Genomic DNA, 144,179 nt, shown 5'->3' on the forward strand with positions numbered 1-144,179 from the left:
GGCTTAGGTTCTTACCAGAGATTTATCAAAACACATGTGCATTTCATTCGAGATTAGATATTACTTGCTCTGGGAGAGGATTATGCTAATCAGTGCATTTTCCAAACCTTCATCTCAGGCAAACGACCGATAAGATTATTAGGCACAGGATAAGATTCCAAACTGAATATTAGGCACAGGATCAGATTATCACAGAAAACCTCTAAGCAAGTTCTGTAAGCCGAACCCATGCAAGAGTTGTAAGGAATTTTGAAAACGCAGGACATGGAAATCATGCAATCGATCTAGTAAATGATAAATGTTCAGGAAAGACAGTGCTTATTTGTACTACGTGCGCTTCTTATTTTACTTTACCTATGAGATCTCCAGATATATTTTTGCCCTATGTAAGAAAAATTGCAGGATCGACAAGCATCTTCTCGAAACATCTGATATCTTCTGGAAAGATGTGGTTCTTTACTCTTCAAAACATCTGAATATCTTTCCCTGGGATTGTAGCCATGATCACTGTCGCTTGTGGCCACGGAGGTGAGTTATGATTCCATATTAATAAACTGTGAACGAATCCACGTTCCAAACTAGAGAAAGCGGAAAACAACCAATGGCAAACTGACACGTTTCATAGACAATCTTCAGGCCTGCCTCATAGTCAATGCTTACACAAGTTCATGGTTAGAAACGTATGAACGCCTGTTATTCGTACAGTTGTACATCAAACGAAGCACTCCCCGTGTCCTGCGTCCTACCGCGAGCAGAGAGACAGCGAACACGGGAGAAACCAAGATGGACTGTCGCGGTCTAAGGACAGCAGGAGCTGCAGTATCCTCGGGACCAGATGCAACATCTAGGACAGCAGAGAGACACAAAAAATGGAACCGGTTTCGACCATGTTGCGCAGCATTTGAGGCACCTTCCATTATCGATGGTACAGCACTGACCGCAGCATCGACCAGTTGGTATATAGAAAATGGTTAGTTTTCTGTATTCCTTCGTAGTAACTGCAACCATGACTGGAAACGTGCAACAAAAAAGGTTATTTCAATCACCGCAGAAGAATAGATCCACAAGAAAAAGGAAAGACGAAGAAACAGTCCTTCGCTAGAGAGCATAAGAAAGTTATCATCGTAATTATAACAGGCATTCACGTTTTGTAGTGTTCGTCACTTACGCGCCCGCAACGGACATGGATATCACCACCAAGGCGACAAGGAAAGCAGCACTGACAAGAGCCTTTCGAACCATGATTGCCGATAAGTTGTAACGGGTGGCGCTGAATTCATGGAACTCGTCCTTTATATAGGTGCCGCAAGACTGACTTTTCCAAAGCTCTATGTTCATCTATCAACGTCATATGTGGTCATTTCCCTGCCAAAACACCTAGAATAACGTACGCTCATCTGCCTAGAAAGAGACCCGAAGAAGTTAGCAAACGTATGTAATTTTTAAATGAAAAGAAAAAAAATAGGAACCTCTCATACTTTATTCTTGTGACAGACGACCGAAGTGGTTAAAATGTCATGGCATAAACCATAAAATCAAGTGGGCAAATTAAGAAAGAGAGAATATTAGCTTTGGTTCTGGTGGATAATATCACCGAAAACGACTTCCTACCTTCGAAATCGGTTGCCTGTCTCCATTTGTACGTCGTACTACATCGAATGATACCTTTATTTATTTATCGACTTCATTGTTCGTATCACAGAATCTGACAGAAAACCCGTGGCTAAAAAAATACCAAATGGGATTTAAAGAGTGAGGGAGCAACGATACAGAGCCCTTGAGAGAATCCGTAAATCCCAACCTCGAAGGAGAATCTTCGTAGATTAGATTCTGTTCTGTAGAACTGAAGATGATCTCTTTTATGATGGTGAAACATATTAAGCGCGACTTAGATGGTCAGTCCCAAATGAATATGCACGTTTAAATCATTCTACGTCTTAGTAAATGAAGGCAAAACTTAGTAAGAGTAAGGGGGTAGATCGCATGTAGCCCCCAGTCAGTTATCAACGCCATGATGGGCAGGGCTGACTCCTCGTCATCTTTGTTGGGCTCGGCTGACTTATCCCGGAATGGTTCAGGGCTGTTTACTAGCTCGCTCCTTTAACGGTCGGTTAGACCAATTTCCCATCACTTGTTAGAAAGTGAAAATATGGGACATGGATTTAGGGTTTCTCAACCGGATCAAGACGTTGATTATGCGAAATGAGGCACAACTGGTTTCGGCAGAAGCTCCGTGTGGCTCCGACTAGGTAGTTTTTCCAAAGCCGACATCCTAGACCTGATGATTAAGGTTCTCGTGCTCATATGATCACACATGGCTCAACAAATGAAAATCAATTTTATAACCCCGGACAAACCAAGTGTTAAAGGCCCAAATTTTAATCTATATATATCTCAGATAATATAAAAACGACATATATACATATATGTTTCAGATATTATGAAAACGACATATATACATATATATCTCAGATATAATAATATATATATATACACGTATATATGACTCATATATTATAAAAACGATATATATAAACTCTAAAATCTCATATACTATAAAAACAAGTGCAACGGCAATATTCAGTAGATACTTGGAAAATACGTTAAATATAAATAAATCCAAAGATTAACGTCTAATGTACTCCTAAAAACTTGTAAGCTTTAAACCGTCTTATATATTCCAAAAAAAAGATGTAAGTTCTAATATCTCATTATTATAAAGCAAAAGAAAACTTTCAATATACCATTTGTTTTAGGAGTACATGCTAAATCTGGATTTCAGTTATATTATAAGCTAAATTTCAACGTCTTATCTACTACAAAAATAAAGGTAAATGTGTATATTGTAAATTCGTATGCCGTATTATGCTATGAGACATCAATAATTGTATTCACTTGCGCAAAAACTAAATGTGCACCAAAATCATCTCTTTGAAAGGCAAAATCACATAAACTAAATGTGCACCACGCACAAGAGGTTGGTCCTATCTTCTTGTGTACAACCACTCCGATGTGATAGAGTTTACAAGAAGTTCTGAGATGGAGATCTCTGCTTCATTAGGCATAGCTCCAACATCACTTCATTTACAAGATTTGTTGACCCCTAGGACTTTCCAAGGATTAAATTAAGCTAGTGACCTTGTAAGCATGTGCTCTCCCTAAGGAACTAAACCTTTTGTGTTCCAAAAGGCTAGGATACTAGGCATCCAAACCATGAAAGGCATGCCTCAGATTTTGAAGTTTACTCATCTCTACAATATGACAGTAACTCATATCATTGGTTACTTGGAAAATTGACATACATATGAGAATTAAGAGAAGGAAGGCCCAATATGGGTGAGTGTGAGAATGGTGGCCCATGATGAGCCTGTTGAGATTTTTCATGACGAAGCAATCTTAATTTGGGCTTGAAGTGAAAGTGCTCAGATCTAGGATTCATATGAGAATCAGGGTTGAAAACTTTTCCAAACTTTTGGGCAAGTTTGGATTTCGACTTGGAATGATGAAATCCCTCAATTCAAACATTTTCAGTCATGAAAAACCTCGGTTCGTACCTTGGCCATTGAAGTGGTGAATTCCTAGAAGAGAGATGTGATCCTTGACCTTGAAGAATAAGAATGGACTTTTGAGCCTCCCCATAGTTTAGCCTCCAATTGTATCCATGCGGTCCTCTCCTTGAGGTGATTCCTGTCCATAGTAGAAGATGTCTACTCCATGAATTCTCCAAGAATTTCCCTTAAGATCTCTCCCACACCAAGGAGAAGAGAAGAGAGAGGAGACAAAAGTTCTAACTTCCTTGGAAGGACAAGGATTAGGATTGCTTGTGCTAATGCATCCATATCTTTATTTGGACATCTAGGGCATTTAGTATATGACAATTATACCCCCATATGTCAATTAGAACTCACCTCTAAAGAACCTTGTTCAGCAAGGAGGAGTAGGAGGGCGACAAGGAGAGAGAGAGAGGAGAGGGAAACTCGACGGCTAGGGCAAAAACACTACCTGATTTGATGTTTTCATGTTATACATATATATAGGGATAGAGGAGAGAGAGAGATAGATAGATAGATAGAGAGAGAGAGAGAGAGAGAGAGAGAGAGAATGGGCCAAGCCCAGTAAGGGAGAGGTGGAAAGAGACCGATACCTCCAACAAACCTTATGCATGTGACCCCCTAGAACCATTTATCCCACTAGTTAATGACTTTAAGAGTTGAATCTTATCTAATCAACCTTACCATTCAATTTAATTCACTCCCAAACTTGCAATTCAATTGATCTTGACCAATTTAACCTTATTGCTAAGTGAAGTATCCGTCATGCTTTTAGGACAAGATACACTTGCATTGATCCAGGGGATAAACGAGTTTCATCCATACTACCTTCTTCATGGAACCTTTCTGTCACCACTACCAAACTAATGATCTCTCGAGTTCAATGGATGAGAAGAAATCTTCTTTTTAGTCCCACATGGAAAGAAAAGTTCTTTCCTCCCAATCGACCACTATATAAAGCCCCCAAAGGGTTGGGGATAGGTATCCAAGCTAGAATCCTTCCATAGCTCTCAAGGTTCATCCTCCTCCTTCATGCCATGCCTCTTCTTGTGAAGAAGATCAAGGGCATTCCAAGGAGATCAAGGAGGATCAAAGAGAGGGTTTCCCTAATTGCATGGACACGACTAGAGACTGGCCGTTTGCTCGGTTAGTTCATCCTCAAGAAGGAGAAGAAGAAGAAGAAGAGAGAATTCTTGCTAAAGAACATCAAGTACTCCAAGAACAAGGAAAGAGATCAAGGAGAGAACAAAGAATATCCTACTTGAGATTCAAGGTATGGTTTATTTAGGCTTAGAAAAGTTTTAAACTATCCCCTTGATCATGTTCTTCATTTAGAATCAAAGATGGATCCGAATTGGACCTCAAATGACAATTTGGGTTTGATTTGAGTCTTCCATTTTTATTTCAATTTTCGAATGCTTAGATCAAAGATTTTTCTTACAGAAGGGTCCCCACACGGCAGCATCTGCATCAGCATCTCGGCCTCTCATTTGGAGACCAACCCGACCCGGCTGCCCACCCGCACGCGCGGCCCACCCAGGTTTGCAACCCACGCACCACGTGCGACCCGAATCCCGCCAGTCGACTGCCCACGCTAGCATCCAAGCAGTCACCGTCCGCGGCTACACCACCTTCACCCCAAGGACGTCAGCACTCCTGAAGCGTCTGGTGCTCTCCTGAGCACCCGCTGTCGCCCGCGCTCACCGCGCCCACTGCAGCTCACTGTTGGCCCCCGCCACAGTCCACCACCTTCGCCCGTGTTTCGGCACCCTTCAGCACCCGTGCTTCAGCACACATCTAGGGGCTCGGTCCTCAGCGACCGGTTCTCCTCCCTCATCAACTAGGGAGTGAAAAACCGGGTTGTTTGGTCAACGCCGTCCGAATTGTCGAGCAAGAGCTCCTACCGGGCGACGTGTAAGACAGCCCGACCACGAGTACTACCTCGAGGTCCGGATCCAGCCAAGGTTCATTTCTTTCAGGTTGATTGCCACCGGACTTCCCGCCACAAATCATCACAGCCAACTGGGCTCCGACCCATTTCATTTAGCTCCCTCAATGCTTCCCGAATGGGTATCCATTGTCGGGGCTAGGTTAGCTAGATTCATCTGGGCTGGGTGGGTATATAGGATTTCCATTCGGCATCATTTCTTGGTCGGAAAAGTCGAGGGTGGACTCACTGTACCAAGGAACCCGCAGTGTTACAGTGCCCGTTTCTCCGAGTCCCGGGTTATCGGGAGAATTCAGCTTATCCAAATCTCCCCTCACTGTGATATCGGGCGATCACGTCAGTTGTCGTAGTGCTTCTAGTCTCTCGTTGTTTTCCTAAACTCGCATTGCACGCATATCATACCCTTGATAGGGCCATTGCCTAAGTGGTGTGGAACGGTCTTCGATCCCAACCCGGTGGTTCCACATCTAAAGCCGAGTGTAGTTTGGCACAAAAGCATCGTCGCAACATAACCTACCAATTGGGCTAAATTGGTCTAGATCAATTAAATCACATATTGATATGGATTTCATTGATCAGTGGGATAGATGAATAAGTTCATCAATTATTTGGTTATCAACTTAGGGGACTATATGGGCCTAAAAGGTTCACACGCATAAGACTCCTGAGGGAGAAGGATATAATCATAATATGTTATTATAGTTTGCCAAAAGGCAAGAGGCGATTTCTAAGGAGAGAAGCCTAAATTTAAGGAGAGAGTTTCCTATGTGGAAAGGTTCCAATAAAGGGAAAGTCCTATGGGCCTCCACGCCCAATGGACTTTAAATGTGAGTAATGTACTCTCCTTATGGAAACCTTTGTGGGTCTACATGCCCAAAAGGCTCCTCGGATGTGGTGAGACCAAAGGTCTCCAAAATCAAGGCTCATGATTTAATGACTATTGATCTACCACACATCTAAGGGTCATGATGGAAAGTCTTTTGACTTTCCATATTCTACCAATGATGGAAAGTCCTCACATTTGTGGGATTGACCCTTGGCCTCCCTTCAACAATTATATAAACCCCATCAAGGGTTGGGGGTAGGTATCCAAGCTCACCTTCCTTCTAGATCTTCTCATAGGCTTTCTTCATCCTTCCCTAATGTTCTTGAGAGAGAGATATATATATTGAGGGCATGCCAAGGAGGTCGATAAGGCTTCAAAGAGACGGTCTTCTCCAAGGAGAAAGTTGTGTGGACACTACTAAAGACCGAGCACTTGACACTTTGGTTCATCCTCAAGAAGAAGAAGAATCTAGACGAGAATAACACATAAATAGGAGAATCCTTGTTCAAGGATTTAAGGTATGATCTAAATGGCTTAGAAATGTTTTAAAAACCACTCTTGATCTTGTTCTTTGATAAGAACCGTATTTGCGTGGGATTTGGACCTCAAATTACAATCTAGGTTTGATTGAGTCGTCCAATTTTATCTCAATTTTTTAATGCTTAGAACACTATAAATCCTTACATCGGGGACACCCAAAGTATTTCCTCAAAGTTGTGTTAGCATGTCATCCAAATGGGGTTCTACTTACCAAGAGGAAGTATGTTCTTGATATATTACAAGACATGGAGATTCTGGATTGCAAGCATCACTATTCTCCCATTGAGAGTAGACCTACTCCATGGGCTGAGAAGTTTTCTCAACTTAGTGATCCTCAACAATATCGGCAGATTCTTGGGAAGCTTCTCTACCTTATGGTGCCTCGTCCAGATATTAGTTTTGTTGTTAATCTTCTCCGTCAATTTATGCACTATTCCACAAGAGGTACACTCGGATGGAGTACTTTAGGTTCTCTCATACCTTATGCATAATCCTAGCAGAGGACATTGATAAGATCAAAATTTGGGTAGATTTATTTTCCTCACTACTATAGAGACATGTAAGGGTTGAGATCCTCAAGGAGACTAGGTAATGAGATCAGATAACTAATATAGAGAGAAGAGAGATACTTATATGTAAGAAAATGTAGAGATGAGAAGGGTGCCTTTGTGGATTTCGAGAACTGATCTAAGATAGATTAAACTACTATATGTATGTCTAGAAGATAGGATGTGGATTTTTATGGTTTTTAGAATTTTTATAGAGAGGTTTCATGTTGAGGCATTTCATCGAACATCTTATTCGGGAAAAGCCATCTCTTCCTCAACAATGTCTTTGTCATTTGATCCAATAGCCTTCCGTTAGATAGGAACAGATTTGATAAATACTGATAACTCTCGGCTAGAGTATTAGAACAGAAAGATCTATTAGATAATGATCTATTTGTTCTAAGCCATCTCTGGCGATGAATCAACAATTCGAGGTGCTTTTCTTGCGTAGTTTTGATGAACCAGCATTTATATATAGATGTAGGAGGATTTTTTTGGGAAGTATAAGCCCCTTTGACATCTCTTCATCTTGAAAGAATTCTTGACGTGAAAACACAGAGACAAAGGGCTGATCTTTGAATAGTAAAAAGAATGGATCCGCAGGGTCCCAAATGAATTGGCTTATTCGAAAAAAGCGTTGGGCGAGACGTATAGGAGATGGTTTTTTCTCGAGAAACGGAGTGATGAGAGGGTGGATATGAAGAGAAATTATAGGAAAATAGTTTTGTTTTTAGAAATTGTGATGAAATGGTGAAAACGGATGAGGGAATGGAGAGATGAGAAGAATGAAATGCGTGGATGTGAGAAATGATATAGATATGCCATTTTGGAGAATTTTGTTATAAAAACCAAATCAAACCTAATATAAAAGAAAGAAATCCTGATTACAATATTATTGGAGAGGATTAAATGCAAAAACCTAACCAAGATCTTCACACAGACCCAATTTCTGATGTCAATCCTTGACTCGGTGATCCTTGATCTCCAACAATAATGAGCTTCACTTGATCTCCTTCTCCAGAACAAGCTTGAGCATCCAAAAATTCCAAAGCTTGGGCCTAAGCTTTTCCCCTTTTTCTGTTGGTGACCTTGTGTCAAGAGAGAGCGAAAATACCAAAATCAAAATGTGAGAAAAGAGCTTTTATAGTTGGGGGTTAGAATTTAGATCACCATGAGGGTAAAAAATTAATTTTAATTTCTTAGGTGTCAAAAATATAGTTTAACCATATCTATTAAAAGATAATAATGAGAAGATCCTACCGTAAAATTTAAGCTCATTTGGATACCTTGATCAAGAGATATATGTATTTTAATTTTCTTAAATCTGGAGCGACGATCTCGTGTTCTTGATCATCAATCGCTAGACGGTCTCTTGTCTGATAATCCGCAAGATCGTGTCATGTCACTCTCAATTTGGCTGTCAGATTTCTGCCACATCACATGGACAGGGAAAATATATATAAAATGTAAGTTAGGGTAATCTGCGGCCATTTAATGTGCCGCAGATTCGTTTTTTAGAACAAATAAGAGCACCACGGCGCTATATTATTCCATCTTTAATTTAAATTCGGTGGCTCTTACCGGATCAAGATCCGGTGAGCCTTACCTAACAAACCTTTAATAAAATAATTTTCACAAATGTCACTTATCGTGTGAGCGAATAGGAACACGCCACAGGGCACACGTAACGATAAAACCAAAAGAAATATATTTATATTCATATCCAGCAACTTGTTGATATGAGAAATTATGTTTAGACCAGTGGCGACAATAACTCCCTAAGAAACCTTAGAAAAATAGGAAAATATGCCCAAAGTTTATGCAAATTATGTCAAATAATTATGTTTATGCCCTTAATGCAGAAAAATGCCCTGAAAGTCCTAGTAAAAATAGGAAATATACCTGAAATCCTCTAAAATTAATTTAAATCATTTATAGAATCCAGAAAAAATTATTTTGCCTCTAAATATTCATTTCCTTATGATTTTATTATCCAAAAAATATGCAAAAATTACGTAAAATTAGGAAATATCATAAAATCACACCAAATGCAAAGGTAATCAATTTAAATCCATAATAATATGAAAATGTAATCATTTTGAGCCAATATATATATACATATATATGTATGTGTGTGTGTAAAATGCACAATTTTGTATCATAAACTTGCATGTTATCAGACTTGTGTTTAGATGATGAAGACACCTTCTCATTATCAAATACTCTGATGCCAACCTTGTGGGAGATTGAGAGGACAAAAAATCTACACCATGCTATTATATCTTTCATGAGGGCAACCTAGTGACATGGACTAAGTATAGAAACTTAGTATGATCTAGTTTTGAGGCAGAATATCGAGCTATAAATGAAACTCTTCCTCTTGCATGGCGTGGGTCATTAATCATCTAGAGGAGCTGGCTTATCTAGTATGGGGGCTATGCCAATGTACTATGGTATGGGGCGACCATCTTCATTGGGAACCACAAGACATTCTCTCTTCGGACCATGCATATTGAGACCATATGCCACATTATTCGTTGAGGGATACTTGAAAGCCTTATCTCTATTCCACATTTATCATCAAGATATGGGTGATAGCGCAGAGGAGTGTGAGAAAGAGCATGATACTAGCCGTAGTATGGGTGAATTTGAGAATTTGTCTAATGGACCACATGGGGCACCATGCCTATGGATATGAAGGGTTTCCGCCTATTGGTATGAAGGGGCACCATCCGCTTCCTATTCTCCTCCTCATTAATTGTTTTTTTCAGCCGGATCTTATTATATGGGCTGATTAATGGCACATTATCCATGTATCTTCTCTCTAGAAGCTTCTCTATAGAACTTTCTCTCTGAGTGCTTGATTCCATCAGCAAGGAGTTCTCCAGCGTTGTTTGTGGAAAAAGCAAAGGAGTCCAACAGGCTCCGAGGAGGGTTCAACCGGCAATGATTTGAGACTTTCTCGCGGCGACTTTCTAGAGAGCCTCCCTCGGAAATGAATTGAGACTACCGACAGGCTCCAAGAAGGGTCAAACCGAGGCTTCCAATTGAGAGGATTTCTACAACCACTACCGGGTATGCTTGAAGAGAGGTCAAGCCGAGGCTTATAAGCAAGGGTGTTGTTTCCAGATTGAGCCAAGATTTCACAAGAAGAATCTAGGTTTTTTCGTTCTTTGACTCAATTTAGTTATGTTTAAGGAAATGAATTCTGCTATGAGGGAACATAGAGGTTCAGTATAGATGAATAGTGAGGAGTCTTATGGAAATTCCTCATTGATTTCTTGTATACGAGAACCTTTCCTCATGTTGGATAAAGAGAAGGGTTCTATCCTAGAGAAAGCATTCTCTATTATAGGCCATGAAGAATCCCTTAGGGGTTTGACTGTCAAAGGGAAAATCAACGAAGGAGTTATGATAACATCGCCAGAAAACCTTGAATTAGAGCCGATCAAAGAAGAACTAGTGGAAGCATAAGATGAAGAAGGAAATGTTTCTCATAGTAGAGAAGAAGGACAATAGGAGGTTCCAGACATCACTAATGTGAATGAGGAAGAAAGAGCCGAAGAGGAAGAAGAGTCAAGAGGGGAAGAGCAAAGAGTTGAGGAAGAAAGAAAAGAGGATTCTCAAAAAGAAGAACAAAATGCCACAAATGATGAGGATGGATGTCCAATTGCACTAAGAAAAGGGAGGACTTGTACACAAAAAGGAGCTTACTCTTTGGACAACTACATTAGTTTTGAGGGAGTTAGTAAGAAGTATAAGGCCTTTCTAACTGCAATCCAGTCGGTTGAGATTCCAAGATCATGGAGACAAGGCAGCTCAAGAGAGAAAATGGAAAGAAGCAATGTTGGATGCAAATGGTTATTCACAGTAAAATATAGAGCAGATGGATCAATTGAAAGATATAAAACTCGATTAGTGGTCAAAGTGTATACACAAGAATATAATATATTATGAGGAAACATTTGCACCAGTTGCAAAAATGAATATAGTTAAGAGTCCTAATTTCATTAGGTGCCAACTTCGGCTGGGATATTCAACAATATGATGTAAATAATGCCTTTCTTAAATAGAGATTTGAAAGAAGAAGTGTACATGGAGCTACTCTCGGGTTATTATGAGAATCAAGGTTCTAAAGTATACAAGCTAAAGAAGTCAATTTATGGATTGAAGCGATCTTTGAGGACCTAGTTTGTTAAATTCTCAAGGAGTATGGTGAAGATGGGGTGTTACCCGTGCTACAATGATCATACCGTATTCATCACAAAAGGATCTACAAGGAGGACTTGATTCTGTTGGTATATGTTGATGGCATAATTATAATAGGCAATGACACTGAGGCAAATATTCGACTAAGTAGAGAGTTGGAATGACTCTTTGAGGTGAAATCCTTGGGAAAATTGCAGTACTTCCTAGGGATCGAGTTGGCCTACTATAAGGATGGGATATTTACGTCCCAACATAAGTATATCTTGGATCTTCTAAAGGAAATGGGCACGACTGATTGTAAGCCATCAGCTATTCCAATTGACCCAAACACTAAGCTTAAGTTTGATAAGGCGAACCCACTGGTTAATAAGGGATGACTTGAATCACACAAGACCGAAAATTGAATATGTTTTTGGGCTCCTAAGCCAATTTATGCAGGATCCAAGAAAGACACACTCGCAGGAAACACAAAGGGTTTTAGCATACTTGAAGGGAACACCTAGACATGGGATATTCTTCAGGAGGCACGGAGGGTTGAAATTGAAGGTGTATACAGATGCAGATTATGGAGAATCTTTAATTGACACATGTTCAACATCGACCTACTTCCCATTCATTGGAGATAATTTGGTTACCTGGAAGAGTAAGAACCAGTCCGAAGTCTCTTTATCAAGTGCCGAAGCTGAGTTCAGGGCTCTTCTAAAGGAAATTTGGGAAGCTGTTTGGCTAAAAACTTGTTGATCGAGATAGGTTTTCCAGCTCCAGGACCAGCACAACTGAAATGTGATAGCAAAACGGCTATTGCCATCTGTCAGAACTCGGTCCATCATGACTGGATAAAGCATTTAGGGCATCAACATGCATTATAGTCGAAAGAAGATAGACTAGAAGATTATGACACTTGACCATGTTCCTTCTTTGGAGCAGAGAGCGGATATGCTGACAAAGGGAGTGTAAGTAGTAATACTACATCAACTAAGCAGCAAGTTGGCCATCCGGAGTCTCGAAGCACCAGCTTGAGGGGGGGTGTCAGCTATATCTTATTATATGGGTTGATTAATGGCCCATTATCCATGTATCTTCTCTCTAGAAGCTTCACTGTAGATCTTTCTCTCTCTCTAGATGTTTCTGATGTAACTCTATAAAAGGGAGACAGGTACCCATGTATTAAGATGAATGAATATAACATTCTTCCTTTGTTTAACAGTATTCTCTCTCTCTCTCTCTCTCTCTCTCTCTCTCTCTCTCTTTCCCCTCTCTATCTCTATCTCTCTCTCCCCCCCTCTCTCTCTATCTATCTTCATTATGGTGCAGCCCATTAGGGGCTGCAATGATCTTTCTTAAGGGCTACGACTCCTGTCCTACCAACCTTTCATCATCCTCTCTCCCCTATTTGAACCTCGTTCCCTCTTTGATTTATCAATGGCTTTGGGTTTCTTCTTCTATTCTTTCCACAAATATAATGTAAATAATAAATCTAATTCAAGAGGATATTAAATTTCTCAACACAAATTTATTATAAATCTTAGATTAAATTTATAGTTATGCCAATTGTTATAAGTAAATATGCAGATCAAGTGCCATTAATCAATTCCAACTACAATGCAATATTGAGAAGATGCTTTAAGGGAAAAGGTTCAATCTTTAGATCAAATCTATACTTAAAATAACTTTAAAAGTCAATTTGAGTACTAACACCTACTTTTGGAATTGATCAAATGTAGAAATTTGCATAACTAATATATAAGATCACAATTTCAATTTAATCGCTTCATGAAAATTTAAAATGTAATATCAGATATTTACTTTAGTACAATCAAAACGATGCATCAAATTGAATATGTGATTAATGATGAGTAAAACAGAAAGAAATCTCAAAGGTTAATCTTGTTCACCAAGTAAATTTCAAATAAGATCAATAATGAGATAAGAAGTTGGATAAAGAATGAATAAAGTTGAGAGTGACAATTGAGTTTGGAAATGAATAAGATTGGAACAAGAAAATAGATTCAGAACTATTAAAATTCAGGAATAAAAATTTCGTTTGAAGTGGAAAATGAAATTATATTAAAAATATGATTAAATAATTACTAAAAATTTGAAAATTAGTTACAAGTTTAAATTAGATAAAAAATTCACATTATGAATATTTGAAATCAACAGGCGAATAGCCATAAGAATTTGGATTAAAATAGATTAAAAATAAATCCGCCACTTTAGAAAGGGTGTCATGAATCATAATGCATGAGAATTCAAATCAAGTTTTTTCCTTAAAATTGCAACTCTTTGTTGGAAGTAAGGTTCGCAATTAAATTAGAAACTAGATCTGAAGTTAAAATAAAAATTTTGATTACAAATAAATTTAGAAATAACAAATTATATATCATATTTGAGATTTAAAATAAATTTTAAAGGAAATAATCTTCAATTTGATAATAAAATTTGAAAATCAGGAAAATAAGTTACAAATCAAAAAAGGATTGAAGTAGAAACTAAATAAGTTAGTTTATAATTAAATTAGGATTAAAAATGAAACTAAAAACAAACATGAACTCAGAAAAATTATTTTGAAATCATAGATCCAATTCCGATTAAAACAGATAATAAAATATCAACTTGAATTTCTAAAAGGAAATCGTAAATTGGAAACAGAGTTTAGAAATCTAAATTGAATTCTGAATCGAGACAAAAATAGAAGTCAATCGAGACAAAAATAAGTTAGAAATAAGGACCGAAATTTGAAACGCATGAAAATGGAAGACGGATTCGGAGTGGAAGTCAAATTTTGAACGCTAAATCGAATTCAACAATTTTAACTCCAGGAGCCTGATTATTTACACTAACGATTTCATCAAGTTGAAGCTCTTGAGAGAGGCTTCTTCTTCGATCGAAGCTTGGAGAGATTTGGACGAACGTTGGGGGGACACGTGTTCGTGTGGTGCCCGCCGACTGGGTTGGAAGAATACATGGCTCAGATTTAACCTCAAATATAGAAATACTGAAGGACCAGTTTCGAGGCCGGGACCAGGTGTTAACAGAGATGCATCGTAGATCAAGAATAGAGAATTGAAGAGGGGAGAGAGAGAGAGATTGCGCCGAAATATATTAAATAGCGATAGACGGGTGGAAGTAGATGTCGACGCAGTTATACCTTTGTCCGTGGCCGGGCAGGCGACTCGATCGCCAAATTAAATGGCTTCGACGATGGGGGATGCCCGTTAAATTTCACCCATTTCGAGTCGATCATTTTAATAGTGAAGTCAATAGATGGTAATTACGAAGAATTTGAGGGCAGACACTAGAGTTAGTGCAATGGTGCTGTGCGTTGCGAGGCCCAAGGTTCAGAGAGCCAAGATAAATAGTCAGGGAAAGCAGGGAGTAGATACTAAGGCGACAACTTCTTCCTCGTAACAGACAACGGAGCGGGCTGATCGATCAGCTTCGAGCATGGCGCCGGCAATGTCGGAGGCGGAGGTTCCTCACATCGCCTTCCTACCGTGCTCCGGCTTGGGACACCTCATGCCTTTCCTCCGCCTCGCTGAATATCTAGCTTCTCGCGGCTGCGCCATCACCTTCGTCTGCCCCACGCCGTTCGTCTCCGCTGCCGAGGCCCACATCGTCTCCACCTTCGTCTCCTCCTCCCCCTCGTCCCACCTCCTCGAGTTTCCTCTTCCTCTCTCCCAAGACCCCGACCCCGACAGAGACCCCTTCTTTCTTCAGTACGAGAGAATCAGCGGCGCAGCCCACCTCCTCGGGCCCATCCTATCGGCTGTCTCTCCTCCCCTTTCCGCAATCGTTATGGACGTCTTCTTCATCTCCCTCTTCCTCCCCATCGCTCGCTCCATCTCTCTGCCCATCTACGTCAACTCCATGTCTAATGCAGCCATGCTTACACTTGTCGTCACCTACCCTGGCTTCGTCGCCTCGGGGGGGACAACCCCCCTCAAAATCCCCGGCCTGACGGAGAATCTCAAAATCCTATCGGCTGGCTTCGTCCCCATCGCAGCCGCTGCGAGACCCGAAACACCCATGGGCTGGTCAGTTCTCCGACAACGCCAAGGCCATGCCGGATGTCGACGGGATCGTAATAAACACCTGGGACGCCTTCGAGCCGGAGACTGTCGCGGCGCTGAACGCCGGCAAGGTCGTGCCCGGCCTCCCGCCGATGTTCACCGTCGGTCCCTTCCTACCCATACCAAGCTCGGCGGAAACTCCCTACACTGCCTGGCTCGACGCGCAGCCGAAATCCTCCGTGGTCTACGTGTGCTTCGGGAACCGCACGGCGCTGCCGCCGAAGCAGATAAAGGAGCTCGCTGCGGGACTGGAGAGCAGCGGGTGCCGATTCTTCTGGATCCTGAAGACGAAGAAGGTGGATAAGGACGAGGTGCAAGGCGACAAGAGAGCCATGGACGAGCTTCTGGGAGAGGGGTTCCTGGACAGGGTGGAGGAGAGGGGGATGGTGGTGATGGGGTGGGTGGACCGGCAGGCGATTCTGGAACACCCCGCCATTGGAGGAATCCTGAACCACTCCGGCTGGAACTCGCTGACGGAGACGGCGCTAGTAGGCGTGAGGATGCTGCTCTGGCCGCGCGGAGGAGACCAGAGGCTCAGCGCCATGGTGGCGGAGAAGAGCGGCCTGGGAGAGTGGCCCAGGGAGTGGAGTTGGGACGGGGACGAAGAGATAGTCCCCGGAGAGGAGATTGCCCAGAAACTCAGGGCGCTCATGGAAGAGGACCCCACCGCAGCTGCCGCCATCGCCAAGGTGAAAGAAGAGGCCCTTCGCGCGGTCGCCGACGGTGGGAGCTCTGATCGCAATTTCGACAAACTCGTCGCCAGCTTTAAACGCGGGAACCGCCGAGAGACTGAAGCCTAACAACGGGTTTGCGGTTTTCAGGTTAGGCTCTCAGACGGCTGGCAGGCGTTTCCTCTAAAGTTTCACTCTGGTTTAGCATTTAGTTTTTTAAGTTGTAGGGTCTTCCATTGTTTTTTCGTCTTTAGGTTCTGAGTCTCACGAACTTCTGTAATAAAAATGCCACTGCCTTAAATATCCTTCTCAACCACAACCAAGTCATTTAAAGATAATTTATAATTTGTAAATAGAAATTTTTTAACTAATTATCCAGGGTGAAATGGCCCAAATCCTAAGTTTAAATGGACCATTGTGTAATCTAGTTATAATATAATTGTTTTGTCCTATTCACCTGGGGTGAGATTATTTGATTTGTCTTATGTGGGGTTTAAAGCTCAATGTGGGTTTAGTCCCAAATGGAGTATTTTATTGTCTGTGGGTCCCCCCCCCAATAAAAGGAGGGCACCTCCTGACTATGAAATACTGTCCAAGTTAGTTTTACAGAAAATGGGCTACTAGCCTTTAGAGCCTATAAGATATTCTATATCTTCCTCTTTTATTATTTTAAGAATATTTTGCCTATTGGACCCTTATTCGGTACCAATCCTCTCCCTCCTTTTCGGGCTCCTCCTTAGTTCAGAGTCTCTTTTAGAGAGATATTTGCAAAATCCCTTAGATAATTCGTTAGATACTTAGTTAAAATCCCTTAGGGTTTAGCAAAATAACCCTACTAAGGGTTTATTTTGTTGTGTTTAGGCGACTTGACTCTTGCCGCCTTCCACCCAACAATAATACTAGATAACTTTATTCTCTAAATATCCCTATTACTCTCTTTCAACTTATCTCTCTTCTTCTACTTTCTTTGTTTTTTTATAAAAGCTGATGGGGACATCATTATAGGATTAATACACCCCCCCCCCTTATAGATAGACAAATGGAGAATACATGAAGAATTAGGGCAGCAAAGCGGGATAAGAATAGAAACTCATTAACATGAAGAGAAGTAGAAGGAATAACTCTCACTTTGCATCGATATAGGAATCCTCCAACATTAGCCTTTAAGCTGTTACACTGGCCACTAAGAGAGATTTTTAGGAGACACTAAGCTAGCACCTCTACTAGACCCACTCTATTTCTCTTAGTGGAGGATGTTGGTGTTATCGAGCATTCTGAATTTTCAACGTAAGGCAGACTTACAACGCAATTCAGAGAGTGGGAGTACGTTGGAAGTTGAAATGATATCACAATAGATATCAATTTGTGTTAGAGCCATTTGAAAGGATGAGAATAGTAGTGATCATATCATACATGAAAATATATCATCCTCTTTGAAGAAATGTCCTCCCTCGTCGAATTCTCCTTGGCTTTGGTTGGGATGTTCAAGTTGTTCAAATGTTCGACATCTAGTAGTACCCACCTGGAAGACGCGTTTGGGCGATTCTTCTATTTGAATAGTAGGTGATGCCCATCTGACCATCCTCAATCTTCTTGGCATTGCTCTCACAAAGGCATTCTATCAAGTGAAGAAAGCAAGAGACAATGAAGGAGAAACATGAGGGTGGCTCGGTCAAATATTGCATCAGTCCCTACGGCCAAGTCCGTTGGACATATTTATAAAAAGTGGGATTTATAAATAAACCCCGTTATTTATTCATTTGTCCTTTTCCCTCAAATGCTTTATATATTTGTGACTCTCTAGGCCCATAAGTTAAATGGCTCTAATGAGTACTTCTTCTTAATTATCTAACGAATGAAGTCTATGTCCTATAAGATATAATTATCCTTTTACCCAATTGATTGGTTAACTCTCCAACATTGGAGGTGTCAAGAGACATTGTGTCCTAGAAGGCAAGGAGCTCATCCGACTGTTCTAATGGTATATCATCTTTTACTATATTACTATAGTCCAATCATTAGATCACTCATAGGTTTACCTTAGGGTATAATCTTTACGTCCGCCCCCTAATTATGTTAATATGGTCTAAACTGATTCTAACAAGACCATCAAAGAACTCCTTTTATGATATCTTAATTTCATACTAGACATGAAATTCATTGATTCGTTTATAGAAATGATCTCATCAATTCTAATATGGATGAACCGTTAGATGTTAAAGTCAAAGAACAAATTATACTATAGCGACATTGGCGTATCTTATTACCAATTATGTAACATCACTTATGCGGAACTACGCGGCGGGATTGACGACCGATCCAGATCAATTAAGATGAGACTATGTGTGGGTATGAAATGTGTAAAATGCAACAACAAAAACAATGAGAAGCTCTAAACAGTACTATGATGTCAAATACCACACAACTAGAGAAAGTCTGACTCACGAATGCTATTAGGCATCCCAATGACTAGAGTTTGGGTAAAATGAATATGGTGATGGCGTAGTTATGATGGCTCATGCGTGCACCTTTGATCTATTCAATTAGGACCGAATGAACAAAAATCTTAACTACCCACTCAATTATCAAATACTCTATCTAGCCCCGGCTGTGGACATGAACTCGGGAGGTACTCAAAAGCAGGGACTTGAAAGTGGCAGCTGCAAGAGAACATGTGAGGTCCAACCTGGTCGGCCATGACCATTTGTGGCGGACAATCTGAAGGGCTTGTTGACCTGCAAAAGCGAGAATGGACTTGTGGTTGAACCCGAACCACTAGATAGTACCACAAGTTGGACTATCTAACACATTGTGAGGGGGAGCAAGCTCAACCTGATCCAAGGACAGTGATCGAGCAATCCGGGCTCGATCAACTTCCCAATTGATGAGTGAGGAGAACCGACCACTAAGGACCGCACCCCCAGAAAATGCATTGGCTAGCGGTAATCCGTCCAGCACCGACGTAGTTCACTCCATGGAATTCGATCGTCGGCTGCTAGTGGCATGGAGGGTCAGGGTGCGTCGGTGGCAACCGGGCGCGTTCATGTGCATGTGGCTAGCTGAGTAGCAGGCTACGCGTGCATGCGGTAGAATGGTCGGAGTACGATGGTAGTGGCAATTTTTTTACCACGTCCGTCATTCTCCAACTGTAGCTGGGTGTTTCAGGTCAGGGAAGGCCGATGGCGATTGCGATTTCTGGTGGTGGTGGTGGTGGTGGTGGTTGCATTAACCAGCACATCGCACGTTAGCGCGCTGAGTCTTGGTTCTGACTCGGAGGCCACGCGACGTGGTGAGACGGTGGTCCGATTCTGGATTCAGCTGGAAATTTCGGAGGAGAGGCGAGGGTTCTCAAACACTTCTCCAACCATTTCATGAAAATTGGCGGCGGCGATTGGCTAAGGTGAAGATCAAGAAGAGAGGCCGAGAGGCAAACAAGCAAACAGTAATTCGTGAATTCGTGCTCTCCAACGCTTACCCAACCATTTCATGGAAAAGAACGCAAAAGCGATTAGAGATTATTTGATCCTTGAGTGATCAGTGGTGATGCCAACATATCATGGTTACTCCACTCCAGAATAAGAATGCTGCTCAAGCTCCAAAAAAAGAAAAAAAAAAAAAATCAAAAGGAACTCTCAAACCTCCTAACTCCCTAGTATCATAAGAATCATCAAAAATCAAGCTTCTTCTAAAAGAAAACTTACTCAAGAATTAAATTCTCCCAATCAAATTATTTTAAAATTCAAGAAAATTCAACAAAGCAAGATTGCTTCAAAATCTTCATCATTTTCATCATTTCATCAACATCATGCAACTTCATATCATGGAACACCCTTATATAGTGGAGATATAGTGGAGGTGGTCAACCATGCCACCATTATTACAACCAAAATTCAAGGTGTAAGGTAAGTCAGATTAAGTCACGAATTGGACTGACTTACTTAAGTCTGGGAACTTTGGAAATCTTTTGACCTGATTTCGGGCGACCGAATGAATTGGTCCCCTCTTCCTTGGTCCCATAATATAGGATAGGTATACATATATAGGCAATGACATATTTTAGTATTATATAGAGATAAGATTTTAGTATAGTGTTGAGGGGTTATTAGAACAATCAATGTGAGGTTACTAGGGAGAATCCTAGGTAAAAACAAACTATATCTCATTATCTCTCCTCTCCTCTCTCTATATCCGTCTCTATTGATGCGAAAAAATCTTTCTCTTTTCTTTATCTCTTATCTCCCATATCCCATCTAGGTATGCCACATAATATGCACAATATAATCAAATAATGTAAACAAAATAATATATCAAGAATATTAAGGAAATTAAACTCATCATTATTGTTATTGTCATTAATGAAGAGAATGTTGGGGAGGGAATGTTGAATAGAGGGGATTTGATATTAGGTTAAATTAGAATATATTGAGATTAATTAATTATTTTATATATGAATTCAATTATCTTATTATGTTATTATCATTTATTAACTTATCAACTATTAAAGTCGTTAACTAGTGGATTTGGATTGGCCTCACAGATCAATGGCAAAAGGTTTTTTAGAGGTGGAGTTAATTGGATTATTTTTATAAGGTATAATTTCCAAATAAGGCCTATAAGCCGTCAAAGTGCATGCTCACTATAAAAACTAGAAATTATAGTAATGTCCTCTCCTCTCCTCTGTTCTCCTCCTCTCCTCCTTGCCATGTGTGACCTGAAGAAACATCAGGAAGAGGTGAAGAGAGAAGGAAAAGAGAGTCCTCAAAAAAAGATACAGGTCAGATAGAAGGCAAAGGGATAATGAAAAAGGTTGAAAAATTAATCGGCTATAAAATCCATCTCTTTCATCAAGGTCAAGGGTCGTCTCTTTAAACTTCAGAAATCGATTTCTTCAATGACTAAGGTATGTAAAATTGTGTGGTTTTCAAAGCAGATGAAGTTTAGAGTTATGATTGACTCATGCTCTGGAATCCATGCTCTTATGTTTTGGATGAGGTTGAGGTTCTGAACCTCAACTTCTCTCAAGCTAATGATGCGATCTAATGTATAAGATCTAATGGCTAGTGTTGCACCATAGGGAAGCGTCTAGGATAAATAGGATATGCAGTATGCAGTATAATGACAGTGTGTTTTTAAAATTTAAAAAAACACAAGATTGTTGCTTGTTAGCTGGACTTGTAAACTAACTACCAGGATCTAATCCCAATGATCATGTAAAATAGAGTATATAAAGTACCATTTTTCATCATATTTGTGGGTTTTAAATGTCAAAACCATCCATTTTTATTGCATGTTACCATGTTTTCATGTTAAAATGAAGTTTTTCTTGATTTTCAAGTAAAACAATGATTTTGATAAATAATTAGGTCAATTAACAAATTTTAAGGGTTTTAAAGGATGAATTCTATAAGAAAAATTAATGTTCATCAAATTGACCTAATTTGATAATAACAGAAATCAAAGAGAAATTAATTTTTCATATAATAAATTTTTAATAAATGATTTATCAGTAATAAATTTTTTGTGCAATTTATTTTGTATTTTCAAATAACTAAAATAGCTTTATTTTTATAAAAATAGTCTTTTTTAGTGAAACTGGCCCGTATTGCGCCAGTTTAGCTTTAAAGGGCCGCGAAGTGTGCGCAGGAATACACGCAGATCCACGCGAACCAATCAAAGGCGAGAATGGAGTTTTCCACGCGTGACACGCGCGTGCAAAGCAGATCATGCAATGCGCGTTACACCAAAGCCATGTGGGCCAATCAATTTTGACTTGATTAGTCATGTGCAGCAAAATGATTTGAGATGCATGCGCCCCATACATGGACCAATCAGAATTGACTTAACTTGCTGTGTGTGAAGCATCGAGTTAGCCACATGTGTTGCATCTCTCGACCAATCAGAAAACAGATCTAAAATTTTGTTTGAGATGCAACGCACACACCGAACACACACGTGGAAGATGCACATCCAATCATGTCACGAGAGATTTTATTTTGCCCAATCAAAACATTGCGCACGACCTTCATACAAAGCAAAACAAATTAAGAACGTAACCGACTGCACGATCATGTTATTTGCGATTCCGGCATATAAAGGGGCGTAATAAAAAATTAGAGCTCTGCTCTGGATTTGGTTGGAAAGGAAGCGCCGCATGGGATTCCTCTTTGATCAAAGTTAAAACCGGACGTGATTAGGAGCTGAAATTGACGCCATCTTCACCGGAATTCTTGCTTCAAAGCTCCATAGCGGTCGCCGGATCTGGGGGCGGAAAACCTGGATTTTGTTGCAAATCTTCCTGTGAAGAGCCATCACAGAGGTTCTTAATATTAAACTAATATTTCCTAGCATTCCTATCTTGCTTTTCCATCAAATAAACCATTACGTTTGCTTCAATTTTTTGATTTCTTCATTGTTCATGATTTTTCCCAATTTCATGATAATTTCTAATTTCTTGATTGTTAATTCCGAATTTTCTGTGTTAATTCATCTCTTAGGTTTTCTTAATCACTCTAATACATCTCTAAAATAAAATTACTACAAATCCATATTGATTTAGGCTTTAGTTTGGGGAAATTAGCAAATCTTGAATAAGAATTTCTAATTTCCTACTATGTTTACCAAATTTCGAATTTCTCTAAAATTGGATCAAATTCTTGATTCCATCTCCAACAGTGGTTGGCCGAGATGACACAGGTGGATAGAGAACCGATTTTTATGTTGAATTAACAATAGTACATGCGTCGTCTATGCCGATTTTCTCATATATTTGAACATTAGCGATCGCCGGTGGGGGGCGGAAAATATCCGGATGATAGATGATTTTTTGTGCGTAGAGCCGCCTGGATATCAGTTGATTGTCATTTTAGGGAAAATTCACGCATTGAATTAGCGATAACTCACTCTTCATCTACGTCGATTTTACCGTCTCTTTGAAAATTGGCGATCGCCGATCAGAGGCGGAAAATATCCGATCGAAGAGGTGACTTGTCGTGCGTGGAACCGTGTGAATATTGTTGATCGTCATTTTAGGTTATTTTTCTATTTTTCTTGATCAAATTAAAAAACTTGAATCTTCATTTCAAACTCTATAAATCTTTTCGATTCTCATTGATCTTGAATTTGCAACTACCTTAATTCTGAACATCGATCTAAAATCATCATTTAAATTGAAAACTATGACATCAAATTCTTGAATTCTTTGCCCTAAATAGATCCAATGTGAAATTCTCGACCGCCTCCCTTGGGTACGACCCCTTAACCACTAAGGGATATTAGAAATTTATTGCATAAGTTCATAAAACCCCTAAATGACAACACAAATCACGCTATTTTCCTACTTATCAGCCCACACTCATACGATGAAAGCAAATTGAGTTCGAAACTAGAAACAACCCTACCTCTCAAACATATAAAATCTAGACCTATCAAAACTAGTCCCTAACGGTGGAGCACATGTGGAAGGCATTGGAAAATGTAATAATACTCGGAAGGGACCAAAATGTGTCATTGGCAGCAATCAACTGTTTCTATTAAGGATTCAAAAAATAAGGCCTGAGAGTCGCAACAGTATGTGTGGCGGCACGATTACATTGCTGGCTGCAGTGGAAGGCACAAACGGTTTGGACACTTGGTGGGCACGAGATCAAACACTTGGTGGGTGCTAGACCTAGTTGACAGCGGTAGACGTCAAGGCGCTCGTTGGGCACAGGGCACAGGGCACAGATTCTGACATTGTGGCGCCGACGACGATTCTGGGTGCTAGGGCACTGGCAAATTTGGCGTCGATGGTGTAGGAGTTGGTGGCCTAAAGAGCCAATCCTAGTAACAAACTTTGTTCGTGTTAGTTTCATCAAAGTTATAATTTCATCATATCAACATCAGCGAATGGGTGATTGATGAAGTCCCAGGACTTTGTCAAATGTCAAGTGGATTGTGATGAGTTCATAATATAGGGATCACGTGGTGTGATAGGACGAGTCCTAAATATTCCCACTCATAGAAAATATGATAAGGGACATCAGATATTCGGGATAGAGTGGCGACCTTTCTCATGATCATTGGGGTGATGATGGTGGTTGTTCCCAATGCCCATCTGTATACTAATGAGGAAAGGTTGGGTGCTTCTTTAGAGAAAGGTGTTCACTAAATTGATCTACATGAATCTCTTGAATGGTTGAACATCTATGTCAATTAGGAAGATTCAAGCCACCATATAATTGGTGGTCCTTTGACCTGAGGCAACAAGGATATCTTGTGGTAATATTGGTGCACTTTGATCATGTTGACGAAGGTCTCAATTGAGATCCAGTATAGGCATGGTTGGGTGCATCATGAAGACATGGAGGTAATTGTAAGGTCAATATGGAATTATCTACCCTCGATGCATTAGAGCTTATGATATCAAGAATAGAGATGTAGAAGTCTTTGGCCAAAGCAAGTGATGAGATTTTAGTGATGCGAGTGACTAGAAATCTCTCAAGAATCTATAAATTAAAACGATTAACATAATTAGGGTTTCACTTCAACACCATACCCTAGATTTGAACTCAATAGATCATTAGTGGATGAAGGGATATATCAATATGGTAGTGGTGACCAGAAGGTTCCATGAAGAAGATAGTCTTGATGGACCTCGTTTATCCCGTGAATCAATGCAAGTGTAGCTTGTCCTAAAAGCATGATGGAGACTTGACTTACCAATAAGGTTAAATTGTTCAATATCAATTGAATTACAAGTTTCAGAGTGAATTCAATTGATTGGTTAAGTAGATTAGATGTTCAAGTATTAAAGTCATTAACTAGTGGGATAAATGGGCCTAGGGGTTCACATGCATATGATTCCTTAGAGATGGGTTCTAAATGACATTTGGGGGTATATTACCCATATCCTAAATGCCCAAGACGTCCAAATAAAGATTTGGGTGCAAGAGCATAAGCAATCCTAACCTTTATCCTTCCAAGATGTGTGAACTTCTCTCTCCTCTCTCTCCTCTTTTCCCCTTCATGTGGGAAGTTCGTGAAGGAATTCTTGGAGTGGAGTAGAGATCTTATACAATGTAGAGGAATCACATCAAGGAGTGAACAACATTGATACAACTAGAGGCTAAATTACAGGGAGGCTCTATAGTCCGTTCTTCTTCTCCAAGGCCAAGGATCACATCTCTCTTTCCACTTCAATGGCCCTGGTATGTAAACGAGGGTTTTCTTGATTAGAATTTTTTAATCAAGGGTTTCAACCATCCTAGTGAAAATCCAAGATTGGTTGCAAAAGTTTCAAACCCTAATTCTTCCTAGAACCTTAACTAGAGTGTTTCCGCTTCAAGCTCAATATAAGGGTTCTTAGACATTTCAAAACCCAACAGATGGCTGGCGTGATTTGGGCAGAACTAGGGCGTTGCGGCACTGAAGGATGGATCTTGTGCAGGAGGCACTAGATCTGGGAAGCGAGGCGCTGGCAATGTTGGAGCTAGCACAGAGGCGTGCTGAGGCGTAAGGTGTCGGTGTCAACGTGAACTGGCACCGGTAGTGGGCATTGGGGTTGGCGGCGTTGCATCTGGCACCGGACTTGGGGACATGGCATCGAGTGCACTAGACTTGGCACTGACATCCTTGGACTTAGCACCGACATTGGACGGCTAGCTGCACTCAGTGGCTGGTTTCCATGCTAGATGTGGCACTACTCGCGACAGGTGGCTGGCTGTAGGCGGCGGCTAGATCTACGCGGAGCTATGCGGACATTTGTGGGGAGAAGCTAGAGGTATCCTTGGTGGAGGCAGATATGGTGACACTAGTATCTACCTACCTACCCTAAACTAGGGAGGTGGAGATTATCTAGAGGCGCCGGCATCCATTCTTCCAGTGGCGTATGCTTCGATGGTGAAGCTTGAGGCGATAGAGTTGGCTATCTCCATCTACGTGGCCCCCTAGACTAGAAAAGGCAAAACTCCTTTATTATGGAGAGAGTTGGGAACTCTAGAACAAAGAGAATTCCTTCTTCTTCAAACTTCTTCAAAGGATTCTAAGCAAACACGGTTGTGCCTACTTATCTTATATAGGTGGGGGAAGTGGTACCCTAATGGGCCTAAATTAGGATGTGCCCAAGACAATCATAACACCCCAATAGGCTGATTTAAAAGGGGATTCCTAAACTACACCTGGGCTCTCCCAAAGCACGCGCACATAAAATTTCACATAATCTCACTGATGGGGACCATATGCAGACGGCGACTCAGCGACAGCCCGCTCTCCAAGCAAGGGCGGACGCTCAGGACTCGAGCTTCCATACATGGCCTAGTCAACAGGGCGACTGAAAAGGTTGACAACTATCTTTATTTTATTTTGTCGCCACGTGTGTTTGGGCTTTTTATTTAAACATGTTGGGACACATCGGGGCAGCCATGTGTTGGGCTGGTTTCCCCTTTTCTCTCTCTTTCCCTCTCTTATGGGCTAGTTGCTCTTTTGGTTTCCCTTCTCCCCTATTTAAGGGAAGGGTTGGGCACCACTTTAACTTAGTGAAGAATTTGAAGAAACTATCTTGCTTGCGCAAGAAGAAAGGAGAGAGAGAATCTCTTCTTCCCCCTTTCGCCCATGGCTCTTCTCCCTTGAGATCACCGGTCTTCTAGCTGAGCGTGCTCCCCCATCTCCCTCCTCGTCTTTGCCTTCCCATATGCCTAACCGCAGGAGTATTCGTCACCTCGACCACCGCCTCCCTCTACTTGCAAGCATTTCCCTTCACGAAGAACCGCCGAAAGTTGCCGCATCGCTGTCGTCCCACCGTCACCGCCATCGTCGTCTAAAGGCCACCTGTGATCTTCCAGTCAAGTCCTTCTCTTAGGAGATCCGCAGAGTCCACGGTTCTAGGGTTGGGAAACCATCCCCAGATCCAAAAGGATCTCGAGGCCACCACCCAAGCCGTCGCTGGCCATCATACCAGCAGCAGCCGCCGGGGCGGCAAGAGAGAGAGACCGATCGCCCTCTCCCTCGACCGATCGTTACCCGACGCTCCTCGCCGCCCTGCACACCACCGCCCAGCAGCCGCCGCGGCCAGGGAAGACCAACAGGTGACCTGCCAAGAAACAGGCAAGTCTGCCCGTTTGGTTTCAAGATCGACCACCCGCCGGCCTAGTTTCCGCGCGCATCTACGCGCAGAAACTGCCACGCGCCCCTGCTGGTTTCTTTTCTTGAGCGCCTTTCCAGCGCCTAGAAAAGAGAAGTTGTCATCCCCTCCCTCAATAGCCGTGGAATCGTCTCCCGCCGCCAGTCTGCCGCGGTCGCACCCCGCGCTCGCTTGCACGTCGTACTCGCCACCGCCGTGCGCACAGCAGCCACTACTGCCCAACCTGCCACCACCACTACACCTAGGGTCCCCACCCAGCAACCTCCCCTAGCTTCCGTGAAGCCGAACCGCAAGCCCAGCCTACCGCTCGATCTTCTGCGTGCACGCCAGATGCCGTCAGTCGCCCGCTGCGCGCACACTCAACCGTCGCGTTGTCCTGCTACTATGCCTGAACCGGTCGCCACACCAGTGGTCGTCTAGCTTCCCCGGAAGCCAAACGTAGGCCCCATCCTGCCATCCGCACGCGCCTGACGCCGTCAGCCACATCCCACACTCCGCTGTTGCGTCCCGACTCAACCGTCGAGTGCTCCCTGCCCCCGTCGCTGTTGGATCACCACCGGGCCCCTACCCGGTTTCCACCACGATCGTTGACTTCGTGTCTCGGTCCTCTACCAGCAGCCATGTTCCCGTGCCTTTGGCACACTGTCTTGGAACACGGTCCTTAGTGATCGGCCCACTTCCCTCGTCAACTGTGGAACGCTTGGGCCCGAGTTGAGAGGTCACAGTCGTCAGACGTGTGAGCTTGCTACTACCGGTCGACGCATAGGACATCTCGATTGCCAGTACTATTCGGTGATCCGGATCCAGCCACGGATCTATTGCATTTTTGCAGGTTGACCTTCTCTTCTGGACAAACTGATGCGGAACGATGGGTCGGGATCGACGACCACTCCGAATCAATGGGGAAATCACTAATCTAATTGTATGACATGTGTGTAATGCGAGTTTTAAGAAAACAATGAGATAAATAAAGCACTACGACAACAGACGTGATCGCCCGATATCACAACAAGGGGAGACTCGAATAAGCTGAATTCTTCCGATAACCTGGGACTCGGAGGAACTAGCACTGTAACGGAGCGGGTTCCTTGATACCACGCATCCACCCTCAACCTGTCCGACCAAGAACCAATACTAAAAAGAAATCCCATCTACCCAACCCAGATGAGACTGGCTATCCTAGCCCCATCGATGGAAACAACGCTCAGAAAGCACTGGGGAAGCTAAATAATTCTCAAAAGGGGTGACCGCGAATGCACCTACGGGGCCTGAGCCCGGTCAGCTATGACAATTTGAGGCAAGTAGTTCGGTGGTGAATCGACCTGAAAAGAGAACGAACCCTAGCTGGATCCGGACCTCGAGGCAGACTCGTTGTCGCACCGGTTGGTTGGAGCTCTTGCTCGACAATCCGATCGGCGGCAACCAAACAGCCCGGTTCTACCATTCCCTAATTGACGAGGTAGGAGAACCGGTCGCTAAGGACCGAGCCCCTAGACGTGTGCCGAAGCACGGGGCAGCGGTCGCTGGTGGGTGCCGGCGTGCATGGCGAACGCAATGGTCCGTGGCGTGGCCAGATGGGGGGCTGCTACCGGTGCACGGAAAGCGCGGGCGGGAGCGGGGTGCTCAGGGAGCACCGAATGCTTCGGGGGAGTGCTGACGCCCTTGGCGCGAAGGTGGCATAGCTCTGGGGTGGGGAGCTGCGAGGTGCAGCGTGGGCAGTCTGCTGGCAGAACTCGGGTCACACGCGTGCTGGGGCGATGGCAGCGATCTTCCGATGTCTATTGAAGGCCGGTCAAAACGGTCTCCCTAGAGAGGAGGGCCGGATGCTGGATGTTGGCCTGCGCTGCCCGACCAGCCGTGCTAGCGCCGATGACCCGGTGTTCCTGGTTGGGTCGAACCGTCAAATAGGTGAGAGGTTTCCCATCATGGAGATGCTTCTGGGCAGTCTTCGGGCAGACCTTGGATGCTTTTGGCCATCAAGAACTGTCGGGTGTTGGGTAGCACTCGCGGGTGCCGAGTGTCGTCGGGGACGCGGTGGCGGCAGGGGCTGCATGCGCGACGTCAGCCCGGCGAGTCTAGAAAGCGTTCCATCAAATGGCTAGCGGGCACCACACCCTGAGGCTTTTCGGGAAGCTTCTGGGCAGTTCGAGCCCAACCTTGGTCGTCAGGAGCCGCGTGAAGACTGACGGCGCTCACGGGTGTTGGGCGCCGATAGGGCGCGATGGCGTCAAGGACCTGCGCGCGCCGTCGGGCCGGCTGGATCCGGGGGCGTCCCGTCAAACAGCTAGCAGGCGGCTCCATTTTGAGGTGTCATGGGCGGTCGTTCACGCGTACCTGGGGCCGGAGAGGATCCGACAGAGGTAGACTGGCGATGGAAGCCAGAAAACCGCTGGCGGAGAGGATGCAGGGGGAAGGTCTCCCGAGACCTTTGTGGAGCCAAGTTTGGGGAAGGAATCCCCAATTCGGCTCTTCGGGCTTGTGGGGTGGACTGGGAACCAAGGGTTCACCAGTCAACCACCATTGGAGACCTTGCTCCTGTAGCTCGGGGGCGGCGGCGGGCTTCTTCATCCTATGTATGCCTATAGCAGCGGAATGTGATAGAGGGATACTAGATGAGAAGCAAGGTAGAGATCTAGGATGGTAGAGATGGATAGAAGGGGAATCATCATGGATGGGCACCTCCATGAGAATAAGGGGGAAGAGATGAGCTAGATCAGAGGGAAGCTCCAAGGTGGCTTCATGACTAGGATTTGGAGAAGCTAGATGGAAGAAGGCATGGCAGAGGAACTCACCTCAACTCAAGCTCACATTTTCATTTTTGCAAAGGGGCTAAGGGGTTGGGTGCCCAATCCTCTACCTTTTATAGGCGGAGGGGGGACCTAACCCTAAAACAAGCCTTAACGGGCCTATGCAAGGCCCAAGAAGGGGAAAACAATGCCCGGGGGCCCACACGGCGCCCAGGGTGTCCAAAACAACCCTAGAACATCTAATTAAACCACATCAAGGCCTCCTAACATTAGGCCACTAGCAATTCAAATTTGAAAAGGGTAAGGATAGAGTCAACCTTCTTCAGTCGCCGCATTGACTACGGCATGTAGACGAACTCAAAATCCTTAGTGTCGGCTCGGGCTTGCAAGGCAGGCAAGGGATCTCGTCGTCAGTCTCGGATGGTCCCCATCACAGATCGTCGTCACTTGTCACTACCATCCGGGCCTCAGCCCCCCAAGTACGCTTGCAACTGCCCCTTTTGAGTTTCTTTGGTTTCCTTCAGTACTACCTAAGTGCGTCTCCACCGTCGGGGCTAGGAATAGATTGTGAGTCGTTATTGAGGTGGGAATCGGGTTCTCTTCATGCGGCCTTGGTCGAACGCTTGAGGGTGTTGGCATGAGCGGTCGTAACCATGCCTTCGCCACATCCATTTGCCTTGAGCCTCGGGGTATTGGGAAGCTTCGGCGTTCCCAAATCCATCCTTCCTACAGTATCGAGGGCTACATTTTCCATTAGACATCTACGAAGTGCTTCTCATTGATCTTTCAACTGCATCTCATTCATTCACGTTTGCATTTCCCAAGTTGATCCAATTGATCCGGAACGGTCGTTGATCCCGATCCATCGTTCCCCATCACTCACTCAAGAAATCAAATAAACTAACCATTGGGCTCGTCGACATTTCGTATACTTGAAGTACAGGTTCTATGCGTCCACTTTAGCTTCATGATGCAGCTGCTCACTTACTGGGGCTTGATCTTCACAAACTTGGGCTTGAGCTTGGGGATGGTCCCCCATCAATAATAATGCTTCCGCTTAAGCCAAAATTGAGGTTTCTTAGAGATGAATTTTTTTGACAATGAGACCACTTGTGTAGGCCATGAATTGTCCAGTTAACATGGAAAGGGAATGTTGGAACGAAACCCTTATCGGGCCTCCTCGTTGTGGACCAATAAGGGCATCTTTGAGGTTGAATCTCTATCTCCCACTCACCTAGGTAGTGAACCCTACTATCCTAATTACGGCCCTTCTATTCACATTTAATCGTCTCTATATCCTCTCTCCCTCCCGTCATCTTCTCTCACTCTGTCTTTCCCCATTCAAGGGTATGTATCATCTGTAGTCTTGTGTCATGTAATTAAGTATTACTGATTGAGGTGTTGTGGTGATTAATCTCAATGCTAATGGAATGGGGCTTTGGAGCTTTAATTAGTGATACATGAACGACCTTGATTGAACAGAGAAACATAGACATTTAGATTATATTTATTTTATTCAAATGATCCCTATTTTATGATATCATCGTAGTTACAATTAGGGACTTCATTAATCACACATTCACAAATGTTGAAATAATCAAATATCACTTTTTATTAAACAAAAACAAGGTTTTTTGCAATGATTGGCTTCTAGACCACAATCCCAACAAACTCCCACTTGGACTATTGTAAGAAAATTGTTTGATCTGAGCATTCAAAAATTGTGTCAAAGACGGAATACCCATTTCGAACCAAACTTGTCATTTTAGGTCCAAATCGGAGCATGTTCCACTGCTAAACGAGGAACATGATCTAGGATATAGTTTAAAACTTTTCTAAACCATAATAGACCATACCTTTGATCTCAAGTTAGAGATCACTTTTTCCCTCCTTGATCTCTCCCCTTCTTGTTGGTGTTCTTGGTGTCCTTGAGCAAGAACTCTCTCCACCCTTTCTTCTTGTCCTTGAGGACAATCTAACCGGGCAAATGACCGGTCTCTAGTCGTGTCCACGCAACTCTCTCTTTCGGAAGCTCTCTCTTCAATCCTCCATGATCTCCTTGGCATGCCCTTGATCTTCTTCCCCAGAAGAGGCTATGGCAAGAGAGGAGGATCGACCTTGAGAGCTAGGGAAGGAGGCTAGCTTGGATACCTACCCCCAACCCTTTGGGGGGTTTATATAGTTGTCTATGGGGAGGAAAGAACTTTTCTTTCCATGTGGGACTAAAAGAGAAGAATTCCTCTCATCCATTGGATGGGATAACCCAAGAGTCATCGATCTATGACCCTTGGAGGAAGGACCACATGGGCTTGAGTCTATGGGGCGAGGGGAACCCATTAACTCCACCCATGTGATGGTATTTAGAACTCATAAAAGGCTATGGGACGTGCTGACCCAATAGGCTTTAACACATGGCATGTGGTTCTTCTCTCTCTTGGTAACTTTACCATAAAATCACCTTTTTCCCTTAAAGTCACCCCTTGAGAGATTTCTCTCTCATGATAGAGTTACCTCTAACTTTTAGACCTCCTATAATTGCATAATTAGGTTAATGCCCTTCTCCCTCAAGAGTCTTGTGCGTGTGACCCTTCTAGGCCCATATAATCCTCTTAGTTAATAACCAAATAATTTTTTCCCTCCTTAAACAATTCTATCAATCAATTAAATCCGTATCATATATGATTTAATCAACCAAGACCAATTTAACCCAATTGGTAGGCTAGGTTGCCAACATGCTTTTGTGCCAAACTACACTCGCATGTTCTTAGAGGATATATGAGTTTCACCCAAACTCTTTATGTTCTTCATGGTACCTGTGTGTCCATCAATTCCATATTGGTATAGTCCTTCATTCATCTAGTGACTCTTAAGTTGTATTCATGGTATGGTCTTGATAGTCAAACCCTAAATCAATCCAACTTAATTCCTCTGAAGATGATGCACAAGAGTCCATCAAAGAACTCTTTCTCTGATGAATCACATCTACCTTGGCCAAGATTTAGTGCATCTCTTTCCTTGAGTCAGATTACCTCAATTATCTGAGGGTGAACGATTCCTTATTGGTCACTCAATCATCTACCTGATCTTCATGACATGCCCAACATGTGTCTTTATCAAATCCACTGTTGAGATCCTTTTGACACAATCAAAGCACATTACTTGTATCATCAGATGTCCTTGGTGCCTCACGTCTAAGGACCATCAATACTATGACGAAATGAGTCAACCTGGTCGACTTAGATAATTCAACCATCCAGGGACTCATACAGATCACCTCAGTGAACTCCTTTCTCCAAACGAGCACCTGACACTTCTCATTGGTGTACACACAACAATAGCTATGGGATCGGCTATACTCATCACCATATGGGTATGAGCAAGTGTCACCACTCTAATCCGGTATGTTCAATGTCCCTTATTGAACATCCCTTGAGTGGGAGATATTAAAATTTTCTTCATGATGTCTAAGTGATCCCTATAGTATGAATCTCATCATAATTCACTCGTTCAATAGAATAAAATCAGGGACTTCATTTATCACACATTCCTAGATGTTGAAACAATGAAACAAATAACTTTTGATTAAACTAAACAAGGTTTGTTACAATGATTGGCTTCTAGGCCACATTTCCAACATGCTCCCACCTTTGGAATTCACTAAGTTAAACATTTTCGCTATAGTGCTTATGTACATGGATTGAGACAATCCTAGCAGCCTTCACAATCTATCTCTATAGATAAATATTCCCTATACGTAGGTTGCTTCTCCTGGATCTTTCATGCAAAAGTTTTGAGATAATGAAGATTTCACTCAATTTAACATCTTCGTGTCACACCCAATGAGCAAGATGACTTCTACATATAAGATCAAGAACGTACCGAGCTCCCACTACTCTTCCTATACACAGAAGGCTAGTCTTCATTCCTCATGAAGTCGTCGGAGTTGACCGTTTGGTCAAATATCTTATTTCAGCTCCTAGAAGATTGCTTAGCTCCATAAATGGACCTTTGCAGTTTGCACATTTTATGAGGGTGTTCTTTTGATGAGTAACCTTTAGGTTGTGTCATGTACACTTTCCTCTTCAAGGTTTCCACTAAGGAAAGTGGTTTTCTCAACCATTTTCCACATCTCATAATCGTAGTGTGCTGCAATGGCGAGAATTATTCTAATCGACTTGATCATAGATTTGGGAAAGAAGGTTTCATCATAACCAACTCGTTGAATCTTACTGTAGCCTTTTGTAAATAGCATAACCTTATACGTGTTGATCATTCCATCTTCAAGGATCCTCTTCTTGAAGATCCACTTACACTCGATAGGTACAATTCCTTCAAGAGGGTCTACCAAGTTTCAAGCTTGGTCAGTGTACATTGATTGGATTGGATTTTCATGGATTGGATTTTCGAATCCATTGATTCTCTCCATTTCTTGGAGTCAGTGGCTTGAATTGCATCATTGTGGGTCAACGGGTTATCATGAAATATGATAGTCGTGGTCTGATTTTCCCCATCAATATGTCCCACATATCGACCTGGAATTACTAGAACTCTACTTGAGCTATGCAATTTCTTTTGTATCGAGATCAACATGTTCAATCATCTGAGTTTCACCCAAAGGATCAAACTCTATTTGTGGGTCTAGATCTACCTTTGTCCCATTTTTTTCTTTGAGAAGGAATTCCACCTCTAGGAATACAGCTCTCCTCGCAAAAAACAAGTTTTGTTCTTCAAGGTAGTAAAGGTATTGTCCACCAGTTTCCTTTAGATATCCCACAAACATGCACTTGTCATTGTGTGACTCCCGTTCCTCAACATGAGCCATACATCCCCAAAAATTTAATCTAATCATAACTTATCCTCTTCTCATGCCATATCTCATTTGGAGTTGATATATAATGTTGTTGTGTGATATCCCCAAAGTGATAGCGGTGCGTCTAATGTACTCATCATGGATAGAACCATGTCTAACAGGGTAAAATTCCGACATTCTGACAGTCCATTGATTTGTGGAGTATAAGTTGAGATGAGATACTATTATCCTTGAGAAAATTAGTGAACTTTGTCCTTGAGTATCCACCACCTTGATCAGACTGAAGATCTTTAATATTTTTTCATGTTTGTTTCTCTCCATCAAGGTTAAACTCTTTAAACTTCTCGAGTGCCTCAGATTTATGTTTCAACAAGAAACCTATCCGTATCTCGAGAAATCATGCATGAATGTGATGAAGTAAGAGAATCCACATATGGTTGGGGTGGATATTGGACCACATATATTAGCATGTATGAGTTCCAAAATATTGTTAGCGCGTGTTCCCTTTCCTGAGAAGGGAGACTCAGGTAACTTACCCATGAGATTAGATTCTCAAGTACTCTATTATTTAAAATCAGGAGAAGCCAATTTGTTCTCTTGGTGAAACTTTTGCACTCTTTTTGCGCTAATATGTCCTAACCTACAATGCCATAGTTAGGTCTTGTTCACTACATGTTTTCTCTTCTTATGAGAAACATCAAAGTTCAAATCATTTGTGATGTATCCTGAAGATATAATTCATTAACCTATTTCAAAAATAAATTGAACAACTTTTAGGACCAAATGAGAAACTAAAATAATGTTTGTTACGATTCAGGGGAAAAATAACAATCATATAAAAAAAATGATTCGCCAAAGGGTAGCTTGAGGTCGACTTCTCCCATGGGCAAAACAGAAACCTTTGTGCCATTCCTGAGTGTGAATGTCACCTCCCCATTCCTCAACTTCCTTATACTTTCCATCACCTATACATCATAACAGATGTGTGAGGTACATCCGGTATCTAATACCCAAGATGTGCAGTTATGTGATGTGAGATAGACATCTGTCATATAGATGGCTCCAAAAGAGTCTTATGACTTCTTGGTCTCGACACATTTCTCGAGGTACTTTTTGCAATTCCTCTTCTAGTGCCATTTGGGACCGTAGTGGAAATACTCCCCTTTTGAGTTTACGTCCTTCTTCTTCTTCATTGTTGTACCATTTCTCTTTCCAACGTTCCTCCTTGAACTGGGTGTTGCCTTCCTCTTCTTGTTGATCTTAAGGACCATGAGGACTCGGAGTTTCTCTTTCTAGAAAGTTCCATGGGCAATTTGAGCATATTGTGCAGTTCAGCTAGAGAAAATTGAATCTTATTCATGTTGAATTTCATAAAAAATTGTGAATAAGATTTTGGAAGAGATTGTAGAAGTTGAAATCCCGAGACAGCCATGTGCTCTATTCTCTCAATCATCTTTAACATATGGGTATGTACAGATGATCCCTTAGGCATGCGGGCCCGAAACAAGCTCTTAAACAACTCGTAGCGTTTGATTTGGCTATGTTCTGCTTACAACTCAATCAAATGAGCCATCATTGTCCAAGGATCCATTTCCATATGTTGCTTCTACAACTCATTAGTCATGGATAAGAGCATGATACACTGCGTGTTGGCGTCTTCATTGAATTTCTGGAATTTGGCCAAAGCCTCATCCCCTCCACTAGGTGAAGGAATTTCAGGTTCATCTTCTGTAAGGACATAATCAATCCATTTGGATTTGAGGAAAATCCTCACGTTCTAAACGCAGCCGATAAAGTAGGTCAAATGAGCTTGTTAGCATCAATTGTACTACATAGCATATTCATGGACGACATTCTTTTCCCACTTTAAGATATTTTATTAATGGATTTGCTTTTCCTTATCCTATGGCTTGCACTAAGAAACATAACCCTCAATAATATTTCTTTTTCGGAGATTCTGACAATTTTCCTCTATAGATCGGAATCTCTTCTTTGCGTAATAACTTGGGGCTACTCCACCAATCATTGCACACTTGAAAAGCACTCATCCCATGAGATTCATAATGACCTTATGATATCCGATCATGTTTGGTTCCCTACTTTCAATGGGCCTAGAGATGCTCCACCAACCATTTATTTTGGTTGACACATACTCATGTTACTTGCTCAAAATAAGTTTTCATAAAATCCTGGTTCTACTCCACCAAGTTCTATGATCTCTTATCATGGCCTTTGTACTATTGTACACAATCTTATAAACAGACTTAACCGTTACAAAAAGGACTAGAGCAACTCCACCATCCCCTTAATGTATTAAGTTCCAAAGATGTAGGATAGGAGGAGCATACAAAGATTTATTAATCTTGCATTTCTGTCTCAATTTTGATGAGGGAATTTTAATATAATTAATGAATAATTCATAAATAATTATCAGAATTTAAAACCATTTTAAAATAACCAAAATCACGATATTAATCACCATTAGTATAAACATTTTAATAAACCCATAAAATAATTTCAAAATAAGATTTAATTAAAATTTTCAGATTTTAGGGTTTTTGTGCAAACATCCCTCTTGGTGTGTCGATTGGCACCTTGCGCCAATCGCAGCCTTCTGCCCGCTCGCAAGTTCCTAGTGCGCGCCTGTGTGGGTGCAAGATCCCCGACTTGGCTCCTGGTGCATTCGTGAGTGCACTCGGTTTATCCAAGGTCTTACCAAATCCTTGGACACCATAAGGACGTTATCGAATAGTGGATCAATATCTGATATTAGATCCTAGGATTTGATAAGGTCTTATTGAATATCTGATTGATATCCTATGTGAGATCCTCTAGTCTAAGAAGGCCTGATCGAATATCAGATCAATATCTGATATCGAACTAATAAGGGCTTATCGAATATTGGATCGATATCCGACATTGGACACGATAAGGCTTGTCGAATATATGATCAATATTCGATATTGGATCTGATTAGGGTTATCGACAATCGGATCAATATCTGATAGAATCAATAAGGGCTTATCCAATATCGGATCAATATCTGATATCATTTCGAAATGTCCTTATCAAATGTCGAATTAATGTTCTAAGTGGACCAAAGTTCTTATCCAATATCGAATCAATATCAGATATCGGAATTAATAAGTCCTTATCATCTATCAAATCAACATCTGATTGTCTTAGCATATTTCTATGTCAGCAAGACCTGATTTGACAGGTCCAATGATAACGTCATCATCCCATTTCTACTTTTTTTGTTGATGACATCATATCTGGCTTCTGACCGACGCGTAATTTGAACGCATGCCGGTTGGCTGAGCGCCCCTTGGCGTTTCAGCTACCCAACACCTCTATAGGCCAATGAGGTGCCCAATTAGTCGCGCTGGTTTCCCGGGCAACTTTGCCAATTCGGGTACCCTACGCGCGCGGAACAAGGAAAAACTCACTCGATAGCTGAATTTTTTAGAGGCCATAACTTTTTTGTTTCAACTTTGATTTGGACACCAAATATAATCTGGAAAGCTTAGAATGAGCACAAATTGACTCTATACCACTCTAAGAATTTGAAGAGTTCTAAGCATCCTAAAATTAGGTCCAATGCAGATCACCGGATTTGGATCCGATTGGTCATTTGATGTCAAAATCGCTTATAAAAAAATCGCTCATTTGATGTTAACTCATTTTTAACATGATTTAGTTTATACCTTTCATCTCTTGCTTGAAATTCTTGGTGTGTTGTCCTTTTCTTTGATCTTGGATATCCCATTTGTTCTGAAGGATAAACTTCTCTTTTTTCTTGAGGATGAACCAATCGGTCTGATGCCAAATCTCTAGTTGAGTCCACGTGAGACTCTTCTAGAGAATCTTCTTCTCCTTGAAGCCTTCTCCGCCTCCTCGGCATGCCCTTGATCTTTTTCTTCAAGAACAGGTATGGTACAATGGAAGGAAAGGGAGAAGACCTTCCTTGAGAAGAGCTACATAAGGAGGCTAGTTTTGATGCCTACCCCCAAGCCTTTGGGCAGCGTATATAGTTGTCAAAAGGAAGATCAATGGTCGTGTCACATGCGTAAGAACTACATCGTGACTATTGGATGTGAAAGTCCAAAAGACATCACATCATGACCCTAGGATTGTTGAAGTCCAAAAACTCCACACATGTGAGAACAAATACTCACATTTATGTCTCTTGGGCATGGAAGCCCAAGAGACATCCACACATGTGAGCCTTTTGGGCCTAGAAGCTCAAAAGACATCCACGCGTGTGAGAACAATTCTCTCATTGATGTCTCTTGGGCGTGGGGCCCAAGAGACTTCAACACATGTGGGAACTTTTCTCTCTCATGGTAAGGTCAGCTTAAAATGACTATTCCATATGATAACCTCTAATCAATTCATCTAATCAATTAAATCCATTTCAAAGTATGGTTTAATGGATCTTGATCCAAATGGTAGGTCAGGTTGCCAACATGCTTTGGTGCCAAACTACACTCACATGTTCCAGAGGATGTTTGAGTACCATCTAGACTCTTTTATTCTTCATGGTAAATGTATGTACATCAATACCATATTGATATAGTCCCTCATTCATGAACCATGACTCCTAAGTTTTATTCAGGGCATGGTATTAGAGCCAACCCCTAAATCAATACAACTTAACTTGAGATGATGCATAAGAATTCATCAGAAAACTATTCTCTGATAACTCACTTATAACCTGGCCAAGGATTTCATGAAAAACTTCTCTTGAGTCATAACCACTCAATTAACGAGGGTGATGATCCCTCTTCTGGCCACTCAATGATCTTCATGATTTTCATGACATGCCCAACATGTGTTCTTAATCAGTCCAATGGTGAGACCTATATGACACAGTCAAAGCATAGTAATCCCATCATAAGATGTCCTCGGTGCCTCGTGTCTAAGGACCATCAGTAATATGATGACATGAGTCTACCTTGGTTGACTTAGACAATTCAACCATCAAGGGACTCATACGAATCACCTTAGGGGACTCCTTTCTTTAAAGGAGCACCTCACACTTCTCACTAATGTTCATGCACCAATAGCCATGGGATCAACTATACTCATCACTATGTAACTCTGAGCAAGTGTTACCACTCTAATATGGCATGTCTGATGTCCCTTAACAAACATCCCTTGAGGGGGAGATATTTAGATTCTGTTCATTTTACTCAAGTGATCCCCATATTATGATCTGATCATAATTCACTTGTTGAATACAATCATTGACTTCATTAGTCACACATTCACGGATGTTGAAATAATGGAACAAAACTTTCAATTAAACAAAAACAAGGTTTGTTACAACGATTGGATTATATGCCACAATCCCAACATCCACAAGGTCTATGAATATAAATCACACTCCCCCTCAAGCCGAAGCATGGATGATTCAACTTGAGCACACTCCCCAACAAACTGGATCACGGATGATCTTCAGCTTGAGCACACACAAATGGTACAAAAAACACAAACACGATGCCTCGCATCGAGGAGGGATCCTTGAGCAAAGAGTAGGGGAAGAAATGTCTTTAGAAGCTCGATGAAGATGATGCATGTGGAAGGTGTGGCCACATTATCCTGAGATGACAACATTTGGCACAACCGTAGGAGATGGAAGTCCTTGGTACAATTAGAAAAGATGGTGGCATGGCACAAACCATAAAGGAAGGTGGCACGGCACAAATCGTAAAGACGACGACATGGCACAAACCGTAAAGGACAGTAGCACGACACAAACCGTCGGCAATGGAGGCTCATTAGACAAACCATAGAAGATGGTAGTGCACTTGCGTAGCCAAACTTGAAACATGGGCCACCAAAACATGAACATGCCCAACAAAATCTATAGAAGAGAGAGCATAAATGACCATGTATCCTTGAGTAGATTCCGCATAATGGCCTTGATATAGACCCAAAACTGCCCAAAAAAAGGGGTCAGAAGTCACCAAGTAATGGGCCTAAGAAGTGCCCAAAAGTGGGCCAGGAGAAGTGGCCAAGATGGGCTACAGAAGGGGCCAATATGGGCCGTTTTCCTTTTTTCCTTGTTTATCATTTTCCTTTTTTCCTTTTACTTTTTCTCTCCTCTTTTTTCCAGAAAAGGTGCTTGATGATGCCCAAAACTGCCTACAAATGGGCTCAGAAACTGCCCAGAAAATGGGTCAGATATCCGAGGAGAGAGAAAAGCGGGTCAAAACCGAACCAAAATGGCCAAAATCAGCCCTAAATTGGCCTGAAATGAGCCCGTTTGAGGAGAGAGAAATCAGAGAGAGAAACTGGGCCAGAAACGGGTCAAAACTGGGTCATATTGGCCCTAAATTGGCTCGACGAAAGAGAAATCGAGGAGAGAGAAATCAGAAACTCAACCAACGGCGAGTAATCCGTCGAAACTCCTGCCTTCCCCAGCCATGGGAGGGGGATCGACACGGAAAGATCTGCCAAGGAAAAAACCTGGCGGCGGATGATGGAACGAAAACAGTAGGTCGGCCAATAGGGCAGTCGGTAGGGTGGCATCAGGCAAGGCATCGCCGGCAGTTTCCGAAGAGAGATCGTTGTTTTGTTTTGTTTTTTTTATTTTTTTGCAGCAATGGAAGTTCGCCGAGAGAGAGCGAAGAGGAGAGAGAAACTGCGTGGAGAGTGATCAAGAGAGAGAAACCATCATTAGAGAGAGAAAATACCACAGAAGAGAGAAAGAAACCACCGTTGGAGAGAGAAACGTGGAGAGCGATCTAGAGAGAGAGAAAACCACCAATTTGTCCTTTGATGGCGGAGAAGAAGAACTGGCGTCTCTGTTTTTGGGGGTGGTGCCAAGAGAGAGAAAGACGAGGTGTCACGGAAGATGAAGGGACCGCGGGGCCAAAGAGAAACCTGGGCGTGGAGATCGCCGAGGTAGAGCAGCACCAAAGAGGAAGCAAGAACGAAAGGAGAAGGTGATGCTAAATGCAATGGAGAAGAAGATAAACCCTAGGTCATTGACCTCACCTCTGATAACACACGTCAGATGCTGTGATCGACGTCACATATTGCAACACAGGAGAGGCTCCTATGACTCTATATGAATGCAGCAGAATGAATGCAAATCAGTGAAAACAACGTAAAAGTGGTCGGACTGCCGCGAATATAGGGTGAGACACGGAACAGATACTAAGTGTACCGTACAGCTAGGCTCCCAGTGACCCGTTAGTTCAAAGTGCAAAACCAACGTCAAGGAATACCATAGACGAGGTGGTCCTTACTCATACGACAAAAGTGATCGATCCAATACGAAAAGACAATCCCAACCCCAACCCAAGGCAAACGAGTGGCCCTATCAAACTAATCCCTAGGCAGTTAAAAATATGAGGCTTGCACTAGATGAAATGATGATACTCCAAGGAGAAACTTTTGTGATGATCTGCGAGACCGGAAGGTTGCAGTGTGTTGCGCGCCCCGAGTTCGAGGTCGACCTATAGAGAATTAAGTTCCACCGAGTCGGTGACGCTCACTGGAGAGGCGTCCAGAGAGGCTTGGATGTTCACGCGTGCAGGTATATGATGCTGAGGTGCTGCTTGGAGCCCGCGGCAGTAGTTATGGCAGTTGGCGGTGTTTCATGGTGGTGTTCCGGCAAAATCGCGGCACTGCAATGGCAGCGCGCTGCACAGAGACGACATGAAGTGCCGGACTGTCCTCTTGACAATGGATCTGGCCAAGGGGGAGGATTCTCGACCCCTTGGGCGGCTGAACTTCACTGGAGATGGCGATGGTGGCGCCCGACGGGGGCTCATAGAGGGCGGCTGACTATGGCATGACAGCTTCAATTGTGGCGCTGCTTCTGCTAGGCGCGGCCGGCTACGTTTGATCTAGGCAGTGTGATGGTGAGGGTTAAGGGCACCCCTCAATGGATCTACCTATGATACCTACAACCCTATACCAGGGAGGTTGAGATGGTGACGATAGCATCATCCGTTCTTCCAGCGGCGTATGCTCTTGCTCAATGAATCTGGCAGTGTCGGCAACCTATGGCGCTCCAGCGGCTCCCTTAGGCTAGAAGATCAAGCTCTCCTCAATCCATGGAGAAGAGGGGGTGGGGAACCAAGAGCAAGAGCAAAATGACTGTTTCTTCTTCTCCAAGATTCCCAAAAATACAAGAGGGATACACTTCTTTTATAAACCAAGGAATGGAGCCCAAAAGTCACAAAGAGGGAAATCAAAAATTCAAATGGGCACAATTAGTGGGGAGGCCCAAATTGACTAAGGCACCCCACTAATAGCCCAATTACGACGAAATTAAACAAAAACACACGTGCGAAGGCCCAATTAAACACATGAGGGCCTTCTACAAGTCCACACACACATGAAATAAACTCAAACGCACAAAATCAAAATCAAACTCCAATAGGGCCTGTTGACCAAGCCATGGGCCCTTAATGGTCCTCCATCAATCACATCTCCATATTATGATATTTCCCCCTAGAGATTCCCTTATAGATCCCCTTAGATATTCCTTTCTTGGAGCACAAGTGGGAGATGTGGGAGCCACCCACTATTGGGCCTAGTAGGCCTTATCTTCACATATAGGCCTTATCTTCTCACACTTCCCCGCAAGCTGGAGCATGGATGATTCAGCTTGAGCACACCTACCATATAAGAATATATGAAACTTATGCACAAAGGAAATTATAGCTTTGCCTCCTCGAATATCAATAAGGACATGACAATCCCCTCGTCGTTACTTGAAATTTATTAGTTGTTCAACCTCTAATAGTATCCGCACTATCTTTTCCTCCAGATTTTGCCTCTCCATAGTCAATGGACGTTATGACTATGATCCCTCATGATCTTGTCAGCATTGCCCACAATGAAGACTTTCTCTTTATAGGCTGATCCGGGAAAGGTAAAGAAGTATAGGGGTTGAAGGGAGATTATAAACCAAAGGTTGCATAGGCCCCTGCATCCAAACCCTCTTGGTGGTGTATATAGGTTATGAGAGGGGTTATAACGATAGTATACCATCATAGAATTAAAAAGTTCAAGCGAAAACCCTTTGTTTCTTTTGTCCTCTCTTAGCGAAGTCCATTAGTAACTTTATTACTTTTAGTAGGCATGATATATGAGCTATCCAATAACTGCCCAATCCTACAGCATGTGGAGAGGGTTACAAACAACTTCCCTCTCCCACATTTTTCTCTTTTGATTCTCTCTTCCTCAAAGATCTTTATTTGCATGAGATCCTCTATATTCATCTCTACCCCACTAGTTAGTGAGCCAAGCAATTCAATTTTACTGCTCCATAGGATCCTTACCAATATCATCAAATTTTCCTGAACACTTTAATCCAATTGGTCTCCAACACAATGTCAGAGTTACACAATGTGAATCAAAGAGCAAATGAGTGTATCCGAATCTTCCATTTTTGTATTTCCAATAAAAAAATCAGAATTATGTCTTCCATTCTTTACAAGAATAATCATTGAATGGCATAAGGTCTGATTCATATCCTTCATGATCTGAATTAAAGGTTGTAAATCTCTCTCAAAAAGTATTACTAAGCGAAGAATACTACCTACCATACATAAAGGTATTGTAGATTTGTAAATTTATTCAATCTTGATCTAGAGATTTGATGAAAAATTCTTCCTCTAAGAGTGTCTTATACATGCCCTTCAAATAACACTTTTTTTCGCAATTTTTGTGTTTTTATTTTTCCTTTTTGCGTTTTTTACTTTCCTCCTTGTATCAAGCATTTTTTTTCATTTTTTGGAAGAAAAGAGGCCTGAAAAGAGCACAAAATTGGCCCAAAAGGGCCCGAAATAAATGACATTAAAGAGGGGCTCAAATGGGTCTATAGCTAGCCCGAAATAAGCCTGCAACTGGGCTGAAAATCAGGCATGTAGCTGGCTCGAAACTAGACTATGACTGGCCCGAAATAAACTAGACCGTACCTGAACCTGAAATTGGGCCTGCGCTCCGGGAAACTCTTGTGCAGCATATGGGGAAACTCCATTTTTAGAGAGAGAATAAGTTTCATGGAGAGAGGAAGATCGACTAACAGTCCAAGGGAGGGCCACTCAACAATCAACATATCCTGTTCGAAGAAAAGCATCTCTTCTGACCTAGTGGTAATATAGGTAAGGATAGGGAAATCCAAAACACCTCTTTTGATTCTGGTTCTCCCATCGGCATCTGGTACGACATTTGTTATTGGTATACTGATAATCGACATCCTATATATGCTATTGCATATTCATTATCTGTTTTGAACATCAAATATGAACTAGATATGGATATCGATCCCAATGTCATTTTTTCAGATACGATAGTGGTAAAGAATATCACAATCCGTGTTGAAACATCGGATATTGATTTGGATTATGAATATCGGATCTCTTTGCATTGATATTGATATCGAAATGACCGCTTTGATGCTCAATAATATTCTTCCTGAATAGCCTCCATTCTCTTGTCGAGAGTTCCTTTGATGTGGACCGCTATTTTAGTATCCGATATTTGGATCGATATCAGATACCAGAACAGAAAGTATCTGATGCCGTGCATTAAATATCGATTTTTATCAGTCGTTGATATCGGGATTGCACCTGATTATCTGATATCGGTACCTGGACTGACAAAGACTAATGTGAAAGCACTAAATAGGGTTTCACTATTGGTATTCGGCACAGCATATGCTATCAGTATATCGATAGTTGATAACACAGTGATGATATCCCATATTCAATATTGACACCACATATTGAATAAAGAATAACTACTTTCAACAGAGGACGATACCCATATCAATATCAAAAATATCAAGTCTGATAACGACAAAGAATACTGCTTTCATTATCAAAATATTAAACAGATCTCGGATAACAAGTATCGGATCTACTCAGAATCAATACTGATCATTATCCTACTGTGATATTCATGTCAAAATTCCAAACTCAATACTCAGTGTTCTGACCCATGTACTGGTATCTAACATTCAGATCGATATTGGATATCTATACATAAAGTATCAACTGCCCATCCTTATCGGTAGTCAATAGACATATTGCAGTCGATATCGATATTCAATACCGACGAACCCTACTGCTAAATGCCGATGTCTCTCTTCCAAAACCAATAAAGCAAAGAAAAAAAATGCATCGGCATTTCAACAAACAGCTCTCGTGCACCATCATTTCTTCCTCAGAAAGTACACGTCAGACTCCTCATAAGCATACTCAGGATGAAGATCCTCCCTCGGAACCTTCTCCACAGAGAATCTCTCCCCACAAAGCTCCCCACCTCACCTGATACCCCAGCAGGACAACCCCACTAGGGCTGACCAGAGCCTCCATCGCTGACACCAAATCCCCGACAGAATCCTTGATATAGACGACGTCTGCGGCGATGACGTAATCAAAAGGCGGCCGCAGCGCAGCTATCTGTTCAGCATTATTCCAGTTGAGTACAGCGTGGCAAGGTGGTCGCCCTAAGACGGGTCGGTTTCGCTTGAGGTTGTGGCGGAGTGCAGGCATGACGGGAGGGATATCGGTAAGGATGACGTCGAGGCCGAGGAGGTGGAGGCCCATGCCGGCGGGGCCACAGCCGGAGCCGAGCTCGACGGCGCGCTTGCAGGGGAAGGAGAGGAGGTCGGAGTAGGGAGAGGGAGGAGAGAGAAGCCAACATTTAATGAACTTGACGAGGAGGAGGGAGCATGACCAGACGGAGGTGCCCACGTGGAGGGAGTCGTTGTCTTGTTGGATTGAGAGGACGGCGCCGCCGACGGGGAGGTCTACGGATGGGGAGCGGGAGAACTTCATCTCTCTCTCTCTCTCTCTCTCTCTCTCTCTCTCCCTGGAAAATGTTTTATTTTCCATCCTACCTGAAAGTCTCTTTCTATACATATATATACATATTTTTACACACATATATAATTATATAAAATACATAATTATATACATAATTTCCAATAAATAAATAGGACAATGGTTGTGTGAAATTGGGTTCTAGTCCCTCAAATTCAATCGTGTCTCACTTACATGGAAAATGTCTTATTTTCCATCCTAACTAGACTGTCTCATTCTAGGTTTTTGAAATTGGGGGGGTTTGGCTATATAATTAAATCACCCCTTATTTCAATAACTAATTAACTAGCCTCAATTTTTATTCATCTTAAACATAACATGTGACACTGATTTAGTTGCAAGAAAGTTCTTCGTTATTTTAGTTTTTGGCATGTCAATCGGCACCCTATACTTTTGCATGTATTCTGTGTTGATGTCAATATCTTTTAAGTGTCATACAAAATTTCATGCTTCTGGGTCTATAGTACTTTGTGTTACAACTTTAGCATCTTATACTTACACAAAACTGAAGATCTGGTCCATTGTGAAATGTTAGAGCATTAAAGTGGGCCCACATTGTTTGGAGATGAGGGTTTTAAGGCATAGATATAGAATTTAGGGTTTACGGCATTGAATTCTGTGTTTAAGTTTCAAAAACTTAGGGTTTGAGATTTTGAATTATAGTTTCTTGTTTAGTGGTTTAGGTTATAGAGATATTGGAATCAAGATTCAGGCTTATAGTTTTGGGTAAGGTTACTAAATTTTTGGTTAAGATTTAATGCATAGTGTTTAGAGAATAGGTTTTAATTCTTATGTTTAAGTTTAGAGTTTATGCTTTAGGTTCAGGAATTAAGGTTTATGTTAAGTGTTTAGGGCTTAGGCTTAGGATGAGGGCTTGGGTCAGACCACCGTCTTGTCCTTCCATGCCACGTTAGCCTAGGGCTGGTGTCAATATGTGATGACATGGCGACGTGGTAGCATGGCACGTCACGATGACGTGGCACGATGAGAGTATGTCTCCTGTCAATGATGTGGCAACACTTAACATCCCGCACACGTCACATTAGCTTATGCTAACGTCAACACTTGTTAGAATGGAAAGTTGTATGCTTGCCACATCGCAATGGCGTGGCTATGATGTGACAACGACGGGGGTCTGACATGGCCAACGGGGGTATGATGTGTCAAAGAGTGTTGATGCATGATGACATGACCAGTTGTGAGTTTATCACATCATACATCAACAATGAAAAGGGGTCTGCCATGTGTCAGCACACATGGCATCATCATTCGCCTTCAATAGGAGGAATCAATCAAGACTCAGACAAGTAGCTAGCTGACCAAGTCAAATGACTGATTCCCATGTCAAATCGAATGGACAACCACCAAGCGCGACGAGCACATAACTATGCACCACACATGAGCTTTCACGTTGTGAAGACCTGGCGCAAATTTGCACACCGCACGCAAAGAGCGTGCTAGAGAAACGAGAAAAGCAAATATTTCTGTCCCAAAAACATAAAATTTTGACCATCTTAGAAATTGATGAAAATTTTTAAATTGGTTTTTATGATTAATTAATTGATGATTAATGTAAGTTTGGGACTCCTTGAGCTTTGTTGAATTTTATAAAATTATTTCATCCCGATTTATGTTTTCAAAGCTTAATGATATTTTCATGATTTATTTGATTTTAATTTGTACATTATTATATTGTGTGATCACCAACTTGAAATCCCTCATTTATAATTGTCAAACAAGCGCAAAGTTAACAAATTTTTCTTGTTCCTCCTATGTTATAACCATAGATTCTATCTTGCCCATTAAGAGGATGGTGGAGTCACTCCAGCTCTCTTTCTAAGCGCTTGATAAGAAATAAGATTAAGTATTAGAGATTGAAGGCCGAGGATGGGGTCCCATGAATTTGGTGGAGACACTTTAGGAGTCATGTGAGTTCATCATTAAGCAAGTAACATGGGTTAATCTCAATCAAACTCAATGTTTGGAGTCTCTCCAAGCCACTTTAATGTAGGGAAGTACAAGTCTTATGAGTCATAAAACATGATCAAATGACATAAGAGTACGAGTCTTATGAGACAAGTGCTTTTTGAATATAATGTGATTGGTGGAGTTACTCCAATTCACTTTACATTAAAGAATATTTTGATCCCCACAAGGAGATAACATCTCTGAGTAGAAAACATATCTTGAGGGTTATGTTTCTTAAAGGGAGAATTAAAGATAGAACAACAACACTCCCTTTAAACACACACACACAGATCTTTTAAATCTTTAATAGGGCATCATGATGTGTGGTAATTCGTTACGTGGCTTTCTGGGTGCCAATAGGCTTAGAATTTTTCCTAAGATTGAATGCATTTACTTACATCATGGACTAGAATGAATCTAACTAACCACCATTAGGTGCTTTGGACGAGGAATTTGCGAAGTTCTAAAAGCACAAGAAAGACACTGATATAGTTCAGTGTTATATGTTTGGTTCCATTACTAATGAGTTGGGCATGCTAGTCCAGCCGCCCAGATGCCCACGCACGTGTTTGCCGCCAGACGATCGCTTCCCCGGAGTTCCTTGCAGTTGTACCCCCATGCCTCTGGCACAACATCTAGGGGTATGGTCCTTAGCGACTGGTTCTCATCCGTTTCCAATCAGGGAGTTGATCAAACCCCGGTTGTTCAGTCATAACCTATCTAATGTGTTGAAATTTTCTCATGTCGGTTGGTGTGTGAGGCAATCCGACTGCCAATGTTATCTGGAGGTTCAGATCCAGCCACAGATCCAATTGATTTTTGGCAGGTTGCCCATCTCTTCAGACAGACCATCGCTATTCATCACAACCTACCGAGCTTCGGCCTCGCAAGTACGCTTGCAACTGCCCCTTTGAGTGTTTATTTACTTCAATCGATGCCTCCCAAACTTGTCTACACTGCCAGGGATAGGGTAGAGTATTCGAAATCTGAGTGGATAGATAGGATTTCTGTTAGGTAGAAAGTGTTGAAGGTGTTCGCACAAGTGCTGATAACCGTGCCCCCGCTGCATTTGTTCTTCTCAAACCCGTGGTCATTGGGAGCCATGAGACATTTCCAAGTGCTCCCGAGATTAGATGCAGCCGACATCATTTTTTGCTTGTTCTGAGCTTATCATTGATTTTTTGTTGCATCATCGTCCATTGCATACTACATATTCTGTTTGAAATAATTGATCTTAAATGGTTGTCGATGCCGACTCGCAGTTCCCCATCAATTTAGGTATCGAAGTTGAGTTATGTAATTTCTTAGTTTATTTCCACCAAGACAACATTGCATGGTTCAGTAGCTTTGACTTTCACTTATATAAGAGTAAAAAATTGCGTTAACATCCGAGAGATACATAGATACATTCTTGTAAGTGCTAGAGAGAGAAAGAGAAAAACCAACATAGTTTCTCGTCCTCCCCCATCTAGAAAATAGTTGTGTTAAGACAGGTTAACTTATCTCTAGAGAGAGAAAGAGAGTTAAAAAAGGCCAAGATGAACCTATAAAGAGCCATCCTTATACTCGGCTCTGCCTAGAATCCAGATCTCAACTAAGAAGCAACAACCACTTGTGGAAACCCTAATGGGACCGCAGAAATGGTTTCATATGTTAGAGTTAACTTTCCTATCATTGACTCCATGAAAATATTCAGCTTAGTCGTCGAGGGCTCTGTAGTAAAACTAAAATGGAAAGTTTGGTTGCGAGATCACATGGTGGCACATAGACAGGAGATGGTCCATAGAGGGAGAATGGTGTCCTTGATCTCAAGGTTGTAGGAAGAGGGGTTGACCTAGCTAACCTCTGCTTTCTTCATCTCTTTACACCTCACCTCGGGGATGGATGCATATACATTTGGGAAGCAAACTGAGGAGTAGAGAATTGGAACATCCTTCACAGTTGGAGAGGCAGAAATCGCCTATAATTCAATAAAAAGTTCTACAATTCATGGACATTTGAGATTCCTTAGAAATCCATAAGTTTTTGAGGACTACCATCAACTTTACATGTGACATCCATATATAGTGCACCTAAGATTTTGATTCTCAATCTCCAAGAGCTCTACAAGATCATATTCTACATCTTGCACAGCCTCATAATGGTAAAGATGCATGGTAAAGGTGGCATCATGTTCTCTAAGTACAGAATGAACCCCCCGTAGTTGACCAAGCAATGAGTGCTTTGAGAGAGTGCTTCTTCCCCAAAAACTGACCGCCAATAAATGTTGCCTAAAATTGTGTTGAATGAACATAAAAAATGTTACAACAATTCTTCCTTAGCATATAACAAAGGTTTCTGAATGAATCATCCCAATCTTGTTTCCAGTTAAATATAAAGCTAGACTGTGCCTATGATGATGAGAGAGACATGGGTGAGACTATAGAAGAAAGGGGAGAAGACGGTGGATACATCCACGTGCTCAAAGCTTTGCTATATAAGACATTTGATTCATCCTGGTTCTAGATTGCGTCATATGTCCAACTATCTAATAGTATGTGATGTCATTTCAGTGAACAAGAACAAACCATCCTCAAAGAAGTCTTCAAAGTGAAATCCAAAGGCGGTTTACACCCGAAAAGAGAAAACTTCTATGTGAACTTTCTAGTATCCAAAGATGGTTTTTTAGATGAACTATCCAAGATAGCAAAATTATCAAAAATCCCTTGCGGGTTCAAAACATTCAATACTTTATCCATGTCAATGCTCGAAAGTTGTTTTGTTCTTTCTTCTCCTACAGAAAGCTGCATAACAAAGAGAAAATTAATGCCCTTGTTCTTTTCATAATTTTGTGAAGGGCAATAACTTAGTTTCAAAACTTGTGGTTTCTTCTGTTCAACACAAGGTATCAAATCCTTCTATTTTTTCCTGAGTCTCCTCCACCTTTCACTGAATTTCCTTGCAGGATAGACTTCACCAACTCTTGTGTCTCTGTATTTTTGCCCCCTTTGGAGGTTTAGTTTTCTTCTCACTCATAGCCACATACGGAACTGCTGCAGTTGATGAAACGCCTCAGCTCTCCCTTTTCAAATGATCCCCTCGTAGCTCAGACAATGTCCTTTTTGCCATTGGCTCCACAATCGCAAACGACGGAAATTTCATTTCAGGAACATTCTGCGCTTGGAAGATCTCTCCGTTGCAAAGGAAGGGGAGAGAGAGAGAGAGAGAGAGAGAGAGAGAGAGAGAGATCATGTAACTTCATAGTCACACATTCGGTAGCTGTTTTCTTATTTTCATATTCATATTAGCATTTCTATAAATCATAACATTCATTTACATTTCATTCATGACTTTTTGGACATCCCCAATTTCACCATCGTACCAGGCTAGAAGATGCTTGATAGGTATTCCCGTTTACATATACCGGCTGCAGAGGCAAACCCTCTAGCCAGAGTGATGGTGACAACCCCAAAAGTTATGATTACTCCTTGGAAGATCATGAGTACACCCATTAAGACACTTCTCTTGATGCAGATTTAGATTCCTATCTGGAAACCGCACAACCCTATAGTGGTCCTACTACATCACCTAGAGAGGAACGACTTCTTTGGATTCATACCTAGTCCTCATTATCAGCCCCACAATGCGGGTCTAGAGCCATCCGAAACCTAGATAATGAGGGACTAGGCACCCCTCATCATGAAGGTAAGACCCCATGCGGAATGACCATACTAGTCACATCCACCACAGATTGTGCCCCCACGTGTCTCTTCACTGCAACGGCAACCACGACAAGACATCAACAGTCGCAATGGTTGTAGCGCCAGCATGGACAAAATTGGAAGACTCAATCGAGATGACAGATGCACACCCAGTAGGATCCTCCCTACTGGCATGCCAGAAGTCCCTCCGCCACCAGCTTCTACAGTCACACCAAAAGTCCCTCCGCCACCACCTTCGTAGGTATATCCACCTTTGCAAGTCTATCCTTAGGGTTACCCATATCCACAGTTTCACCCACCCTAGGCGCCTTACGCGCCACACTATCCTGCGGTGCCTAGGGGATCCATATGCATCTCATGGCCCATATGGGTATGGATACCCCCATGTGCCGTTGTACCCATATGCCATAAACTACCCTCCTAGGGTGACACATTATGAGGCTTCCTACGCACCCCAGTCCAACCTACTTCTCTACAAGTTTTGGGCCACATGTGCCGCTCGCAAGCATCATTGCATGCCCTCAGCGCCATACTCGTCGGCGATTTCACATGATTTTGCCTCAGGCTCGTCTTCTGGAGATCTGCATCTATGATGCCCCTGGACTAGGCCCCAAATGCTTTGGCAGACCGTGGACTCCACTTGCTTCAGAAATAGGCACCTCTATCGTCACAACCTGTACTTGCACTTACAGAACAACATGCAGCACTAAGGTTCGATACTTCCTAGCCTTCGATCTCGACACCCACTCCTAGGTTTGACGAGCTTGAGGCAGATCCCATTGTAGTCCATGACCCACCTCTACCCCCGCAATATCTTGAACCGCAAGATGGCCCTCACAAGAACCACAAAAAAGATAATTGCACTAGAATACATAAGAGCTTCAAGATGGACGTGCCCGTTTATGAGGGTTCCCAAAATCACGTTGACTTGATGGACTGGTGTTCGAGCTGGAGTCACAATTCTAGTGGTATTATGTGAATGATGATATCTGCGACTCTTTTTCAGAGACCAGACTTGGAGGACCAGCGAAGATCTTCTATAAGAACACACAAGTTATTGTGCTATGATGAGGAGTGCCACCATTTACGTAGGCAAAAGCGGTTCGACTTGAAGCAGGGAAGTGACACGTCAGGGATTACATTCAAGAGTTTGAAGAGTGGCGTATGTGGCGCAAGTTCGTTGATGATCCACAGGTTTACTTCGCTATCTTTGCTCGTGCATTGACACGTTCTCTAGGAATGGAGGCAGTGAATCAGAACCCCGTTACCGTCGATGAGGCGTACGTACTAGGGAGAGTGAGACATACATCCACGATGAGACGTAGTGCCCTCCGAAGATTTCTACTACACCTACTGGTCAGACCCAACTCTTAACTTCTCTCAAGTTTTCTTAACCAAGCATATTTCTTTTATCATTTGAACTTTTCAAATCATTCTACATGAAACAAGCCCGGAACAGGGTTTACTTTATCTTCCCTTGTAGGACTTGTGATTGTTTATGTGTGGGCTTTGTGTGGTGGGACCAATTGTAAACCTGGGTGAACCCTTGTGTTTTTGGTCCCCACTCTCACTTTCTTCCCCTTCCTATTCTTCCATGTGTAAAGTGGAACACAGTGTGAGAGCTCCTTTATTGGGCTCCCATATCAGGTCCAATTGGACTCATTATCTCCATCACCTATAAAATAGGAAGACGAAGCCCAAGCCCAACTTGGTGAAAAATAGACAAGAAAGAAGAAGTTATTCCAACCTCTTGACCGCTCACCTCCTTCCTCCTTTCATGGGGTTTGACCTGTATAGGAAGTGGTGAAGGTAGGTAGGGAAGGAGACCCTCTAAAGACAACCTATCATTGTTGCAACATCGTCAAAGATTGTCAAGCTGCCCAACTCTGTTAGTCCCACCCACCCAGGCTAGCAAACCACATGTTTTCATTCCATTCAGCCACTCTAGATTGGCAATACTGCCAGAAGGTATCCTAGAAGTATTAGACATGTCGGCCGAAATCTCTCTAGAGCTTGACACTCCCATGGCCAATCCAAGCCGCCATGCGCTAAGTCTACAATGCGGGAGACTCCACAACCTTTCTAAAGGTTGTTTGCTTGGCAATGTCAACATTCGCACTGTTGTTGCCATAATTGCCGACAACAATGTCAACTGTCACCACCAGCATCATGGACCACGCCTTAGTATCATCAATCGTTGCCATGCCAATATCTAGTTTTTTTCGTGCCACCAAAATTTGGAGATCAAAAATTGCCATCGTCAATGATTTTCAAAAAACTAATGATGTAACACAACGGGCTAGGATCAACGACACGTGTTACAGCACAGGAAAATCTAGGGAAATCCCACTAATGCGCAGCGGATGATGACATGAAGTGCAGTTTGAAGATCAACGAGAAGTGCAAGGTGTTGCAGCTGGCCTAGGGTGACGGCCTGGAAGTATCCGGAGCGCAACTCGTAGGGATCGACTCCCAATGACCCGATAGATCTAAAAAAATGACTACAACGGGATTCCACTATCAGAGTGGTCCGCAATCATACGATGAAAGCAACAGTCGAACGGAAACCGAAAACAATCACACCCAAACCTAGTTAGACGTGTGTTCCTATAATTCTAATCCCTGGCGATGGAACGAGCACGTTTAGCACTAAAAAGGTGATAATACTCGATAAAGGGGCACAATCTGACTTGCGGGGCTGAGGCCCGGAAGGTCGTGGTGAACTGAAGATTTCCTGTCGTTGAGAAGACCGAGCTGCAAGGGAAGGAGACGAGTCGCCGTTAGTGATATTCGTTAACCAATCGATCAGGAAAGTAGATGTAAGTCAAGAATTTGCAATCCAATCCACGGTATCAAGAGAGATGGCAGGCAGATCCGGTCTCGCACTCGATCGGGACAGGCTGACAAGCGACCTAGAGGGGCTGGACGATCAGCGGTGGCGCTGGCGAACGGAAGGCCAAGAGGGCATTTCGGATGGTGGTTGCGGCCAGGCGGCACTGGAGATCGGCAATCTGATGGCGGCCCAGAGGAGTTGGGCAGTCGACAACGGACTAGGCGGCCGGACGGGGATTGTCAGTGGAAGCCGGCGTTCGGTGGCCCCATAGAAAGACGTGGCTGGACGACGGCTCACGGGAAGACACGAGGCCGCGGGGAGAGGTGCGCGAGGTGGTGCATCCAGGAAAGGTGGCTGGTGGTGGGGCAGCGGCAGTAGAGTGGCAAGCGGTGAGCTGGAGCGACGGGGGCGATGATCAGATGAAACCCTTATCGTTTCGTCCTCACAAATGATGAAATGCCCCTTCAAAGATCAATAATTACCACCAAATGCCCTTTCTTAATTCCGAGTCACGCTGAGTTGACTCAGCGCGTGACTCGTCGGTCACTCAAAACCGAGTCGTGCAGAGTTGACTCAGCTCGGGAATCGGCCGGGTCACACTGAGTTGACTCGGTACGAAACTCGGTCGTCTTCCTCCTCGCGATTAGGGTTTCTAGCGGTGGTGATTTGGTGTCTAGGCGCTCTAGCGGGCGCGTTTTGGCAATCTAGCGATATGGGGGCAGTGTTCCGGCAATCTGGTGGCTTCCCGGTGGAACTACAGGGTGAACGAACAAGCGGGATAGCTGGAATTCAGGTTCAAAAAAATAGGAGCGGCGGAGGCCGGAAATTGGAATGCGGCGACGGTAGATTCGACGACTGGGTAGCAGCTGAATTTGGCGACGAATCTGAGGCTACGGAACTAGCGGCGGTGCCTTGGATCCTTCACTAAATCAAACCCTAGGGGGGGGATTCCCCTTCTCTCTCATGACATGGTCACATCACATGCAAACTCAATTTCTCAAAACAACTTCACTAGTTGATCTAGGGATTTTCTCTCTCCTTATATAGGAGAGAGGGGTTGCCCAAGGGGCAATCCCATAAATAGGGGTAACCGACCCCAAATATGGGCCAATTCCCCCTAATTGGGCCCTCCATAAAGGTCCAAAAGCACCGGGAAAGGGCCCAAACACCAGGGACCCCTCCCAGACAAACACATAGGTTTTAAACACACATACGATGCAAGAAAGGGAAATTCTTTAGGAGATCCGCATCAGGCCGTGTACTTGAAAGTTGGGTCCTTCGCATCGGCTCTGGCTCCTCGACGCAGCTGCTCACACGTGGCTCCGGGCTCTTCACATGCTTTGGCCTGATTCCCGGGATGGTCCTCCAACTAATAAGCCACCATAATGATTGCGTTGGCGTAATTATCCTTGGAGATCTACAGCCTCCGATCGACATCATCGACCCGTGCATGGACTTTGTTCGTGTTCACTCTTTGTTCGCACCTACCACTATGTACGACACCCGTGTGTGTTAGTGTGTGGAACCTGCACCAGCCTATCTAACTAATATGCATGTAATCTTCTTGTGCTATGTACTCGTGGACTAGCATGTTGCCCGACCATCAAAACATTGCCCTATGTGTTTTTTGTCGTCTATGTATCATGTTGGCATCACATGGAGCCCATTTGTAAAATCACTCTGCCCCTTGTTGAGTGTTGACATCATTGTTGTTGCACTATCGACACCACTACAACAACGTCGCTCTCACTTGCCTCAATGTTATTATATTTAATAGTACAAATCTTGCAGGCCAATCCTATTTACACAAGTTGAAAAATATTGCTATTATATTTCCTTTGTAGTTTTCAATAATTGGCAATATTGAGAGATAGAAGCTGCAAGACTATTGTACAGGTGCGCCCACTAGCGGCAGTAGTCGTGCCAACATCATCAATCTTGAATGAATTTATTAAGTCGATTGGAGCCTAATGGCATCCCTAGACCTCTCACTGCATCGTTCAATCAAAGTATTTCCATTAATAAGGAATATTTCTTGTTATCTTGAAAACCTACATCTCACATTTGATTTCCATTGCACATAATTTGACCCTAATTGATGGGGAACTGTCTTTGATCCCGAAAATTTTGATCCTCATCACACATTGAAACTAGGAAGATGTTTACTAGAGAATACATATATCCACAAGGTGTAACTTATGATAACTTTGGAAACATCAATAACATATGAAAACTTAGGAAATTTTTTTTATCAAGCCATATAACTCCCCTCTAATGATCATGCTCAAAATCATTCATTCATATTTTAAAACCTAGAACTGCAAAATCCAATGTGTCAAAGATTTTATGGCTGCTAAGATAAATCATTTGGTACTCATCATTAAAGTGGAATGGTTCTGGTAGATAGAATCAAACCTGACAGAAAAATTCCAAAAAATTACATGTCGAACTAGATAACTGTTAGTGGTGAATTTAATAATATCATAAAGATCAATTTCGCGAGTTATTTCAAAATTGTTGACTTTTATAGTGTCAAAGCATCAAAGCAACATTTAAATGAGCTTAAAGCAAAATTCCCCAAATTTAAGATCTGATATGAATTAGGGTTTAAAACTTGTCCAGACATACAAAGCAAGATTGGAACTTGATACAGATGATGAAAACCATCCATTAAACATTTCCAACAAGAAAAACCATGGTTTTGCATACCTTTGTGATTGAAGAAATCGACTCCGATAATATGGAAATGTGATCCATGACCTTGAAGGAGGACGGACCTTATCCATTAGCCGATTTCTTGAAGATTTGACCACCTTTGTTGGAGCTTTCTTGGAGAAAAAGTTACATGGATAACTGCCAATCTTGGAGCAACTTAGATACGTGCAACTCTCGGTCGAACTTACTAAGAATTGGATGGGGGAGGTTTGACAACTTAGGAGAAGATCTTGGTCACCACGAAGAATCCAAGACCGGAGCACAACCATCATTCCTTGTCAAAATGCCTCTAGCTTCTTCATGCCACCACTTCCACATCTCTCTGCCTAATCCTAATCTTACCGGTGATACATCCTAACCTCCTATTTGCTCGTCGCCGCTGGACCTTATCCATTAGCCGAGAATCCTCCCCCATTTGGCCAGATTCGCCATCACGAAGTCCTTGGAGCGTTGTAAGAAAAATCTTTGATCTAGGCATTCAAAAATTGAGTTAAAAATGGAAAACTCAAATCGAACCAAAATTGTCAATTTAGGTCCTAATCAGATCCATTTTTGCTTCTAAACGAAGAACATGATCAAGGGGATAGTTTAAAACTTCTCTAAACCTTAATAAACCATACCTTGAATCTCAATTTAGAGATTCCTGGATCTCTCCTTGATCTCTCTCCTTGTTCTTGGAGTTCTTGATGTTCTTGAGCAAGAACTCTCTTATCCTTCTTCTCCTTCTTGAGGATGAACCAAGTGGGCAAATGACCGGTCTCTAGTCAGGTCCACACGAATCTCTCTTAGGGAGGCTCTCTCTTCGATCCTCTTTGATCTCCTTGGCATGCCCTTGATCTTCTTCACAAGAAGGGGCTATGGCAAGAGGGAGGAGAACGAACCTTGAGAGCTATGGAAGGAGGCTAGCTTGGATACCTACCCCCAACCCTTGGGGGGCCTTATATAGTGGTCTATGGGAAGGAAAGAATTTTTCTTTCCATGTGGGACTAAAGGAGAGAATCGATCTCATCCCTTGGATGAGGAAAGCCAAGAGTCATCAATCTATGACCCTTGGACGAAAGGACCACATGGGCTTGAGTCTATGGGGTGTGTGAACCCCATTAACTCCACCCATGTGAGGGTTTTATCCCTCATTAAAGTCTATTGGGCGTGGTGACCCAATAGGCTTTAACACACGAGCATGTGTCTCCTCTCTCTCGTGGTAACTTTACCATAAAGTCACCTCTTTCCTTATAATTGCCCCTTGAGAGATTTTTCTCTCTTGGTAAGGTTAACTAAAATTTACCTCTAGCTTTTAGACCTCCTATAATTGTATAATTAGGTTAATGCCCTACTCCCTCAAGAGTCTTATGCATGTGACCCTTCTAGGCCCATATAATCCTCTTAGTTAATAACCAAATAATTGTTTAACTTCCTTAAACAATTCTATCAATCAACTAAATCCATATCATCATATGATTTAATTGATCTAGACCAATTTAACCCAATTGGTAGGTTAGGTTGCCAACATGCTTTTGTGCCAAACTACACTCGCATGTTCTTAGAGGATATATGAGTTTCATCCAAACTCTTTATGTTCTTCATGGTACCTGTGTGTCCATCAATTCCATAGTGATATAGCCCTTCATTCATCTAGTGACTCTTAAGTTGTATTCCTGGTATGGTCTTGATAGTCAAACCCTAAATCAATCCAACTTAAATCTTTGAAGATGATGCGCAAGAGTCCATTAGAGAACTCTTTCTCTGATAACTGATATCTACCTTGGCCAAGGATTTCATGCATATCTTCTATTGAGTCAAACTACCTCAATTATCTGAGGGTGAATGATTCCATATTGGTCACTCAATCATCTTCATGATCTTCATGGCATGCGCAACATGTGTCGTTATTGAATCCAATGTTGAGATCCTTTTGACACAGTCAAAGAACATCACTTGTATCATAAGATGTCCTTGATGCCTCACTTCTAAGGACCATCAATACTATGATGACATGAGTCAACCTGGTCGATTTAGATAATTCAACCCAAAGGGATTTAGATTTACTCAAGGAGATTCACGTGTTCAAATGTCAATTCGAGAATGATGAACGAGAGTAAGATGCGAAGAAGGTCTCACGATGAAGGCACAAAAAACACAACAACAATTTGCCGAAAAATCCAAAATCCAGGAAATCGGATCGAATCGGGTGAATAATCAACAGTCGAATTCCGGTCCGAGACCGGTGGCACAATAAAGAAAATTAGAGTCCTAAATTTAACCTAAAAAATCAAAATTTATGTAAAATAAAACATCAAAATAAAAATTCAAAAACGAGACACTCAAATTCATCACATTACGGTGTCGGTCACACCCCAAGGTAGAACCTCTCACTTGAGAAACATCAAGGTCCTCAACAGAATCTCCAACGACAGAATTTGGTCTCCGGAGGCAAGTCTCTCTCTCCGCGTCAAGCTCCAAGTGTGGATCTCTCTCCTCGGAGTGTCGTTGCTCTCGCTAACGTCGGTTCTTCTTCTTTCGGTGTCATATAGCTCTCACAGGCGGTGGAGTCCTCCCTTGTGTGGCAAAATCCTCTCTCCAGCGATCTTCTCCCTCCTCCTCCTCCTCAGATTTCCATGTTGGAGCCGACGATCTCTCTTCTCAAGAAATCGTCGAGCAGTCTTCTAGGGCTTTCGACCAATGTTGACCGTCGATCTTCAGCCATTAGGATTGACGGCCCATCTTCAACCATATCTAGATCGCAAATTGCGGCATTCTCTCTCTTGTTTTCTTTCTTTTTTTTCTTTTTTTCTTTTTTATCTCTCTTATGTCTGCATCCAATCAGAGCGTGCCACATACTGCAAGTGAATAAGTGATACAGTGGACCTTGCCTCACCATAACACTTATTCGCGAGACCATTAGATGAAGAGATAGGGTTCATCTCATTACGCCACGTCACCCGAAAAAAAGAGCAGACAGTTTAATCCCACACTAGAATAAACAACAGTTTCAGTGTGTATATAAACTGGGCGTTTCTTAATGCTTGAAAAATCCTTGGGCACTTTTCACACAGCTATAGTAAAACAAATACTCCCCAATGAGGCACCACGTAGGCGCCTTGAGTGCACGCACGTGGTGCCCATTCTGGAACCATGTTTGAGAGGCTGCTGGTGGGCAAACCCTCTTTTTGCTTCTTTTCTCTTCATCACGACCCATTAACGCCGATCTCAACAGCCCAAAACGTTTTTCCTAAAAGACTATAGAAAATCTCATAAGTGATTTATGATTTTATCTCATTTTCCACAAACAATATCTTTTTACAGAAATTTTTAAATTAAGTGGAGTTTTCTCTAGATTTTTATGATTTCAAAGGAATTTAATATCAATGATCTTTCATATTAACAAGATATCATTTAGCCATTCAAAAAAATGCAAAAGTAGGCACTTTGGTCAGAATTTCAATATGCAAATTGCTCTTCAAAACCTTGAATTCCTCTCATCTTGGCTCATGCAGATCATCAGCTAACAAGAAGTGATTAGTTGCCTATGGGTTGACCTTGAGAAAGGTCAAACCTTCTAATCTACTCATATTATCACATAAATAACAAATATTAAGCACATGGGTGATGAAATGAGATGAATGCCAAAAATGCTCAAAATGCATGATAACTTACAAAATCTGTGCGAATTCTGAGTTAATGTCATTGATAAATGATGATAATGCATGTCATGATTACAGGTTATCAGCTTGCACTAACTCGAAGAACAGACGCCGCCGTTGTTGCTGCATCGCCATCTTTGGCAAAGTCCAGCCGTAATAAAGGTCGAGAATCCTCCCCCTTGGTCAGATCTGCTTGTAGAGCAACAAGGGGCATTTGTCTCGGCTGAAAATCACCAAAAACCTTGGTCGCCAGTCACGTTTCTCCAACATGAGCCGCACACTGATCTGGCAAATGCGCGTCACTCAAATCAATATCTTGCGCCACCACTCACATCGTCGTGACTATAGGGCCTTATTTCTCTACAATTCTTCAATACCCGTTTTCATATTCGCTAACGGCGGATTTGGGTATTTTGCAAGTCAGTCTTCTCAGTGATCGAGGAGCTCCATCGCACCACGGCCGATCAGGTTCTGACCCGCAACTTAGAACACTAACATCTATCAAGTATTATTACTTTCTCCAATGCTTTCCACGTGTGTTCCACATTTGGGGATTACAGGTAGGATTATACGTAGGATTCGGAGTTGGTGTTGGAATTATTTTCAGACAGCAAATTAGAGTTGTTTTCATCCTATGTGTGTGGACTACCCCTACTGTGATATCTTGTGTCATAGTTTTTGAGCTGATTCATCAAGTCATTGGGAAGTCTGATATCCCTAGATCTGTGCTCGGTAGGTTACCAGGCTCTCACCCTAGGTCAGTGGTAGAAGCTTGTGTTTCTACTTATTTCTGAACTTGCATCCTCATCATCATTCCGCTGCATTTAGAGATAATTTAGACGCAATCCTTTGTTGCAACCGGAGTTGTTCAATCCCGACATCTGTCGTGGTGCATCATATTGGTATCAGAGTACAGTCGTTCTAACCTATGCGCTTAGCACCATCATTTTGGCACTTGAATCTAACCTTTCCCGCTTGTGGCTCATATGATCGAATTTATGCCATGAGGATTCTCTTCCTTGAAGGATATAACCATTATGCTTAAATTTGAGAACATGCTTCGATCCTTGAGCTGATTTGGTGTAATTCAGTTTAGTATGTCGATCGGCATCATGCAGGCTATCCAGTGGGTTACCAAACACATGATTTCTAGTTACAAACATTTCATGAAGATATATATTTTGTAAGAGGAATATTTCAGAACTTCTTGAATTTGTGATGTTAGCGGGAAACATGGACGAGTCTTCTATTTGGCACCAAAGGTATGGTCATTTAAATTTCAATGCTTTGAAACTATTGAAGGTAAAAAGGCATGGTAGAAGCTCTGCAATCTATTTCTCTAGAAAATCATATTTGTGAATGATGCATTTATGGCAAGCAACATAGGCTATCGTTTCTAGTGAGTCAAGCATGACGATCAAATGCACCTATGGAATTAATTCATGCAGATTATGTCGACTAATGGAGACTACATCTTCGAATGGAAGCTGGTATTTTTTTCTAAATTGTTGGTAATTACTATCGTATGAGTTGGGTTTATTTTTTGAAACAAAAAGATGAGGCTTTTAAAAACTTTATTAAGTTTAAAGCGGTGGTTGAAAACACACCAATAGAGGGGGAGAATTTGTGTCTACCGAATTTGATTCATTTTGCAAAGAGCATGGCATCCGAAGGCAGTTGACTATGAGAAAGACACCTCAACAAAATGGAATAGCGGAAAGGAAGGACTGGACAATTGTGGAAATGGTCCTCAGGAATATGTTAGTTTAGAATACAAAGAGTCTCTTTTATTTTCTCTCTCCTCTGAGCAAAAAGTCCCGAAACCTAGTTTTTCTCTATTCTGCCTCTACAGCTCCTCATTTTTCTCTCTCCATCTGAAGATAGAAGAGGCTGAAGCCTTGTGTTGCTGGAGCTCTTCAAGGCTTTCTCCACTCATCACGGGGGAGCATTCTGTCTAGGTCTAGGATTCTCATGCAGGTACTTGCCATTTTCAACTATGGATCGCAAAATCAGTAGCAAGGCGCGGTGACTTTACGAGACAACATTGTCAAGGCACCTCGTAAGTTCTACTCTATGGATACATTGTTTCAGAGGAGGGAGAGGGAGGGTACGTATGTGGCTCTTGCTGGCCATCGCTCTCTCTCTCTCTCTCTCTCTCTCTCTCTCTCTCTCTCTCTCGTTCAGTACAAAGGAAAATAAATTCCAAGTATTGTTACACTAGTAAATCGAATTACCATTCAATTTATCTCTAGAAAAAGAAATTAACACAAATATAGATGAAAGTAATTGCAAACAAATTACTACCAATATGTTAGCGTTCAAGCAGATTAATGTCCTACATCTAGGAAAAACAGCAGATTAATGTTTAAGCAAAATAAATTGAAAAAAAAAGCTCTAAGTTCAGAACCTGCAGATATTACTTCACTTCTCAAATATCATCGGAATTAGGCAAGAACCAGAAGGGTGGATGAGACTGGGTTATGGAGAGAGGCTGGAAGGTGACGTCCTTTGTCTTGAAGTTCATTACCGTCAAACCGTCTTTGCCGTTTAAGTCTTTTCCGTGCAAGCAGTAGACAGAGTCCGTCTCCAGTTCTTCGAATTCTTTTGGGGAAACACTTTGAAACATCGTGAACTTTTAACTTTGTCAGCCCAGCATCACGAACTTTCTGGATTGTCCAAAAAATAGCACGCACCAACAAGAAGACGCCAAGTGGCGTCTTCTTTTTTTTTGTCAGCGATGGTCAACTGCTGACGTGGCTTCCACCGTGGCAGCCAGGTGGACTCCACGTTGGCATCCACATCTCCGCCGCCGCGCGCTGTCTCCGCCGCGCGCCGCCGCCCGCCCCGCCGCGCTGTCTCTCGCTGCCGCCGCCCGCGTCTCTGGACGCCGCCACGCCTCCGCCGCCGCCGCGTCTCTGGACGCCTGTCTCTCGCTGCCGCCTAATCCGGACGCCGCCACCCCCCCTCTCCGGCCGCCTATCTATCCATCTCTCTTTCTATCTCTCTCTCTATATCTCTCTATCTATCTATCTATCTATCTATCTATCCATCTATCTATCTATCTATCTTTCTATCCATCTCTCTATCTATCTATCTATCTATCCATATTGGGCGTATAGCCCACTATCTTTCTCTCTCCTCGCGGATATAAATTACATGTGAACATCCCATCAAACCCTAGTTGCGCCATTTTTCTCTCTCCTCAGCTGCCGCATCATCTTTCTCTCTTGAAGCTCGTTTTTCTCTTTCCTCAGCCGCCGCATCATCTTTCTCTCGCTTGAAGCTCCTTTTTCTCTCTCCTCAGTTTCCGCATCATGTTTCTCTCTCTTGAAGCTCCTTTTTCTCTCTCCTCAGTCGCCGCATCATCTTTCTCTCTCCTCAGCTGCGGCCGATATCCATATTGTGTGCCGATTTCCGATCGTTTCTCTTTCCATCCACTTCAAGGCAGGTATAGCAGCGATTTTTTATGTCGTCTCAGCGTTGGCGGCCGCCGGAGAGGGTCGATATCGATATCAATTTTTTAGTATTCCATATTTGGATATCGATATCGACCCAATATCCATATTTGGATATCGATATCGATATTTGGATATCCATATCAATATGCGGATATGGATATCGATATTCCATGATATCCATATTTGGATATCGATACCGATAATTTAGATTTGGATATTTGGACATCGATATCGACATTCCACGATATCCATATTTGGACATCGATATCCATTATTTAGATTTCCATATTTGGATATCGATATCGACCCAATATCCATGTTTGGATATCGATATCGATAATTTAGATTTGGATATTTGGACATCCATATCCATTTTTTAAATTTTCATATTTGGATATCGATATCGACCCAATATCCATGTTTGGATATCGATATCGATATTTAGACATCCATATCAATATGCGGATATGAATATCGATATTCCTGATATCCATATTTGGACATTTGGATATTGATAAAGCTCCTTTTGGATTTCCATATTTGAACATCGATATCGGTATTCCACGATATCCATATTTGGATATCGATAATTTATATTTGGATATTTGGACATCGATATCGACATTCTACGATATTCATATTTGGACATCGATATCCATGTTTTAAATTTTCATATTTGGATATGGATATCGACATTTTAGATTTTCATATTTGGACATCAATATCGATATTTTAGTGCAGGCCATAAGAATCCTCCTGTGTCGTGCACCTCTGAGATATTCAGCCAAAGCAAAGGAGAATGTAAGTATCCTATTCATAACTAAATTTCCTCTGTATAATTAATTAAATTATTCTTTTGTATCCGTTTGTCAAATAGGGCTGACAACCGAAGTATTGTTTTTGGTTCGGATTCAAGCGATGTGTGCTCAAGTGATCCCGATGGATATTCAAGCGAAGAATGGAATGAAGAATTTGTTGACGAGAAGAGAAGAACGTCAAGAAGAGTTATATGGTGACGACGAGGGTGAAAATATTTTGGCCGCACATAGCGGTAGAAGATATGATCCTGGGTGCCCCATCGATAATATTACAATTCAATTGGGCATGACATATGAATCACGTTCACAATTTAAAGCAGCCGTGAAGAACTACGCCATATGCAATGGGTTCAATGTTAGGATTAAAAGGTCTACGGAGAATGTAGTGGAAGTTGTATGCCAGGAACATTGTCCATGGAGGATATATGCTAGTTGGGGTCCTACGAGGGAGGCCTTTGTCATAAAGGCAGTAAATGATGAACATAGGTGCAATAGGACTCCCACGAATATACAAGCTGATTATCGTTGGATCACAAAACACTTCTTAGAGACTATTCGAAGGGATATGAATTATAGGGTAATAGATATGGTGCGAGAATTGCACGAAAAATATGGAATTATAGTTTCACGGGCCACCTGTTATAGTGCAAGGTCCTGGGCGCGCAAGATGCTTCAAGGTTCTTTAGATGAGCATTATCACATGCTACCCTCCTATGTAGCCGAGTTACAGAAAGTGCATAGGAATAGTACTTTCCAGTTGGAGGTGGAGCACGACATTCATAATTCTTTGCCTAGGTTTAACAGACTCTATATTTGCTTTGAATCTCTAGCAAGGGGGTTCCTTGAGGGTTGTAGACCAGTGATTGGGTTGGATGGTTGTTTCTTGAAAACCGAATTGAAAGGGCAGTTGTTGAGCACCGTGGGGAGGGATGGGAATAACATGATGTTCCCTATTGCTTGGGCGGTGGTAGAAGGGGAAAATCAAGCTTCTTGGATTTGGTTTATCAGCCTACTGATGTCTGATTTAGGAATTGTTGATGGCTACGGTTGGACGATTATAAGCGATCAGCAAAAGGTATTTAATTGACTCGTTCGCCGTATTCTACTTATTTTAAGACTTACTTGGTTAAGGTGGAACCAATGTTGTGCACTAATACCTTGATACGCTTTGACATTTCGCAGGGTCTCGAGAATGCAGTGGCAGGTTTGTTACCGAATGCGGAGCATAGGAATTGTGCAAGACATATTTATGCAAATTGGAAGAAGAAGGGACATTCCACTTACATCTTGAGGAACCTATTTTGGAAAGCAGTGAAGTGCACAGCCTGTGAAGGATTCCATAGGGTCATCGGACAAATGAAGACATTGAAAGCAGAAGCCGTGCAAGATCTTCTAGAGGTAGGCGTACAAAAGTTTTGCAGGGCTTTTATTTCAGACAAGCCGAAATGTGAGGTTATTGATAACAATATGTTTGAGTGTTTCAATAGCTTCATCTTGCCGAGTAGGTCTAAACCTATAATCGAAATGTTGGAATACATTAGAACGGCAATCGTGGAACGTATAGTTAAGAACAGGGAGTTATTCTCCGAGAGTGCTGATTCGTTATGCCCTCGGATAAGACGGGTACTCGAAGATATTAGACTCAAGTGTAGGACATGCAGTGTTATCCATGCAGGCCATCTTAAATTCGAGGTTAGCACACACGGAGAAGGATTCGTGGTTGACCTGCATGCCCAACACTGTACCTGCAGATATTGGGCTATCACTGGCATTCCATCCCTCATTCTATTGCTTGCATTCACTTGATCAGGGCGGACCCTGCTTATTACGTCAATGAATGGTTAAAGAGGGATCCATACCAGGTAGCTTATAGTTATGGTATCCTGCCGATGAATGGGAAAAACATGTGGCTGGAAAATGAGGGAAGCTACCTCTTGCCCCCATTGGTGAAGAAACAACCGAGAAGGCCGAAGCATAGAAGAAGAACTGACGTTAGTGAGGCAGGTCCTAGTGGTCTAAGATTAACCAAGAAAGGCGTGCAAATGCACTGCTCTCTCTGCAACCAAGTCGGCCATAATAGAAAGACATGCGAAAATAGAAGGATACAACCTGCATGCGAAGTATGGATTGAGTTTTTTTTTGAACTTCCTTCATAGCCTCAATTTTCATTAAACATAAAAGATTAAGCACGTATTGATCAATCATGCAGGGATCACAGTCTTCTTCAGGAGGATTCAGCAAATTGTTGAAGAGCATGACCAAGTTCCAGGTTTGATTGTTTGTTCATTTTAATTAACTACTATGTAATTTGCTGGTCAGTACGCGGATATTAAACCATATTTTTTAGGTACCAAAAAAGAAATAACCTATGTCGCACGACTGATGCCCCAGAGGACCCACATAGATCTATTCACCTCATCTCCAGATAAAGAGCTAGCACGGACCTAGACATGTGTCACAACTTGAAACCATCCGACTCGGACCCAAAAAGTTGATAGTTGGTTGTGTATTACTATGCAACCAGTGTTTGTTTTCGTGCGTTATGAGTTGTATAGGGGAATATTGGATATCCTATATATTCAGGATATTGAAATATGGAATATTGATATCAAGTGATATCGATATCCATATCCAAAAATTGATTTCCCGGAATATCGATATCGATATCGATAACGGTAGAGGCTAAGAGAGAGAGAGATGGATGGTACATGTAACATGTAATGTGGAGAGAGAGATACAGAGAGAGAGAGGAGTGAGCTAACAGAGTGTGATGGAGAGAGAGAGAGAGATAGAGAGAGATAGAAAGAGAGATGGATAGATAGATAGATAGAGAGAGATAGAAAGAGAGATGGATAGATAGATAGATAGAGAGAGTGAGATAGATAGAGAGAGAGGTAGAAAGAGAGATGGATAGATAGATAGATAGAGACAGTGAGAGAGATAGAGAGACAGAGAGAGAGAGAGAGAAGGAGAGATGGATAGATAGATAGAGTGAGATAGATAGAGAGAGAGAGATAGAGAGAGAGCTGGATAGATAGACAGATAGAGACAGTGAGAGAGATAGAGAGAGAGAGAGAGAGAGAGAGAGATAGAAAGAGAGATGGATAGATAGATAGATAGAGAGAGAGATAGAGAGAGATGGACAGATAGAGAGAGAGAGATAGAGAGAGAGATGGATAGATAGAGAGCGAGAGAGATAAAGCGAGAGAGATAGAAACAGAGAAGGATAGATAGATAGATAGATAGAGAGAGAGATGGATAGATAGAGAGAGAGAGAGAGATAAAGCGAGAGAGATAGAAACAGAGAAGGATAGATAGATAGATAGAGAGAGAGGGAGAGAGAGATAGAAAGAGAGATGGAACGGAAAAGAGGGAAATGGAAAGAAGGGAAGGGAAAGGTGAAACAGAAGGCGCCGGAGAGAGAGAGCGAGAGAGAGAGAGAGATATATTCTTAGATCGAAAAACAGAAAAGAGAGAAATTGCCAGAAGAGCGAGAGAGAGTGAGAGAGAGAGAGAGATAGAGAGAGAGCGTGGGGGAGAGAGAGAGAGAGAGAGAGAGAGAGAGAGTAACAGTGAGAGGGAAGAGAGAAATAGAGGTAAAAAGGACAGAGAATCTCACAGACAAGAAAAAGGGAGAGAAATCACCGGTGGATAAAGAGAGAGGGAGAGAGAGAGAAAGAAGAGAAATTATCGGACATGAAAAAAGGAAGAGCGATTGCCTGAGGAGATAGAGGGACTGTAAAAAGAGAGATTCTCAGACGAAAGGCAGCGGCGGCGTCCGGAGACGCGGGGCGGCAGCAGCCGGAGAGGGGCAGCGGCGGCGGCGGGAGACGCGCGGCGGCGGCGGCGGCCGGAGATGTAGATGCCACCGTGGAGTCCACGGTGGAAGCCACGTCAGCAGTTTACCATCGCTGACAAAAAAGTAAGAAGATGCCACTTGGCGTCTACTTATTGGTGCGTGCTATTTTTTGAACAATCCAGAAAGTTCGTGATGCTGTGCTGACAAAGTTAAAAGTTCACGATGTTTGAAAGTATTTCCCCAACTCTTTTTTAGGCAGAACTTGGATACCGTGGTAGTGTATCAAGATTGCGAGCCCATCGAAGTCCTTCAGCGTCACCCACTTGTCCTTTCCTGTCGTATCCAACGTGAGCACCTCGATCTCGGGCAGGCGTCTGAACCGGTCGCCGGCGCAACAGGGGCAAGGCCACCACCGGTTGTGTATCAGCGCGCCGGAGATGATCACCATGGAATTAGAGCAATATGGGGCACAATCGCTTCGCACCACTCCAATCTTCGCCGCCGGAGATAACGATGTGGGCTTCTTCTCGCGCAAGTCGTAAACCAGAATCTGAGTTCTCCAGTCGACGGCGTAAAGCTGCCCTTCGTGGGCCGTGATATTGTCGATGACGGTATGCCGAGGAGTCGTGAGAGGCGTCCACGCTTCATCTCCGACTTCGGCCAGGGGCGAGCTCCACGAAGCAGCTCCTGTCGTCGCGCACTCGCCGCCTAATGGCGGCCATGGCTGGCAGACCTTTTCGCTGTACGACGACGGCTTTTTCAAGGATTTCGAAGAGCGCGGGCCGGGGACAGGCGGAGATGGGAATGGAAAGGATCGCCTTGGTGACGGGGTTGAAGGCGTGGAGACGCGTGGACTGGTCTTTCACCATGAGCCATCCTCCGGAGGACCCCAGAATGCGAACGTTGACGAGGGGCATGGAGAAGAAGTATCTGCGTTTTAGGTTTTCAGAGAAGCTCTGAAACACGCAGCGATTGTCGAATGCCCCCTGATAAATGAGGTCATCCAGAAGGACCCAGATGGACGGCTTCTGCGGCGTGCGGCGGAAGCCGTCAGCCATCGTCTGCCTCCAGGGTTCGCATGTAGAGGCCATCCGCGCTTGATCCGCTGCGCTCAGAAGCACCGCCACGTCATTCACCAGATTAGATGGGAGCAGAGACCAGTCGGCACTCTCGATATCTCTGTTCGGGAGATGTTTGGTTGAGGACTTGAACGGCAAACAAGGGAATAGGGTATGCATTCTGTTCCGTCGCTGTTTCTTCCCTAAACCTAAACCTGAAACTAAATCTAAGCCAGCCGCCGCCGGACAGACGTTAAAAACCTAACCTGGCTTTGGGTTCAAGTAGATGGACAATGTTTGACATAAAAATACGATAAAAGTATCATATGATGATAGATAGATGATAGATAAATGGGTGAACAGATTAAAAGCGCACGGACACGTGGATAAATTTAATAGAGACAAAATTAGATTATAGGTGCTAAACGAATAGATGATAGATTTCTCTGCCTCTCTCTTGCTCTCTTCCCATTTCTCTCACCCAAAACGTTCGCACGATCTCACCGTTAAATTCTCTCTCTCTCTCTCTCTCTCTCTCTCTCTCTCTCTCTCTCTCTCTCTCTCTCTCTCTCTCTCTCTCTCTCTCTCTCTCTCTCTCTCTCTCTCTCTCTCTCTCTCTCTCTCCCCGTCCCTCCCTCCCTCCCTCCCTCTCCCTCCTCTCACATAGACACACCCAGTCACGTGTTCTTATGCTCTCTGGCTTCTCTATCCCCTCCCTTTTCCTCAAACGTCTCTAGCCCTCGGTTCTCTTCCCCTTATTTCTCCTGGCCTCAGTCCTGTATCTCCATTCTCTCTCCAATCACTTCCACATTCCTTTCTCTTGCACGTTCTCCTGCTCTCACTATCTCTTTCTCTCTACCAATCTATACGTATATATATTTCTAAATATACATATAAATATATGTATTTCCTTTATCTTACATAAAGTTTTGCTGACCTGGTTATGAAGGAAGCTCGAGATCATAAATCTAACGGTCCAATGGCCATTACGAGGAGATACACATCCATGTTTAATAAGAAAACGCCCATTGCATCGTTCATTAAATCCTTAATGAAATCTTAATTAATCACTGCAAGGATAATGTGGGAATCTATTGGAATACGTTACTCTTCAAAATCTAAATCATGATTGATGGATCTTGAAACACAAGTCCACAATTCAAATAACGGAGATATGATGATTGAAGACTTACAAAGATGTTCAAAAACTTGATCAGTCAACTTCCAATTGCCAATCAACCGACAGGTCAAAAATTGAAGAAACTTGCCTTCCTCCCATATTAAGGGTCTCGATGCAGATCCTTTGTCACTATAACCCATGTGCTTCTTCATGAGCTCACCTATGAAGACATCATAATCAATCTCAAGACCCGCGAGGTCATTCATCATATCATAAAAAACAGACAAGTCAAAAATAAGATGGCTTTGATTTCCTACCTGTTATGATGTTTACACAACTCTTGCAGAGGCAAAAGAGTGAGAGCAAAGCTAGCAAGCCCATTCTCATATATCTTTAAAATTTGGTCATAGGGACATCGAAGGTAGTGAATGTTATGGAGCACAACTTCAATCATGGCCTCTACAACGGCATTAAGGGCAGTCATAATATCCACAATTTTTTTAATACAGATTCAAATTTGCATGCAGATTTTGCATGTACAAACAACATATTTGCTCCATCACAATTTTCCTCGTATCTGGATGGTGGCCAAAAATATGCTAAGCCATCCCTCAATCTATCAAGACTAAGAAAAACATCTAATTTGTAATGGGAACAAGTTGACCACTAATTATGTCGGTTCTTCATTTATTGAAACAACATCTTTCCCTTCATTGATATCAAATATTTTACATGCGCCTCAAATGACTAGAACTTAACTTTAAGCTAAACATTTTACAACTAAAAATATTAATTTTGAAATTCCTGCTGTAGTATTCCAAAGGGAGAAATCATCAATCAAGTGATTGTGTATGGAACACTCAGGAATGGGATTAGTCTGATCAAATCTCATGTTAAAACCATGCTCAATTCCTTTACTGGAGATAAAACTAACACTAAAAAAGGAAAAACAGATTTGGATATCCTCAGTTTCAAATTTGGAACCCTATAATTGAAAAAGCTAGGCTTCCTACTTCACAGTTTATTTTCAGGTTCTCTCTTGTAACTCATGTTCTCTTTTTGTGTGAAGTTTATTGATGATTTTACTAAATATAAATGGATAGACCTAGGGTTCTTCGGTCCCGGTCACGGTCCGGTTCGGTCACCGTCCAGCTCGGTCCGGTTCGGTCAGACCTTAGTTTCGGTCTCAACAGATCAACCTTGACTAATGCTAATAATGAATGAAAATTTAAAACTGCTGATTTTATATGCTTTAAAAAGTTCACACTAACAATAAAAAACATGAAAAAGGAAAATGAAATATTCTGATGTTTGAACAAAGAAAACGTGAGAAACTCATTGAAATGACAAAAGAAAGTTCACTCTTCATTTTCAGCAAGCTCTTCCACATCTATCTCACTTATATCCTCATAACCCCAAGATTTTAAGGTCATTAATATCAATATAGATTTTAGGGTTAATTGTCCCCTTTTGAATGTTATAATTCCACGTCCTGATGAAAAAAGACGTTCTGATGGAATGCTTGATGCACAAACTGATAGAAACCCCTTTGCATGAACGGCAAGACGTGGATATTTTTCTGATCCCATCTTTTGCCACCATTGTAGAGCATTGAGATGAGACTCCTCAACCTGAGAATTCTGAAGATAACCGAATATTTCTGCAGAAAATGGTCTTTCAGATGATGCGTTCCTTTTCCTTTTGCGCTTTATCAATTCAATCATTATTTTTGAACAACGAGCAAAATCATTCATTATTGCCTCAATATGCGAGCAAGTATTCGATGTTGATGGTGTAGGCATCGATTGAAGCAAAGTCTCCAAGGTCCTCAAAATGTAGTCTTGCTCATCAAATGGAATATATTCAAGTTTTAAATTTGGATCAAGCATCGTGGCAATGGGGAAAATGGGCTTCTCTTTTACCTGTCGCTCATACTTAAGTAACATCCCTTTCATCGCATTGAATGCTTTTTTTAGCGTCTTAGTTTGATCTATGCGACTAGGCATCATCACTTCATCTTCACAAGGCTTATCCAAAGCATCAATTGATGTGTTTAGCTTACTTAACAAGAGTTCAAACATTTAGGTGATGTTATAGCCTTTGACTTCAAAAAAATACCTCAGTAGCCTGCCGAAAAGCTAAAAGTTCATCTGCAAGCATCTTTAGAAGATCCCACTCATCAAACGTGATTGAAAGATTTGATGTAAGATGACGCCATAGCATTCAGCACCTTCCTCTTTTCCCATGCTGCTATAATCATGTCATGCATCGAATTCCACCTTGTGGGCACATCAGTGACGAGCAAGTTTGTGTTTGGCATTTTATGCTTCAGGCACAATTCCTTGTATTGACAAAGTTTTTGTGGATTAGAATTGGCTGCAAGGACAAGTTTCGAAGACGATGCAGAATTACTCCAAATTCCTTATTTGGAATAGCTTCTCTTGCTTCTTTAGATGTTTCATCATCCTCACTATCTGAACAAACTGAAATCGATGAAGGATTACCTAATTCCTTCAAGCCTCCTTGAACAGCCAAGTTGAGAACATGGGGCATACATGGCACATTGTATTGCTTGGTGAACATAGATCCACTATCATTCAACATTCCTTCCAAGGTTTCCACCATTTTCTTGTTATTGCTCGCATTATCAGTTGTGATGGCAAAAGTCTGTCATAAAAAAGAGAAATTTCAGTTTTATTATAATATAAAAAATAAATTAAATATGACTTACCTTTTGATTCAAACCAAAGTCTTCCAGCACACGATATAGCTCCTCTGCTAAAAAGGAACCTCGATGAGATTTGCGTAACTCCTCAACACCAAGAACTCGTTCACAAAGTGTCCATGTATCATCAATCCAATGCATTGTGATACCAAGTATTGATATATTATTTGGCGAGGTCCAAGTGTCTACGGTGAGAGACACTCTTTCAATTGGACGAAGAAGCTTCCGAATCTTATCCCTTTCATCTTCAAAAATTGTTTCCAAATATTTCCTCTCACAATCACACCACTAGGAATACTGGGATGACCTTGGACCAAGACTATGCAGAACCATTTGAATTGAGGGTGATCCATTAGAGAAAAAGGTGCATCTGTCTTCACAATTAAATCTATGCACTCCTTTTTTTACTCGTTATTTGGTCCTCTCCGGAATTCTATAAGCCTTTTCAAAATAGTCTGTCACAGTTGCTGGATTGGTAGACGGTTTGAGTTCCTTGAATTTATCATTGTGAAACTTATCCGAATATTTCCACAATTTTATGGTGCTACTAGTTTTGTCCCTCTTCACTTTTACCTCTTTTAATGGAGTGGCTTCCTTACAAAGTTTGGAAAGATATTCTTCGTCATTAATCTTCAAGAAATGCACTACGGGGGGCAAGGCTTTTCTTCGCTGTGAACAAGTCGCATTAACATCATTTGCAGGAGCAGATGTCTGTGTCTCCTTCTCTTCAAACTGTAAGGAAAGCCAAATATAAATGATTAAATCATTGTGAAATTCTCATATTTTGGCTCTATAATTTACAAATAAAATATACCTCATTTCCATCGAGTCGCATTGGTGGTGGAGTCATGTTCCTACTAAGACAAATTTAATCGTTGAAAACAAGATGTACACAACCAGATAAATATAAAAATCTGAACTACAATTAGAAGAGGAAAAAGATTATGTAACGAGAATAATTAAGATTAATTTAGATTAGAATCAGAGGAAAAATTGTATGAGAAGACTAACAGAAAACCAAATGAACAATAAGAATCTCAATAATATACTGAACTTATAAATCGAACAAGAAAATAATACACACCTTGAAGAAACATAAAAATAAATTAAAAATAAGAAAATTTGGAAGATAAAAAGGTGAAATCATGGTATAAGAAATACCATAAAGTGTAAACGAAATTTAAAAGGTTAAAATCTAATTTGTAGGGACAGAATAAAAAGAAAGATCAAGAAATATAATTATGGAGAGAATTTTCGAGACTGGGATGAAAGGAATTTTTTGTCTGTCATAGACAAAGATAAGGACACAAGCTAGATACTTGAGAAAGAGATTCCCAAAAGAACAACTCCAAATCCTAAAAAAACTATGGATTTGGGGCTTGGCATTGCGATATAGAATAGAGAATTAGACAGAGCGAGATTGAATAATCATTTCCCATGTATTATATCCCCTAAATACCTAGAAATCATTAAGATTTAGACCAAAAAGAAAAACCTGGGCTCGAAATCGAGCAGGGTGTCGCCGGCATCGGACTGTCTGAAGTGGCTGCCGGAGAGAACTGACACAGAGTTGTCGGACATCGTAGAAGGCGGCAGCCCCTGATTTATCCTGAAGTACTCTCCACTCCTCACTCCCCATTTTTTATAATTTTATTATTAAGTAGATAAAATAAATTTCCAAAAAGATCAAATCATTCCAATTAGATTCGAGTGAGAATACCCATCTTTTGTTTGGTATTTTTTCCTCTCACGGCATATTTCTCATAGTTTCTTGTCCCCATACTCTAAAGAAAAATGGTACACCAGAAAGAAAGTACACAAGTTTTACATGAAGTTTTACACCATAAGGAAAAAATGGCTCTGACACTTTTACATGAAGCTTCAATGCACCGAAGACAATGAGATTAAGTGGTATGCAACATTACATAATTAAAAATCATTGTGCTCTACAAATCAATTGTAGATCACCATACGATGTCATATTTTTTTGGTTTTGATGACATTTTGCAATCTTGATTTTCATCTCGGGATTATGGTGCTCAATAAGGTGTTAAAATTTGATTGGAGATGAACTACACCATCTCCAATATGTGGGAAAAAAGATGAAATTGCCTCTCAAATAAAATCTAATCTCCATGAAGTCCATTAAATTCTTCCGGCTTGAAAATTCCTCGCGCCACTCCATTGGATGGTCAAATTTGAATAAACAATCATCGAAGCTATGTAGCTTTAGTTGAGGTAATGTTATTTTTCACATAAACCAAGGTTTTGAGGTTATCTATGTTTTTTAAAGAAAGAAGAGAGAAATAAAAAGAATGAATTTCATAAGAATGATCAATCGCTGATCTGAAAACCAAATTTCAACAATCTCAAGTCTCCCCTTGGAAAAAAATATGTTTCACTAGTATCCAAATGTTGTGAAATCACTTTCAAGTAAGGTAGCTTTCTAATTCTTGAACCTTTACTGATTTTATGGACTAAGGGACTTCGAACTAGAGTCACCCGCAAAACTACCTCTACATAGCATAACCTTTTATTCAATATTATATTTATTTCCAAACCTAATTATGGAGAAATTTTCAGTTTGTACAAGGTTTCATCCTGACATTAAATATGATATTTGATGTATATCATAACATAACCTGCAACTTTAGGTTGTCAAAGAAAAATCTTTGGAAAAGGTCTACGTTTACCAGCTAAGTTCACGTTGAACATGAGGTTGAGAGGTTATTCAATGTTAAGAAGTCAAGATTTTCAGGGTGTAGAGTGAGGAAGAGAGTGTGCAGCGAGGAAACTTGGCGAAAATGGAAATTCATATAGACGAAGAGATCTTGTTTTCAAGGCGAAGAGGCTAATACTTGAAGGGCCGAAAAATTTTTCTTTGAGTGGCATCGACCATTCTCTTATCTGATCTCTAGAAGTATATCGTAATTTTATCTTTAGGGAATCCCTCCCCATGGTCAAGGCTTGATCACCTTGTTCTTCACGGCATATTGCTCATGATATACCTCTCCATAGCAAAAATAAGGGCAAAAAACAAGGGTCTGAGATGAAGAAGGATGGTACTCTGCCTAAAGTCAATTTGGCACCTTTTCTAGAACCATTATATCTCTCCCTTTCGCTTATAAGGAAATCTCCAATCAGAAAATGAATTCTACAAAGTTTCAAAATAAAACTCTCTTTTTGCAAAAGTTTTCCCTTCTCAAAAATCTTAGTTGCATCAGCCCCTCAAGACCTGCTTAATCATGTAGTTAATGATCTCATGAATTAATATGACAATTTTTTTATAAAACTAAACTCACATATAATGCGGTAAAATTAACTTGGACCAATTTAACTAAAATACTTTGTTAGGCCTCAAACACATGCAGTGCCAAGCTATAGTACATGCTCTGGAAGTAAACGAGTTCATCTTGCTCTTCTATTGTGTTCCCAGTCAATTAGTGATTCAAGTACACGTATAATCCTTCATTTATTCAAAAACTCATAGAATGACTAAGGGTATGGTTAAATTGTCAACCAGTAAATGTGGATCTCTTATATGATATATCCATTCACATTCACTTAGGATTTCTAGTATTATTTTCCAAAGTATACTTTATAAGATAGAGTGGGTGAATGTTTCTCTATTTCCCACTAATTTGCTTTTGTAACTCTAACATCATACCCAGTGCATTGCTCATGTGGAGTCCCTTGATTAGGAACCTGTTAGACAAGATCAAGATCTAACATTCCCTAGACCATGGGGTCACAAATAAGGTTGTGACATAAATCAACTTGGTCGATGTTAGGTTCTTTCATATTTTTGGATTTGTATGGATCATGTTAGTTAACTATCTACTCTTAAGAGGACCTAAAACACCTCATTAGTGTCTCTACTCAAATGGCCATGAGATGAGTCACCCTCAACATTGTGAGGATGAGTATGTTTCACAATTCTTATCATCCCATCCTTAATATTGTGAGAATTAATGTGTGAGAATTCTTACTTGTGATATTTGATGTCCTTGATCAAATAATTTACGAGTGGGAAGATTTGAGGACATATCCTTGAAGTAATGTTATCTATATATAGTGATCTTGTCAAAATTCATTGACATGTGGATACTCCACTAGCTTCATTATTTTCCATTAACAGTATATTTAAATTGTAAGGTTTTATCTTATTAAGGGCATCCAAAAATCAAGTGGAATTTGGAGTGCCCGAATCAAATCTAATTGGTCCTTTGAGGTCAAAATCGCTTATGAAAATGAATCTAACTACGTAACTCAGTGTAAAATTCCAATGAAAACTTTTCTAACTAAAGGATTTAGATCATACCTTGAGATCTTGAATAAGATCTCATTGTTGATGCCGATTCTTCCCCGTTCCTCTTTCTTCTTGTTCTTCGATCTTCATCGGATGAACAAGCAGGTCAAATGCCCAACCTTTAGTTGAGTCCTCACAACTCTCATGTAGGAAGACTCCTCTCCTCTTGATTGTGACCCTCCTTAGTTTTTGTTCACCTCCATGGCTTTCCCTCAAGGTCTCCCACAAGGAGAAGGTTTGGGGAGAAAGGTGGTAAGAACAATGCATCCTCTCAAGGGAGGAGACTAAGAAAGGGAGGCTAACTTGGGTGTCAGCCCAAACCCTTTGAGGAGCTTTTATAGGGTTCATTGGAAGGAAAAGGGTCATCCCAACACATGTGGGAATGTCTCTCCATTGCTAGAATGTGGAATGCCATCATTACCCTTGGATATGGGAGTCCAAAAGATTCCCACTCATGTGAGTCCCTTTGGTCATGGAAACCCAAATGTTTTCCGCCCATTTGAGATGAAAGTCCCTTTGGGCGTAGAAGCCCAAACAACTTCTCACATGTGGGATTTCTTCTCTCAAAAGAAAATGGGTTTTCTCAAAAGCACCGTTCTATTTCTGACCTTTTCCTTTCGGACCTTCTCTTTTGGACTTTTCTTTTGAGACTTTCCCTTTTTGGACTTTCCTTCTTGGACCTTCCATTTGAGACCTCCTACTTTGCATATATACGCCAATACCCTTCCCCTCAAGAGTCTATTGTGTGTGACCCTTCTAGGCCGATGTAGTCCATTAGTTAATAACCCAAATGATTGATAAACACTTCGTTAATTGATTGGTCAAAATTTGACCAATCAATTAAATCCATATCTAACATATGATCTAATCGATCTTGACCAATTTAGCCCAATTGGTTGGTCAGATTGACAACATGCTTTATTGCCAAATTACACTTGCATGTTCTAGAGAACATATGAGTTTCATCCAAACTCTTCATCTTCTTCATGGTACTTTTCTGGCAACCAATAACCATATTGATATAGTCTGTCATTCATACGATGACTCGTAAGTTGAACTAAGGGTATGGTATAATTGTCAACCCCTAAATCACTTCAACTTAAGTTGAGATAAATGCATAAGAGATCATCAGAGAACTTCCTTCTCTAATATCTCTATTATACCATGGCTATGGATTTCATAAATCACTTATTTTGAGTCAATAACTTCAGTTATTGGTCACTCAATCCCCTTATTGGTCCCTATGATGTGCCCAAGACATGCCCATTATAAAGTCCACTAGTGAGACCCTTTTGACATGATCAAAGCACACCACTCCTACCATAATATGTCCTTTGTGCCTCAGTTCAAAGGAATTAACAATTTTCAACGTTCTAAGCATTCAAAATTGATATTAAAGCGAAAGATTCAAAACAAACCCCAATTGACATTTGAGGTTCAAATGGGATCCAGAATCAATTCTATTCGAGGAACGCGATCTAAACTGTGGTTTAAAATTTTCTACACTATTTGGAAGTACCTTGAATCCTTGTCCAAGGATTCTTCTTGATGGAGCTTGATCATCTCTTCTCGATCTTTCTTCTTTATGAGGATGAACCAAGCGGTCAAACGCCCGATCTTTAGTCATGTCCACATGACCCTCTCCTCGGGGGAGACCTTCTCCTTGTAGTCTTGTCGACCTCCTTAGCATTCCTCAATCTCTCTCTAATGAATACTAAGGGAAGGAGGAATAATACCTATTGAGAAGATCTAGGAGAAAACCAAGCTTGGAATCCCTACTCCCAACTCTTGTGGGGTTTACACAGTGGTTGAAGGGAGGCCAAGCGTCAATCCAAGGCATGTGAGGAAGTCTCCTCATTGATATGGAAAGTCAAAATACTTTCCATCATGACCCATAGATGTGTGGTATATCAAGGGTCATTAAATCTTGGCCCTTTAATGTGGAGACCTTTGCTCTCCCCACACATGTGGAGATCCTTTGGGCGTGTAAGCCCACAAGGTTCCCATAATGTAGGTTCATTACTAACATTAATCTCCTTTGGGCATGGAGGTCTATAATTTTGGAAATGTGGCTTAAGCCAATAATAAAGGGCAAACTTTGTCTACATATTATCAAATATGTTCATTATGTCAACATCTAAGAATGTGTGATGTATGAAGTCCCTGGTTGTGTCTAGACGCAAGTGAATTATGATGTGATCTTAATACTGAGATCACTTGATTTATAGGTCACACTCTAGATATGCCCACTTGTAGGATATTTGATAAGGTACATCAAACATACCGGATAGAGCGGTGACACTTACTCATGCTCACATCATGTGAGGATAGCTGATCCCATGGCTATCTGTGTGATGACTCTAATGAGAAGTGGCAGGTGCTCCTTTGGTAAAAGGAGTTCACTGTATTGATCCATATGAACCGTTGGATGGTTGAATAACCTATGTCAACGATGAAGATTCATGTCACTGTAGTAATGGCGGTCCTTCAACGTGAGGCACTTAGGACATCTTATGGTAGGAGTGGTGTGCTTTGATCTTATTAAGAAGGTCTCATTAATGGACTTGATAGCGGCATGTATCGGGAACATCGCAAGGAGCATGAAGATGATTGAGTGGCCAACAAGGAATCATTCAACCTCGGTAATTGAGGTGATTAACTCAAGAGAAACAATGCATGAAATCCACGGCCATGGTACACTAGAGATATCAGAGAAGGATGTTCTCTGATGATCTCTTATGCATCTATCTCTACTTAATTTGAAATAATTTAGGGGTTGAAAAATTATACCATACCATGAAGTTCAATTAAATGAGTCACCAAGTGAATGAGGGACTATATTAATACGGTTATTGGTTGACGGACAGGTACCATGAAGAACATCAAGAGTTTGGATGAAACTCATGTCCTCTGGAACATGCGAGTGTAATTTGGCACAAAAGTGTGTTGGCAACCTAACCTACAAATTGGGTTAAATTGGTAAAGATCAGTTAGATCATATGTTAGATATGGATTTAATTGATTCTTTAATTGATTAAAGTGTTTACCAATTATTTGGTTATTAACTAAGAGGATTATATGGGCCTAGAAGGGTCACATGCATAATACTCTTGAGGGAGAAGGATATAGAGACAATATGCAATTATAGAAGATATAGAAAGTAAAGAGTAACTTTAAGTTCACCTTACCATGAGAGAGAAATCTCTCAAGGGATTATTTTATGAAAGAGGTAACTTTAAGGTAAAGTTACCCCAAGAGAAATAGACACATGCCCATGTATTATAATCTATTGGGTCATCACGCTCAAGAGACTTTAATGAGAGATTAATCTCTCACATGAGTGGAGTTAATGGGGTCCCCACGCACAATGAACCCACACATGTGGATCCTCTCATCTAAAGGTCGTGGTTTGATGACTCTTGGTGTCATATCAATCCAACAGCGCAGATGGAAAGAGATTTTGCTTTCTGCATGAGATGGATCCCTTCCTATTAGTCCCACATGCAAAGAAAAGCTTCAGCTTTCCTCTAGACCACTATACAAACCCCCCCTCTCCCAAGGGTTGGGGGGTAGGCACCCATGCTAGCCTTCCTATCTATGGCTTCTCTCAAAAGAAAAGTTCGCTTCTTTGTGCCATATCTTGTTAGAGAAGAAGGTCAAGACCAAGAAGGTTGAGAAATCTTCCCAAAGAGAGTCACGTGGACTCCCCTGAAGCTTGAAGAACAAGAAGAAGTTCTTCATTCCATGAAGATCGAAGATCGAGGAAAAGGTTGTTCGATGAAGATCGAAGAACAAGAAGAAGGTTGTTCATTCAAAGGAGATCGAGGAACAAGAAGACAGATTGCATTTATCCAATATAGATCGAAGAACATGGAGAACGTGAAGAGCACAAAGAACACAAAGAACAAGAAAAAGGTGGAACGTGGAAAGATCAGGCATCAAAAATTACATCTTATTGAAGATCTCAAGGTATGGTTTAAACTCTTGTTATAAAAGTTTTAATCGATAATCCGGATCATTATCTTCAAATAGAATCATGTTCCTGATCGATTAGGACCTCAAACGGACAATCCAATTTGGGCAACTCTGCTTTAGTCTAATTTTAGGATGCCTAGATTGAGATAAAACCTTATACATAGGACTTTCCTTTCCTAGAACTTTTCCACATAGGAAATAACCTCCTAAAATTTAGCCCATATCATTAGAAATTGCCCCTTTCCTTTTGATCCACTAAAATACCTTATTATGTTTATATCCTTCTACCTTAAGATTCTTGTGCGTGTGACCCATCTAGGACCATATATTCCCCTTAGTTAATGACCCAACAATTGATAAACTCTTTTATCAATTCTACCAATCCATCAAATCCATATCTTCATATGATTTAATCGATCTTAGATCAATTTAATTCAATTGGTAGGTTAGGTTGCCAACGTGTTTTTGTGCCAAACTACACACATTTTTCAAAGGACATATGAGTTTCATCCTAACTCTTCATGTTCTTCATGGCACCTGTCTATTCATCAATACCATATTGATATAGTCCTTCATCATCTAGAGAAACTTAAGTTTTATTCAGGGTATGGTGTGATTTTCAAACCGTAAATCAATCCAACTTAATTCTTTGAAGATGATGCACAAGAGTTCATCAAAGAACTCTTCCTCTGATGACTCATACATACCCTGGACATGGATTTCTTGCATCTCTTCTCTTGAGCCACAACAACTCAATTATTCATGGTGAATGATTCCTTATTGGCTACTCAATCATCTTCATAATCTTTAGGACATGCCCGACATTTGCCATTATTAAATCTACTATTGAGGTCTATTTGACACAGTGAAAGCATATCACTCCCATCATAAGATGTCCTTGGTACCTTAGATCCAAGGACCATCAATACTATGCGAACATGAGTTTACCTGGTTGAATTAGATAATTCAACCATCTACGGACTCATATGTATCACCTCAATGAACTCCTTTCTCTAAAGGATCACCTAACACTTCTCATTTGTGTAAATGCACCAATAGCCATGAGATCAACTATACTCAGCACCATGTGAGTATGAGTAAGTGTCACAACTCTAATTTGGTATGTTTGATGCCCCTTATCAAACATACATCGAGTGGGAGATATTTAGATCGTATCATGATATCCCAGTGATATCTATATTATGACTCTCATCATAATTCACTTGTCTAATCAAATGCAATTAGGGACTTATTAAACAAGCATTATTAGATGTTGAAATAATGAAACAATTAACTTTGGATTAAACTAAATAAGGTTTATTACAATGATTGGCTTCTAGGCCATATTCAGAGCAAGGACCATCAATATTATGGTGACATGAATCTTCCTTGTTGACATAGGTAATTCAACCATCCAGGGATTCATACAGATCAATACTGTGAACTCCTTTCACCAAAGGAGCACTAGGTACTCCTTATTGGTGTCGTCATACAAATAACCAAGGGATCAGCTATCCTCGCCTGACGTGAGCATGAGGAAGTGTCACCACTTTATCTAGTATGTTTGATGTCCCTTATCAAACATCCTACAAGTGGGCATATCAAATGATGTCCCTCATAAGTCATGTTATCCGAGTATTATGATCCCATCATGATTCACTGGTTGTCATACACATTCAGTGGCTTCATATATCACACATTCTCAGATGTTGATATAATGAAAAATATTCAATAACATGAAAACAAAGTTTGCCATTTATGATTGACTTAGGCGGCACATTTCCAACATCATGATGAAAGATTAGTTTGAATACTTGTAGGACACTGAATCCCAAAAAACTCCCTCCTAGAAAAAGCCAATGATTCTTGTAACTCATTTTCTTCTATCCTATGATGATGTCATCATGATATTACCAATTCTCACATGCCACATCATCACCCCAACTACACGCAAAAATAATGTGGTTAGGGCACATTAAGGGCATGCTCCTTGAGTTGACAAATTAGTGGGCCCCACTCCCACTGATTCCCATGAGGCACCTTAGGGAGCAGCCACATGTCCCATGTTGGCATATCCCAATGATTGGCATGTCATGATCATGATAATGATGGTTCAAGTCATGGCAGTGCCACAATAATGAAGAGTCCAGGATTGTGGATATCATCATAATGTCTAGCGAAGGTGAACTATCTGTGCAAGCAGATTTTGAACTATCGCACAAGTGCAATGCGGTGACATGAACCCAGATGGGGACCATCCAACCATGAAGAATTGATTTCCAAAAGGCTGAGATGTGGACTTCATCTAGGAGGCCTAGCCCCCAGGCCACACAAAGGTTGACTTTTTCTTTCCTTTAGTTTACCGTGAATTATCGTGTGTGGCCACGTTTTGGGCCTATGTTTGTTTGTGTTTGTGTTTGTGTTTGTGTTTGTGTTTGTGTTTGTGTTTGTGTTTGTGTTTGTGTTTGTGTTTGTGTTTGTGTTTGTGTTTGTGTTTGTGTTTGTGTTTGTGTTTGTGTTTGTGTTTGTGTTTGTGTTTGTGTTTGTGTTTGTGTTTGTGTTTGTGTTTGTGTTTGTGTTTGTGTTTGTGTTTTGTGTTTGTGTTTGTTTGTGTGTTTGTTTGTGTGTGTGTTTGTTTTAGTGTGTGTGTTTGTGTTTGTTTTTGGTTGTGTTTTTGTTTGTGTTTGTGTTTGTGTTTGTGTTTGTGTTTGTGTTTGTGTTTGTGTTTGTGTTTGTGTTTGTGTTTGTGTTTGTGTTTGTGTTTGTGTTTGTGTTTGTGTTTGTGTTTGTGTTTGTGTTTTGTGTTTGTGTTTGGAATAAGGGAGATACGCTTTTTGAGCCTCCTTTATTTTTTTTCTTGGGACTCATAACTTTCCCTATATAAGGAGTGGAACACTCTCCTCTTTCCAACATAGAATTTGACAATGTGATATTAAGTTGAACCCCTTTATCCTTAAGTCTTTCACTACCCCCCAAGTTTCAACTTCTCCCTCATTGTCCCCTTTCCTCATGGAGATCGCCATGGAGAATTCACCTTTCCATTCCCTTAGATCCCTTTAGAAAGATCCTCATGGCACCCTCCATGAAGACCATTTTAGACGGTAGGATTTCCTTCATTTTAACCTAGGAAGATCCTGGATCTGCCACCACTACAACCCAAGTTGAGTTGAGACTCTCCTACCCAACCCACCAAATCTCTTGCTCTGACTACCACAGTAAAACCACTACCAAGAGGGCCATCATACCCTTGAACTGCAGTAGCTGTCATCGGTTGGGAAGACAATTAGAAAATCTTGCCAAAAAAGCTTCATTCTTTCAAACATCACACTCCATGGAATCCTAACTTCCGTGTCAGATTCTGACCACAAGAGGACACTTTTCAATCTTCGAAGTTTTCCGAAGACTCTCCCTTCAAAATGGCATAATTCACATCAATTTTGGTCCAGGAATCGTCCACACAGAGAACCATTGGCTGCTCCCCAAATTCTGGATACAAGGAGTTGGCGTGGCCAAACCTGGCCATGTTTGACAATTTTGAGGGTCGAGGACCATCCCCTCAGCACACGAGGGATTTTGTGCCCCTCAAGAACCTCCAATGTAGTGTCAAACCAAAGCATTGTGCCTCCATTGTAGGCTGACTTGCCAAAAAATGAGGCCATCCCCATTCTCAGCCTTCCCGTCCCAAATTCAGCACCCGACACCTCACCTAGACCAGAAAACAATCACATTAGAGTTACGTGGCCTCTTTTGTGCCCTCTACACTTCTAAACAACAGATTTGAGCATCACCATATCTTTTGCCATCATCGTGACCCAGTCGGTTGTCCCTTTGTCGATCAAGGCCTTTTTGGACGCGATCTGGACAATGGGAGACTCCCCCGAGCCCCTTGCATCAAATGGCTGCACTACAAACCCATTTCATTGCCTTCCTGGTGTAATTGACACCATGGTTGCTGAAAATTCTGGCTAGCTCCCCAGAACCCTAGCCGAAGCTTTGATCTGCCACCATGGATTTTGCCCAAAGTCCTGCCCTTTTAGTACAGAGACTGTCAGCACCCCATTCTGCCCTTAGAAGGCCGACCGATGCCCCAATTTTCTCCCTTCAAGGCCACTGGAGTTCTAATGAGGGATCATTTCGACACAAAGACCTAAGGGTTCTAAATCAACCTAGGTATAATCTAAGGAAGAGAACCAATTCTGAAGAACGACAAAATAATATGCTTTTATTGATTCAAAAGTTTGAGAGATAATCTCTTCATGAAGAGAAAGATGAAAACCTCTCTAATAAAAATAAAGAGACAGTAGATCCAAAGGGACCTAGGGTCCTACCCTTTTATATAAACGTAAGATCTAATGTTGATTTGGTCAAATGAAACTTAAAGCCTCCCTTAGAAACCTAAAAACTTGATTTGGACCAAGTCAACCATCCCTAATCCTTGATATAGGACCTTTTATCTTTGACCTCCAACCCTATATGATAGGTGTCCTATCTTTTGAAAATAAGATCTCAAAGTCTAATAGGAAGCATATTTGTCTTAAATCCTCCTTAATTCCCTTGTTAACCACCTTTAAGTTAGATTTATATGAGAGATCTTAATGAAAATATCTTATAAGATTGGCTAATAATGGCTTCTACATAGGATCGATGGAGAGATGTGATCTTATATGAATCTATTCAAAGTCAAAGCATGACATGGGCGGTTACCATGACAACCAGACATTTGCACGTGGATTAGACACTTCTAAAGAGGAGGAAATGCACGATTTCAAGACCTAACTACCATAACTACCCACTACATTGTTCGAGGAAGTTATCTCCATACAAGAATGAAGAATTCGACCAAGGTTCCATTAAACTTACATGTACATGCCATAACCGCCAAGTAGGACATGAGGACGACCATTTACTCATCAATTCTCAACCATTATCATTGGGATAATGAGGAGACGTCAAAATAATCATTAAGAGACTCTTATAACTTCTCGTAATTACCTCTAATTGATTGCAGTTCTCTCTCTACACTTCTATCTTTTCTTCTCCCTATAAAAGGGGCATGTGTAAGACAATTATGGTAGTTGATTTTGAATGAAAATTCGGTTTCCTTCATTGGAGATTTTTGTCTGTATTCTTTGTGTCCCTTCTATCTCGTTCCTCTTCTATCAAAACCGAGTTCTATCCTCCTCATCTATTCTCCCTCCTTGCTATCGTTTTCATCCATCTCAAGAGTTAAGGAGTAATTCGAGGATAATCAAGATCCATAGGTGAGTCCAAAGGCGTTAACTTCCAGTCTTCTTCAAGGTACTCATCCTTATCATCTTAAAGTGATCATAAGTTCAAAGTCTATATCTTAAGTACAACTTAGATCAACTCTAGATCTCTATTCTCAATCTTCTATACTAATATCCGAAATAATTCAGTGATAAATCCCATTCCAATGTGATATAATCTCTCTAGATCCTCTTACAATTTATAGTATTGATTTCGAGTTTTATCATATCATTGGAAATTCATTAGATCATTTGTCATTCATAATTCTCTTATCGATTTTCATTAATCACAGAATTTTTGAACTAACTGTTATCGATAGCAATTTTAAAACCATCCTACATCAAGTTCTAAATTGCCATTGAGAAGCTTCTCCAACACCAGTACATCAGCGTCCCACTTTGTCGTGATTTCTATTGCCTCCACCCCATGCATTGGTCGTCGTCATTAGTCGTGCTCCATGCCTCATGCACATTGTCTTGTGTATAGACATATGATGGAGGTAAGTAGAGCATTTGCACATTCTCATTAATCCATGGACATGGCCTATATAGACACATAGATCAATGGATCCATACATCTCGATCGGAAAAGCATTAATAGAAAGAAAAAGAATTGGAATTGATTGATATCTTTCTCAAAAAAAACAAAAATCAAAAACCTAGACTATCAGTTGGATAACCTTTAGAGACCGGCTTGCTTCCCTTATGGGCCCAGATTGTCAGCTCACCGCCATCGGACTAGTTGAGCTTGGTCCGGTCGGGGATGTGCTACCTAGCTATCATGGATCTTGTAAACGAATTTTTTCGTTCTTCTTTTCAGGTCGACCGAGCCGATTGACGGCACATGCATATCACAGCCCACCTGCAGATTGCAGTATGTGATTGTTTAGAAATGCAGGTTCAAACTTTGGAGATCAAAGTGTTTTAATGAACCCACCTTGGTTGTTGATGAACTTGATCTCTTGATAGTGAAATCTGCCCTTGATAATGACTATTGATGTTCCAACCGACCAAGTGCATGGTCTCTAAAGGTATCCATTTAGCTCTCTCATTGGGAAGATCCCTTTCTACTAGTTGTTGGTGATTGTCCTCTAAGTCACCTTGATCTTCATGGCATGCTTCAAATTCTCTCATGAAGGAAGAGGATGATGAGAAAGAAGGAGATGAGAACACCCACCTTCTATTGAAGAGAGATAAGGATGGGCCACGTGTGTCTTTATGCCCAAACAATTAGGGCGACTTCTAGGGGGTGAGGGGATTACTAAAAACCCCCATCTTCCTTATTGGTCCTTATTTCTATAGAGTCATGTGCGCATGACTCCCTAGGCACATATATTCTCACTGGCCAATGCCTTTAATAATTGATAATTATATTATCAACTTAGCCAAGTAATTGAATCCATATATAACGTATGACTGAATTAATCTTGATCAATTTAACCTACTTGAAGATAAGTTTTACCTAATAATTTAACTTAATTTAATCTTGACCAATTTTACTAGTCATATGGCTACTTGCTCTTGTATCCAAATACCAATAATCTTCTTGAAGATCAATTTGAGAAACTCCTTGCAACAAGATTTCTTCGTAGGCCTCTAGTAGACTTGTTGCTCCTTCTTCCTTATTTGATATCACTTGCTTTCTCGGAAGTTGATTTCTTTAACCAATTCTCCTTGGTGTTTTTAGGCTTGGGAACATTACTTATTTGAATAGTCTCCATGCTTCTGACAATTCAAACAGAGAATATTATGGAATTCTCTCAACTTCTCATAGAGTTATTCATCATATTATAATTTCAAATTTTTTCTCAACATCTTTCTCCACTTCTGCCATGAACTTTTCCTCCATAGTTTTTTCCTTCTTTATTGAAGAATTTTCCTTAATCCCGAGCAGACAAGGCTTTCTCCTTCTTCTTGACTAACATATTCTTCAATTATTTTCATGTATCTTCAAGGAAGCTAGTACATCATCAAGCGACAAGAACCAAAATCCTGAAATCTTTCCATGGAAGTAATAAATAGTAACAACATCCCCATCATGTATCTTTTCACCAATGTTCTCAATTCAACAATAATACAAGAAAATTTACCATAGAAGCCATTGGTTTCCTCATCATCATCCATATTAAGATTCTCGTACTCATTCTACGAGTGAAGTCTTGCTTTCTGAAAATTTGTGACACCAGCTCCCTAAGCTCTGAGAACCTTCCATGTTTGATTTGCAGTCTTTTCAAGATCAAGTTCTCTTGTAATATCATCAAGTATAGAGTTCCACATGATCAACATAACTTGTCAATCTCTCTTTCAAGGGATAATTTCAATCTAATAACATCCCACGACTCAAGACCTTCTAGATGAAGCCGCATCCTAGGGGCCCAAACAGAGTAATTGACTATGTTAAGAATTGGAAACGTACCAATGGGAACCAACAAAGCTTTGGGATTGGCAACAACACCCAGAGTCTGATTGACTGAAATCTGGGAATTTCCCTCTCCGTTTTCTCCAAGTTTTGGTGCCATCTTTATAGAAGACATTCACTGAACCAAACAAGGCTCTGACACCAAATGAACAATTTTTAGCGGTTCTAAACTAGATCTAAACACACAATAGATCATGGTAAGATCCCCAATCTTGCATGATCTCGCGCAGAAATAGAAGAAGATCTTGAATCTTTATCGATAATGGGATACAAGAAAGGGAATTCCGACTAGGAAGGATGTCAGTTACAGAGTCTTGGAGGGGACTTATTTGAGAGCTCCTCTCCCTAACTCTCCTCTAATTATCTCTCTTGTCTAATCCTCTGGATAACCTCTTACTTGCTGATCCCTCCCTTTATATATTCACCTCATATTGAGAGTTAATTATATGAGAGAAGAGAGGAGAGGAGAGGTCTTGATACGTGTCGCCTCCTGGTAGGTGGTTCTCCCCATCATGTTGACTTGCTCCTTTAACTATTCTTCCCCTTCTATGAGCGGTAACTGGTACCTTACCAGATCACAACACACTTTGTAACTCACTATAAATCTTAGAGAAGAAATACAATATCACATTACATGGTAAACTACTTACATACACTGTCGTTTATAGGCTTTACAACAAACAAAATGAAAAGACACATATAACGAGTGCAGTTATAACTTGTAAACTTATCCTACAATGAACAAACACGTATTTCAAACATACACATGCACACACAAACTATAAAAAATAAAGACGGACAGAACTGCTTCTCCACAATGCTCCCATTCCATGATTGACCCAATAGTAAGTTGCTATATTAAAACCAACACTTCACAACTTTTGAAACGACCTAACTCTTGGAACGAAACGATTACCTTGACATGTATTTATACGAAACAACAGAAAATAACCATTCTTCGTACAGATAACCACTCCTTATGAGATCTCTTCGCTGATGTCAACTTTAAACACTGGCCACCTTCAATTGTGGCAGCAACTATGGATGGCAGAATAAGTAGCAATGGCGTGACATTGCTGCAACAAGGCAACATTGTCAAGGCACCTCGCAAGTAATCTATGCCTACATGGTTTCAAAGGTGGGAGAAGGAGGATGTGTATGCTCTTGTTGGCCTCGCTGGACTATTTCCCTCTCTCTCACTGTGTGCTTGATTTTGTAATAATCAAGTTTCTCGACTAAATGTTAATGGATTTTCTTATAACTAATACAAAGAAAGGAAAGAAAAGTTGAAGAGAGGAATGGAGGAATATATTCACTTAGGGTTGGTGAGGGTGGGAGTTAAGATCATTGGCGGTGTCAAGATTCAAGCGCTTACCACTATGCTAAAACCTATGGCTGGTAGCAAAAGCGCTACTTATCCTCTTAAACACGTCCCATGCAGGTATTATTTCCCTCTCTCTCACTGTGTGCTTGATTTTGTTGTTGCTCGATAAGGAGGGCGACGATTTGAGAGAGGAGAGAGGAGATGGCAGCTAGGGCAAATCATAAAACTCCTTGATTAGACATATTCATGAATACACGATATATATAGTGATATATAGAGGAGAGAGAAAGACTGGGCTTGAAGCCTAGTAAGAGATAGAGGGACCAATAACTCCAACACTCCCCCTCAAGCTGGAGCGTGGAGATCAAACATGCCCAGCTTGCCTCCAATAGTCTCATAGGCCATCCCAGCAAGAGCCTTCGTAAAGATATCTGCGAGTTGATGTGCGGAAGCGACATGAGGGGTACAGATGGTGCCGTCCATGACGTATTGTCAGATGAAATGACAATTGATCTCAATGTGTTTGGTTCTCATGTGGAAGGTGTCGTTGCTGGCGATGAAGGTGGCTGCTTCATTATCGCAGTACATCTTTATAGGCAAGGGAGGAGGGAAGCCGAGCTCGATCAAGAGCAACCTTAGCCAAAGCATCTCTGTTGTGGTGTCAGCCATGGCCATGTACTCTGATTCAGCACTGGAGCGAGAAACAACAGATTGTTTTTGTGATCTCCAAGTGACGAGATTGCCCCCAACGTAGGTGGCATAACCACTGTGAGACTTCCGATCCGCCTTATCTCCTGCATAACCTGCAGCAATGTAAGCCTCAACATGCACATGCCCATGTCTCTGGTATAACAAGCCTTTTCCGGGAGCTCACTTGATGTAGGCGAGGACACGATGCACACCATCAAGATGAACCGTACGAGGAGCTTGCATGAACTGGCTCAGTACGCTCACTGCATACGCAATATCAGGGCGTGTCATTGTCAGATATATCAGCTTGCCCACCAGGTGACGGTACAAGCCTGGGTCCTCCAGTAATGCTGTCGACTTGTCCCACCAATCGATATTCGCCTCCGTAGGAGAGGCAGCGGGTTTACAACCCATCATGCCCGTTTCCTCCAGGAGGTCTAGTATGCGTTGGCATAAAACCATTTGATCCTGCTTATAAGCAATTTCAAGGCCAAGGAAGTACCGTGGTGGAGAGAGGTCGCGCGTCACAAGGTGTTGACGTAGATAAGCCTTGGTTGCAGCAATTTTGGCTTCATCACTGCCGGTGAGAATGATATCGTCAACATAGACCGCAAGCACCACGTACCCCTGAGGAGTACGTTTCTGCATCACAGTGGGATCGGAGACAGTGGAAACAAAGCCATACGCGAACAATAACTTGGAGAACTTATGAAACCAAGCGCGAGGACTCTGCTTCAAGCCATAGATAGCCTTCTTTAGGAGACATACCTTCGAAGACTCCCCCTGAGCAACATACTCAGGAGGTTGCTCCATATAGACTTGTTCGGCGAGGTCACCGTAAGTTGATGGAGAGTCCATGCCTGGTTGAGCGCAACGGAGAAGAGAACGCGGATGGAGCTAAGGCGAGCCACAGGTGAGAAGGTCTCAGTGTAGTCGAGACCATAGGCTTGGGAGAATCCCCAAGCCACGAGATGGGCCTTGTGGCGAGCAATGGAGCCATCAGGATTGTACTTGAGGGACTACACCCACTTGCACGAGACGACATTAACGTCCGACGGGCGAGGAACCAACGTCCACGTCTCTCATTGAAGAAATGCAGCATATTCTGCATCCATAGCCGCCTTCCACTCCGGTACCTGTAAAGCTTCAAGATATGTCTTGGGAGTTGACCCAAAAAGGACTGAGAGGGCAAAGGCACTATAGGACGAGGAGAGACGGGAAGAGGAGACATGGTTGCTGATCGGATGTTGGGTGCATTGGTGAGTACCCTTGCATAGAGCGTTAGGGAGGTCGAGGTCAGCAGGAGGTGGTTGAGAAACGGGAGCTGGAGAAGCGGGTGTGGGTGTGGATGGCTCGGAAGGAGATGTTTTGGGTAGAGTGGACTTAGGCTGAGTAGGTGAAGAGATGGTAGTAGGAGGAGGGAATGAGTCAAGGATAAACGGCTCTGAGGGAGATACTGGAACAATGGAGAGGGGTTCTAGAGAGGTGGGATTTGTGACAGGATGAGGAACAGTAACTAGGAAAGATGGTGAGAAGAAGGGAACATCCTCGTGGAAAGTGACATCTGCAGAGGTGACGTAGTGATGCGTGTCGGGAAAGTATACTCGGTAGCCTTTCTGCATGTGAGCGTAGCCCACGAAGACCCCTTTCAGTGCATGAGGGGCAAGCTTCGAGAGTCCGAGAGTGTGATCTTGCACGAACGCCGTACACCCAAACACTCGTGGAGGTAGAGAGAACAAGTCACCATTGGGAGTAAGTCTCTGAACTGGAATGGCACCACCGAGCACCGCTGATGGTAGACGATTCACCAAAAAGGTAGCAGTAAGGACGGCATCTGACCATAGGTACATAGGAACGTTCATGCCAACCAGTAGTGTGCGTACCACGTCGAGTATATGTCGATGTTTGCGTTCAGCAACTCCATTTTGTTGGGAGGTGTACGGGCACGTGGTCTGATGTAGAATCCCTTTTTCTGCACAGAATTCTTCTATAGCACGTTGGGTGAACTCGAGAGCGTTATCAGTGCGAAGTACCTTCACAGTAGTATTATATTGAGTGGAAATCTCTGTAACAAACTGCTGGACTCGAGGAAGAACTTCTTTTCTACTCTTGATGATGTATGTCCAGCTTACTCGGGTATAATCATCCATGAAAACAATGCAGTATCGTCCTCCAGAGGGCGAGACATACTGCGCAGGGCCCCATACGTCACAGTGCACGAGATCGAATGGGCAAGATGAGGGTAGGCCTGTGCGTGCTGGATAGAATGAGCGATGATGTTTCCCCAGTTCACATGATTCACATTTGAAATCACATAGATTTAGCCAAGGTAAGACTTTTTTAAGTTTTGAAAGGCTAGGATGTCCCAATCGGCAGTGCCAAAAAAAGGAGGTTTGTGAAGAACATTGAGATGTTGAAACTGAAAAGAGAGAACGTAGTCCAGCGAAAGGAGAGTCTGCCATGAGTTCGTAGATTCCATATCCGTTCTCACGGCCCAGTCCGATCCTCTGTCCCGTACGAAGATCGTGGAAGATGTAGTGATAAGGATCGAAGAAGACCCCACAGTTAAGAGCCTTCGTGATAGCATTGATGGAGAGGAGATTAGTAGGGAAGCCTGGGACATGAAGGATGTTAGGGAGTGGGAGGGTGGAGGTGGCTTGGGTCATGCCGGATCCTTTGACTGGACATGGATGCCCATCGGCTATATGGACAGCGGGAATGGAGGGATTAGGATGGTAGGAGGTGAGGATAGATGGGGTACCTGTCATATGGGCCGAAGCCCCTGAGTCAATAATCCAAGACATATTAGAAGCCAAGAGGGCGGACGTACCTGGAGTGGATGTAGTTCTATCCGCATATGAGGCACGACCGGTGGATGGTGCAGACGACGGAGTATCGTGAGCGGAAGCACGTGAAGCTCGAATATATGCAAGCTCTGCCGGAGATACTTCTATCTGATAACAATATTTTTATGCTTCTTTGATGTGGTACTTGCCATCCAGGCGGGTACCCAAACTTCTGGTAACATCGTGGGGAAGGGTGATTGGTCTTCCCGCAATGCCGACAAGAAGGAAAACGTCTGCGAGCTCTACCCGGACAGTTATTAGTGCTCATTTCTCCAGAATATAAAAAGTATACCTCAAAATAAATTTCTCCAATAGATTCCTCAGATTTTTCTAGTCAATTTCGACTATTTATGGGCCCAAATCGGAGCTAAAATGACCAAGATATGCCCAAAATACTTTTTCAATGATAAAATGGGCTTAGTGGGCCGTCGCTAGGATGAATAATGGCCCAGTAAGCAGAATCCGGTAGATAGAGCGCCAATGGGTCCGCCGTACCCGATAAGAGGATCCAAAACGTGCTTTTAATCTCGGCTGTTGATCAAATCCACACTTAAGATTCCTTGAATAGATTAGGGTTTTTTTTTTTTTGTCAATGATGGCGGCGATGTGGCTTTGAAGCTTTTCGTGCGTTTCTTATCTCATCTTCAATGATTTCAACCTCAATCAAGTTTAGGAACGAGGACTCATGACATCGAGTCTTCAATACATTAGACGTCTTTCGATGATCAATGAATATTGAAAGAATTTATCTTTGCCCACTTATAAACCATATTCTAAAACTGAAAATAAGAATTTTCAGATCGAGACATAGATATATAGATACATAGATACATAGAAAGAGTAAGAATTTTAAGGTAGAAAACTTTTAGAAATTCTTTCTTATAAGTATCAAGAGAGCAAAGAGATAATATAACTTTTAGATTTTTATACGTATAGAAAAAGAATGACACCAATTTTTATTGATGTTCAAATAGAAACAGAAAAAAAGAGTGAGAGAATGAGGGGGAACATGACGGAAGAGGAGAGACGGGAATGGGAGCGGAAGAATCCTAAGCCGGTTGCGGCGGCGCCGAAGCAGAAGTGGAAGTTCATGCAGAAGTATTATCACAAGGGCGCGTTTTTTCAATCCGATGCGGATGATCACGCCGGAACGGCCGGCGCGGATCAGATTTACCTTCGCGATTTCTCGGCACCGACTGGGGAAGACAAGATGGATAAGAGCATTCTGCCTAAGGTGATGCAGGTTAAGCATTTCGGGCGTAGCGGGAGGACCAAGTGGACGCATCTCGTCAATGAAGACACCACAGATTGGAATAATCCGTGCGTTTATCTGATCTTTCCTGCATTTTATCTTTTCTTATTGAATTTGGTTTTTGGTTGGGTAGGTGGAGTTCTGCGGGATCTCTGCAAGTGAAGTATCACTCGAAGATGGCGGGAATGAACGGGGCGATTGAGAGGCCCAGGGGAAGCCGGAAGATGAAGGCCAGCGCCGAGAAGTGGGAGAAGAAGTGAGCTTTTGAAAGCGAGGGGTTTTTGAATTCTATGCTGTGGGGGGTATTATTGTATAGTTCAAACGATCTCTCTATTATTTCTGCCATTGAGTTTTCCTTTCTACTTTACCGCAAGCTATTTTGCTGCATCCAGAGAGAGAGAGAGAGAGAGAGAGAGAGAGAGACCTTTATTCCAATTGTGAGTCGTCTCAATCATCGGGACGCCCTATTATTTCAGTAATTTTCGATCACGCCGGATGGGCCATCCTACCGGAATTATTCCCGGCAGACGACCCGCCGCCAAAGCCAGCTCTCTCTGCCGAGTTAACTCCAGATCCAATCAGATCCCAAATCCGCCGCCGCCGCCGTCACCGTCGCCTCCTCCGACAGGCGGAGCATCGCCGTAGCTCCAACGGGAGGCCCAGTCGAGGCCGCCGCCGCTTCGTGGTCGATCTCCCATCCCTCTCCTCTCGACTCCCTAGTCTCTGATTCAGCTTTTCATCTATTCTGCCAGGAGCTCCGGAAATCGATCTTTAAGAGAAGTAACATGAGCTGAATCGACTCCTCGTTGACTTCGGTCAAATCAAATCTTAGTTTTAATTTCGTCATAATTACCCTTTAATTAAATTCATAAATATGTTTTATATCTAAAACATATTTATATAGTATTGAACATATACTGGGAAGGACTGACAGAACATTTGTTATTAAAATTATTATTCATATAATAAAATAATAATTTCTTCAATATTGACTCCCGGAAGCTTTCCATTCTCTGTGCGCAGAGGGTGGTGACGGAAACTGCGGAGCAGCAGCAACTGCGAGAGGTCTGGCGATGGCCGGAGGAGCGGAACAGATACCAGGAACATCTGAGGCGCCGAGATTTCTCGGTAGATCGCTTAAGGAAGGGGAGAGGATTATAGCCCCAACCCTGCGTCCAGATGGTACACTGCGCAAGCCCGTGCGAATCCGCGCCGGATACGTCCCGCAAGATGAAGTCGCCATATACCAGTCGAAGGGAGCACTTGTGAGATCTCCTTCTATGTCCTTTTCTATATTCCCGCTGTTTGAAATCCGAATCTGCGCGCTTCTGTTTGGATTTCGTTAAACGGTATTCCGAATTTGACCTAGGTCTTGTCTTCGACTCGATTAATTTTTCCTCTTTTGAATTCGACAGTTGAAGAAGGCGGCTCAATCCGAGGGTCCCCCGGGATACGATCCCGAGTTGGATGCAAAGCCGAAGACCAAGTCGGCCAAGAGAAATGAGAGACGGAAGGCGAAGAAACATCAGGTACGATTCCGCCTCCTTTTCAACCTCAATTTCCCCAAACTCAGGCTATCGATCAAGTTTTACTCTTATTTCACTAGCTATAATACTGACTAAAGATCTTAGGGAACTATTTGCAGGCGGCTCTAACATCAACGGCGGATGACGAAAAAGATTCGGATGCCGAAGACGAAAAACAGACGAATAACGGAGGAGCATCTTCGTCTTCAAATGACCATCTGGACTCAATACTCCATCGGATGAGGGAGCTAAATTTGTCTGAAGCACCTTTACGGGCTGTCCAGCCGCAAAAATCGGATGATATTTCAGGTTCCCCAGCGTCTGGGGTTGATCTAGACAAGAAAATTCGAGCAATCAAGAAAAAGGTGACGAACTATACACCTCTCTCTCTCTCTCTACACTTTTCCTCATTTATCTTCATTTTTTCTACAAATTTGCAGACTTCTATTTTTCAACATTTTTAATAAATTTTAATTTGCAGTTCCGAAATTTCTCGTTCTTATAAAATAGATTATTTAAAAATCAGAAATCTCGATTCTTTCCTCAGATTCCTGATTTTTTACTCAGATTCGGCTTGCTGAACAGTACAAGGAGGTTGATCCACGCAGCCTGAAGCCAGAGCAACTGGAGAGATTGTCAAAAATAGAAATCTGGCTGGAAGAAGTCAGACTTCTCGAATCGGAGAAGGCAACGCCGAATTCGTAAATTAGAATCCCCGTGTAAATCTTATCCCTTTTTGGTAAAATTGAGTGGCGTCCAGATTTCGCGTTCAATTGATTTACTTCGATTTTGACTTCTTCCCCGGGAAATTCGATTCTTGCATTATTTAATTTATAAAGCTGCCGACAGAAGAACCCACCAGAGTTTTCTTATACGAAAGCCGTGAAATACAAGCGCAGATCTTGTCGCTTGGAGGAGGCGGAGTCTAGGGATTACAGACGTCGTTTCGTACGGCGGCGGCGCGGCGCCGCCTCCGCACTTCTCGCACGGAATAGTGGGGTTTATTTGACAGAAATGCGGCGCACTTCTTCGGAGACTTCTGATTGGGCAGCCATGGAATGCAGTTATCCTCTGCGTCGAGAATTCCCCTGCGGATCAACTTCCGGCGTCGAAGAGGGTGGCTCTCTTCAGCAGCCCGATCTCGTAGGGCAGACACCCGGACAGCCTGTTGTTGAGGAAGATGATTTCGATGAGAGTGTCCTTGGCCTTGCCGATGCTGCTGGGGATGGAGCCCGTGAAGCCGTTGTTGGCGAGGGTGATGTAACTGGCGCGGGTCTCTCCCACATTGTCCGGGAGGCGAGTGTTGAACGGGTTGTTGTTGACGAAGAGGAACTGGAGTTTGCGGATGTTGGGATCGAAGATGGAAGGGGGGAGCTTGCTGGAGAAGCCGTTGTACCGGAGGTCGAGATACTCGATTCTTCTGAGGCGGGTGACGTGGATGGGCATTCCGGCGGCGGATAAGGATAATCGTAATAATCTGGCGGAGGAGAGGGGTCGTAGTAAGGGGGGGTATCCGATAACGATGCCGAAGCCGATCCCGAAATCCTTTCTCATTTGGGGGCTGCGGCCGCCAAATGCAGGAGAAGAAAAGCGACAGCGAGGAAACCCGAGAGCTGTCGGCCGCCAGCCATTTCTCAGTTCTCACAGGACTTTCTTTAGCCGTAAGAGAGACCTCTTTATTCACGTCGCCCGCGTACCCCGTCCCGGTGGCGGTTCGGTTGTCGCTTTCGCAGGTCCCCTCCACGTTTACGCTCTTCGTTAGTGGCCCATAGACCGACCGACGATGCCCAATAGAGCAAGGAAAAGGTTCCGGGTAACGGATCCGCCAAGAGGGATCAAAACCACGCCGTGGGGGCGAGGGCGGTTGATTGGAGGCGGCTTCGAGGTGGGGGACAGCTTTCTGCCACCCGGGCCTTGACGCAGTCAGCATAGGCGACTGTGGGACTATTCCCTACGTACCGAGCGAGGTCCCACGCTCTTTACGTCTTCGTTATTATTATTCTTCAGAGAAGGGTTCGGCGGAGGAATCTAACAGTGGAATTTAGAGGTCAGATTGTCAAATGGGGAGATTAGGACATCGAATGATGGGTTGACGGGGAAAGTAAATACGAGCTTTGATGCCATTAAATGGAAGGTAGGATTGAGTTGGGTGCGGGTGGACTGGTAGGTGGAATGTTGATAATGCAGTCTGTCTTATATCTTTACGATCGCGCAGCAGTGTCTTATCCCACGTTTTGCAGAACTAGCAGACGATGAACAAGAACCACTCGTATATATATAGATATATATATATATATATATGCATTATGATGATTATCGATCAATCTCTCTCTCCTTACTGGATAAACACTAACAGCCCGTACCCATTTGCCTTTCTACTTCTCGGGAGCCCGTTGGTCAGTATAGAATATATGATGCGTAGTATTATTATATGAATAAATATATCATGAGGAGGCGAGAGGTAGATATTCTACCTGGCATGCATATTATCATCTGTCAACATCACCATCAATCCGAGCATTGAGAAATGAAACAAGAGTCGTCGCTTGGCTTCAATAAATATTTGCTTATAATAATGTTTTCATGGCCATCTATCTATGATCACTGGGCTATCCGGGTAAAAAAAACTAAAATTGTCACATGTGCATTAAAATCATCACGTGGATATGAGAAATTAGCAAATCAATACGTTGTAGTCTTTATCGATGTTATCTGTCTTTATATCTTCTAATTTTAGTCTAACTCTGCTAATGATTTCTATATAATTGTGTCAATAGTTGTGATCAAGGGCAAGAATCTCTTATACCGGTTCACTCCTCATTGAACTGCCTGTTTCACAGTGAACTTTAATGTGCCAAAACAATTAAATGCCATTGATTTGCTTTTGAAAATGCCCAATCAAGACTACACCTTGTCAAGACATTGTCCCTTTCGACTCTTCAATCTACATATATATTTAGACAATGACAACAATGACATATTATTCAGCATGATACAAGATCATTCAAGAAGAGGAGAATTTTTGGTTTCTTGATATTGACATTCAGCATGATCCTTATTGGTTTAATAAATTCGAGTGAAAGCTCGCACTAAACTTTTTTGAAGGTTGGCATCTGTGCATGTGTTTGTCATACATGAGCATCTAATATGTTTTCTCGATCCTAAAAGCATTTCTTCTTTAAATTTAATCTTCAATTATGTACTTCGTGTTATTGTGAAACTAAAATAGGCGTACGAGTGACATACACTAGAGCGAGATATATAATGGATTTGAATAAGCCAATAAGGCCCATAAGGATCTGATTGCCCCCCCTCACATCTCCTTTGCTTGAGGCATGGATATTAAGCACAACCAATTTGACGTTGAAGTCTTTTCTCCTAGTTTTCTGCACACACATAGGAGTGGACATAAAGAATTCTACTCTCAGATAGGGATTGGCGTTCATTGTTTTGTTGAGGTCAAAACCATTGACCTTGACCCTATGCGGAAGTGTGTTCCGGAAAATTATCACGACTTACCTTTTCATATGCATGGAACTATGACTGTCCCATGAGACTTAGAATTTAGGCAAAAATAAATAAAAACCTTGCATTTATGCCTCAAAATATGAAAAAGCAATTTACTTATATCATCTTTTTCTTTTGAATCTACAATTTCGTATCTTTACTAGGAAGAGATAATTTTCTTCGTAAAGAAAGTAGAAAAATAGAACAAGATGTATGTGAAATATAGAAAAGTAAGACGATGATGAAATAAGAACAACAGGGAGAGGAACATGACCTACCGTATCAGAAGAGACATTTGGAGGAAGATGTAAATTAGATATTTATTAAAGAGGTTCCAGGTTGTTAAGTGAACCAGTTACTTATGGGCCCAATGCATTCTTATCACCATTCGTGCCCACATTTAGTTGGTCTCATTTGTCTTATGAACTTGACCTGGCTTTACTTACATTAGTCCCAATAAATATGAACCTCTAATCACCGTTGAAGCTCTACCAGAAAATCTTGTTTGAGAAGTGCTGCCCTGCTCTCTCAAAAATATGTACCACATTGCCCAAGAATAATTCACTCCATGAAATTTAGATAGGAGAGATGCATTAAAGTCACATGTTTTAGATCCCTCTTCCTTTTCCACGAGCAAGAAAAATACTAGAAGAGCTACCGTATTTTATACTAGAAAAATACTAGAAAGTAGAAAAATCCCTCTTCCTCTGAAAAATATTGCAGTATTTTAATACCGATAGTGATATGCGTTTTCTACCCCATTTTGGTATCCGATATTCGTTATCCACTGTCGATAACAAATATTGAATATCAATTACAGGGAATTGACTTTCAATATACTGATAACGAATATCGTATCAGGCATCGATTGGTGAACGCTAGTATCGTATATTGAAATATTCATTTGACAGGAATATGAGGGGAAGTTGGCAAAATCAGAGAGAGAGGGGGAGGAAGAGATTCAGACATGAGTTAGCGAGTTTTTGGGATTGGTGGATTCAGTTGCGGAGTACAAGGAGTTCATGGAGTCACTTGTTGGGGGGATGATGGCTGATCTCTCTGCAACTGCCCAAGATGTGGTTGAGGCCCACAAGGCACATTTGTCGTCCATGCTCGAGCCCGCGCCTCCAGGCACGACCCTTAGTAGTTCTAAGCGTCCCCGTACTTTACTTACAAACTCTCCATCATAAGGCATCTCATGATGCTTGTGTCACGCTCTAATCTCATGGTTTTCTCCTTGTCAAAGGGCCATCACACGTTAATACTGTCTTTTGAGTTTGTTTTTGTCATTCAATGTTGATTCTCCTGCGATGGAGAGAAAAATTGTGTTTTTATCATATGAACTGCACCAGGGATAGATCAGATTCTTCAAATGAGAGAGAGAGAGTCAACATTGGCACATTTATTTGGTGACATGCATAATGGGAAAATTACGGTTTTCTAATACAGTGTAAAGGCTCATCGATAACTCTTAATATTTAATTACACAGTTATATCATTTTCAAAAAAAAAGTACACAATTATTAAGCAGTGGAGTGTATTTCCAACAATCCCAGCTTGTCAATTGCCTTCATTAGTAGATCCTCCGTCAACTCTTTCATCAGTTTATTTCTCCGATGATTCAATGTAAGAGGTACTTGTTAGATTCTAAAGTTTTTTTGATGATCCATGTTTATATCCATTAATTGAAGGAGAGCATTGATAATATACGAAATATCCGGACAATTTTTACTAATATTTGGACAAATTAAAATTTTATTGTGTCCCGTGTAGCTCAGTGGCGAGGCACCTCTATTTGCCTGGGCGAGAGCAGAGTTGGAGAACTGTCTCTTGCAGGGGCAAAAAAAGAGTTTCTGTAGTAAAAAAACTTTTATTGGGGTTCTTTTTTCAAATTGACCTTATAAAAAATCTAATTGACGACGGAACACGCTTACAGGTATTTTTATTTAAAAAGTAAACTACTTTTTTTAAAAACTCTTGTTTTGCCTTAGCAAGAGCCAGGCCTCGAACATTTCTCTCGCCTGGGCATTAAGAGGTGCGTTGCCACTAAACTACTTTGATTTAGATTAATCTTTATACTACAAATTATATAACTAAAATTTTCCCATTCGATTCTTTGTTATATATCGTGTATAGTAATAATTGTATTGTCTACTTAGGCTAATAAACTAGTCATCTCTCTTGGAGACATTTATTGCTATTTTGCGTCATTAGATTTTGGTAATTTAATTGTTATAGTTCATTTTACATTTCTCTATGCAAAACAACACTTAAACGTCATAATGAATTAATGGCCACTCAATTAGAGATATCAATGGAATCTTGTGTCTTAATATTAATTTCTTATACTCAGCAAATGTCCTAAAATGAGTAGAAGCCCTTAAAATTTAATGTAATTACTTAGACTGTTAGGATTAATTCAGCCATGGTGATTTTCTCATTGGGGATTGAGCAAAATTCTAGGTGGGTGGGCTTAACCCTTAAGGATGGGTGTGTCAGCCTTGTCAAGATTTTGGCCCCCGTCTCTTATCTTTTTCTCTTTTATTCTTTGCCGCTTCACTTGTGCTCTATTGAGAATAGACGATGAGAAGATTTTAAAGGAACTGAAGATGCATTGAAGAAGAGGAGTGTCATTCATTTGGAGTTCGAGTATATAATTTTAGAAGTTGGTCATTTGAATAACTTCAATTTTCTTTTCTTAGAAATCATGTGTTGTTTTTTTGTGTACTGCTCAATATGATCATCATTTTATGGCAATCTTGGTGATTCCTATTCCGATAAAATCAGTCTAAACTATGGAAGCAATCAATGGTATTAGAGCAAGGCTTTTGAGTTGTCATTGATTTGAATGACCACAAAAGTATTTTTTTAGATATGACTTACCAACAAAGATTGACCTGAAGGGCACAAAGAATTGTATACTAGGGAAACATGCGCCATGCAAAGGATGAACAAGATGTGTAGGTACTGTGCAGAGTGCCCGTGGCTCATGAGATGCGTCGATAGTGTGCGCGACACACAAATGGGGGCTGAGATAACCTGGTAGTGTGGGTTGGGTGCATGTTGGGGACCCAAAGGTTTTGAGGATTCCCATAGCTTTTGTGTGAGTGTAGGGCTCATTGGTGTGTTGTAAGCTCTTGAGAGAGCTTTGGGATATGAGACGTGATCGAGGAGAGCTATGGGAGTCTATTGGGGCGTGTAATGTGTCCCCTCCCAAGGCAAAGCGCATGGCATGCATACAAAGTACTTTATAGGAGGTGAACCACATGCAAGGGCATCGAAAAAAACATGGGTGCATACACACGCAATGATTGAATTGCGAGTGATGTGCTTCCACACAATTGTCGCATCGCGCGAGTGCATAGGCAACATATAATAGGGAGGCACACGACACAAAGATTTGGGAGTGTGAGCGATATGCTCATAAGCCCAACTTGTCGCACATAGGACATGTGTTTCACTTGGTTTTGCATATGTGTCATTGATAGTGCAAATGGAGTGGAAACATACTAAACATGTTAGTAAAATTAGTGGCATACAAGCTAATCATCTATGATAAATTTTGTATTCATCTTATCGAACGTGCTTTCATTATTTCGACATTTGGAAATGTGTTATTAGTGAACTCCTTGAATGTGTTGCATTTCGAGTTAATTATAAAGATGTATAATATAGGAATCACTTGATTTAAGGACATAGTCTAAATATTCATCTCCCCACTTAAATAATGTAGTAAAAACAAACATTGGAAGAAGCACCAATTGGTTGACATGTAGATCCCAATAGATGTCCACAGACTAAGATGTCATCGTAACCTAACCATGGGTTGTTTTACCAAGCAGGGCTAATGATCAATTAGGCCCAATAAATGGGAATAATTGATCTCTATTATGAAGCCCCCTAAGAGCATAATGTAGTTGACTGGCCCGATTAATGAGATTGATGAAGCCTTGTTATTGGGCCCAATTTAGGCCTCAACAAAAGGGCCATTTTTTTGCTACTTAAGATCGATCTTGACAAGCTCATGGCCTAATTTTCAAGCCAACTTCAGCTCAGCTATGGAGCGCCAATCTGGGCCCATTTTGGGCCATTCTGGCCTCATTCTGGCCTGTTTCAGCCTTGTTCTTACTGGCGCTAGCGTTTCCCCGAACGTTGGCCCAATTTTGGCCCTCCAGAGGCCCGGTTTTGGCCTCCCATTTTCTCTCTCCTCGCACGGGTCGATTTGGGGCCAATTTGGCCCATTTTGGCCCCTTTCAGGCCTGTTAGAGACCCCTTTGTTTCTCCATATCAGGCCACTAAAAGGCCAAATTCATGCCAATTTTTGGGCATATTCTGAGCCCATTTAAGGGCACTTTCTCCTAGCCCACTTTCGGGCACTTCTCTGGCCCATCTCAACCCTTTCTTCTAGCCCACTTTCGGGCACTTCTCTGGCCCATCTTGGCCCCTTCTCCTAAATCACTTTTGGGCACTTCTCTAGCCCATCCTTGGCAATTTTCTAGCCTATCTTTGGGCCATTCTTGGTCACGCTCACGTTGAAAATCATCCATGCTCCAACTTGTAAGGGAGTGAGCTCAAGGTGAAATCATCCATGCTCCATCTTGTGGGGGAGTGTAAGAAGACAACGTCCATTAGGAGAATGGCACTCTTGTAATATCTTTCTCATTACCCTTTATATTCCCGACTTTTCATATTCATGGGCCTCTAGATAAGGCAATGTATCCCTTTCCCTACCATACACAAAGGTATGAATCAGCGCCCTATTGTAGATGAAGGCGTGTGATTGTTCGCTGGTCTTCAGGGGAAGATCAAAGGCCCTCTGATTGATTGGGGGATGGAAGATCATCGACGACCCTTGATCTTTCGGCGCTAGAGGTGACACGTCAGTGGAAGGGGTAGAGGTACCCTTCCGACTATCTAAGAATGGTGAATTTAGCAGCGGCAACAACGGATTCAAATGGTGGCTATCCAACGGCTCTATGGAAGTAGCAGAGGGTTGTGATCAGACAGTAATGACAAAAAGTTGATCAACCAGAACGGATTGAATTGGCAGCTGTGTGTCTCGTGCGATGGGCATCGGTGAAGCAAGGGTGCCCTAAGGTACCTAAGTGGATAGGCCCAAAAAGACATCAACGCCCCATTTATTTCCTCAAATTACACAATTCAATAAACAATCATGGGAAGGTCGAATCAAACATGGGAGGGTCTTCTAAAAGTCCAAACACACACACACACACAACATAAACTAAAACTTATAATAAACAACAACAAAGATAAAGTTAACCTTTAGGACGGCCGGTTTACTAAACCGGGTACTTGACGTCCGGGTCTTTCAAATCAGCTCTAGCTTTACAACACAGTTGCGATAGGAGTTGTGCTTCTAGATGGTCCCCGCTCAAATCTGATCAAGCCTCACTCTAGAGCTTTTCTTGTTTCTTTGCACTGAATAAGTCATTATGGTTTTTTTTCCTATTTGCCATGTGAGATCTTAGTCCCATATGGAACATTTTTATTGTTGCTCGCATCTTTCCTCCTATAAAACGAAGGAATCTTCTCTCATTTTCCTTATTGCAATTTTCAAATATTTGAGGCGGGCCTTTTTCTTATTGGGCCTACTACAAGGAGATTTTATAATTTGTGAAATTGACATGCATTTCTTGTGTGACAATATCCAAATTAGTCTTATCCCTTGGATTTTTTTAATTAGTTTCTTAATTGAAACTTTTGCAACATTCAATTGGAGTTTATAATTCCATTGCATTTGCATAGTAATCCTCTTCCACCTTTTGTGAGGCTTATAGAAGATAGGATGTATTGATTGATCTCACTTCCGAGGTAAATCTTGCATCAGTACTGATGATTTTCCACTCTCACAAGCAAGTTGATTTTACCTGAATTGAAATACACACTAAAAACACAAAGTAGATAATTATTTAATCTTTATTTTGGTCTTATTAAGACATCGCATCCACATGGAGCTTTTATTCAGCCAACTCAACTTTCTGAGGCTACATAACATCAAACTGAAGGGGGGAATGAAAAATAAATTCAACATCATATGGTCTTGCCGGCCATCCATCGTCTAACAAGAGCTGTATTTTCCCTTAACTTTGTGTAGGAAACTACATGTCCAGCGCCCTGAAAAAGTTTACTGATAAATATGAATTGATATTCGTCATGAACAAACTTGAGCTGAAGCATGAAAAATGTTCTAAATTCTTAACCTTGACTGTCGCAAACGTCAAATTATTTGCATAAGTTCTTTTATACCTGAATTCAGGAGCATATCAATTGTCAATGAGCTGAAAATCAAGTAAAATAAAAATTTGCGTGCAAGAGCAGACCCAGCAACTTGATTATCAACAAACCACGGCTCCCAATCATCAATGATGGAGGAGTTTAGGGTTTTTATCCATGCTAGTGTTCCACGAAAGTTAGCCATCTGATCATAGTCGCCACTGTTTTATAAAGAACTGATTATTTCCATTGAAATATTCTACCCACAACTACTATACTTTCAAAGGCAGCAATGCTCTGACCTGTACACCAAAGCTCGCAATCTCCTCTTCATTATTTTCTGATAATATGGGACTGCACTGCTGATGTCTATAATGTAAGAATCCCCCAAGTCCAAATCACATGTATGGAATTCATGGGCATGTTCCTGTTGGGCAGTTAGACACATCACTCTTTGATGCTTCATAATGATCTAGGGCTCTCATGGAGTTAGACGCCATACCTTGCGTACCCCTAGAGCTTCTCTTACTGGGCCACTGTCGGCCCATACCTTGGCTGGAAATTGTACATCAACCTTGACAATGGGTTGAATTATTGTCTAGAATGGTAATAAAACAAGAGAGAGGGGGAGAGAGAGAGCTCACCTCACACCCTGCATATGGATTTTTCTCTAAAAAATGACGGGTGCCCTTAACGCCCAAGAGATATCTGTCTGATTTTGTATATTGTTCAATCTTTGGGCATACCATTTCACCCACAGCTTGCAGAATATGTCCCTTGTCCAATCTATCTATGTTCTGCACTTCAAAAACTTCCAACAGTAAGTGAAGCTTAAAATTTAAGCAGTAAGACTTAATTAAAAAAAAAAAACATATCTACCCTATGCAATTTGTCTAGGCACTCCTTGCATTTGGCATTCCTAGGAGTGACATAGTCTCCCTTGCAGCTTTTCTTTGTTTCCTGAAATTTTCACAAGATTATTTTTTCCATAAACAAATAAGATTTTAGAGAGAAATAAATCCAGAATTGATATGATTTACCTCAAACATCTCATCGGAAATGAGGCCCATCCCGTGAGAATATTCTACCAGAGTCCCCGCATCATAAGGCAAATCGTTAGTGATCGGGTTTCCAACTACAAATCCCTGAAGAACTCGCACCACACAGAGCAGAATAAATATTGCAATATTTTTTTAATTTTTGTAGAAATTAATAATATATATTTTAAAATTATACTTTTCCCACTAGCTTACCTTGATATTGATAAAGGGTTGCATTCCCGCATCATTTCCTAATAAAAAAAAAAATTTAATAACTTGCTTTAAAAGAAAAAGGAGAACTGTCCATGAGAAAATATGAGAGAGAGAGAAGGATACCTGTTATTAAGTCATGGATCATGATCGGAGCAACCTTTCCACCGTAAGAGTCGCCGCCGACGTAGAAGTGATTGGAGAGGAACTCCGGATGATCCACGAACCACTGCGCCGAACAAAAATAAATTTTTATTATTAAAGCGAAAATTCATAACGGGTATGATTATTTTTCCCTAAAGCTGTCACCTTTCTAGTGAATATATCAAGATGCTTAGACGTTATGGTGTCTCTCAGGACTCTTGCGCCGTTGATGTTGGAATAAGAAAATCCGGAGCCAACAGGGGAATCCACAAAAATAACGCTACAAAACTGTAAAACAAAAGGATAGAGAGAGAAAGTCTAAATATGAGCTCATTGTAGAGAGAGAGAGAATGAGACGAACTTCTTGCCTTAGTCCACGAATTCTCCTCCAAGCGCAAAACAGGTTGACTTCCGATATCTGAAAAGTTGAATTCCGCATAGAACGGCCCTACAAGATTCGGATATGTAGAGTAAGAATTCAAGAAACCCACTTCGAATCTAAGTTCGGATCAAATCCGAGAGGAAAATTTCAGCCAACCAAATCCATTAATGAATTTTCCGAATCCCGAGCAGCCGGGACCTCCGATAAGCCAAAGCAAGATTGGGTCTTCAGCCGGGTTTCTCTCGGACTTTACGAAAGTGTAGAACAGATTTGCGTTCTGCAACTCGTTCACCTCCACGTACCTGAAATATATGTTTCCTGCAAAAATCAACGGAAAAAAAGACAGAAGATTCAAATGATAGAGTACCCGGCTTCCAATTCGAAGGGGAGGCGGCCATCGTATCCCGGCAAGTAGTCGATTGTTTTTTTCCCGGACGCCCATCCGACGACAAGAAGCGATACGAAAAAGGAAGGAAATTTCTCCATGAGAATAATCCGAAGATACGACGCTACCCGTGGAGCGAGATCTAAGACTGGCGGGATGAGTACTTGAAAGTAGGCGTAGGTGGAGGGTGTGACGGAGAGAGCATCCACGGTGAACAGAAATTGTCGGCATGCGCGTGTCTCTCTCTCTCTCCATAGTAACGACAAGCACATAGTGACGGCTGAGATGGTTCAGCTCACATTAATAACCAACTTGCCATGATGCCGTCCACTTTGAATCGGATGACTCTTATTGAAACAGAATCAAAACTAACAGTCTCCTCCTTGATTCTGGTCTCCTTCCTTGATCGGCATTACTCCTATTTCTTCTTGTAGATTGATGAAAAGGATTTCGACTAAGTTCAATTGCAGACATATTGGCAACATATATTTTGACCGGAGTTTGTTTCCTCTGTCCAATCTCTGCTATCAAATAGACATGGTCGTGCCGTGCGGTGCGAAAATTCGCATCGAGTGTGCGAATTTTCGCACGCACAAATTGGGCTGTGCGGTGTGCAGTGCGCTTTTGTGCGCAAAAGCGCACCGCACACCGCACTTATTCGCACGTTGAAGAGGGTGGGGGAGGGGGGAGGGCCATGGTCGTCGGCGGCGAGTAGGAAGGCGAGGCCGCCGACGATGGTCGCAGGCTGCCGGTGGGAAGGGGGGGAGGGGGTGGACGCGGGCGGGGAGGGGTTGGAGGCGGGCGGCCGGGGAAAGGGGGGCGCAGGTGGCCGGGTGGTGGGCGTCGAAGCGGACGCCGAAGGCGAGGAGGAGGTCGGCCTTGTCGACGGCGTAATTGGCGTAGACCGTGCCGTGCATGCCGAGCATCTTGAGCGAGAGGCGGTCCGAGGTGGGGTGCACGCCGAGGCCCATCAGGGTGCTGGCGACGGGCACGCCGGCGAGGTCGACGAAGCGGCGGAGCTCGTCGCTGGCGTTGACGCAGACGCCGCCGACGTAGAGCACGGGCTTCGTCGACTCGGCGAGCAGGCGGAGGATCTGCTCCAATTGGGCGCGAGTGGGGGCCTTGGGGAGGCGGGAGAGGTAGCCGTTGAGGCGCATGGGCTGGTCCCAGACGGGGATGGCGAGCTGCTGCTGGATGTCCTTGGGGAGGTCGATGAGCACGGGGCCGGGGCGGCCGGAGGTGGCGAGGAAGAAGGCCTCGCGGACGACGCGGGGGATGTCGTCGACGCTGAGGACGAGGTAATTGTGCTTGGTGATGGAGAGGGTGACGGAGGTCGGCGGGTCGCAGCGAGCTGTCGCGCGCGCGTGCGCGCGCGGAATCAGCGGCCGACGGGAGGCCGCGCGACGGGCGGGGCACGGCGTCTCTGGGGAGGGTTTCCTTCCCCAGACGCCGTCAGAACTCCGACGGTCTTCAGTGGTCTTCAAGGGGCCGCTGGGAGGGCAGCAGGTCGGCGGCAAAGGGGCGCGCGCGCGGAATCAGCGGCCGGCGGGGTGCCCGCACGTGCACGCGCGGAATCAGCAGCCGGCGGGGTGCCCGCGCGCGCCGATGGCGCCACGCGAACACGGGCGGTGGACACAGCGGCGTCCGGCGGTTTCTTTCCGGCCGGGCGCGTTGTCCTTCCACCGGAGATAGCGGCAGACTTCGAACAGGGGCCATGTGTTGTGGCGCGGCGGCGGCTCACGGTCGGCAGCGAATTGCGCGCGCGTGTGCGCGGGCGAATCGGGCCGACGGCGGGGCGGCCGGAATTGACTGGTGGCGCTCCGGGAGAGGCGACAGCGGACTTCTTGGCGGCAGATCTAGGCTTACCTGGACCGTTCCAGCCGGTTCCGCCGTACCTCGATCTCGGGGCACGTTGGGGGCGCCGAGGGCGGCACGGGCGAGCGGCGGCGCGCGGCGGCTCCGGGCAGCGATGGGGCCGGCGGCGACCGTTGGGCGGTTAGCGTCTTCCCACGGTTAGATTCGGCCCAAATCGCTGCTGTAGACTCGGACGGGGCTGGCGAACAAGAATCCAAGACTTTCTTGAAAAATTGCGGCGGCGATGGCGGCCGGCGGTGAGATCTTGTTCGGCGGCGGTCGGTGGCGGTTAGGGCCTTCCCGCGGTCGGAACCGGCCCAAATTTGAGCTGACGGTGCGGGAGGGCCAGGGGAACCATTCTCTGGTCGTTTCTTGAAAATTGGGAGCAAGATAGGCCGGCGGCGACGTTTCTTGATCGGCTGCGGCGGCGGCGCTCCCAAGCTCCAAGAAGATGCGTTTCTTCCCAAGACTCACACTCTCTCTCAAGGATTCAATGGGAATCCTCAAGAAATCTCTCAATCTTGATGGGAGATGAAGAAACAAACAATAAAAGATAAAATTTTCAAATTAAAATTCAAGCAAGAAAAATACTTCAAAAAATAAAATCTTTCATTTTCTTCATCTCTTCCTTTCATTTGGGCGCCACTTTCCCTTATATAGTGGGGAGTGGTGCTCGAATTACAACTTTGCCATTTTCATTGGATTATGGCATTTCCTTCTCTCATTTTCAAAAGAATGACCATTTATGCCATTTTAGTGGCATTCTTCATCTTCTCTTGATCTCCAAGCTTCAAGAAGTCAACGGGTTGACTTCCAAGGATGTCTTGAAGGTCTTCATGTCTTGATGATCGATGGTCCTCCATCACATGTCATACCATTAGATTAGTGATTTTCCCATTGATTTGGAACGGTCGACTATCCCGACCCGTCGTTTCCCATCAATTACAGACAGTTGAATTTTTTTTAAATCATTCATCCTAATTTGTAAATTTTAATGAAATACCAACCTTTCAATGAAGACAACGGGAAAAAAACTACTCAGGTGCATCATTACTCTGCAAAATTGAATTATCATTAAATTGATTGCAAAAAATTGAGTGCCGAACAAACAATAAGAAACTATTAGTAACATAGGAAGTAAGAAATTGCAAATAACTTGCTACCAAATATGTTAACGCTCTATCATGGTATCCCTTCTTAGACAAAATATATCTCCTATATCCTGCTTGTATAAACAATAAATGAAAATTCAGGGAAACTAAAAAGAGCGGAAGTATAGAAACTGCAGAAAATATTTCTCAAACACCATCGGTATTGGGTAGAAACCAGAAGGTTGAATGATATTCATCTAAGGGGAGCTACCGGTGGCTGAGTTCCTTGGTCCGGACGTTCAATACCTTCAGTTCGGATTTGCAGCTGGTATCTAACTATCTAGTCTGTTCCAGGAGTAGACACAGTCCGCCTCCAGTTCTTCGAGTTCTCCTGCAGGCAGAGCCTGGTCCCCGTGGTAGTCGATCAAGATCGCGTACCCATCCAGACCCTCCATCGTCGTCCACTTGTTCTTTCGGGCCGTATCCAACATGAACACCTCCATCTCGTATAAGTATCTGCGGCAGCGGAACGGGCGATCGAGGTCAGCCAACCATTGCACGAGCTCTAGCCTGCCGGAGACGATCCCCAGGTAGCTCTTGAAGAAGGAATCATAGCCGTCCTCCCGTCGGATCTTCGCCGCCGGAAATAACGATGTAGGCTTCCGCTGGTATCTAACTATCTACTCAGGTCCTTTATGGATCGCGTAAAGCTGCCCCTTGTGGGCCGCGATATCGGTGAGGACGGTGTGCGGAGTAGCGGACAGCGGAGTCCGCGCGTCATCTCCGAATTCGGCCACGGCGAGCTCCTTGACGCAGTACCCGTTCTTGATCACTCACCGCAAAATGGCGAGCGACACTGGAAGACATTTTCGCGACAGGAAGACGGCTTTCTTTACGGCACCTCGTGTCAGGAGCTCAAAGCTGCCGGCGACGGGAAAGGCGAGGGTCGTCTTGGTGCCGGGGTTGTAGGCGTGGAGGCGCGTGAATTCGTCTTCCAGCATGAGCCATCCTCGCGATGACCCGCGAACGCTAACTTTGGCGCGGGGCGCGGAGAAGATGTATCTGCGTTTCAGGTCTTCCGTGAAGCTCTGAAATTCGAAGAGGTCGACGAGCATGTTCGGAAAGATTCGATCGGAGAGGAGAACCCAGATCGACGACTTCTGTTGGGCGCGGCTATCACCAGCCTCCAGAATTTGCATGTGGCGGACATCCGCGCTTGGTCCCAACGCTCAGAAGCGCCGCCGCGTCGGTCAACAGGTTGGAAGGGAGAAGAGACCATCCCCTCGTCTCGATATCTCTCTTCAGGAGTCACTTAATAAAGGATTTGAGATGGAACAAGAGAACAGATACTGCATTCTGTTCCGGCCCTGTTTCCTCCCAAAACCTAAACCTAAACCAAGAGAACAGAGGTTTAAACCCTAACCCTGCCTTGGGTCCTATCGTACTTAAGTTACATAAATTAATAATTTTCAACTATATTGTGAGAAATGTATAGAGGAGAGCGGTCAATTGAATGAATATTTAGATACAAAATAAATATCAGCGATGGGATCGAGGGATAAAAACATCCACAGAAATCACGGTTCGATTCTGACTTAAAAAACCGTAATCAATACCTCAATTCACGTCGAAAAGAAACACGAAAAAAAGGAAGAAGAAATCAAGTCTAATTCAATAAGGCGCAAAGAAGTGCATCACGTCACGCCAAAGGGAGGGGGATCTGCCTTGCCTTTGGCGTCGTGTCACTGGCGCGTGGGAGCGTCTCGTGGTGAGTGTGGCGTGCGCGGACGGCGGTTGTGGCGGTTTGTTGACTTCGTTGACTCCTGTTTTGACGGTGGGTTGACTTCTCTTTGACTTTTCTTTGGATCATGCGTGTGTCTGTGTTGACCCCGACTGCCTGCGGTGACGTGTCCCAGGCTGATGCATTGGCGTCCTCGCCATCAATTTAATTGAATGATATATGGGGTGATACATTATAAGGATAGTCACCATGCATAGAAAGATAAGTAGATGATAGGTGCTAAACGAATCGATGATAGATCTCTCTCTCTCTCTCTCTCTCTCTCTCTCTCTCTCTCTCTCTCTCTCTCTCTCTCTCTCTCTCTCTCTCTCTCTCTCTCTCTCTCTCTCTCTCTCTCTCTCTCTCTCCGGCGGAACTCAGCTTCGATCATTGGCGAACAACCGAACTGATCGTCTATTCACAATACGACCGGTTTGTTTTTTTCTTCCCAGTGATCGCGTTTCATCGCTATTTTGCTTTCAAAAGCCAAATCAAATGGAGATGTTGTTCGATCATGGGTAGTCGAACAGAAAATATTGTTCGATGTTCAGGATCGGGGATTAAACCGACCCGAACAAGACCGAACATTATGACCACTTTTGGTGGCCAGAATATCCCAATTGGAGGAGCAGTATAGGAGATGATCTAAGAGGACGTTGCCACCGAAGTCGATTTATTGAGCCTATAGTTCCAGTACAATGAAAGCACAAGCACTTTCTAGATAGTTGGACGAGAGAAAATAATAGGGGAAGAACAGAAAGAATGGAAGGAAAAAGAAAATATTTCTTTACTGTGTAGTAAAAACAAGGCGATGAATTTGAATTCATAGGCTTCGTGCAACGGCGTTGGGTAGAGATTAATGTGTCATGAGACCCTTCTCGTTCTTTGACCTTCCTTTCTTGATTAAGAGTTGCCTCGTTAGTTGTGTGTATGTGTCGGCTAAGGAATCGGCGAGCTATTAAGTCCCCCATGATTGGTTGCATTTGCGTGACGATTGCTCATTGGCTGGGCTGGCAGTTACGGCCATTATTGGCTTTCTTCTACGCAGAGTCGGTGATGCGGCCTGGGGAGGCCGCTGCGGGGATCTAGTATGCACGGTGCAGGTACTTGCCACCTTGAACTGCGGCGACGAATGACGATGCCAAAATTAGTAGCAACGGTGAGGAGGTTTTACACCGCAACACTGTCAAGGAGCCTCTCAGGGTCTGGTTTACGCCTACATGGCTCGAGAGGTGGAAGAGGGAGGATATCATTTGTGATTCTTGCTGGCCGCCGCTGTTGCCCTCCCTCTTTAGAGACTTGCTTCCGGACTGAATGCGAACGGATTTTCTTACAAGAAGAAGAAGGGGGAGGGGACAGGAAAAAACTTACAGGGACGTAAAAAGTGAACGGCCGCCGACGTATATAATATTAGGAAGCGTTCGACTTCCTGCTGTTGCAGCCGGCGGGTCTCTACGGTGCTAACGCCAGCATCTCATAGCGGCTGTGCCACCTGTCTTTGCTTCTTTGACTCTCTTCCATCCCCGGGGAGTTATTAAAGATATCTTCACTTCAGGGACTTAAAGCACGAGCGAGCGAGCGAGCGAGAGCGAGAGAGAGAGAGAGAGAGAGAGAGAGAGTAAAGAGTTTTAGAGAACAAACATATCAACGAAATCATTCGAGAGGAAAGAAATCAAAAAATGAAATGAACGAGAGAATTCGATAAAGATTCCAGATCGCGGAAGAACAAAATCAGAGCAGAAAAAGTTAAAATTTTCTAATTCATTGATTTATCCTGATATGTAAATATTAATAGAACGCCAATTTTTGTTCAGTACAGTGGAAAAAATTCTACTTTAATGTAGTGCTACTTCGCCGAATTAAAATATCATCAAATTTCTCAAAAATTTTCAGTGCACAACAAACAGTAAGAAACTATTACAAATATATATAGTAAGAGATTGCAATTAAATTTCTACCAAATAACTAAATTTCTCCAATATCACGCTCGCAAAAAGAGGGCATTAAAATATAAGCCAAAAAATGCCAAGAGCAGAAACTGCAGAAATTATCTTCAAATATCATCGGAATTGGGCCAGGAACCAGAGGAGGTGTATGTGATTGGGGTATGTAGAGACGCTGGAAGCTGTAGTTCTTTGTCCCGAACTTGAACACCGTCAGACCGGCGTGGGTGCTGAGCTATTCTCTGTTCAAAGAGTAGACATAGTCCGCCAGCAGTTCTTCGAATTCTCGAGCAGGCAGAGCCAGGATGCCGTCGTTGCCGATCAAGATCGCGTGCCCATCCAGATCCTTCATCATCACCCACTCGTCATTCCCGGTTTCATCCAACATGAAAACCTGGATCCGGGGCTGGAATATGCGCCAGTGGACCGGGCTATTGGGGCAAGTCCACCACCGCACGAGCACCAGCCCGCCGATATGATCCCCAGGTAGTTAAGGCAGTGGGGATCGTAGGTTGGCTTCGATCTTCGCCGTCAGGGATATCGATGTGGGCTTCCTTTTGCATAAATCGTAGACCAGGAGGTGAGTTCCTTTGCTCACAGCGTAAAGTTGCCTTTCGTGGGCCGCGATATCTGCAATGGAGGAATGCAGAGGAGAGGAGAGACGAGTCCACGCGTCATTTCCGGGTTCGGCCACGGCGACGTCGATGAAGTCGTCCTGGCCGGTGACTCGCCGCATTATGGCGGCCATGACGGGAAGGCCTTTTCGCCGCACGAGAACGGCCTTTTGTACTACGCCAAACCTCACGCGCCGAGGGTTGCCGGAGACGGGGAAGGAGAGGGTCGCCTTTGTCATGGGGTTGAAGGCTTGGAGGCACGTGAACTCGTCTTTCAGCAGGAGCTATCCTCGCGAGGACCCACGAATGCGAACTTTGGCGTGGGGACGGAGAGGAAGTATCTACGTTTTAGGTCTTCCGAGAAGCTCAGAAAATCGCAGCGGCTGCCGAGGTTGGTTAGATCGACGCGGTCGGCGACAAGAATCCAGATCGACGACTTCGATGGCGTGCGGCAGAAGCCATCCGCCATCGCCTGCCTCCAGGATGTGCATGCGGAGGCCATCCGCGCGCTTGGTCCCCCGCGCTCAGAACCGCGGCCACGCCGCTCACCAGGTTCCATGGCAGACGAGACCATTCGGCCATCTGCTCTTGGTCCGACGCGCTCAGAAGCGCAGCCATGCCGCTCATCAGGTTCCATGGAAGGAGAGACGAGTCGGCCATCTTGCTTGAGGACTTGATAGGGGAATGAGAGAATAGGTTCGGCGTTCGAGATTCTCCCGTAAAACTAAGGGCAAATATTCCCATATATCCCACATTTTTTAAATCGTCCGCGATCTATGCCACGTTTTTTTTTTCACGCGATCTATCCCTCGGTTTTTAAAAGTTCCGCAGTCTATCCCAGGGTTTTTCGACGCTGACGTGGCGTCCGACGCGGACGGCGAAGTGGGCAGCTGGGCTGACCGTAATAGACGTAGCATCCAAGTCGGACGCCACGTCCGCGTCAAAAAACCGTAATAAGTCATCATCTTCACGGAGAGAGAGAGGGAGGGAGAGAGACCGCAGAGAGATAGAGAAGGGGAGAGAGAGAGAGAGAGAGATCACGGAAGAGAGAGAAAGAGGGGAAGAGAGATCGCGGAAGAGAGAGAGAGACTGATCGCGGAGAGAGAGAGGGAGGGAGAGAGAGACCGCAGAGAGAGAGAGAGGGGGAGAGAGAGAGGACAGGAGAGAGAGAGAGAGGGGGAGAGAGAGGGCGGGGGAGAGAGAGAGACTGATCGCGGAGAGAGAGAGGGAGGGAGAGAGACCGCAGAGAGAGAGAGAAGGGGAGAGAGAGAGAGAGAGAGATCACGGAAGAGAGAGAAAGAGGGGAAGAGAGATTGCGGAAGAGAGAGAGAGAGACTGATCGCGGAGAGAGAGAGGGAGGGAGAGAGAGAAGGGGAGAGAGAGAGATCGCGGAGAGAGAGAGAGAGAGAGAGAGGGAGACCCGGAGAGAAGGTGATCGCGGAAGAGAGAGAGAGATCGAGGAGGGAGAGAGAGAGAGTGGGGTTTTTTCCCGACGATGATGTGGCGTCCGACTTGGATGTCACGTCTATTACGGTCAGCCCACTTCGGCGTCTGCGTCGAACGCCACGTCATCGTCGGGAAAACGCGGGATAGATGGCGGTTTTTTTAGAAAATTGGGGATAGATCGCGGACGATTTAAAAAACTCGGGATAGATCGCGGAATAAAATAATTTGGGGATAGATCGCCGAACTTTTTAAAAACCCGGGATAGATCGCGGACGATTTAAAAAACCCAGGATATATGGGAATATTTGCCCTAAAACTAATCCTAAACCTAAACCTAAGATTTTATGATCAATAATTTTAAACCTTTATCGTAATAAATAAATATGTAGATCAGATAAATATTTAGGTACAATAAAAATATCATTAGACGGGAAGATCGGATAGATCGGTCAATGGATGGATAGATTGCAAAAATGGATTAAATGGAAATATAAATACAAGGTATGTGCTAAATGAATGGACGATAGATATCTCCAGTCTCCCCCTCGCTTTCTCTCGCACACCGACACGTTCTCAACTCTCTCTCTCTCTCTCTCTCTCCCCCCTCCTCCTCCCCCACCCCTGTCCCTCCTGTACACAGTCTCAATTTAGGGTTCGCTTGTTCGACCGGAACGTCGGATGCCGATGTCGGCTTAGAAGTCGATGCCGTGAGCCACTCCAGATCGGCACTCGGCGTCATTATCATCGGCATTGACAATGAAACGGGGTGCCGACTTTTGGTGCCGGAAAGAGAATGCCAATACAGAAGTCGGCATCCGAATCCGGAACAGGTTTCATGAGATGCCGGCATCCGATAGGACTGTCGGTTTCCAACATGGTTAACGGATTCTAATATGGGTACCTGAATCCGTAAGATATACAAATTCTTGTTTTTTTCAATTTCGTTAAATTTATAAAAATTGGAATCTATTACCATTAAATGTGATTCTGAATCATATAATCATTCATCAGAATATATTGATATAATCTTATGATGGTACCATTAGTGGTACCATTGGTACCAATAATAGTACTAATAGTACCATTAATGGTACCAACTAATGTTACTAAGGGTATGAAGAGGTACTATTAGTACTAATGATACCTTTAATGGTACTAATAATACTAATGGTACCCTTAATGGTACTAATAGCACTAATGGTACCCACTAGTTGTACTATTAGTACATTAGGCTCAATTAATTGGTACTATTAGTGATACTTTAGTACTCTAAATGGTTCTAATATTCCCAATAATGGCATCCGCAAATGGTAATATTCGTGCCACGAATGCTACCCTCAATGCTAATCACGGTACCCTTAATAGTTATTAATGTTGGGTTTTGAGATGTCTAAGATGTCAAAAAATGAGCTTGAAGCGGAAAAACTCATAATTAAGGTTCCAAGGAAAATAGGGTTTGAAACTTGTGCCACCAATCACAAATTTTGACCAGAGACGATTAAAATTATTTCTCAAACTATTCTGATCATGAAACCCATGGTTTTACATACCTTTGCCATTGAAGTGGTCAAATCCTTGAAGAGAGATAAGAACCTTGGAGTTTTGATTCTTGCACCCTTGATCTTGAGGAAGAGGTTGGACTCTTTAGCCTTCCTTTCGGTAGGCCTCTACTGGTATTCACGCGGCTTCCTCACGGAGGATTTATCTCTTCTTTGATCTTTAGAATTCACTCTTTGTATCCTCCTTGATCCTCCTTGAAATTCTACTTCTTTATGGAAAAGAGAGTGAGGAGAGAGAATTGAGAATTCTCCTTGAGGAGAGAGAATTGAGAATTCATCTTGAGGAGAGAGAATTTAGAATTCATCTTTGAGGAGAGGGAAAGAGAAAGGATGTTTGGGTACTTGTTCCCATGCCCCCAGATCATCATATAGGGTCTCTATGAGAGTTTTAGGGATATTAATGTCAATTAAACCCTCCTCCAAAATCCCTTTGTGCGCGGTTAGCAGTGCGTTTTGAGCGGATGTTCCGCACCACGCATCCGCTCAGAAGCGGGCACCACTCAAAACCCGCGCACCTCACTCTCTCTCTCTCCCGACAGAAATTTTCTGTCAGAAGACATAGCAAGAGAGAGAGAGCAGTTGCCGGCAGAAAATTTCTGCTGGAAGAGAGAGAGAGAGAGTTTTCCACTGGAATTCTGTCTGTCTGTCTGTCTGTCTCTCTCTCTCTCTTCTGGAAGAATTTTTCTACCAGAAATCTATCTCTATTTCTCTCTCTCAGTTATGGCAGAAATTTAATGCCGGAAATTTCTTCCCTCTCTCTCTCTCTCTCTTCCATGCTCTATGCCGAAATTCGCGCACCCACACAGATGATCGTGCAGCCGCGCAAAATCAGCTCCACATTATCCGCGCAGAGACTGCTTGCGCGGTGTGCGGTTCAAATAACCAAACTGCACTGCACCAATCACGCGCAACCGCGCACTGCACATGATCGGTTCTTCCCTACCCTCTAGTTAATGACTTTAATAATTGATTAACATCTAATCTATTTATGCAATCAATTGAATTCACTTTTGAATCAATTGATCTTGACCAATTTAACCTAATTGGTAAGTTAAGCCTCCATAATGCTTTTAGGACAAATAGCAACCGCATGATCAAGATGATAGACTAGTTTCATTCACACGTCGTACATCATGGTACACTTTTGTCATCAATGCCGTAATAATAATCTAATCCTTCATTCATCCTCAATCTGGGATATGGTATCTAAATCAAATCCCAATTATATGACTCAATTCAATTCATAGGTGCATTAAGGGATTCTAATGAATCACATCATATGAATCACTTTTCGCTACGCTGGCCAGAGATTTTGATGGGAACCATCCACGACAGAAGACGAGGATCCAGCCCGCACGGCAAGCCCGAGCAGACGTGAGGGATCCTGCATTCGTCTACACGCCGAAGTCAACGCTGCGACTGAAAAGGTTGACTTCTATCCCTTTTCTTTGAGAACTTTAAATTCCTAGTGGCCTATTGGTAGGAAGGCCTTAATTGATTTTACTAGTGAATTTAGGGTTGTTTTGGGATGCGCCCGGGCGCCGTGTTGGCCCCCCGGCCTTGTTACCCCTTATTCGGGCCATGTAGGCCCATTTGGGCTCCTTTTAGGGTTGGCCCTCTCTCCCACCTATAAAAGGGAGAGAGAGAGGCGCCACCCTCAAGCCTTATGATGAAATGATGAATTGAGATTGAGGGAGCACCTCAATCCCTATCCTTCCCTACCCTAAACCCCTCCAAGTCCAATTCCATGGAGATTTCCTTGGATCTCCCGTTCCCCTAATCTCCTCTCTCCTCCCTTAGCCTCATGAACTAGCCTCCCATGTGATGGCGCGGCACCGTCCGACACCACAGGATCATCACGCGAGGAGCCAGCACCGTCATCGAGCCCGCCACCGACACGTGTCCAGCCGACACGACGAGCCGCCGCAGTGACGCGCGACGACGACGCGCCACCTTCACCTTCTGATCGTTTTAGTTATGCATTCTTATTTTCTTTCCCGTTCTCCGTCTTTCACTTTGTGGATGTAGTGAGGGGAAGAGCCCATATGAGGACATCTTCCCCTCCCACATACTTTGATGGGCCTGACAAGCCCCTTATCTTCTTTTATTTTCCTTTTTCTCTTTGTTGTTTAAGGGGGGGCATTTTCATCCTTCCTATCTAAGGAGGGGCGAGCGCCCCCCCAAGACTACTCTTGAATTTTATGAAGTTATAACGTAAGAATTTGAAGAGTCATGCTCGTGAGAGGAAGAAGAAGAAAGGAGAAGAAGAAGAAGAAGAAGAAGGAGAAGAAGGGGAAGAAGAAGAAGAGAAGAAGGAAGAGAGAGAGAGGAGGAGAGCGTCGCCGCTGCCTCGCACCGCCGCCGTGACCCGCCGCCCTCGCTCGGCCGCGTCTCCGCCTGTCGGATTCGCTGTCACCGCCGAGCTCCGCCGCCGCTCGCCGAGTTCTGCCACCACCGCCAGCCTCCATCCGCTGCTCGCCGAGCTCCGCCGCTGCTCGCCGTGTTCTGCCGCCGCCGCCCGTCTCTTACCGCCGTTCGCCAAGCTCCAGTGGTCCCGCGCGCCGGATCCCTCCTGCCCGCGCCATCCCGCGCTGCGAACGTGCTTGCCCGCGCCCGCCACGCACTGCGAGCGCCCGCGCCGGCGGACGACCCGCGGCGCCATCCAGCGCGTCGCAACGCCCACCCGCCGTGTCAGCCTGCCGCTGACAGATCTCCCGCGTATGCCCGTCGTCCGCCCTGGGCTTGCCGACGCCGCCCCGCCACGCAGCAGCCACTCCGTGGCCCACTGCCGTGCGCGCCGGGTCTCCCCGCCCACGTCATCCCGGGCTGCGACCAGCGCTTGCCCGCGCCCGCCACGCTCCGCGAGCGTCCGCGCCGGCTGACGGTCTGGGACCCCTTCCTGCGCGCCGCGACGCCCGCCCGCCGTGCCCGCCCGCCGCGAGCTCGACCGCCGCGCTGCCTGCGCGCTGTGCCGCCTGCACGCGCGCCGGTTGCGTGCCACGGCCGGCGACACGCCGGACCCCTTCCGCGCACTGACGCCGCTGCACACCTCACCGCACGGCACCACTCAGCGCAACCGCTCCGCGCCCTGCACGCGGTCCTCGTCCGCTCACCGGTGGACGCCTGCGCCGGAGCCTACCTTCGCCCGCACCAGGCACTCGTCGGCACCAACGACCCCGCCTTTTCTCTCCAGATCTTATTGACACCAGATATTTGTTGCCAGCACGACGAAGGTACTCCCCCTTCCGCTGCCCTTTGCGTCTCTTACATCCTTCAGTGCTCTTTCGATTTGCCTCTCCCGCGCTCGGGTTAGATAGGTGAGAGCGAGACAGGTTGAGAAAACGACGAAGTATACTTCTCGAGAGTCTTACCTGCCCGGTACGAGTTGGGTTCACCCGACGCGTGTGAGCACTATAGCGGGGTTTCCCCTTTCGGCGTTGCACTCGCCCTCGACCCTCTTGGGTGAGGCTCGGGAGGTCCGTCTGACCTCACTCATAGCGATCCCGTCAAGCTCTGGAACGGCACGCACATTCGACACGTAGGATCTCATACATTCACGTCATCATTCATACCTGTCCACTAGCATCACCATGGTAATTCCCCTTCTCCTCACCTTCACCTACCTAGATTTCTAGCCTCTTCTCATCTAGGTACCCTCCCCAATTCCCTGGCTATAGGATCATCCGGCAGATCAAGCAAAGGAGCCGCCGCCGCCGCCGCCAACGACGCCGGAGCTCCCTAGGTGGCCGGCGGGTTGATCTCTGATCCTCGCCGCCCGTCGAGCCCGCGGAGGTCGTCCAAGGGAGTCCTGCCCTTCAGACGACCCCCACAAGGGTCTCGGAACCTGCCCCCAATGCCGCCAGCCAAACCGGCCAGCCCAGCCCGTCCGATCGCGCCGCCGGCGCCCCGCCGGCCATCCGGCTGCCCGCGGGCCGTGGGGACGACCTTTCCCCTGGCCATCATCTCCGGACACCGCCCAAGTACGCCCAGATCACTCCGGGAGGAGCCCCAATCGCCGGCCAGAAGCGCACCGACCCAGCCGCCGGCCGCCAGCCGCGCGCGGGCTCGGCCACCCGGCGACGGCGCGCCGCTGCCCGCCTGCGACCGCCGTCCGTCCGATCCCTCCTGGACGCGCCGACAACAGGGTATGAGTCTACTCTTTCCCTCTGGACGACTACTGACGACAGGAACGGCCGCCGGCCGCCAGGTGTTCGTTTGAACGCCGCCGGCCGCCGGGTCGCCATCCGCTGCCGGCACCCCTGACCCGAGGATTTCCGGAGACGCCCCGAGTGCCCAGTTTCCTTCAGGACCTGTCCGCGGACCCCCTCCGACACACCCGCGCCGATCTGCCCGCCCTGTGCTCGTCGACGAGCCGGCCGACCCGCCGGACCCGCCGCGCGCGCGCGGACAGCGCCAACCGGATAGCCGCGCACGCGCCGACCGGATAGTCGCGCGCGCGCCGACCCGGCCAATCGACCAAAGGGCCGACGGGCCCCTCCCTAGCCAGCATACCGCATCTGCACTTCGGCCTCCCCGCCCGGAGCCGACCGACCCGGCCGCCTCCAGCTGCCGAACGCCCGCCGCCGCCACCCGCGTGCACGGCCATTCAGAGCACGCGGCCCACGCGCGCGCGCGCGCCGACCCTACTCTGCCTGAAGACTGCTCCACCCATCATCTCGAGCAGATCTCCATTCGGGGCACGCCACCTTCGCCCCTAGGACGCCGGCCCCGCCGATCGTCCGGTGCTCCCGGAGCACCCGCCGCCGCCCCGTGCACGTCGCACGGCCGCCGCAGCCCACCGTCGGCCCCCGCCACGGTCTCCCGCCTTCGCCCGTGCGTTGGCCACTTCCAGCAGCCGCTGCCCCGTGCCTCGGCACTCGTCTAGGGGCTCGGTCATTAGCGACCGGCTCTCCTATCTCGTCAATTGGGGAGTCGAAGAGCCGGGCTGTTTGGTCGCCGCCGTCCGGACGGTCGAGCAAGAGCTCCTACTGGACGACGCGTGAGACAGCCCGACCCTGAGTATTATCTCGGCTCTCAGCCCAGCCTGGGTTGTTTCCATTTCAGGTCGACACTCCACCGGACTTCCCGCCGCCACAAGACACAGCCGACCAAGCTCCGGCCCCGCAGGTGCGTTCGCGGTCACCCCTTTTCGAGTTTCATTTAGTTCCATCAGTGCTTCCCGAACGGGTATCCACCGCCGGGGCTAGGATAGCTCTTAAATCTGGGTGGGTGGGTTTAGATAGGATTTCTCTGCGGTATCGGTGCTCGGCTGGACAGGTTGAAGGTGGACGTGCGGTGCCAAGGACCCGCACGTTTCAGTACCAGTTCCCTCCGATCCCTGAGTTATCGGGAGAACCCGGCTACACTGGCTCTCCCCTCGCTGTGATCTCGGGCGTTCACGTCCGTTTTCATCGTGTTTATCGTCTCTCGTATTTTCTTAAACTCTTGCATTGCACGCATATCATTCCCTTAGGGACTCCTGCCCAAGTGGTGGAGACCCGGTTGTTCCCCATCATTTCTGGTATCAGAGCTGAGACATGTAACTACCTAGTTACACCGATCAGTCCATTTTATTTTCTGCTTCACTTAGCTTCCACACTCATTTCATAGCATATCTCGAAATTCATTGCACGTCATTTGCATTTCATCCATCACTGGACATTGCTAGGAACCCCTACCTTGACGTAGTATCTGGTTAGGAGATGGTTCACACGCGCACTGGACAAGGTGGTGATGGTTCTTCACGAGGAGACGGCGACACTCCAGCCCTCCCTGACCCGATGCCTTCGGGCTCCTCTGCGGGCGACGTTACTCCGTACACTTCTCCGGACGTCCCCGAGCAGCCGTTGGGTGACGAGCGGCCATCTCAGGGCCGCTCCTCCCCGACACCCTCGAGATCCCGTTCTCGGGTCTGGAGCCCCCGCCTGACTCCGTATCGCCTGGACCTAGGCCCTCCACAGCGTGAAGGTAAGGCCCCCATGCGGTATGACCAGCCGCCTAAGGGCGCTTCTAGGCGTCCACCCCGACAGCCGCAGTGACAGCAGCAGACGACGCATTCCCAGCCGCAGCAGCCGTCACAGCCGCAGCATTGCCACAGTACCCGCCCAGGACAGTTCTACGCTCTGCCGATGAGTCTACGCCAGCGACGGTAGCTACTCCAGACCGGCGTCCGCCTACCCCGGATCGATCTGCTCCAGCCCGATCTGATGATTCCTGACGTGAGGAGCAGCGAGCCCGGATATAGAAGAACGCCAAGTTGGAGGCTTCAGTTTTTCATGGGTCACATAACCCAGCAGATTTTACAGAGTGGCTCTCTGCCTTGGAGTCTTAATTCAAGCTGCAGAGGATGGACGACGACATGCGAGTGGAGTTTACAGAGACGATGCTTGGTGGACCAGCCAAGATCTTTTGGGAGAACTGCCTAGAGGCGGCAGAACAGCGAGACGACCCGCCCTACACTTGGGCCGGCATGAAGGACGCACTTCAGAAGAAGTACGTCCCCCCCCTTTATGCTACGCAATCCCTGATGGATTGGCTTGACCTGAAGCAGGGCAAGCGGACAGTGAGCGAGTACGTAGAGGAGTTCGAGTTGTACCGCATGCGGTGCAAGATCATCGACCAACCGCGAGTACTCATCGCCATGTTCGCTCAAGGACTTCATGATGATGCCTGTGCCGAGATTTTGACGAAGGACCCCGCGACGATCGAGTAAGCCTATCACCTTGTAGAGGGATCCGCCTTCGCCCGCCGGCACACCCAGAGTGCTTCACGTACCACTACCGTCACGAGTAGGCAGCCTTCCACTACGCATACGATGATGCCAGGTGGCTGGACTAAGGGGACTACACCTACCCCTAGGGACCTGTCGGCCACTACTACTCCGGTCACACGACCTCCACAGACGGCGGCTAAGCCCGCTAACACTGCAGCCAGGCCTGCAAACCCAGCGGCCCGCCCAGCCGCCTCAGGACCTTTTGCTTCCAAGACATCAGATATCGTATGCTTCACTTGTGGTGGACGAGGACATAGGCAGTCAGTATGCCCCACCATATTAGGGTCCGTATTTCCAGTTACGCCAGAGTGTCCTGAGACAGAGAGCCCTCCAGTTACCGTCGCACCAGTAGTGGAGGTCGACGAGTATTACGGCGAGTGTGATGACGAGGAAGAGGCAGCACCATTCTTGGGATTCATGCAGATTGTCGCATCTGACACCCCACCGACGGCCGTGGACCCCGGCAGACAGATGATGAGCGTCCGATTCGTCCCGGCCTCCACTGAGGCCTCCGCACCCTCGGCTTTACCCACGGGATCTCAGGCTGCTCCGCCGACGCCGACACCTGTTGCACTGACTGCTACCCCGACCCCTGAGCATGTGACTTCTTCGACTACTCAGATGACCCTGTCTCGACCAGGTTGTCTCACGTCATCATAGTATTGATGGTCCCGGGTCGTAACCCGGGTCACCTCGTACTTCTCTTTCCGTTAACGCAGTCTCTCGAGAGGCGACGAAGCGCCTCGGGCTTGCGACTACCCCTCATCCAACTCCGTACAAGGTTTCTTGGATCAACGGAACCGTCTTATCAGTTACACATCAGTGCGAGGTACCGTTGAATATGAGCACCTATACAGACACAGTCCTTTGTGATGTCTTACCAATGAAAATCGGTAGCCTCATCTTGGGACGACCATGGTTATTTGACTATGACGGTAGCCTCCGTACAGCGAACACTTGTTCGTTCATGTTTCAGGGCCGACTTATCCTTTGGCACCCCTCGCAGACGCCGTTGGCTACTAAGGTGCCCCCGAAGCAGGTATCGCCACCAACGACCCGGCTCGTCACGAATGGAGGCATCTTTCGGCGACAGCTTGAGGAGCAGATTGACGACATTCCCTTTTGTCTTTCCCTCACCCTAGATGTTCCATCCGAGACCCCTACACCTGCTCCTAGCGCCCCAGAGGTGACCGAGCTTATGGCTGATTTTGGAGAGGTGTTCCTTGAGGAGCTTCCTACGGAGCTCTCGCCTATGCGTGGCATTGAGCACGCTATTGACCTTGTACCTGGAGCTTTGTTGCCGAATTTTCCCCACTACAGGTTGGATCCGAAGAAGTACGAGGAGTTGTACCGCCAGGTCCAAGAGCTCCTGGCGAAGGGTCTCATTTGCGAGAGCATGAGTCCCTGCACAGTCCCAGCATTATTGGCGCCGAAGAAGGATGGTACTTGGCGCATGTGCTGCGATTCTCGAGCCATCAACAAGATAACGGTGAAGTACCGTTTTCCCATTCCCCAAGTGCAAGACCTGTTCGATCAGATGGCAGGAGCCATGATCTTTTCGAAGATCGATCTACGTAGTGGTTATCATCAGGTCCGCATTCGCCCAGGTGATGAGTGGAAAACGGCGTTCAAGATTAAGGATGGCTTATTCGAGTGGAATGTCATGCCTTTCGGGTTGTCGAACGCCCCGAGTACATTCCAGCGCCTCATGAATGAGGTTTTGCGCCCTTACATAGGGAAGTTCGTCGTCGTCTGCTTCGATGAGATTCTGATTTTCAGTGGATCTCGGACGGATCATCTGCAGCACTTGAGGCATGTATGTGCTGCCTTACGACGCGAGAAGCTCTACGCCCATCCGAAGAAGTGTTGCTTCTTCATGAGCAAGGTTTCTTTTCTCGGGTTCATTATATCGGCACACGAAGTATCCGCCGATCCCGAGAAGGTCACGGCTATCACCACTTGGCCACGTCCGGCTAATGTCTATGACGTCCGGAGTTTCATGGGTTTAGCCACATTTTACAGGCGATTTGTTCCTTCTTTTAGCGGGGTTGCAGCTCCCATCACCGACCTTATTGGACGAGAGCCATTCGAGTGGACTACAGCCGCTGACGAGGCGTTTGAGCGCCTCAAGCGCCTGATGACGCAGGCCCCAGTCCTGCGATTACCCGACTTCAACCGTGTGTTTGAAGTCGCCTGCGATGCCTTTGGCGTTGGAGTTGGTGGTGTCCTCAGCCAGGAAGGACACCCAGTGGAGTTTTTCAGCCAGAAGCTGAATGATGCTCAGCGTCGCTACCCGAACTACGATCGGGAGTTCTACGCCATCATCCAGTCTCTCCATCACTGGCGTCATTATCTCCTTCCGAAGGAGTTTGTTCTCTTTTTCGACCACGATGCCTTGAAGAACCTTCACGACCAGAAGAAGATCAGCGACCGACACGCTCGTTGGATCGAGTATATGCAGGATTACGTCTTTGTCATTCGACATAAGAAGGGCAAAGACAATGCCGTCGCTGATGCTCTTAGCCGTGCAGAGGATGATGCTACTTACAGCCGTCGAGCCGCGAGTCACCCGGTTCGAGAAGGTTCGAGAGGGTTACGTAGACTGTCCCGATTTCGGGAAGATCGTGGAGGCCCTCCAGCAAGGGCCGACGTCAGAGTATCCGGAGTACAGCTTGTCTGACGGGTTTCTTTTCCGCCAGAGGAGATTGTGCATTCCCAGGACGTCCCTTCGTGACTTCTTCATGTGGGAAGCTCACGCTGGTGGTCTTAGCGGACATTTTGGCCGCAACAAGACCATCGCGGCCGTGGAACGGCAGTTCTATTGGCCCTCTCTGAAGAGGGATGTAGCGCGCCTCGTAGCTCGCTGCCAGACGCGCGTAAAAGAGAAGATGATGAAGCAGAATTCTGGCCTTTACACCCCTCTTCTGGTACCCGAGAGTGATGGAGGACCATCGATCATCAAGACATGAGGACCTTCAAGATACCCTTGGAAGTCAACCCGTTGACTTTTTATTGAAGCGTGGAGATCAAGAGATGAAGATGATGAAAGATTTGAATTTTTGAAGTATTTTTCTAGTTTTGAATTTTACTTTGAAAATTTATCTTTTATTTCTTGTTTCTTCATCTCCCATCAAGATTGGGAGGTTTCTTGAGGATTCCCATTGAATCCTTGAGAGAGAGTGTGAGAATTGAGAGGAGAAAGCTCTTCTTGAAGCTTGGGAGCGCCGCCGCCGCCGCCGATCAAGAAACGCCGCCGCCGGCTCATCTTGCTCCCAAATTTCAAGATTCGACCGGAGGATGAATTCTCTGGTCCTCCCGCACTGTCGGCCCAAATTTGGGTTCGATTCCGACTGCGGGAATGCCCTAACCGCCACCGACCGCCGCCGAAACAAGATCTCACCGCCGGCCGCCATCGCCGCCGAAATTTTTCAAGAAAGTCTTGGATTCTTGTTCGCCACCACCGTCCGAGTCTACAGCTGCGATTTGGGCCGAATCTGACCGTGGGAAGACGCTAACCGCCTCACGGTCGCCGCCGGCCTGATCGCTGCCCGGAGCCGCCGCGCGCGCCAACCGCGCGCCGCCGCTCGTCCGAGCCCTCCTCGGCACTCCATCTCGCCCCCGGTTGAAGATACGGCGGAACCGACCGGAACGACTCAGGTACGCCTGAGTCTGCCGCCAAGAAGTCCGCCGTCGTCTCCCCGGAGCGCCGCCGGGCTGTTGCTGCCGCCGCCGCCGACGGCCCGCCCCGCGCGCGCACACGCGCGCGCGATTGCCGTCCGCTCGCGCGCCGCCGCCGCGACCCGGCCCCGTGGCCACCTGTTCGCGGCCAAGCACCGGCGGAAGACGCGGCCCAGGCCGGAAAACCGCCTGGCTGCCGCCGTGTCCGCCGGCCCTCCGTCTGCCCGCTCGGCGCCCGCCGCGCGCGCGCTGACGCCCGCGGCCACCGTTCCCGCGCACGCACGCGCGTGCGCCCGCTCGCCGCCGTCCGCCGACCTCTTGTCGGCCCGTGAAGCCTTCGGCCGCCCGCTCAGGGAGCTCTGACGGCGTCTGGGGAAGGAAAACCTCCCCGGAGACGCCGTGCTTCCCCGTGTCCGCGTAGCACCCTCCGCGCGCGTGCCCTCCCGCCACCGCTCCGCCGACCTCCTGTCGGCCCTTCTCGAGTTCTGCTGCCCTTCCCGGCATGAAGACAGCGTGTCCCGGCCGGAAAACCGCCGGACCCGCGCTGTGACCGCCGGCCGTGCTCGCCGCCGCTCCGCGCGCGCGCCGCCGCGCCACCGACCCGCCGACCGCCCGTCGGCCCTCCTGAATCTCTCTGCCGCTGCTGTTGGCGGAATTGACGGCTTCTGGGAAGGAAACCCTCCCAAGAGTAGCCGTGTCCGCCTGCCGTGCCCGCCCGCCGCTTCACGCGCGCGCGGCCGCCCCGCCGACCTCCTGTCGGCCCTGCCGGAGCCCCTGCTCCCTCTGCTCGAACGCAAAACGGGGATTGGGCTGGAAAACCGCCCGTATCCCCGAGCCTTCGAGCCCGGATCGCGCCGCGCCCGCCCGCGCGCGCGGCCACCCCTCGGACGCCGTCTCCGCGCGCGCACGCGCGCGCCCGTGCGTCCCTTCGTCCGACTGCTCCAGATCTACTCTCTGCTGACTGATTGAGGGTTAGGAGGACTCCTGGACCGGAAAACCGCCCGGAGTAAGGTCCTCGCTCCTCTCTTCTGCCCGTGCCGACGCCGGCCGCCTCACACGCGCGCGGCTACTTCGACCAAGCCGCTCCGCGCGCGCGACCGACCCGAGCATCAACCGACGCCCACCTTTCTGCCGGATCAAGACTCCATCCCTACGTCCGTGAACTCCAGGGGTTTTCTCAGACTTCGGATCCATCCGGGCACATCGAATATCAACTTTATTGAATTGGCCGACCAATTCCCAAGGTACGTCTTCTTTCCCGTTATCGGTATTGATCGGTATTTTCCTCGGATCGTTACTTGCGTTCCGCTGCCGCAATTTTAGATAGATTGATAGGATTTTGAGCATAGGATTTTCTTAACGGATATTGGTCCTAATTTCGGATACGTCAAAGGTGTTGCCGGACGAATCAAGGTTCGTCCGCACACCCTCTTCTTCCTCGAGCTTCCGTATTGGCCTCGCGGGTCATTGAGAGCTAGTGGGACCATCGTTCGGCCTCTGTTAGCGAATCTTATTGTTCTGGTTGTTTTAAATTCTCGTGAATTTTCGTGTCTCTCGGCGTTTTTAAAGGTACATTCACGCCATTGCACGCATACCCCTTTGGTTGAGGGCAAGCCGTCGATCCCGGCCGTTGTCCCCCATCAGAGAGACCGTGGGATGACGTCAGTATGGACTTCGTCCTTGGTCTCCCCAGTACCTCACGACGCCACGACTCCATTATGGTCGTCGTGGACAAGTTTTGGAAGATGGCGCACTTCACCCCATGTTCGAAGACCACGGACGCCTTGCAGGTCGCTACCTTGTTTTCTCCGGACATCGCCAAGTTGCACAGGCTGCCCTTGTCGATCGTCACAGACCGAGACATCCGTTTTAGCAGTTACTTTTGGAAGACGCTTTGGTTACTCCTCGAGACGAAGCTCAAGTTCTCGACGGCGTATCACCCCCAGACCGATGGTCAGACGGAGGTGGTAAACCGCAGCCTTGGGAATCTTCTCCAAGCACTAGTGGGGGATAACCTCACCTCTTGGGACAATCTGCTCCCACGTGCCAGTTTGCCTTCAACTCGTCGGTGAATCGTACCACGGGACATGCGCCATTTGAGATCGTGTACGGCCAGATGCCACGTTGACCCTTAGACCTCACACCCCTAGCTCATCATCATGCTCGTATCTCCGAGGACGGATTAGCATTCGCCCAGCATATTCGAGATTTTCATCGCATCATGCATGATCGCATTGCATCCACATACGAGAGATATAAGCAAGACGCCGACATACGTCGCCGTCCCGTACATTACACTGAGGGGGATCTGGTCATGGGTAGGTTGAGGCCTGAGAGATACTCTCCTGGGGTCGCTATGAAGCTCCATTCTCGTAGCGCCGGGCCATTTCCGATAACCCGGGTCGTTGGTATCCCCGTTGATTGGGGGATAAGTCCTACGTTTAACGTGTCCGATCTAGCACCGTACCATTCCCCACCATCTCTCTCTCCCTCAGAGCTGTCCCATTCTGACCAAACGCTTGATGTGAGTGAGGGTTCCAGCCCAGGTCCTTTAGTTCATGCCCCCATGAGGCCTGAAACCGTAGAGGAGGTACCGGGGAAAGTAAATGATTCTGCAAGGAAAGACGGAACGCGGCGACGGTTCTTAGTTCGGTGGACAGGTCGACCGGCGACGGACGACTCCTGCATATCGGAAGGAGGAGCTCCGCCGTTATCGTCCAGGGTATATTACTTCCCCGACAGACACAGGTGGCCCCCAGCTCGTTGGTGTCGAGCTTTTCCCACCCCGGGAGGATGATGGGGACCATCCACGACAGAAGACGAGGATCCAGCCCGCACGGCAATCCCGAGTAGACGTGAGGGATCCTGCATTCGTCTACACGCCGTAGTCAACGCGGCGACTGAAAAGGTTGACTTCTATCCCTTTTCTTTGAGAACTTTAAATTCCTAGTGGCTATTGGTAGGAATGCCTTAATTGATTTTACTAGTGAATTTAGGGTTTATAAGCTCAAAAAATGATAAGCTAAAAAAATGTGTGTTTATATGTCGTTATTTAGGGATTTTTTCGAGCTTAATCACTAAAATTTTTATATCCCTTAATACTTGAGTAAGGGGTCGATCCTAGGGAGGCGACGGTGAATTCAATTGTCCTCAAATCAGGGAGTAGCGCTAAAGTTTTAATAGCCAAGTTTTAATGATCAGTTAACATCTCTTAGCAAGATTTACTACTCATCCACTGCAAAGTGGCTTAAGTAAAATTGTTTTTAGAATATTTTCTCTTTAGTCAATTAGAAACGATTAAGAAAAGGAAATTGATCCCAATAGTTTTTACCAAATGTTTTTGCTAATGATTAATTCAAACTTATCCTGGACTAGGATGCCTAAGATAGTATTTCTCATGAAGTATATATATATATATTTTTGATCAATTTCTCACGGATTTAGGAAGTTTAAGCAGAGTTTTATTATTATTTTTTATTTTATACCGATTAATTTCAAATTGTAGCTATGTCCTCAAACCACAAATCGTGAATGTGATTCACGATTTGCTGAATTTCAGAGGCGAGAGATTGAAATCTTATTGATTAGATGAACGAAAGCGAGTAGGAATAAAATGTTGGTAATAGATCTAGGTAGAATAATCTGAAAACAAACTAAAAATTCACAAGCTAAATGAGTAATGTTGGAACATGAAAAAGAACGACGGCAAGCGTGAGCTAAATGAAAATTTTCAGAAAATTAACAATGTAATACGGTGAAAAACTTAAAGAAAGATAGACCTAGATGTATCAGAAGCAATCAGAGAGTTAGTTTGAGCTAATCCCGAGCAACGAACGCCGAGTTCTTCTCCGATTTGGTTTGAATTTGACGAAGAATTGTGGCGCCGGATCTGCGAAATTGCTTCTCCAATCCGTCTCCAAATCACCCCTGGTGATTCTTGAGTCTTGAGGGAGGCCAGGCGATCCTTCCTTCAGCTTGAAAATAAGAACAGTTTGAAATTTTTGGTTTTTTTTTCTTTTATCGCCGTGGAGATTCCGTTACTAACTTCTTCTTATTCGCTTTTCCCGCAGATCGTACGCTTGCTGATTGGTCCATGTCGCGTTATATCCATTGTATGCACGGTGCGCGTGCGTATGAAACGCACGCGACATATGAAACACACACGCAACACGCACGGTGCGCTTGCGTGCGTGTCATGCACGGAAGGCGACGATTTGCCTTCTGATTGGCCGGCGCTGTCTCCCTGTGCTCTGCGCAACTCACACATGTCGTTAGCGCTTAAAATGGCCCAAATAAGGGCCATTTTTATAAGACAAAGGATTTTTTATTAAAAACAAATCGTAATAAATCCTAAAAACCATTATTTAATATGTAGAAATCGTAATGGTCAGTCAATCATTTAATTTCATTTAGATTTTACTCTAAAAACACTTAAAATGTAAAAATTGACCTAAATATTTATTAGAAGTATTATCTAACTTGCAATTCAAGGAATTTATTATTTTAACCTGAAATGATGATAACATGCATTAAAATTCCATGTTTTATCCATGAAAAGCCCTAAAAATATGATGAAATTAGCTCTTTATTAGCTTCTACTTGCATGTTATCATAACCCCCCACTTTACCTATTGCTAGTCCCTTAGCAATAACTGAGATGTCAAGGATGAGACAAGTCCAAGTCGTCTTTCATGCATCATAATATTGGGTAGTTTAAGTTTCCCCTTCAAGTGCCGTGTGAATTGTTCTTATAAAGAACAAACCTTATAAGGAAAAGATTAAGTAGCTCATAAAGGGTCCCCGTTTTGCTCAACAAAACTCAATGAATCTCAATGCCTAAAAGTTAAAATAAAATTGAACAATTCCTCTTTTACATGATCTTTCCCCCTTATCCTTTGGCACTTTTTATATAGGGTTTAAGGTCAACTCCATCTATTTCGTGCCCACATGCAAGAATTTTGTAAAAGTAGATAGGGCTTGTCACCATTTACGGTGTAGGCCATTTATTATGTGGAGGGCACTTGATTCCTCACTGCTGCTAGCGACTTTTGTGCAGAGCACTTATTTGCGGCTGACGCCACTTATTGGGTATGTGTCATGATGCAGCTTATTTCACTCTTTTTTTTTTGGGTTCTTGCACATGGTCACAAGGATATTTGGAGTGATGATACCCTTAATATTCACCAATGGTTATGGGCTACTCCCATGTTTGAAGAACGTTTGGATTGAGGAAAGAATTCTGGATTAAAAAAGAAGAAGTGGGCAAAGAAATTCTCTGACCATGTTGAGATTAACCCCGAAGGGACTCGCCTACAGAGCCACTCCTTACAATGGTATTCGACGGCACAAAAAGGTTACCCAATCTATCATTTAGCGAAACTTGAAGGGTCATCTCAGTTTATCAACCTCAATTATTCCTATGGTATAGCAAGGTAAGTTCTGCTTATTTGTTCAAAATTCTTAAGTGATGAAGAAAACATACTCCTATGACCTTTACCCCCCACTTTCGTTTATTCCTAGATGTCACTAAAGAATGTAGCTACATGCGATTACAAACTAGAAAGTAATAAGAAAAATAAGCAAAATAGAAATAGAAGGTAGAGAAATATACCTTGATTGATGTGACGTTGTTGTGCCTTGCCTCAGGGTGATTCAAATCACCTTCCTGCTTAGGTATAGCAAGCACAAACAAAAGTCAACGTTATTTGTAACTTTTATTATCTCTAATTTGTATTATATTATTTTATTTCATCCTTACTATTATATTATTTTTTATCTATTACTGTTTTAAATTGGATTGACTTCTATAAGAGCATACGTCTTTTGAATGGGTGATGCTTGAGAAGACTCTAGTTCTATATAAGGTTTAAGCCTTTGTCCGTTAACTTTAAATTCAGCATTGGTATGAGGATTTTCCACAAGTATAGATCCATTATCGTATATTTCTTTAATGATCAAGGGCCCATCCCATTTTGATTTCAATTTACCTGGGAATAACTTATGACGTGAATTGTAAAGCCATACCTTTTACCCTTGGAAAAAATGCTTACGACTGAATATTTGTCATGGAATTGCTTCATTTTGTCTTTGTAGATCTTTGAGTTTTCGTAGGCTTCGTTGCGCAGTTCTTCTAACTCATGAAGCTGTAGCATCCTGGCTTTACCTGCATTTTCTTGTGAAAGATCAAGTTTTTTTATAGCCCAATAAGCTCTATGTTCTATTTCAACAGGTAAATGACATGCTTTTCCAAATACCAACCTGAAAGGAGACATTCCCAATGGCGTTTTATAAGCTGTTCTATACGCCCACAGTGCATCGTCTAATTTACTTGACCAGTCTTTTCCATCTAATCTAACAATTTTTTTAAAAATCTTTTTAACTTCCCTATTGGTATTCTCAATTTGTCCATTTGCTTGTGGGTGATATGGTGTTGTAACTCGATGCTCCACGCCATATTTTTTAAGCATGGCTTGTAACTGACGATTATTAAAATGCTTACCTCCATCACTTATAATTGCTCTAGGGCATCCATGTCTACAAAAAGATAAATAGATTGATATATTTTAGAACAACTTTATGATCATTTGTTCTTGTTGGAATTGCTTCTATCCATCGTGACACATAATCGACTGCCATGAGAATGTATTCATTTCCATTTGAATTTGGAAATGGACCCATAAAATCTATTCCCCATAAATAAAAAATTTCAACTTCTATAATGGGGCGTAAGGGCATGGCATCATTTTTTCTAAGATCAATGGAAGCCTGACATTTACTGCATGCGACACAATATTTGTGAGCATCCGCAAATATGGTCGGCCAATAAAACCCGGCGTTAAGGACTTTTAATGCCGTGATTTTTGATGCATAATGACCTCCGCACAGAGAAGAATGACATGCATTTAGAATACTTACTTGATCCTCTTCAGGCACGCATCTTCTAAAAATGTCATCCACTCCTCGTCTAAAAAACTCCGGCTCATCGTAAAAATAATATTTTACCTCCTTAAGGAACTTTTTCCTTTTTGCGTAGTCCCACTCCTCTGGCAGAGCTCCTGCAACTAGATAATTGACAATATCAGCATACCAAGGCAATTGCTTACATTCTATGGCGAGAATATTCTCGTCCGGAAAGTTTCGTTGATGGGAAGCGAGTCGTCCGTGTGGATCCGCGATAGATGGTCTGCCACCACGTTCTCTTTTCCTGGTCTATCCTTGATTTCCAAGTCAAACTCTTGTAATAAAAGGATCCATCGAATTAATCTGGGCTTCGATTCCTTTTTGGTGAGCAAATATTTTAATGCTGAATGATCAGAGAAAATGGTGATTTTATTTCCTAAAACATATGGACGAAATTTTTCTAGTGCAAATACTATTGCAAGTAATTCTTTTTCCGTAGTAGAATAATTTACCTGAGCTCCTCCAAGTGTCTTACTTGCATAATATATTGCTACTGGCTTCCCACCAATATTTTGCCCCAAGATGGCACCTACAGCGTTGTTAGAAGCGTTGCACATAATCTCAAAAGGTAAATTCCAGTTAGGAGCATGAAGAATGGGTGCCTTGATTAATGACTGTTTTATCAATTCAAAGGCTAAAGTGGCGTCTTCTTCAAACGAGAAGTCTACATTATTACAAAGTAAATTTGTAAGAGGTTTAGCGATCTTAGCAAAATCTTTAACAAAACGATGGTAGAATCCCGCATGCCCGAGAAAGGCCCTAAGCTGTTTTTCCATTCTGGGCAGGGGAAGGTGCTTTATAACCTCCACCTTGGCTTGGTCCACTTGGATTCCCTCTTTGTTGATGAGATGGCCCAGGACAATCCCTTCCTCCACCATAAAGTGGGATTTCTCCCAACTTAAAACTAGGTTGTTCTGAACACAAACCTGCAAACTTGTTCAAGGTTAGCCAAACAAGTATCAAAACTATCACCGAACACCAAAAAATCATCAATGAATATCTCTAGGAAATCTCCTAAGTAATCTGCAAAAAGGGCATTCATACATCGTTGAAAAGTAGCTGGTGTGTTACATAACCCAAAGGGCATCCTTCTAAATGCATAAGTACCAAATGGGCATGTGAACGTAGTTTTTTCTTGATCCTCTTCCCTAACATGAATCTGATCGTACCCTGAATAGCCATCTAAAAAGCAATAAAATTTTTGGCCAGCTAATTTCTCTAAAATTTGATCAGTGAAAGGTAATGGATAGTGATCCTTTTTTGTAGCTAGGTTTAATTTTCTATAATCGACGCATACTCTATGTCCTGATGCAATTCTAGTTTGAATTTCTTCACCATTTTCATTGATCGTAACTGTGGTTCCTGATTTCTTTGGGACAACATGAATCGGGCTAACCCATGGACTATCTGAAATGGCATAAATAAATTCAGCTTTTAACCACTTCAATATCTCCTTTTTAACAACCTCCGCGATTCGAGGATTCAATCTCCTTTGAAATTGTTTTGTGGGTCTTGAATCCTCTTCCAAGAAGATTCGATGTTCACAAATTTCTGGCCTAATACCTTTAATGTCATCAATCGACCATCCAATCGCACTTTTATATTTCATGATCACAGATATCAATTTTCTTTCTTGATCATTCGATAATGAAGACGATATTATTACTGGCTTAGTATTGTCATTTTCAAGAAACATGTACTTAAGCAAATCAGGCAAGGGTTTAAGTTCAAGGTCCAATGGGTTGGTAGGAATTTGTGGTGGCTTTACCTCTATGCTTCCTTCCTCTATGTCAATAGCTATGACTTCTGCATAAAGATCGTCATAATCGATCTCTTTTACCTTAATTTCTCCTATGCTATCCACCTCCTCATGCTCATAAGTAGGAGTTATTTTCAAATTGGGGATGGGAATTTCATATTTCTCTTTACCCATATTCATTACAATACTTCCTCTATCAAAATCTGCTATTACTCTTGCAGTAGCTAGGAAAGGCCTTCCAAAAATTATTGGAGCATTAGATAATGCTCCAATAATTTTAACATCGGCCACAAAAAAATCTACTGGGAAGGCTAAATTCCCGACTTCAACCACTATATTTATCACCTTCCCATATGGTGCTCTAATAGATCTGTCCGCTAATAACAATTCAACTTTTACTGGATGCAGCTCAACAAATTTCAGTTCATCATACAATAATTTTGGCAAGATATTAACACTTGCCCCCGTATCTAACAAGCCTTTCTCAAATTGTTTTCCTTGAATTATGCACTCTACCAATGGAGCTCCTGGGTCTTTTCGTTTTTTGGGTAGACTGTTTAAAAGAATTGAACTTACATTTTCAGTGAGTTGAATTCTTTTAGAGCTCCTGGATTGGGTGCATAGTTCTTTGACATATTTTCCGTACAGGGGGATATGTTTGATAGCGTCAACTAGTGGAATGGTGGTGGATGTGTTTTTAAAAACATCAAGTATCGGAGAATCCTCGAATTTTTCTTTTCTTACTGTTAGGGCGCTAGGGAATGGCACTACTATTTCTTGTTTTCTTCGTAACTTTCTACTTGGGTAGGGGAAAGTTCAGATCCATCTGCCTTTTCCTTTTCTTTCTTTTCACTTATATCACTTTCCTGATTTTTTTTTGTAATGACTAGGGGATCAGACAATACCTTACCACTCCTAAGGGATGAGATCGCATTCAGTGGTTCATTATTTTCACTATCCCCATCTATTGGTTCAACATGATCTATCCTATATGACGAGTTCATATTATTAGATGCAGTAAAATGAGTAGGAAAAACAGATGAATCATGCAGCAAATTCTTAGGATTAATAATTGGTTTTGAGGGAAACTTACCTGCCATTTTCCCCTTCATAAAGAGGTCTTCAGCACTTCCTTTTTCCTTCACGTCTTTCTGTGCGTAGTTGTCCATCATCATCTCTTGATGAGCTCGCATCATCTCCATTTGTGACATGAACATCTTCTTTTCTTCCTCCCATGCCTTCTCGCGACCCTGAAATTGTTTTAACATTTCCAGAAGTTGTTGGTAAGAAGGATTGTTAGAATGATGAGACCCCATTGGTTGTGGATTAGGTGCTGCAGGATAGAAGTAGGGTTGGCTTGGTGGGATATGCTGATTTGGATAAAATTGAGTTTGGGGATAGTGTCCTTGGCCCTTGATCTGATTGTTGTTGAACCCCTGCCCTTGATATCCACCATGATATCCCATATTTGTTGGCTTATTCCTGTTAGCTCCCCCACTCCAGTTATATGAATTCGGATTTATCCCATAAGCATTAACTTGCTCAATATACACTGACTTGCATTCATCCGAAGTATGATCTTTCCCTGCGCAATTAGCACATGAGGGACCCATTTCTACTTTGTTCACATTCACTTGGGATTTCATGCTCTCCAAGGAATCTTTAAGAAGATGTTTAAAGTTCTCTGTCATATCAGCCATTGACTGCTTCATCTCTTTTTCCAATCTCTCCAATTTTATGTCTGTCACCTTCCCTTTAACATCAATAATGCCTCGTCTCATCCCACCCATTCTAGAATCCACCATAGATCCTTGTCGATACACCCAATCTTCCACCAGTCCCTCCATGCACTTCAATGATTCACTCACTTGTGTATTTAAGAAATTTCCACCACAGGATAGATCCACTAATTGTCTTTCATTATAATCCAGTCCTTGATAGAATATCTGCACAAGCTCATGCTCAGGTATACCATGATGAGGGCACTTCCTTGTCAAAGACGTAAATCGCTCCCAAGCATCTCCAAAGGATTCATCTCCTTGGGTGAAATCCCTAATTAACTTCCTTATAGCCTGAGTCCTTCCATAAGAAAAATATTTATGCAAAAATTCAGTTTGAACTTCTTGCCAGGTTGTGAAGCTTTTCCCAAGGCTGTTCAGCCACTCTTTTGCTCTATCCTTAAGAGCAGAAGGGAATAACATAAGTTTCACTGACTCTTGAGAAACTCAGGCAAAATTATATGATGAGCAGAATTGTGTGAATTCTCTCAAAAACTCATAAGGCTCATCACTAAATTTTCCGTGAAAGCTTGGTAGCAAATTCAGCATTGTGCCGTCAATTTTGAAGTTAGCATTGTCTCCAAGGGGCGCTACTATTCTTGAGTGAATTTCAAAGTTGGATGGCGCGGATAATTCCTTTAGCGTAAGACCTTGATTGTTGCCCAATTCCCTCCGTCCTTCGGCCATTCTTACTTCTATCTCTTTATTTGTCACAAGCAGATTTCTATTGCTTCTTCCAGAATATGATCTCTGTTGCAAGGATCTTCTCCCGTGCATATAAACTATCTAATTGCTAAAAGAATCAAGCAAGAAACAATTGCAAATTTTAGAAAACAAAGGAAACAACTTAATATTCCAAAAGTAAGTATTCCAACAAGATATCCAAACTTACCTAATTGAAAATAAATTTCAGCCTTGTTGCCTCCCCGGCAACGGCGCCAAATGATAAGCTCAAAAATTACGTTTATATATGTCGCTATTTAGGGGTTTTTTGGGCTTAATCACTAAATTTAAATATCCCTTAATGAATTGAGTAAGGGGTCGAACCCTAGGGAGGCGATAGGAAATAATCAATTTTCTTTTGATTAGGGTTTTGAACTTGAAATCTAAATGAATAGATGTTTTAATTTCTTTTTCAAATGCTAATACTTGTAAATCTGAACTAACATTCTCTCCGTTGAACTTAAGTGATTTTATTGATTCTCTGTTATTAAATAACAGAGATATAAAACCACTTAAGTTAATCTTTATATTTGATTTTAAATCCTTAGTCGATTATAATTGAAATCAATGTCTAAATGGATTTAACTGTATAGTTTTATTTCTTTAGTTTGTTTTATTTTTCGGATGGTGTTTTACTAATTTTTTAAAGAATCAGAAAACTAGGTTTAATGCTAGTTTTAAGAGTATTTTTATTATAATTTTATTTTATCAAAATTAATATGAAATTGTAATTATGTCCTAAAATTGCAAATCGTGAATATAATTCACGATTTGCTTTTCGTCTACACGCCGTAGTCAACGCGGCGACTGAAAAGGTTGACTTCTATCCCTTTTCTTTGAGAACTTTAAATTCCTAGTGGCTATTGGTAGGAAGGCCTTAATTTATTTTACTAGTGAATTTAGGGTTGTTTTGGGACGCGCCCGGGCGCCGTGTCGGCCCCCAGGCCTTGTTACCCCTTATTCGGGTCATGTAGGCCCATTTGGGCTCCTTTTAGGGTTGGCCCTCTCTCCCACCTATAAAAAGGAGGAGACAGAGGCGCCACCCTCAAGCCTTATGATGAAATGATGAATTGAGATTGAGGGAGCACCTCAACCCCTATCCTTCCCTACCCTAAACCCCTCCAAGTCCAATTCCATGGAGATTTCCTTGGATCTCCCTTTCCCCTAATCTCCTCTCTCCTCCCTTAGCCTCATGGACTAGCCTCCCATGGGAATTCCTTTTCTCCTCACCTTCACCTACCTAGATTTCTAGCCTCATCTCATCTAGGTACCCTCCCCAATTCCCTGGCTATAGGATCATCCAGCAGATCAAGCAAAGGAGCCGCCGCCGCCGCCGCCAATGACGCCGGAGCTCCGTAGGTGGCCGGCAGGTTGATCTCTGATCAATGCAAGTGTATCTTGTCCTAAAAGCATGACAGAGACTTCACTTAGCAATAAGGTTAAATTGGTCAAGATCAATTGAATTGCAAGTTTGGGATCGAATTAAATTGAATGGTAAAGTTGATTAGATAAGATTCAACTCTTAAAGTCATTAACTAGTGGGATAAATGGTTCTAGGGGGTCACATGCATAAGGTTTGTTGGAGGTATCGGTCTCTTTCCACCTCTCCCTTACTGGGCTTGGCCCATTCTCTCTCTCTCTCTCTCTCTCTCTCTCTCTCCTCTATCCCTATATGTATGTATAACATGAAAACATCAAATCAGGTAGAGTTTTTGCCCTAGCCGTCGAGTTTCCCTCTCCTCTCTCTCTCCTTGTCGCCCTTCTACTCCCCCTTGCTGAACAAGGTTCCTTAGAGGTGAGTTCTAATTGACATATGGGGGTATAATTGTCATATCCTAAATGTCCTAGACGTCCAAATAAAGATATGGATGCATGAGCACAAGCAATCCTAATCCTTGTCCTTCCAAGGAAGTTAGAACTTTTCTCTCCTCTCTCTTCTCTTCTCCTTGGTGTGAGAGAGATCTTAAGGGAAATTCTTGGAG

At 43.6% G+C, this 144,179-nt stretch overlaps 5 protein-coding genes, 2 long non-coding RNA genes and 2 pseudogenes across 11 annotated transcripts; 5 read left to right on the top strand and 4 right to left on the bottom strand.

The window, feature by feature from the left end:
- Window positions 1-15,009: 15,009 nt before the first annotated feature.
- LOC144711300 (UDP-glycosyltransferase 708A6 pseudogene) lies at window positions 15,010-16,679 on the top strand (annotated as a pseudogene).
- Window positions 16,680-22,332: 5,653 nt separating this feature from the next.
- LOC144711515 (uncharacterized) lies at window positions 22,333-64,558 on the top strand. 3 transcript variants are annotated; one of them, XR_013583575.1, is made up of 4 exons: window positions 22,406-22,682; window positions 61,831-63,512; window positions 63,605-63,811; window positions 64,525-64,558. It is a non-coding gene; the product is annotated as an uncharacterized LOC144711515 (long non-coding RNA). The 3 variants fall into 3 exon arrangements; XR_013583573.1 differs by having other exon boundaries at window positions 22,405-22,682; window positions 61,831-63,811; XR_013583574.1 differs by lacking the exon at window positions 64,525-64,558 and having other exon boundaries at window positions 22,333-22,682; window positions 61,831-63,665.
- LOC144711513 (uncharacterized) lies at window positions 46,177-47,334 on the bottom strand (annotated as a pseudogene).
- Window positions 54,508-59,028, bottom strand: LOC144711514 (uncharacterized). Of its 3 annotated transcripts, none has more exons than XR_013583572.1 (3): window positions 58,732-59,028; window positions 58,106-58,581; window positions 54,508-55,317 (listed from the first exon to the last, which is right to left on the bottom strand). It is a non-coding gene; the product is annotated as an uncharacterized LOC144711514 (long non-coding RNA). The 3 variants fall into 3 exon arrangements; XR_013583571.1 differs by lacking the exon at window positions 54,508-55,317 and adding an exon at window positions 56,390-56,886; XR_013583570.1 differs by lacking the exon at window positions 54,508-55,317 and having other exon boundaries at window positions 57,208-58,581.
- A 131-nt stretch (window positions 64,559-64,689) lies between the features above and the next one.
- Window positions 64,690-68,671, top strand: LOC144711109 (uncharacterized). The gene is made up of 6 exons (XM_078585033.1): window positions 64,690-65,200; window positions 65,952-66,011; window positions 66,088-67,103; window positions 67,211-67,426; window positions 68,238-68,297; window positions 68,376-68,671. Exons 3-6 carry the CDS (start codon window positions 66,129-66,131, stop codon window positions 68,391-68,393), a joined length of 1,269 nt encoding a protein of 422 aa, XP_078441159.1. The 5' UTR covers window positions 64,690-65,200; window positions 65,952-66,011; window positions 66,088-66,128; the 3' UTR covers window positions 68,394-68,671.
- A 27,853-nt stretch (window positions 68,672-96,524) lies between these two features.
- On the top strand, window positions 96,525-97,172 carry LOC144711160 (uncharacterized). The gene is made up of 2 exons (XM_078585081.1): window positions 96,525-96,880; window positions 96,946-97,172. Exons 1-2 carry the CDS (start codon window positions 96,558-96,560, stop codon window positions 97,070-97,072), a joined length of 450 nt encoding a protein of 149 aa, XP_078441207.1. The 5' UTR covers window positions 96,525-96,557; the 3' UTR covers window positions 97,073-97,172.
- Window positions 97,173-97,242: 70 nt separating this feature from the next.
- Window positions 97,243-99,136, top strand: LOC144711157 (partner of Y14 and mago-like). Its single transcript, XM_078585079.1, has 6 exons — window positions 97,243-97,497; window positions 97,565-97,592; window positions 97,836-98,077; window positions 98,228-98,341; window positions 98,458-98,703; window positions 98,906-99,136. Exons 3-6 carry the CDS (start codon window positions 97,886-97,888, stop codon window positions 99,041-99,043), a joined length of 690 nt encoding a protein of 229 aa, XP_078441205.1. The 5' UTR covers window positions 97,243-97,497; window positions 97,565-97,592; window positions 97,836-97,885; the 3' UTR covers window positions 99,044-99,136.
- Window positions 99,137-99,186: 50 nt separating this feature from the next.
- Window positions 99,187-99,973, bottom strand: LOC144711159 (uncharacterized). The gene has a single exon (XM_078585080.1). The coding sequence runs from the start codon at window positions 99,890-99,892 to the stop codon at window positions 99,434-99,436; it is 459 nt and encodes a 152-aa protein (XP_078441206.1). The 5' UTR covers window positions 99,893-99,973; the 3' UTR covers window positions 99,187-99,433.
- A 7,771-nt stretch (window positions 99,974-107,744) lies between these two features.
- Window positions 107,745-110,663, bottom strand: LOC144711009 (serine carboxypeptidase-like 11). Its single transcript, XM_078584901.1, has 14 exons — window positions 110,223-110,663; window positions 110,012-110,157; window positions 109,842-109,921; window positions 109,639-109,761; window positions 109,456-109,558; window positions 109,333-109,370; window positions 109,120-109,224; window positions 108,959-109,039; window positions 108,724-108,876; window positions 108,582-108,653; window positions 108,382-108,506; window positions 108,187-108,300; window positions 108,067-108,112; window positions 107,745-107,980 (listed from the first exon to the last, which is right to left on the bottom strand). The coding sequence occupies exons 1-14, from the start codon at window positions 110,510-110,512 to the stop codon at window positions 107,897-107,899; spliced, it is 1,560 nt and encodes a 519-aa protein (XP_078441027.1). The 5' UTR covers window positions 110,513-110,663; the 3' UTR covers window positions 107,745-107,896.
- Between the last annotated feature and the right edge of the window lie 33,516 nt (window positions 110,664-144,179).

The sequence above is a fragment of the Wolffia australiana genome, chromosome 13 (genome assembly GCF_029677425.1).
Source record: "Wolffia australiana isolate 7733 chromosome 13, ASM2967742v1".
NCBI classification, from domain to species: domain Eukaryota; kingdom Viridiplantae; phylum Streptophyta; class Magnoliopsida; order Alismatales; family Araceae; genus Wolffia; species Wolffia australiana.

What these genes read in the sequence shown, in the direction of transcription:
- LOC144711159 (XM_078585080.1), bottom strand. Translation starts at nt 99,892, where the DNA reads ATGAGAAAGGATTTCGGGATCGGCTTCGGCATCGTTATCGGATACCCC.
- LOC144711160 (XM_078585081.1), top strand. Translation starts at nt 96,558, where the DNA reads ATGAGGGGGAACATGACGGAAGAGGAGAGACGGGAATGGGAGCGGAAG. An exon ending in ACCACAGATTGGAATAATCC is followed by an intron (nt 96,881 to 96,945) that starts GTGCGTTTATCT and finishes TTGGTTGGGTAG; the next exon opens with GTGGAGTTCTGCGGGATCTC.
- LOC144711009 (XM_078584901.1), bottom strand. Translation starts at nt 110,512, where the DNA reads ATGTGCTTGTCGTTACTATGGAGAGAGAGAGAGACACGCGCATGCCGA. An exon ending in TTGATATATTCACTAGAAAG is followed by an intron (nt 109,559 to 109,638) that starts GTGACAGCTTTA and finishes TGTTCGGCGCAG; the next exon opens with TGGTTCGTGGATCATCCGGA. An exon ending in GATCCATGACTTAATAACAG is followed by an intron (nt 109,371 to 109,455) that starts GTATCCTTCTCT and finishes TTTTTTTATTAG; the next exon opens with GAAATGATGCGGGAATGCAA.
- LOC144711109 (XM_078585033.1), top strand. Translation starts at nt 66,129, where the DNA reads ATGTGTGCTCAAGTGATCCCGATGGATATTCAAGCGAAGAATGGAATG. An exon ending in TTATAAGCGATCAGCAAAAG is followed by an intron (nt 67,104 to 67,210) that starts GTATTTAATTGA and finishes GACATTTCGCAG; the next exon opens with GGTCTCGAGAATGCAGTGGC. An exon ending in CCGTGCAAGATCTTCTAGAG is followed by an intron (nt 67,427 to 68,237) that starts GTAGGCGTACAA and finishes TCAATCATGCAG; the next exon opens with GGATCACAGTCTTCTTCAGG.
- LOC144711157 (XM_078585079.1), top strand. Translation starts at nt 97,886, where the DNA reads ATGGCCGGAGGAGCGGAACAGATACCAGGAACATCTGAGGCGCCGAGA. An exon ending in GGAAGGCGAAGAAACATCAG is followed by an intron (nt 98,342 to 98,457) that starts GTACGATTCCGC and finishes AACTATTTGCAG; the next exon opens with GCGGCTCTAACATCAACGGC. An exon ending in TTCGAGCAATCAAGAAAAAG is followed by an intron (nt 98,704 to 98,905) that starts GTGACGAACTAT and finishes TTTTTTACTCAG; the next exon opens with ATTCGGCTTGCTGAACAGTA.